At 35.7% G+C, this 143,976-nt stretch overlaps 1 protein-coding gene across 9 annotated transcripts; it reads right to left on the bottom strand.

Annotated features, from left to right (window-relative positions):
* Positions 1-31,570: 31,570 nt before the first annotated feature.
* On the bottom strand, positions 31,571-109,435 carry CPEB4 (cytoplasmic polyadenylation element binding protein 4). Of its 9 annotated transcripts, none has more exons than XM_056811587.1 (11): positions 109,197-109,435; positions 106,831-109,124; positions 86,084-86,165; positions 65,320-65,370; positions 49,385-49,408; positions 46,657-46,830; positions 41,903-41,992; positions 40,969-41,087; positions 38,417-38,531; positions 37,556-37,737; positions 31,571-36,046 (listed from the first exon to the last, which is right to left on the bottom strand). In XM_056811587.1, exons 2-11 carry the CDS (start codon positions 107,959-107,961, stop codon positions 35,819-35,821), a joined length of 2,196 nt encoding a protein of 731 aa, XP_056667565.1. In that variant the 5' UTR covers positions 107,962-109,124; positions 109,197-109,435; the 3' UTR covers positions 31,571-35,818. The 9 variants fall into 9 exon arrangements, with proteins under 9 accessions (XP_056667565.1, XP_001370640.1, XP_056667566.1 ...); XM_001370603.4 differs by having other exon boundaries at positions 106,831-109,054; XM_056811588.1 differs by lacking the exon at positions 65,320-65,370.
* Positions 109,436-143,976: the final 34,541 nt, after the last annotated feature.

The raw sequence follows: 143,976 nt of genomic DNA, 5'->3' as shown, positions 1-143,976 counted from the left end.
TCTTCATCTTCAAAATGAATATGATAATTCCCAAAGCTTTTGGAAAGATCAAATGAAATCATATGATCTTATGTAAATTGCTTTGGAAAGATTAAAGAGCTACAGAAATGACAATTATTTTTAAGTTTTCCATCCTTTTGGATTTGGATGATAGATTGTAGAATTTTAGGTCATGGGACCCTACCTCAAATCTCTCAAAATTCTTTGAAATCTGGGGGTATGTGGATGGCTCCATGCTTAGAGAGTCAGTCCTGGAAATGAGAGGTCCTGGGTTTAAATATGACCTCAAGCATTTCCTAGCTATGTGATCCTGGACAAGTCACTTAATCCCAATTGCCTTGCCCTTACCTTTCTTCTGCCTTGGAACTGATACTCTAAGACAAAAGGCAAGGGTTTAAAAAAATTCTATGAAATCTGCTTTCCCCAAATTAAGAGTAAACATCAGTCTACAAAGAGTTACCTTTACCAACTTTGTTATGGTGTCCAAAATAGAATAGCCATTTCCCTACAAATTCTCCATCATTCTTGTTTCAACAACTAGATCTACCTTATCTGTCAGGATCAAATAGCAATAATAATAGTAGCTAACATTTATACAGTGTTTACTACATGCCTGACCCTGTGCTTAAAAACTTTATAAATATTATCTCATCTTAGCCTCTCAAAAGTCCTAAGAGATAGATGCTATTGTTATGATTATCTCCATTTTACAGATGAGGAAAGTGAGGCAGGGGTTAAGTGATTTTGTCAGGGTCATAAAGCCAGTGTCTGAGGTCTGATTTGAATTCAGGACTTTCTGACTCTAGAGGTGGAACACTAATGCAATGCATTATCTAACTGCCACTACATTAGTATAGTAAAGAAAATATGGCCCTAAAAGGCAGAACTCATTAATTTTAAGGGAAATCTTGATATTAGAGAACAAATGATAGAATACATTTTCCTCCTTTTGGTAGAAGGGTGAGGGACTATGGAAGTAGAGACAATGATGGCAAACCTTTTAGAAATGGAGTGCTGGTCCCCACCCCCACTTCACTGTGCCTGCCCCTCCCCAGACTTAGTGCTGTGTCCTCCCCTCCTCCCCCCACATGCCATACAAGAGAGCAAAAAAGCTCTCCCATTGGGCTACTGGGTGGAAGAGTGGGTGAAATGAGGAATGTCCTCAGCCAGGATACAGAGTGAGGAGGAGAGTGGCCCAAGCACTCTGCTACCCTCTAGCTCTGCTGCCTGTGAGCCACCCACCTTACCCCTTGTGCGCTCCCATTGGCTGCTGGGCAGAGAAGTAGGAGATGTGAAAAAATGTCATCAGGCACAATGGAGAGGGGGAGGAGAACAGCTCTGCCCAAGTCCCTCTGCCTTTCTAGTAATAAACTCCTGGAGGTTGGGGGGAGGGCAGCCACATGCCCACAGAAAATGTTGTGTGCCACCTTTGGCACCAATACCATAGGTTTGCCATCACTGGTAGCATTTTGTCAAATGCTTAACTTCCTTTGTTACAATATATAGTTTGATAAGATAGGAGAGAAAGAGGATATATCTAGAAATGCCTCTACTGTGAAAAGCAAAAATATATCAATAACACTAACAAATTTTAAAAGAATTTAGCAGCAATAAATTTAGCAGGGAGAAAGAGCTTCAGCAGCTACCTGTTAAGTCTTACCCATATCATGTTTCTGGGTCAAATATCTGAACTTTTCCTCAAAACTTCTATTTTCTTTTTTTCCAGGTGACTTGCAGGATTGGTCTATTACAGTCACTTCTGTTTCTCTTTCCACTGATTCTCACATAAATACTTTTTCCATCATGCTTCCTCTCCTCCTCTCATCTCATCACTCCCTAACTCCATTCTCAGATTTTCTCACAAAGTCATATATTCTTAATGGACAATGTCCTTCAATCTGTTCCATTTCAATAAAATTTGGCCTGAAAGAGCTATATTTCAGTCATGAGTCCTATCTCACAAGTTCTCTGATAAGTATAAAGTCAAACTTGCTTGTAGGTCATCACCCATTTTTTGTGCTAACTTTATGTATGAATTTATGGGATAACTAACTGTTACTGGTCTATTATTGGTTACAGTAACTCTAATATGTGTTACTTATTTTCTCTGCTATTATTTTTTACCCACTAGTCTTTGTGGAACTTAGCATGACAGTCATACTGTACAAGTCTCCTCTTCTTCCTCTTCATTTTCCTTTTAAATCCTACTTAAGATTTTAAAACATCATGAAAATAAACATTTTCACCAGCCTTTATTATAAATTCCACATCCCTGGCAAGAACCAATCTATTCTGTATTTTAGGCTGGAATATATTTTAGTCTGGACATCCAAATCCCATTTTCAGATGCAATTTTCTTAAAGTCACTTTTTCCAATCAGTCAACAAACATTTATCAAGTACCCACCATGTGTTAGGTATTATGTGATAGAGTTGAAAGAAAGGATACAATATAAGATAGCCCCTGACTTCATGAAGTTTGCATTCTAATAGGAGATACAAAATGTGTATTTAACATATAAAATAAACACAAGAAGATTATGGAGAAGAAAGCACTGGAGTCTGGAAGAATCAAGAAAGGCTTTAGGTAGAGGATGGCACTGAGTTTTGAAGGAAAAAAGAATTCTAAGAGGCAGAGGGATGAAGGAAGTATATTCCAGGTATGGAGAACAGTCTGTGCAAGAAGCAAGAAGAAGGGAGACATAATAGTATTTGTAAGAAACAGCAAGTAAGCAAGTTTGGCTATACTACAGAGTGCGTGGAGGGAAGTGATTAATGGAGTTGACTAGAACCAGGTTGTAAAAGTCCTTAAACTCTAAACAGAGGAGTATATATTTGATCCTAAAGGCAATAGAATTTACTAAGGAAGTAAGAGGTGTGGTCACACCTGTGCTTTAGGAAATCACGTTGGTGATTGTGAGGAGGATGGATTGAAAAGGAGAGAGAGAGAAACCTGAGAAAGGAAAATGAATTAGGAGATTATTACCAAATTATTGAAGAGAGGCCATGAGGGCTGGAACCAGGGTATTGCTTATGTGAGGAGAAAGAAGGAGCGGTCATATGGGAGAGATAGTATGAGGTAGAAATGACCAGTTTTGGAAACTGATTGGATAGATAGAGTCCAGAAAAGTGAGCTGAAAACAACACCAAGGTTACAAATCAGAGTGGTAAAGAAAGAAATGTGAAAGTTTAGTAGAGGATAGATTTTAGAGGAGAGAGAATGAGTTCTGTTTTGGGCTTATTGAGTTTGAAATGCCTGTAGATATTCAATTTTAATATCCAATAGGCAGTTGTTAGCATAGGCCTGGCTCACAGCAAAGAATGGGCTGGTTAAATAAATCTGGGAGTTATTTGCATGAAGACATTAATTAAACCCACAGAGGCCAATGAGGTCACCAAATTAAAGAGTACAGACAGAAGAGAACTCAGAAAAATTGGCAGCAGGGATGAAAACATCATCTGTGTCCTTGAGTTATTTACTTTCTTGCTTAAAATTTCATAATCCCTCACTCATAATGTTATAAATTGCTTCTGGCAAAATTATTTCCTCTAAAAAGAATCTTCAAATGTCTATGTAGGAAACAGTTATCAGATTTGACAAATTTCAGGAGCCTCGCTGTCATATCCTTGACCAGATGTCCTGGAAGGATGCTAGGCTTCTCCCGTTTTAGTGCCAGGTCAGTAAGTAGCAACCTTGGAAGCACTCAGCATAACCACCTCCTCTCATCTCTTCTTCTTCTTCTGACTTGGATGAGCTCTCCTTGGTATAAACTGCTGATCCAAATCACAGTTCTTTAAAACACAAAAATCTGCTTCCTCCTCCAAAGATCTAGTCCTCCCTCTGTGTGAAGAGCGTCCTCCCCAGGTTTCCAAATATTCGGTGGTCCTTCTTTTATTTCAATGTTATATCCTTCCATCCTTCAACCTACTGACACAGGAGCGATTAATACTATAGTGAATTCTGTACACACCTTCCCCCGCTAGACTACAAGCTCTGAGAAGTGATTGTCTGTCCCTTGATCTTTGTCTCTTGATCTTAGTCTAGCCTAAGCCTTTGCAAAGTAGGATTCAGTAAATGTTGATTGCATTGTATAGTTCTAGTAAACTCTTACTAATATCAAGGAGCCTTATTAATGCTTTCCTGCAATGGTCCACCAGATGGCAGTCAAACCTCTCACATAAATTGGTAAGTTTAAAATTTGAAAGGAAAAAAATGCTATTGATACAAAACAGTACATATGCTTCCTTAGGTTTGAAAGTTTGGCAAATAACCTGCTGGCAGAAGCACAATATTAGGCAACCAAGAAGCAAGAAGTAACTTGGTATAAAAGAGAAAGAACACCAGGCCTGGTGTCAGATGACTTGATTTGGTGTCCCCAAACTCTGGAGTTAGAGCTGTGTGATCTCAAGATACTCACTTCCCCTCTCTGGATCTATAGTTCTTCCTCTGCAAAAACTGAGGAGAGATCCTCTCTAAAAGCTCTTTCATTTCCGACTATCTATGAGTCAATGAGCTCTAAAATAATTTTGAGAAGTTGCTCCATAGCATGGGGAGAAATATAGCCAACGTATGGGGAGGTTGCAACATAAGACATTTAAATGAATATAAATCATGGGAGATGCCATTACAGGCTGGAAAGAGGAGCTGCTTTTTTCTGAACCCCTACAGCTGCAAGGAATGATAAGGCAAAAACTTGAGACTGAATATTTCTGGTCATGAATTCCATTTGGCACCCAGCAGGCAGTGTGGAACATATGGCCCCCTGAATATGTATATATGGATGGCAGTCATAAAAGGCAGTCCAAACCCTTGCTACCGTAAGCATCTGTGCTCCTAATGCTGTTCTTTCACCCTCCACTGGTTCCATCACCCACCTTCCTTGCCATTGGCTCATTTCCTTCTGCCCACTCAACTACTGCCCATGTTATTTGTAAGGTTGGAAAAAATGAAACCAATCTCAATGAGGAACTGGCAAATTTCTGGCTCCTGAGGCACAAGAGCCTGAATGGAGCTGCCCCAGCCCCAGTTCCACTTTTTGTACTACTTCCATGAGAAAGAGGAAATGGCAATTTCCTTCATAAGAGTAGAAAGAGTACTGCCAAGTGGAACTGCTCATTACTACCCATATTTCAGTGTGTAATGAAGTGAAAACACCCTGGAACTGGGAATCAGGGTACCTGGATTATAGAAGCTACTCAATTATTGATTGACCTTCTGACCTTGAGCACATTCACTTAAGTTCTCTGAGCTTCAGTTTCCCTCAATCTATAAAATGAGGGAATTGGACTAGATGATCTCATCTGTTTCTTACAATTCTAAATATAGCATCCTATGATCTCTAAGTTTCCTTCTGGATCCAGATCTGAAAATTTAAATTCAATTGACTCATGAAAAATGTGGGATCTGGGCTGAGTTCCAGAGTCCCTTCCAATTCTAATGTTCTATGACTCTGCGTCTCATTTACCTCTTTATGTTAAGATAGTATAAGACCTGGGTTGGCAGTTCTCTGTGACCACTTCCATTCTCCCTATTACCCCACTCTCATATCCATTTTTTACTTGGATCCCCTGAGTTTAATTGTCTATGTCACCTTTCCAAGCCTCTTCTTAACCTTTCTTCATCAAAGCAATATTTTATGAGAATGAAAACCTTGCTCAGTGAACCTAAACATCATTTTAAACTAAAACAGAATTGCAATGAAAGGCTTTGGATGAAAGAGATTTATGCAAATGGACTCTGCCCATCACCCTCTCCACTGTCTCACAGTTTGTCTTCTCCATAAATTGCCAATTTTCATTGGAATGAATGTACCATATCAATGCAGGATTAGAAATGATAAAGAATTAGTAATGACCACATTCTCATAAGCCTTGGGCTTGTACCATTTCTGACCATATCAGTAACTTTTAAAGAAAGAGTAGAAAGGTATCATGGGAGCTGGGTTTAGAATCAGGAAAGCCTAAGTTCAAGTCCTGTCTCTGACATATATTAGCCACACGATTCTATTCAGGTCCTTTGAACCCTTGCTGCCTCCAGGAAATTCCCCAAAACTATTACATTATAGAATAGTTTGCCAGTCTATAATTTAAATTACAGAACAGTTGCAAGTCTGCACTGGAAAGAAGAGTTCATCAAGTTTCATCAATGAGATCACAGGTCCAACTAAAGTATTGAATTATGGGGTTCTGTTCATTCCAAATGTTGTAATATGGACTCACCTCTAATCTTTACTAGAGTTCTACTTTGTACAATATCCATGTTTAGTTACAGGTGAGGCAAGTCACTATGGAAATGAGACAGCTCGGTGGCACCACGCACAGAGGGATGGACCTGGAGTCAGGAAGACCTGAATTCAAATTCATCTCAGGTACATCCCTAACGGTATGACCCTAGGCAAGTAATTTAACCTCAGTTTGCTTCCATTACCTTAACTGTAAAATGACAATAACAATAGCACCTACCTGACAAGGATGTTGTGAGGATCAAATGAGATATTTGTTAGCACAAAATTTGTTAGCAAACAAGCTGGTACATAGTAGATTGTATATAAGTTTTAACTATTATTAATAAGTCCCTAATTTATCTGTTCTTTCTTACAAGAAAACAGGACAAATTATTTGTGTTCCTAAAATAAACTCCAAGAGCAACATATATTAGTCCTTCAATCCCACCAGAGCTATCCTTCTGCTTCCTTAGCCATTGAAGCTACATATACCTTTGTTTCTCCTCCTTCTTCTGCCCACGCCTTTCTCTTGGGAAATAAAAATGAATTATTGATTTCTCAGTTGGACAGGACACAGACCAGAGGACTTGGAAATGGAAAGTCTGCTAAGCCAACCCTCTGGTTTCTCAGGTGGAGACTCTGTACACAGCTTGGACCTTCTATCTCATTTCCATTGTTTGATCAAATGGAAGTATGATGTCCAGGGTTATATAACTTGTGTTAGTCATTGTGAACCTTGGGCAGTCCAACATTCACATTTCACTCACAAAGTTTGAACATATGTCCCTAAGAACCTGACACAATCCATATAGGACAGGGGAATTTCTTAGTAGGAAATTTTGAGAGCAGTTAGACTTCAGCAAAGACCATTATTATTTAGGTAAAGCTTGTCTTCATTGCTCTCCTTCTCCCACAGCCTTTCTATGATTTGATTGGTGGTGCTTCACTGTCCTTTTCTCTGTCCTCTTCCTTCTTAATCTCTGAAGTATTTGACAGTATTGTTAATTAGAAACTGCCTCTTCCTGGATACACTATCCTCTAGGTTTTCATAAACTCCTTTCTTCTGATTCTTTTCCTCCTTTTTCTGGCCATTTCTTCTAGTTTTGCTCATCATCTATACCCCAAATCCTGACCATGATATTCCAAAGCTCCATCCTGCACCCTATCCCCTTCTATCTTTGCCCTCTCTTTCTCTCCATGATCTTTTTAGCTCCAAAGATTCAATTATGATTTCTATTCAGAGGATTCCCTTATCTCTATATGCAGACCTACTCTCCACTGATCATTGGTTCCACATCACGAACAGTCTTTTGAATATTTCCCATTGGATATACCCTGTGTGCCTCAAACTTAACATATTAAAAATAGACCTCACTATTATTGAATCATAGCATTAGAGCTTGATCTTGAAAGTACAGGCCAAATGCCTTGTTTTAAAAATGAGGAAACTAAAATTCAGAGAAATGAAAAGCCTACCTGCAGAACTGGGATTTGAACTCAGATCAATTGACTCTATGTCTATTGTTTATTTGTTTTTTCTCCACTGTATTGTTGCCTTTCTTTTTCCACAAACCAATCCATCTTTCTAACTCCCCTATTTCTTCAGAGAGCAACTTCATCCTTTTATTCAATCAGTTTCACAGGCTCAGAGCCATTTTTGATTCCTCCTTCTCCCTCATTGTTCCCTCCAATTAGATGCCAAGTCTTATCAGTTCTATCTTGACATCATTTCTCACATCTGTCCCTTCCCCTGTACTCACACTTCCATCTCCCTAGTTCAGGCCACATGGCACCTCTTGCTTACATTATTACAATAGCCTCAGAGTCTGTCTCTCAGCCTCCTGTCTCCCCCCTTTCCACTTTATCCTCTATCGAGTTGCCCATGAAAAAAGTTCCAGCAATTCCTTATTGCTTCAAGGTTAAAATACAAACACTTTTTTTGTAATTTAATGCCTTTTTGTGTTTATACATTCTCTAAATATCTTTTGAGTCACTTCTTTGCCCAGTCATCATTGCAAATTTGTTGCAGCAAACTTGTGCCTACTATGTATCTTTCCATTGTCTTTTGGGTTAACTATGCCTTTGAGTCTTCAAAGATTGTGGTTTGAGATTCAGAAGCATGCACTATTACCAGGAAAACATGTATGTTTAAATATAGGGTTTTGTACCAGAAACAGCTTGAGATGGTAGAAAGCATTACATAATTTCCCAAATGCAATCAAACCTACTCTTTTCTCTTTCAAACCTAGGCCCAAATCTCTATCTATAGTTTCCACCCCCAAATGTATGTATTAATATACTAATTCAATGTACTGGCCATGGGAATACATATTTTCATCCATTTAGTTTTTTCTATGTGGATTGTTAGGTAAGTCTATTTTGAATAAACATCTATCACATTGTAGAGGCTCTGTTATATTTTGGAATTGATGTAGTGGGCATAATATCATCCAGAAATCAGAGAGCCTACATAAAATCCTTCTTCCATGTGTACCTCCCACAGGAATAAATGTTTATGAAAGTAGCAACAAATCTCTTTCCATTTTATGCTTTAGCTAACATTAATAATCAGAGATAGGTTGAATAGATCCATTAATATTATTGCATTTATCAAGGAATCCTTTATGATCTTAGAGCAGAGACACAAGAGGCAGCTGGTGGAACAGTCTTTAAAGCTATGTTTTGTTCTATTGATTACAAAAAAAAAGCATTTGACTCAATAAACACAGCAGGATCTTGAATTCACTGTATCTTTCAGGCTTTATAATGTGACTGTAAAAATGTGTTCTGATGCAGAAAATCATTTGCAAGTCCTTTCCCATAGTTTAATGAAGTTTACCCTCACTGTGTAAGTAGATTATTCTCACAAAGATTATATATGTACATTGCAGAGTGTACATCATTATATACATACAAATAACATTATCTTCACACATATGCAATGACATAATAAAGATTATACAATGTAACATTTAATATAGTATATATGTGGTATATTCATGTATACATGCATGTATATGAATACATATACATAGTAGTAATCTCTCGGTGACTGAGGATGACGATTGTCTTTGTGCGCTTTCATCTGTGATGTAGATGAGTGTGCACAAAGACACTTGTGCGTGAAAGAGATTTAAGTGGAAGAGTCGATGCACAGAGACAGTCCCACTCTCTTGATGTTGGAAGCCTGGGTCCAGTGGCACGAAAAGTCGTTACACCTGGAGACTTCCTCAGCTGCATTGGATGGCTGTGTTGTCTTTTGTGCTCCAACACGCCCTAAGCACTCCACAGTGCCTTGCTGCATTGCCATCTCAGCCGTTGAACCTTCTTATTGGTTTCTTCCGTCTGTTCGGCTGAAGCAGTCTTCACATGCTGGGTGAGCAAAACCCTGGTTCACCAGGGTCGAAGACCCGATGGCTACCTTCACAAGGTTTAGCCAGCCTGTCAAAACCGTTGCCTGGGGTGTGGCCGCTGCCGCATGCTAGCAGCTACTGGGAGCCACAAGTGAGAGCTGGGGGTCAGGTGGGGGTCAGAGGCTGGAGAGCTGCCCTAGGAGGGCACGACAAGCCCTCCCTACCAGAGATATTATGGGAAAAGGCAGACATATTAGTCAGTGGTTATCGATTTTGTCTCCCCCCATTATTTGGGGATAATAATATCTATGACTTCCTTTGGGGGGAAAACCTCCTCTCTGAAATATCCATAAAAGAATTCCTTAGTATTTCTGAGATTGTCACTTCTTGCATTAATTTCTTTGGTTATGTACTTGGTCTTGCCTTCTTGTTCTTCCTGACTTCATATTATTAAATTTTATTTCTGCTTTCTCATATAGCACATTGGGGCCTGAGGTAGTAGAGGCAAAAGTGATGTTTCCATTATCATTGATCATAAAAGTAGATCATTATAGAAATGTTGAAAAATTTGTTCCATTTTTTTTCTCTATTTGCTGTCCTTCTGCCAATTCCATCTTGAAAGCTCTTGGGATGATGCCACTCATCTGGGTCTTGCCAAGTTTTCTGTCAACTTGTACTTGCTTGTACTACTTTTTGTTCAAATAGTGAATATGTACGCTAAAAGGTTCATAATCTTCCACTGAAGGCAGCATGGTATAGTGAATAGAAACATTAGCCTTGGAGTCAAGATAATCTGGGTTCAAATCCTGCCTCTTATATATCCTAGCTATGCGATCTTAATGGTGTGACCTTATCTTTTAATAAACCCAGGTGGTTCTCTAGGACTATAAATTGTAAAGAAATTGGTGAGATGCTTTGATAAACACCAATGAAAGTTATTAAAAAAATCTTTTCTTCTGGAGGGTTTTACAAATAAATTTGTATTAAACTGGAATTTCCCTTAACATTCATGTCTCTCCACTTATATAAGGAGATCAGGTATTTTCTGCCTAAAATATTTTCTGGACTTTTTTATCTCTGTTGTAGGAGCTACTTTTCAGGAAGTGGTGATAATCTAAATCAATATCTTTGCCCTTTTTCCTATTTCCCATTTTTTGTTATTCTTAAACATTGTAACAGTTCAGGGTGAAGCTATATATACATTTTTATTCTCATCTGTATCCTTTCTTTTAATTTGATGTCATTTTTGACTGTTACTCTAACTACTGATGGTCTAACTTGAAACTACTGATTCTGATATGACTCTCATATCAGTAATAATCATTTGTTGTGTGTCAATTGGCAATTTTTTGTGACATTGCTTATTTACCCCCCTAATGTTCTACTTGTGGCATAAGATTGTCCCTGACATGAACAATACCTCTGAGCTAAGCTAGCAAAGCTTTGAGATAAGGGCCAATAATGGACTACATGCTAGCTATCCAAAGCCCAGACAAGCTAAGCTTGGATAAGTTCATATGGATGAACCTTGAATAGATGATTGTTTAGCAAAAGCCACTTTCTAATTTCATATGCTAACTAGTAGAGGAGTTTAAGTTTACAATACTGAAGGTATTACCCACACCAATGAAATTATTAAGAAATTGAAGTTCAGGTTCATATATCTAGTACCTTCTGAATCTTTTCTGAAAGAAGGCATTCATAATACATATGCATAAGGCTTCTACATAGGGCTTCTTATTTCCCAATATGCTTTTCATTCTTGTGCCTACTTTTGCACTGAAGTCACAAAGCATATATTGATTTGGTTTAGAGGATCATGTTAAGTTCTTTAGAGAATTTCTCTATCTAATCCTATTCAACAGATGTTGCTGCATAATCTACAATTATCTTTATAATCATCTTTTTAATGTGTTTATCATAAGCACTGAAAGTCAAGATGATCAATTATCTTATGAAATTATGTTTCTTGGTGCCTTTGGACACATGACATTTTTTTTTTTCAAGAAGAACCTTCTTCCATTTGGCTTCAACTTACTTTTGTCTTCTAGTTTCATTTATCTGGAGAAAAATTAATATCGATGCCATTCAATTCTTCTAGATGCCATTCAACTCTTCTAGTAGTGGGTCTCTTGAAGAAAGATTTCACGTTTAGTGTATCAATAGTTAATTTAGCACTTATAGGCAGTCTATACCCTGAGATTCTTAGGCCTCCTCTATTCTCTGTCCCAACATTCTTTCACTGTAGAAACATAAAGGGCCACATAGGACAGAGGCCTATTTATTAATTTTCTTTGTTTACCATGTTTTCATTGCTAAATAATTATCTACTAGGACAAACCAATTAATGAAAATCCTTCTCCGCACTCACCTAGACTGGCTTCAAGAGAGAATGCGCAATATGTCATTGGAACCATCTTGAAACATTTCAAGCTTATGCTCCAAGGAAAAGATCTCAAAAGCTCTATGGTCACATTCATGCCATAATGATGCATTAAAGTAGGACATTCTGGATCTTCTCTTCGGAAAGTCAATTACAAAACACTTGGCAAAATCAGTTTCACTGCAAGCCAAAAAGTCACAAGGAATCCCATCTTATGGGATATTTGGTCTTCTCTACTTGTAGCTTATGCTCAATTACTATAAGCATCTGAAATTACTTCCCATTTACGCTATACATATCTTGCCTATACATAGTAAATGCATATCATCTCACCCATTAGATTTTGAAAACCTTTTGCCTTTCTTTGTATTCCCAAAGCTTAAGCACAATTTCTGGTATGTAGTAAGCATTTAATGAATGTGTGTTATTGTTGATTTTGTGTTATTATAAATGGAAAAAAAGCAATACATCAAAGTTCAAAGTATTTATGTCCAATAAGAGCAGGAAAACCAAGACAGACACCCACCTTCCAGAACATCTGATCTATAGTGGAATAGGAAGCAGCCTGCTGGACTGGTCACTATTATAGCAGAGAGACCTGATTTAGAGACTGGGGCACCTGAGCATATAAATATGAACTGATGCTCTTTTTGTAGTTGTGGTCATTCTCATTCTGATATGTGTGTAAAAGTTAAGAGTATAGGCCACGGGCCTTCCTCCTTGTGCATTTCACAGATGGATGGGACATATTTATCAGGAAGGCAGAGTTCTTTAAAATGGTAGAAAGGAAATAAGGTTTCACTGCAGCATCGCAGTCAGCACTTAGAAATGTGCTCTCTTCTCCGTGTGGCCATGGCAACAGTTATAGGAGGTAGGAAGAAGAAGAGGAGGACTAATGGAATGAAAGAACACAAAACCAAGGATAGGATTGTGGAACATGAGAGCTGGAAAGACCTTAGGGATCATCGAGTACAACCCCCTCCTTTGACAGATTAGTCAGTGGAGATTTGGAGAGGGGAAGTAATTCTGACCAAGGTCACAATAGGGCAGGAGTGAGAGCCTGGGTCTCCTGATTCCTTATTCAATGCTCTTTTCACTACCTATTCTGGCTCTACAGAGTCAGTCAAGTTTGTCCAAATCAGAGATTCTTAATCTGGGATCCATGAACTTTTACTTATTTTGGTGCATGTTTGACTCTTTGTGACCCCATTTGGGGTTTTCTCGGGATGCTGGTGTGGTTTGCCATTTCCTTTTCCAGCTCATTTTACATATGAGAAAACAAAGCCAAACAGAGTTAAGTGACTTGCTCAGGTCACACAAGTAATAAGTGTCTGAGCCTGATTTGAACTCATGATGATGAGTCTTCCTGATTCCAGAGTCAAAAATTTATCTACTATGTCTCCTAACTGCCTGTTTTCTTTAGCAATTCCCAACATTTTATTTGGTGTACTTAAAAAATTATTCTGAGAAGGGGTCCATAGGCTTCACCAAACTTTCAAGAGGGTCCATGACACAAAAAAGGTTCAGAACCTCCTGGTTTAGATGGCAGGTTATAGAGGGTTGAGATCTGATGGCTGGAACTTGGTTATAACCTAGTTACTTACCTTTATGCATTCTCTAAAGAGGGAGCCTTTAAGAAAAAAAGATATCCATCACAGAAGTGTTTATGAAGCTAAGATTTTGTCTGGAAGGAATGGTATACTGGAATCAGGAGAAGAGGGTGCAAATTCTATCTTACACTAGCTGTCAAACCATAAGCAAATTATGTCACCTCTTTGAGCCTCAGTGTCCCCATTTGTAAAAAAAAAGAATTGCTTCTCACACTGCTACCCACATGGGATTTTGAGGAAAATATTTTTTAAATTCTAAAGTATAATAGAGAGGCGTGAATAGTCATTATTCATAATGCCTAACTTATGCTTAAGAAATGACATAAAATATATTGCCCAGGTCACATGTGACTAGAAATGGTGAGTCAGTAATAAAGTGAGATAAAGAGAGAACAGGTAGATTTAGAGTATTGCAGTGGTTGGTACCAGCAAAATATTAAAAGGTCCAATAGGTCTCAGTGCTTTGGGCATGGAGGACTTAGCCATAAACAAGACAGGAACAAGAATCGCCAACTACAAAAAGGTACAGCTCAACTACAATCTGCCCCAGCAGGGACCCCCTCCATGAGGATCTATGGAAATAAGTTCCCTAAATTAGACAGTGAGGGCTGGAAGAAGGGACCTTAAAAGGTCATCTCATCCAACTCCTTTATTTTGGAGATGAGAAAATTATTGCCTGAAAGGTCTGTGAGGTGTCTTACTCAAGCTCACACAGCAGCAAGTAGCAGAATCAGTCAATGAACTCACATAAACTGACCTCAGATCTAGCCTGTTCCATTGCCAGCTTGCTTCTGTCTTTTCCAAATATCTCATCATAGGCCTTTGGTGAGATTCCCAGCATCCTTTGAGAAAAGTCTTCTTCGCCATTGATCATTATGGTAGGGGCCATCACTGAAAAGATCCAGGGCCCAAGACAAAGCACACTCCCATTTTTATCAGGCTGAAATTTGGTTAAAATGAACCTCGAGGGCAGTATGGGAGGGAGGTGGGGATGGAGAAGGCAGGACTGTGCCAGTGCTGGGTTGCCTTAGTGATGGATGAAGGGAGGGGGAGAAAAGGGCTGTACATTCTGACACTAATTGTATTTGCTAATTGTATTCTACTGTATGCTGAAGCCTCTTCTGCTTCCCCTTTGCTGCTCTGAATCACTAGGCAGCTCTGACTACCTACTTCTCATGAGGGATTAAGTGGGAGAGCCTCTAATTTGCCACACCCTAGGGATGGATGACATTTGGATGGCTCAAGTGTGGCCTGGAAAGGGGATAGATAAGGTTATTACTCAGTGTACTTTAACATTACTATTTCTATGAATTATTTTAATGTTGGAATTTTTTCTTTTTTTTTTTAAGAAAAAGATAAAAGAAAAACAAATGAAAATGCTGACTACTGTTCTGGGCTCCTGAATTAACTAATCTTAGTCAAAAAACCATCCTTCTGAAAACCTACATTCAAACATTCATCCTTGCTATTTATCAGAGAACTAAGTTATTTCTGCCAGCCTATACAGAATAACATCTGTTCAAGAACAGCTGGTCAGGCTGCGGCAAAGATCTGAGCTGTTTGCCAAAGCTTATGATCCTCTAAGGCTCTAAAAACGGCATGACTGTAGCTTTTTTTAAATGTCAGAATCTAAACTCGAACTCACATTAGGGATACAAATTTGCCCTAGAAATCTATTTTAATTCCTCAAACGTACTGTACCAGTCTAGAAGCAAAATGTTCAAGTGCCATTTTAGGCCTCACCCAGAAAACAGCAGTAAATAAGAAACTCTTTTCTTCTTCCAGCTCAAAGGCCTATTTTGGGGGGAAGAGAACCCAAATTGCCCAGCATAACAAATGAGGAAAACATATGAGAGAGAAGGTAAAATCAAGCAGAGATAGCTATATATTCAAAAGGTGCCAGAGCTCTCAAATAAATATCTTTCACTTACTGCTTTACAGAAAGAAATCATTCTCTTCTGTGAGGTTTTCCACAAGCCCAGTATTTCCACGGCTTTTTTATATGCATGAGAAGCTCATCCCACAGGGGAAATTCGGGTTTTTGCAGGACATGCATCACTGAAGTAACTTGAGCATATCAATGAAAAGTCCCTAGTCTGCAAACAGCAGGAGTGAATAGCACATGACAGTTTAAAGTACCATTTAAAGAAAATACAAGGAGAAAAGCTTGCAGCAAGATTCATGAAATGTTAAAACAGGAAGGGGCCTGCTTTAACTAGAGGTCATAGAGTCCACCCTCTCTTTTGACATATGAGAAAGATAGTCCATAAAAGCAGAGTGTAATGGGATATATACCCTCTAACAGAAGCACTTACAATGCAAGAAAGAAGCTTTTAAGAGAGGATACATCCCTGCTCTCTCATTCTCTCTCTCTCTCTCTCTCTCTCTCTCTCTCTCTCTCTCTCTCTCTCTCTCTCTCTCTCTCTCTCTCTCTCTCTCTCTCTCCCTCCCTCCCTCTCTCTCTCTCTCCCTCTCTCTCTCTCTCCCTCCCTCTCTCTCTCTCTCTCTCTCTCTCTCTCTCTCTCTCTCTCTCTCTCTCTCTCTCTCTCTCTCTCTCTCTCTCTCTCTCCCTCCCTCTCTCTCTCTCTCTCTCTCCCTCTCTCTCTCTCTCTCTCTCTCTCTCCCTCTCTCTCTCTCTCTCTCTCTCTCTCCCTCCCTCTCTCTCTCTCTCCCTCTCTCTCTCTCTCCCTCCCTCTCTCTCTCTCTCTCTCTCTCTCTCTCTCTCTCTCTCTCTCTCTCTCCCTCCCTCTCTCTCTCTCTCTCACACACACTCACACATACAATCCCCACACTCAACTACCCCTTCCACCCCCACAACACATTCACATCCATCCCCCCAAACACATACACTTACTCACCTACACTCATCCCACTCCTACAACCCACTGGCACTCCACCACACACACACACACACACACACACACTCACTCACCTGCACCTATTGCACTCATACAACACACTCACATGCCCTACACATACTCACCTCTACCCATCAAATTCCTACAACTCACTGATACCCCCACATACACACATAAACCCTCAGCTACACCCACCCCACTCCTACAACTCACTGTCACACACTCACCTACACCCATCCCGTTCCAACCACCCACTCACACACACACACACACATAAACCCCCAGCTACACACATCCCATTTCTACAACCCACTGACACCCCAAATATACTCCCACCTCACCTACACCCAACTGACTCCTACACCACACTAATACACACCCACACCCACACCCAAACCCAGAGACAGAGACTGAGAGAAAATGAGAAGAGTCACAGGCCAGGGGGAGAAGGAAAGCACTGTTATAGTCTCAAAAAAGGAAGAAAAGTTTACTCTTTCCCCACTTCATTCTGCTCCCCTCTTCCTCCACAAACCCAGACCACTCTACCATATGTAAAAGGGAAGCCACATAGTCAATGGGCAAGAGAGACATTGAGAAAAATCATAATCATGCTAATGAACATTTTTTTTAAACTGTGTGTTGGTTCTAAGGCAGAAGAGTGGCAAGGGCTAGGCAATGGGGGTTAAGTGACTTGCCCAGGGTCACACAGCTGGGAAGTATCCAAGAGCAGATTTGAACCCAGGACCTCCCATCTCTGGACTTGGCTCTCAATCCACTGACCTACTCAGCTGCCCCCTAATGAACATTTTAAGAACATAACAAGGGTGGATATCTTTTCATCCTACTGCTCACTGATTTACTTATTATAAGAACAACCCAGACGGGGATTATTTTTACAAGGTAGATGGAATGGGCACAGCTGGCTCAGCAAACTCTGTCTCTAGTGGTTCCTTTCAGCCTAGAAAACTCAGACAGGGCCAGGCCACTGGACAATCACAATTCGAAAAGTAACACCAGGCCCAGCCCCTTCTTTGTGGAGATGGGAGACTAATTTTTTAAACTTTTTTATTTTTTTAATTAATTTTTATTTTTAAATATTTTTCCATGTTTACATTATTCATTTTCTTTCCCTCCCCTCCAATATATGTCATTTTGCCCTGCTGCTCAAAGATTGAAAGGATAGCATAATTCTAGGATTAGGATCATTCAAGGAATAAGGTTCCTCTATACACACATGACGGTGTTGATGTGACTGAACAAGAAAAAGTAATGAAGATAAATCAGATAGACTGAGGTGGCCATGCAAGAGGACTTCCTTCACTAATCCATCAATCTGAGAAAGTGTTATTCAGAAACTGTCACACATGAAATGTATGATAAGATGCCCATCTTGCTAGAATTAAAACTAAAGATTTATAATTCAGAATTCACAAAACTAAATAAGTATAAAAGATTTAAATAACTGAATTTTGACATTGTGAGGTTTGGGGATAAGTTTATAGAATTTATACTTCTGAAGTTATTAAAGCTTAAAACTACACTAAGACTTTTGGAATGCTCTGTATTACTCTCCTTTCAAACTAGACAATTCTTTGCTAATCCCAAGCATGCAATATACTTTGTTTCCATGGCTTTGTTGGGTTGTTCCCAATGCCTGAAATGTTCTTCCTTCCTCCATTTTCATGAATGGACCATTTACTCATCTTTAAAGGCCAAGGCATATAACACCTCATCCGAGAAGCATTCCCTGACCCCCCTGAACTTCCTTCTCAGATCTCATCCCTTCTCCCCAACTCCCTTCACACACACACACACTTTTATATTTCTCTATTTCTCTGATTCCAATGAGTTGGACTCATTTTTCCCCAGACTATGACACTCATAAGATTCAAAGACCATGACTTGCTACTCTCCCCTATGACATAAGTTGGATGTCTATTTAGCTACAGCTAGTCTAACTAGATGGTGCAAGGCCTGGAGTCAGGAAGACGAGTTCAAATCCAATTTCAGAGACTTAAAGGCTGTGCAACTCTGGGCAAGTGGCATAACCTCTGTCCACCTCAATTTCTTCAATCCTTAATCAATGGGAATAATTAATAAAAGCACCTCTCTCACAAGGCTATAATATGGATCAAATGAGATAATATTTGAAAGGGATTTAGTGTAATCCATGGCATATCATAGATAGAAATGCAATAAGCATTCTAACGGTAGTCCAGTCCCATTGACCTTCTTGCAGATCTTCAATCAACATTTGGTCAGCTTCTCTTCATACTGACTGTCCCTCCCTTCTCCCTTCTCCCTCTGAGAATGTCTAATTCCCTTTAGGACTCAGCTAGAATGGCACCTCCTACAGGAAAGACTTTGCTGCTAGTGCCTCCCTCTCCCAACTCACTCAAAGTAACCTGATATTCACTTAATATTTATTCATACGTGTATATAATATCTCGTCCCTCCTGCCCCTCCAGTACAAGGTCAGCTCCTAAGGAGGGAACATTGAAATGCTTCTGTTTTCATATCCTCAATATCCTTCATATCCGTAATGCCTGACACAGACTAAGAGTTTAATCAATGATGGATTAGCTTCATTTTGGAGATTAACCACTTCTGTGCTTTTCACTGACTTCTGTAGTTACCAAAGAAGTCTCCTTGACTCTGAGGCCAGGCCTGCCAAAAGTCCCCCAAATGAATTCCTACCTTGCAAATGCAAATTCTCAGACACCAGGACTGCTCCTGAACTGTACCATAAAGCTACCTTATAAACAAAAGGCTAGAAGTCACAGTAGTTTTGAGCCAGCTAGCAGGTACTAGAAACTACAAAGCCTCATACATTCTGACCTGTGGCCCACAAAAGCTGCCTAATGAATGAGCCCATAAAAGAGCAACTCTCCTTTCTGGAAGTAAAGAATTTAAGGCTCTATGACCTACAAATGCTTGGCATTCAAGATCTTCCCCAATCAGCCTCCAGCCCACCTTCCCAGCCTCATCTCCTACCAGTCCCTTTCTGCACACTCTACTTTCCGGCTGTGCCCCAATTCCAGCCTCCTGTCTCAGTGTTTGTACAAGCTGCTCCTTTCCTACTGTCTCCCCAAGCGGACACAAGGAGCCCAGTTTCAGTTTCCTCAGTCCCTAGGGTCTTAGACCTACTTCCTCCTCTCTGGGAGCTGAAATCTTTCTGTTCCTTAGAAGCCAGCTCAGGTGAGAGTCCTGAAAGAATCCTCTTTCCTCAAAATGTTAGAGCACTGTCAGACCTTCTTCTCTTGTGCCCTTTTCCCATTGTGCCTGGAATCAGTTTCTTCTGCACTTGTGCTTACCTTATCTCTTCTGTCAGACTGGGAGCTCCTGGAGGGCAGGGGCTGAAAGAATGTCTTCATCTGTATGGGACACACTGCCAAGCCTTTAGAAGTTAATAATAAATGTTTGTAATATTGATTTGTTTAACTGTTTCATCTTTTCTCACATCTATATTTTGGACTTCAAACTATGAAGAATTTGTCTCATGACTGAAAGCAGAGCAAGGAGGAAAACTAAATTTCCATTTTAAAAACAGCCAAATTTTACTCAGATCACCTCTTTCTATCATAATATTTCTTATTTTATTCAACAAACTTCAAGTTCCTATTTATAAATCTCTAAGTTCCCATTTCAGGATACAGAGAGAGACAGAGACAGAGACAGAGACAGTGACAGAGACAGAGACAGAGAGAGACACAGAGAGAGACACACAGAGAGAGACAGAGAGACAGAGAGAGACAGAGACAGAGAGAGAGACAGACAGGTAGACAGAGAGAAAGAGAGAGACAGACAGACAGACAGACAGAGAGACAGAGAGAATGATACGGTCTCTTTCTGCACACTCTACATTCCATCTGGGCCCCAGTGTTTCTGACCTAAGGACACCTACAATGTACTGGGCCTTAAAAGACAATCTAGAGGGCAGTTCAATGGTTTAATGGATTGAGTTCCAGGCCTGGAGACTGGGGAGATGGGCATGCTGGGTTCAAATTTTGTCTCAGATACTTTCTAGCTGTGTGAACTTGGAAAAGTCACTTAACTCTCAATGCCTAGCCCTTGCCACTTTTATGCTTTGAAATGAATAAACAGTATTCATTCTGAGAGAGAAGATAAGTTTAAAAAAAAAAGAAAGAGAAAATCTAATTGGACTTTCAGACAGGTAGGTGGCACAGTGGATGGGACACTAGACTTGGACTCAGAAAGACTCATCTTTATGAGTTCAAATACAAACTCAAATACTTACTAGCCCGTGTAACTGCAGGCAAGTCACTCCCTGTTTACCTCAGTTTCCTCACCTATAAAATGAGCTAGAGAAGGAAATGGTGAATTATTCCAGTATCTCAGCAGAGAAAGTCCCAAAACAGGTTATGGAGAGTTGAACAAGACTGAAAATGACTCAACAATAGCAACAAAATTAGACTTTCATTTATAGACAAAAATACAGAAGCCCAGAAGAGTAAGATGATTGCTTTGAGTTCACATGGGGCTTGAGAGCAAAGCCTGACCTCTATCAGCTATACTTGGATTAACTTCTTTCACTTGCCATACATTCACCTTAAATTTCAGGCCTTATTAAAATAAGTAGCTATTCCTCCCCTTTATCCTCCAATAGATAAAAATAAAACTATTCGTTTTATAAACTTTGCTTGAGTTATCAAAGCCAGCATCTTCGCATCCATCTATCACATAGATGAACAAAAGGGAAATTGTTTAACCTTCTGGGAAAGGGACCCAGTTCACTATTCTGCTCTGGCCAACCCATCTTTTTTCTTCTTCTTTTTTTTTTGGTAATTTTATTTTTATCATGCAAAATATACTTCCATATTGGTTATTGGGGTAAAAATAAACTCATACAAAACCAAAACTCCCAAATAAAACTGTAGATACACTGATGTGTTTTGATAGTGTGCTTTGATCTGTATTCATCTGACTCCATCAGTTCTTCCTCTGGAGGTGTATAGTACTCTCTATCATAAGTTTTTCAGGATTGTCCTAGATTGTTGCATTGCTGAGAGTCATTAAGTTTTCACAGTTAATCATCATACAATATAGCTGTTACTGGGTACAGTGTTTTCCTGGTTCTGCTTACTTTACTCTGCATCAGTTCATATAGATTTTTCCAGCTTTTTTTTTTTTAAATCATCTTGCTTATCATTCTTTACAGCACAATAGTATTCCATCACCAACATGTACCACAATTTGTTGAGCCATTCCCCAACTGAGGGGACATCCCCTCAATTTTCAATTTTTTGCCACCACAGAAAGAGCTGTTTTAAATATTTTTGAATAGATCCTTTTCACTTTTTTTTAAAAACATTTTTTGGATACAGACCCAGTCAGTGGTATCACCAGATCAAAGGGTATACACAATTTTATAGTCCTATGGGCATAGTTCCAAATTACCCTCAGAATTGTTGGATCAGTTCACAAGTCCACCAACAATACACTAGGGTCCCAATTTTGTCATATTCCCTCCAACAATCATCACTTTCCTTTACTGTCATATTGGCCAATCTGATAGGTGTGAAGTGATACCTCAGCATTGTTTTGATTTGCATTTCTCTATTCAAGAGTGATTTAGAACAAATTTATATGATTATTGATATCTGATTTCTTCAACTGAAAATTATTTGTTTATATCCTTTTACCATTTCTCAGTCCTAGTTCTCTATAAATTTGAGAAATTAGACCTTTATCAGAGAAGTTTGTTATAAAACTTTCCCCCAGTTTGTTGTTTCTCTTCTAATCTTGATTATATTGGTTTTGTTTATACAAAAGCTTTTTAATTTTATATAATAAAAATTATTCATTTTATATCTTATAATGTTCTTTATCCCATTTGGTCACTAATTCTTTTCTTCTCCACATATCTGTCAGGTAACTATTCCATGTTTCTCTAATTTACTTATGGTATCACCCTTTATGTCTAAATCATATACTTATTTTGACCTTATCTTAGTATAGGGTGTGAGATATTAGTCTATGCCTAGTTTTTGCCATACTGTTTTTACAGTTTTCCCAGCAATTTTTGTCAAATTATGCATCTCAAAAGCTGGGGTATTTTGGCTTATCAAACACTAGATTGCTATTATCATTTACCCCTATTTATTGTATATCTAATTTATTCCATTGAACCACCATTCTATTTCTTGCCAGATGGTTTCAGTGATTGCTATTTTATAGTACAATTTGGGATCTGGTACTGCTAGGTCACCATCCTTCATGGTTTTGTTTTGTTTTTTTCTTATTAATTCCCTTGATATTCTTGATCTTTTGTTCTTCTGGATAAATTGGCTTGAGGGCTTTTGAATTTGGTTATAATATTTCTGGGAGTTGTTTGGGGATTTATTCCTGGAGGTAATCTGTGGATTCTTCTAATTTCTATTTCATGCTCTTGTTCAAAAATATCAGGGCAGTTTTCTCTGACAATTTCTTGAATTATGATGTCCAGGGTTTTTGTTGTTGTTGTTTTTGTTTGTTTGTTTGTTTTATCATGTCTTTCAGACAGTCCAAAAATTCTTGAATTATCTTTCCTGCATCTATTTTCTAGGTCAATTATTTTAAAAAAATATTTCATGTTGTCTTTTTTCTTTCTTTTGATTTTTTTTTTGATGTCTCATGAAGTCATTAGCTTTTAGTTGCCCAATTCTAATTTTTAAGGAATTATTTGCTTCCAGGAGCTTTTAAATCTCCTTTTTCATTTGGCCAATTCTGTTGTTATTTTCTTCTTGCATTAATTTAATTTCTTTCCCATTTTTCCTCTACCTCTCTCTTTTTTTTTAAATTTTATTTAGTGAATTTAGAACATTATTCCTTGGTTAATTTCTTTCCCTCCCTCCCCTAGCCCCACCCTTCCCATAGCCCGATGCGCAATTCCACTGTGTTCCTCTACCTCTCTTAAGTGATTTTTGAAATCCCTTTTAAGATCTTTCAGAGCCTGAGACAAATTTGGGTTTTTTTTAAGTGTTGTATGTGTTTCTTTGCTTTCACTGTCCCTTCTGTGTCTATGCCTTCCTCTTCTTTGTTTCCATAAACATTTTCTATAGTTAGGGTTGGGGTTATGTGTATGTTTGCTCATTTCCCCAGCCTTTTTGACTTTCACTTTTGTCTTAAAGGTGGGCTCTTTCTCAGGGTAGAGAGGGTACTCTTTTAAACTTCACTTTTTCCTTAATACAACCCTTAGCTCTATTTCTGCATTTCTGCCCGTTTCAGTTCTTCCAAGGTGATATAATGGCCTGTGGACTGGGAGCTCTGACAGCCACCTCCTGCTGCTAATTCCACCATCCCCTGAGAGTCCTGATAGCTTACAGAGCTTGGAACACTGTGAGCTGCTCCTGTTGCGGAGCAAAGTCTAGCCTCAGGCTTGGGTGGGGGCTTTTGGTCTCACTCTAGACTTGATCCAGTCAGACACACTGTAGATGGCCTTGCCCTGAGGCTTGTGACTTCACCTTGAGCTTTGGTATGGGCTAGCTCTGGGCTTACACTGGTCACTGGGCAGTGGACAGGCTTGGGCTAGGACTGGGCTTGCATAGACCACGTGTGCTATATAGACTGCCTCATCCTGGGGTTCAAGCCCTCACTACAGACTTGGGCTGGGGCTTCCAGCCTCTCTCTGGGCTTATACAGTTCAGATGTGCAACACAGACTGCCTTGTGCTGAGATCCTGGACTATATTACAGGCTTGGAACATTACAGGTTGTGCATGGGGTTTGCACTGCTATTGGCTTTGGCAATGTCTCAGGGTCTGGACGTTGGCTTGGGCCCAGTTTAGAACCTGGAACAGTAAATGTGGGCACAGGGGGGCTTGCTGTTGGCTGACACCAGTCCTCCTTAGTGTAGCTCTCTTCTCTCCCCTCTCCCTACTTTTCAAGCTGTTCTCTGCATGAAAATTGCTTCAACCCATCTCCTTGTCAGTCTTTTCACTCCATATTAGTTTTGAGGTGTTATTTTAAGGTTGATTGAAGAGGATTCTTATAGTAGTTCAAGCTTTCCCAGCTTCCCTTCTTCTCTGCCATCTTGACTTTGCCCTCAAGAATGCCCCAACTCATTTTTCTTAACATAGAAGATAAGCACCTGCCCACTCATCATCACACTAGCGACATATTAAATCTCCACAATCAACCTTGTAGTATTGGGTTGGCTAAAAATGCATTGACCATACCAGGGACCCACTTCACTTTTCTTTAACATACGAATGGCTAGCTATATCCAAGTTTAGTCAGATCAGAATGGGAACCTCTCCTAGCCTAGCATTGACGTGTCCTCGTGGATTTATAGACAACAGCAGCTACCTAGGTCACTTCTTTGAGAACCAGCTCAAGTATGAGGTTGCCTTTGGTGAATTCAAAAGAAATAGCTGCTCCTGAGCTTGCTTGTCATATGGGGAGGGGGGAGTTATGATGGAAATAATCTATTTTTAAACAACGACATCTGCTTGACCACATTGAACATCTGTTCTTATCTAAGTGTGTTTTGTTGACCTTTCCAATACCTAGGATAAAGAAGAAGTTACCTTTCAGAATCTCTATTCTGCCATCTTTTCACTTTCTATATCCTCCCCATCCCCCAAGTTTTCCAGAAGCTGGCCCAGAAGCTGATTTAGAGATTCAAAAGGAAATCACAATGTTGCTCTTACATACTCTCTGGAGATTTTTATTCACTTGTAACTTCATGTAGACAAGTAAGGTATTTCTCTAATCATAATGATAGCCCTGACATTGTGAAAAACTTTTCCTGGATAGCTGGTGATCATTACTTTTTTAAGAGGATTATCATTTAAAATGCTACTTCTATATTTGTAAGACCCCTCTGGAACACTCTCCTTCCTAGTCTTTGCCTCCTAGCTTTATTCGAGTCTCAGCTAACATCCTATCTTCTGCAAGAAGTCCTTTCTTAAGGGAAAAGGACCCACTTGTATAAAAAATATTTATGACAGCCCTTTTTGTGGCAGCAAAGAATTGGAAAATATGAGGAAGCCCATCAACTAAGGAATTGCTGAACAAGTTGAGGCATATGATGGTGGTAAAATACTCTTGTGCTATAAGAAGTGATGAGCAGGATGATTTCAGAAAAACCTAGAAAGACTTACATGAACTGATGCAAAGTGGAGTGAGTAGAAACAATAGAACATAATGCACAGAAATAGCAATATTGTATGCTGATAAACTGTGGATGTTCTAGCTGTTCTCAGCAATACTGTGATCAAAGACCACCTCAAAGACTCATGATGAAAAAAAGCATCTGTTTCTAGAGAAAGAACTGTTAGAGTCTAAAGGCAAATCAAAACATACCTCATTTTACTTTATTTTGGGGGTTGGAAATCTTTTCCACAAAAATACTTATAAGGGAAAATGTTTTATATGATTGCATATGTAAAATATGTCAAATTTCTTGCCATTTCAAGGAAAACAAAGAGAGGGAGAGAAGGAAATAGGGAGAAAATTTGTAACTCAGTTTTAAAAAAAATATTATTGATTTTATATATAATTAGGGGAAAAATAACAAATATATATTTTAAAAAATAACCTTCCATCTATAATCACAATGAACTCTCCTGTCTTCAATAAAAGCTTATTCTTAACTTTATTGTTTTCCCTCTGAGATTATCTCCATATTATTCTGTATTTAGTTGTTTGTATATTGCCTCCTCCCATTAAAGAGTGAGTTTCTGGAGGGCAGGAACTGGCTTTGACTTTTCTGAGTATCCCCAATGTTTGGCACAGTGTCTGACACATATTAAGCCCTTAAATGCTTGATTTCACTCCTCAGGGCCTCAGTTTGGAGTCCAGAAAAACTAGGGGGTTTATGATGATCTTAAAAGTCCTTTCCAATTCAAAATCCTAAAATCTCATAAAGTTCAGATTTTTTCTAACACATTTAAGACCAAATTAGAATTTTACTTCCATTAAAATGGAGTATCTATAGAGGAAGAAATAAGTGCTTCGTATAAACTAGGTACCAGGGCCTACCCTGGCCTCTTCCTGATAGCAGAGAATAAGAGAGATGCCATTTCATTGATTTCCAGTCCCCTGAATTAACCTCTTTTTGCTTGCTGGGATCCCTTCCTGCCTTCAGAGCATCAGAATAACACAAGCACACACATACACAGCCACTTCACTGTGTGCTAATCCCTGCTAACCTCTTTCTGAATGCACAGATTCTTCCTGACAGCAAGGGATGAGAGAGATGTCTTTCCACTGGGTTCCAGTCTTTTGACATGGCCTCTTCCTGCTAGTGGGGGATCAAAAAGAACTGTCATTCCCTGTGCCAATCTTTTCTGTTTTGCAAGGGACCTTTCCTGACTTTAGGGAACAGAGATTCCCTTCCTTTTTGCTTTCTCCATCTTTCTCCTGGTCTATCCTGCCTGCTATTCATCACTTCCCTCATGAGTCCCTTCTCTTGAACTGCCTAATGCCCTGGCAGAAGATTGAACCCCCTAGTAATGTTAAAATAAAACAAACCCTGAATTCATTTTGCAATGATTAACAAATTCCCACACAGTTATGCCCTTCCTATGTCAGTGCTTGAGCACTCCTCAGTTGTCTTTATACAAATCCCATTCTCTATGCCCCACTGCCCACTTCCTTATCCCCTTTGATCCAACCTCAAATGTCACACTTGAAAACTATCCACCCCTTTAATTTTGTTCTCTGGAATTCATGCTCTGGAAACTTAATTTCATCTTAAATCTTTTCTCCACTCCTTTTCTTTTCTGGCTCTCACTGAGACCTGCCTCCCTCCTGGTGATACACACAGCGTCTCAGGCCAGTCTTTCCAGCATGGGTCATCACTCACTCCCAAATGGATGGTACATGATGGAGAACTAGAATATCCCTTGCTCCCCATTGCCATTTCCAGGCACTCTCTCCTTCCATCACTTGGAGGTTCACTGAATCTCTCCACTCAATCAAAACTCTAATAACAATTGACTCTAGACCTACAGGACACTGCTCTTCTTTCCTTAATGATTTAGTTCCTGACTCATAGTCTTTCTGACCTTCCCTATTTATACGGGACTCCCTCAAATATCCTCATCTCCCAATTCCACTTGCTCATCCATACTCTTGATATTGGCATCACTCACAAATGCTTCACTTCCATGTTTTTGAATGCTGAAATTTCCTTATCTATGTTCATTTCACCTCTCCCTCCATTTTGTAACCCCAGGCTCCATTCTGTACCCTTTGACCAACAATCCGTAGACTTCTTAGCTGTATTCCAGGCTATCACCCCTGCACTGGCTACACACTCCTCCCTTCCCTAGCTTGATCTCTTAGTGAACCAATTCAATTCTACCATGTCCTTTTCTCTTGAATTCCTTATCTTTTTTTTTACTGATCTTGCTCTGACAATCCTCAGCTCTGGATCACACTCACCATCCTATTCTTATATTCCTGCTTACATACTACTGAACACCAAATGGATTGCTTTGCTTCACTACGAATTTATATTATATAAATTCAATTGGGCTCCCACTGCTGCAAGGCAATCCTTTTGTACTTTCTTCATCGACTCACTATCGCACTCACCACAGTAGCTTTTCCAGACTTTTTTATTCCTCCTCAAACATCCTATGCCTCCCATTAATTCTAAGAGAAGAGCATCAAAACTTGGGAATTGGGGTTAAGTGACTTGCCAGAGGTCACACATCTAGAAATGTCTGAGACCATATTTGAACCTATTTTCTTCCAGCTCCAATCCTGACACTTTATCCACTGTACTACTTGGTTTACCCTTCTTTCTCTTGACTTCAATTTCTTCCTGTCTATTGGTTGCTTCCCTACTGCTTACAAACACACCCATGTCTCCTTCTTTAAAAAACCTTGATTTGATCTATTCATCCCTGCTAGCTATCATATTTTTTTTTATGGCTAAATGCCACCTACAACAATTCTCTCCATTTCCTTTCCTCTCACTTTCTTAACTCTACAGTTTAACTTCTGCCTGCAACATTCAACCAAAACTTCACTTTCAAAGTTACTAAAAATGTCTAAGTTGCCAAATCTAATAGTTTTTTCTTAATCTCTTTTTTGCCCTCTCTGCAGCTGTTGACACTTTTGACCACTCTCTTCTCCTTGAAATCTCTCCAGGTATTCTTGATACTACTTTCTTCCTGGTTTTCCTCCTTCCTGTATGACTACTGCTCATTCTCTTTTGCTTGTTCTTCATTCAGGTCATGGCCACTAACCATTGTGTCTCCCAAGGACTCTCTTCTCTCCTTATATTATTTCACTTAGTGATCCCATTAATTCCTCTGGATTCAATTATCCTATGCTGAAGATTCTCAGATCTACTTATTCAGTCCTCTCAGCTAACATCTAGGCTCACATCTCCAGCTGCCTATTGGGTATCATAAAGTAGATACTCAATAGACATCTTCAACTCAGTATGAATCCCAAACTGAACTCATTATCTTCCCTTCCCTAAGGCCTCCCTTTTTCTTAACTTCCTTATTACTCTTCAGGGTTCCATCATCTTCTCATGTACCCAGAATCAGAACTTAGATGCCGTCCTTGATACCTCATTCTCTCATCCCCCATCTCCGATTTGTTGCTAAGACAATTTTCCCTTTAGTATCTCTCATATAAATCACATATTTGCAACCTCCTCTCCTCTGACCCTACTATCACCTTGGGTCAGACTCTCATTACTCAATACTGGAAAGGCCTGTTGGTTGGCCTCCCTGTCATTGTCTCTCCCATTCATCCTCCACTCAGCTGTCAAAGTGATCTTCCTGAGGTACAGGTCTGACCATGTTACCTTCCTCCCCTACTGCATACCTATCTCCTCCAGGATCAAAGATAAAATCTTGATGTTCAAAACCCTTCATAACTACACTCATCCACCACCTTTCCCATCTTCTTAGACATCACATCCTACCGTGTATTCCTTGATCCAGTGACACTGGTCTCCTTGCTGTTTCTCAAACAAGACACCCCATCTTTCCACTCCAGGCATTTTCACTGGCTATTTCCCAAGCCAAGAAATCTCTTGCTCCTCATTTCTGCCTCCTTGGCTTCCCTGGCTTCCTTAAAGACCTGTTTTCTATAAAAAGCCTTTCCTGAACCCTAGGGCTTATCTCCAACTTATTTTTCATATAGCTTGGTTGTATATGATAGTTTGTATGTTGTGTCCCCTAGTAGATGTGGAGCAGGGACTGTCTTAAACTTTCTTTGTAATCCTAGCATAATTTTGACTAATGCAGGAAAAAAAAAATTAAGTTTTATCTGTTGCTAAGGACAATCTTTCCTGACACCCAGAAAGTCAAAGTGCCCTTTCCACACTGCATTTTGCCTGGAACTCATTCTCCTTCATATTTATATCACTCACCCTTGTATTAGTCCTTCCACTAAAGAGTAAGTTTCCTGTGAGTAGGCCCTGGTCATACCAGCATCTACTTTAGTATCTTGTGCAGAATATTAATTGTGGTTGAGTTGAACAAAATGAAGATTTAAAATGGGTATTTATATTTCTGCTGTATTTTAGGGGCAAGCCTACCCATAAATAGCAAAATTTATCTCACAACTTAGCAAAATTCTTTCCTGTACTCATATTCTAGAATTTAGGGACCCATGACAGTGCTCTCAAGGATACTAGCATTGATATTTCCCATATCATATTCCTGAGATTACAAAAGAGGACAGTTTTTAAATCAGTGATTTCTAAGTGAATAGTTCTTATATATTGGACATGTCAAGTCAGGAAGAGATTGTTTCCTCTAATTTTTCTAGAATGGCTTAAAAATCACTGAACAAACTGAAGCCATCTCAGAATGCCAACTACAACTTGGGATCATTGGTTTAGAGCCAGAAGTGATCTCAGAGTTCATCCATCTAGTCTGAACCTTTCACTTTACAGGTGAAAAGCTTAGCCCTAGATAGATTTGGTGACTCATCCAAGGTCATCTAGTAAGTAGAAAGAGTTTGGACCCAGATCACCTGACTCCAAATCTACCACACCTGCCTATGAGATGGCAAACAACCTAAACATTCATTGGTTTCCCCGCTTCTTTCTGCCCAAGAACAGCAGAGCTTTGGCCCTGCTATCTACTATCTGGAAGCTACACCTACTGCATTAGGGACAAGGGAGAAAATGACAGAGCTTTTTTCTTTTTTGCTTTTCATGTCATAGAATTGTTCAGATAGACCAAACATCCTCTATTCTGGTGGCAACCTGCCTTCCCTGTGAAGGAATGACTGTTTGGGAGAAGTGGCTCAGATCCAAGGAGTATGAAAGAAAACCTGCCTGCCCACAATCATCACTTTATTGTCTTGGCAATGCTATGCTCATGTACTAAGAGGATGAAGAATTTTTTAATTTCAGCTTTTGAGATCAAATTGTTCTTAGAAATTTTTAAAGTAATGTATTCTGAGACAGTATGCTTGACCACAAACCCTTGAATTAAATGCCTAAATCTTGGTTTTATTAAAAAAAAGCTATCATTATGCATAAAATTTAGAGTTTAAAAATACTTTATTGCATTCAAGCCTCTTGGTTTACAGATGAGGAAGCTGAGGTCATGTTACCAAGATCAAGGTTATTATACTAGGGTGTATTATAGGCCTAGAATCAAAAGGTAACAACCTTAATTTGTTTGTTAAAGAGGCCAAGATCTGAATGCGACAGCTTTGGTTTTAGGCAGGGACTTGGGAATATGGAGGCATAATTTCTATGAGAATCAGAGTAAACAGTAGAGGTTCTTCATTGCCAGCATCCCAAAACAACTTCCCAGACACTCCGCTCATTCCAGTAAATTTCACTTTAAATCTAGCAATATACCTTACAGTTTTGCTAACAGAAGCAGTCTGGGCTGCTATACTTAGGCCTGACTTAAACGCCAATGGCCTCCAAAGTGAAAATGACTGACAATGCTCTAAGTATAAATGGGAAGGAGAGAGGAGGGCTATCAATCCAAAATCATGGTGCTCTAGTCATCGATAAAATAACTATTTTTTTGAATGCCAAATTGATATGACATCCCCTGGTTATAACATTCACGTACTGTGTTTCTGACAGGCATTTGTAATAAGGCTCCTTTGTAACAGTTGCTGACGAGTTCACATGGAACCCTTCTAAAGCCAGTCTCAATTCTAGTATTCATGTGTGCAAAATAAACAAGGGTCTAAAAAGACAGTTGAGTTAAAAGTTTTATTCATTCAACATCTCACATTACAAATATTTAAAAATTATATGCATACTGGTATAAATAGTCATTTGCAAACTATTTAATAACATTAATTTTCCACTAGCACTTCAACAAATGAACTCTTTAAAAAAAGGAATTGTGTTATATAACTTAGAGTAGAACATACAAAAATATGAACTTAACGTGAAAATGACTTTAATAAAAAATGAATTACCCTTATTTAAAATGCTATAATAAATACTACAACCTCCCCATACACAGTAAAAACTATATGGAAATTCAGCCAAGTAGTACAATTAACTGACATACTTAAATAACTTTTCCTTCTGATAATATGAGCAATACATTGGAAAAAAAACATCAGGGATTAGTAAAAACTAGACACCCACTTGCTAAAAGTTTCACTTCCAAAAAATATAACAAAAATCTGATGAAAATTATAAAAACTAATTATACTTTAAATTTTAAAAATATAAAAAATAAAACAGTTGAATACAATATTGTCCCAATTCTTACAATGCTATCAATCACAGTAGCTTGAAAATAAGATAATAAAATAAAGCAAATGACCAAAACCTCTTTTATTCCATTTTTAAAAATAATCTCAAATTTACATTAGTAGAAAGATTGATTTCTGATTCTTTTCTTTAGAAACACCAGCAAGAAAGAGGATTACTATAACAGTAGAAAATGACATTTTTAAATGTCTGCAATTAAAAACAAAGAAGTACACTGCAAAGATCTTTCAAAAGTCTGAAATAAGTATTGCACATAACAACTTGAAGTTAACTTGCCACAATTCATCACATTCAAGTTTTAAATCACCTTTTAACAGAAGGTTCAACTCTTCAAAACAAAAGGGGTGAATTATCAAGTCTTTCCAACAGCACTCTTATAAAATGCTAAATTCATTCACTGCAAGTTTTATTTTGCATTCTGCAGAGGTCTGTGTATGGAGAAGTATATATTATACCAAAGCATGGGGCCAGAGGGGCAGGGAGAGGGTTCCTTTACATAGAAAATAATCAGAAACACTTTATTTTACATTGCAAAAATAACCATGTAATTACTCTGTAACTACATTGTAAATACATGGCTGGTGCCATGCTAGTGCGCTAGAACTACATGCTTGGGAAATTGAAGTGATACCCTAAGATCTGTAAACTAATTACATGTTAATTATGTTTTGAGTTACACAGTAACTCCCAACTACAATCCCATGTAATCCGAAGGACACGTCACTGCTAAAGTCCAGAGTAATAGATATAATTGTTTATGCCCTGTAAATTGAAGTGTAACCAAATAATCTGCAAACACGCTTGTCACACAATCACCACAAGTGGATATTAGTAGAATAACAATTTCTTACATTAGTCATGCATACTAACATTACATACCTACCACATGGCAGGCTCTGTTTTTTCTTAAATATAATTTAAAAGAGCAGACATCTCTGAATCAAACACCGAACATCAATTTGTTAATATTAAAAATGGCTAAACATTCACCAAAAACGTCTGCATCGTGTATAATTTAAAAAACTTAGTAAGAAGCTGTAGACAATTTTGATGTTACTTTAAATTTCTACCCTACACTTATGCATTTAATTTTCGAGGAACTACAGTGTTATCTGTCACTTTCATGCTTTTTTTTTCCTTTAATTCATAACTTTACATATACTATTTCTTAAATTATATGTACACCAAATAGCTGGTGCTGGGCTAGGATGTTTAAGCAACATGCTTTCTCTTCTCTGCAGATTCTAAAATAGCATTGCCAGTGCACAACATCCATAATTCCAAATGTATGCAGAGCACTGAAATGTATAAAAAGCAGAATATAAGAAAATAAAATTTATTAAAATTATTTATATTAAAAAATGAAGTATATGAAGATCTCTCAGTAATAAAAGTACAAAAAGCTACTCTTTGCAATATGAAAAATTGAGGTATTGCATAAAGAGATATCCCGTCAGTGAAAAGTGTGCCTAAAAATGCTCACTGTTGGAAAAACAAGATATACAAAAGTAGTGCATAACAAATATACATTATGTGCATGACAAAATAAGTTAGCTACAAAAACACTGTACCGAAATTCAGCAGGTCATGTACAAAGGGAAAATTATTATTCAAAGCTAGTTCTCAAACAGTGTTATCTCTTGTAATGTTAACTCATCACACCTGTTTACTGAGTAGGAACAGCACAGTAGCACACCCCAAGCCACCTACAAGCATTAAGGAAAAGAAAGAAAAAAAAGGTAAATGACCAACCTATAATTATGTAGTTCAGGAGAAAAGGAAAAGTCCCTGACAATCTACAATAAGAGCACCCTCCATTTGCATTACAGCTGTCCATATTTTCAGGGATTTCACTAAAAGCAGCTCCCTTTCTATACTTGACTACTTAAGACAGCAAATGTCTCCATTTTGACCTTTGGAAATTAACAGGTATAGTTCATTAAAGCCTGTATTGAAAAAAAAAAGAAAAGAAACTACTGCTTCTCAGAAAGATAATTAGGGGGACTGGGGAGGGATTGGGGAGGGGGGGGGGGGGTCACAGACCAGGTGTTTCCACAGCAGTGCTGAAGCAAGTCTTTGGTTTTTAAATGTCTAAGATGGTACTTTTAGGTAGCACAGCTAGCAAGATTGCCGTCCAATTTTTTTCTAGGTATCACACACTGCTGAATGATCCTTTTAATGATGAACAGGGCATTAGGAAGAGAATGTCAATTCAAATAAAAGTTAATCTCACTACCAGAGCTTCAAGAGACTATTTTAAGCATACCTCTTGAAGCATACTGTTCAACATGTTATAATGCCTTTCCAAGCTAGAATTTATTTATAATAAAGCATGCATTACTCAATGAAGTTGGCACTTCAAACATTGTGACTGACTATGTCTCATGCTAAGTTCTGAAATTTTACTGTTATTTATTCTATAGGAAGAGTAAAGATAGACATATGTACCTTTGCACAGATTTACACAGCTATTTTTGAGCTCAAACAGTGCAAAACACTTTGCAACTACTTAGCTTTTTCATATTTGTCTTCTATGTCACAACTACATTACAGGATATTCAAAGTGACTTTACATCTAAGAGAAAGCCAATCGGCAGCCAATTTCTATGGTGGTTTTAATTTGTTTTGTTTTGTTTTCTTCTGAGTTTCTGCTATTCAGTGCAATCACTGTAGCGCAAAATCAGACTAATATCCTTGAGGTATCTCTAGGTTTTTATTTTTGTTTTTTTTTCTTCATGTCAAAATGGAGATCAAAGGCTGGCACCTGATGCATGTTAGTAAATTAGGATATAGAGTTATATATAACATCAAAAATAAAATCTATACATTTGTTCGTCGGGAGAGGAAATGCTAGTCTTCCCACTAGTTGTCCTTGATTCTAGCTTTGGTAGGATTCCTGGGGCTGTAACCAGATAATTTAGCTTAAAAATAAATAAGTGCACTCCCCCCTCAGTAGTAACTTGACCCAATTTTTTTTTTTACATTCGAAGCCTTTTAAAGTGTTTAGATGGAAATCTATCTAGCTCTGCCTACTTTACTATTTTTTTTTGATGTGGTAGTAACTCAGAGGCACAACAAAATTATATTCAGCCTCCAAACCCTTAAAACATTAATCATAATGCTGCTTCAACCTTGCTTATGCATTTGTATCAGTTTACCATGCTCTTTCCTGTTAAAAGGTAATCGTTACCTTCTTCCATTGCTGTTAAGATTTTTTTTTAAAGTAAGAGGGGGAAAAAAAGCATAAAAGGAAAAGGCCAAAAGCACTTCCCTGGGGAAAGAGTGTCAGAACAGACTGATAGTGTTATTGTTGCATGGTTATATTAATAAAAGTATTCTTATATGTTATATTATTAACAATAATTTAATTAAAAAACCAAAATACTCTATTGTTTCATTTCTCTTTTTAATATTTCTCTCTCTCCTCTAAGAAAATGTTGCACGAGGTTCAGATCCTCCTGGATTGGCAAAAACAAGAGAACAAAACTTCCGTGCAACATGATATCGATACGAAAAGGAGTTCAATACAGTTTTCAATGACACAAGAATCTACAAAATACCTATATTATAGGTCATTCTTTTCATTATACTATTGTTAAGTTACAGCCTACTACAAAAGGACATGCTATTTTGAAGGGGGTGGGGAAAGGGGTCTAGATCAACAGAAGAGTGCACTTATTTTGAGGCCTGCAAATAAGGACTGCAGTAATCATTTAGTTCCAGCGGAATGAAATATGTCTAGGACGATCTCCCCCTTCCTTTACCAGGGGTTTGTGGAATTCCCTGCCAGCGCGAGAATGGATAGCAGCCCAGCAATATTCACAGTAATACTGTAGACAGGTAACATTAGCACAGAAAAATGGAGCAAATTTCCCCCCACAACGAGCCCCCTGACATTCATCGCACAGCTGATCATCCAAGACATATGGCTTAACTTCCACCTGCAATCAAGAAAAAAACAAAACATATTTTTCAGTGGCAGCATAATGCAATAGCTTCCTATACATGTCAGTTTTATCAAATGTCCAACTGAATTTATTTCGGATGGCTACATACAAACAATCAAGAGTTCTATCTCCCAAAATAGAAAATGACCATCCTCTAAAAGGCTAGACTTCTATGTCTATCATGACAACATTTTCGTTGGGAATTATTAAATATCTGCAAAACATGACATAATCATCAGGGATCATAAAGGAAAGCTAGCTATTAAATCAAAAAATGTCAATTAAAACTATTTGAGATAGATTTACGAAAATAGGCATTTGAATCAAAGAACTGTGATTTTAATTGTGACTTAGAAAGTTCTCAAGTTAATAAAATACAACAGTAGTTTGTATATAAAATTTCATTTGGTGAGTAGACCAGGAAGCACAAACTTGTGAATTTTAGCATAAGTTCTGCAGCTGATTTGTTATAAGGTGAGACTCATCTTAATTACATTAAAACCACCACAAAAAAGACAAGCACTAAAATGTGATGCATGTGAGCATGCATCAACTTTCACCATGGACTGACATCTAAGAACAATAATTTTCAGTTCAGACTAACAAGGAATGCTCTGGCTTTGAGTCTAAAAGTAAAATGTGAATTACTGAAACTTGGCCCAAACCAATCTATAGGCTGAACCCATCACCCAAACTTCTTAAATACACTCACTATTACTCCACCAACTCAACCTGCCAGAGAGGTAAGAGATCAGCAAGGAGCACAGAGTAGGGAAGAGAAGTTACAGCAGGGCATTGCCTAACTCCTCGAATGCTAATGGCAACAGATATGAAGGGAATAGGAAAGGGGGGAAAAGGCTAAAGTGACACAACTGTGGCATTCAATTTCTATTTCTTTTTTTATTTTTTTATTTAGAAAATAGATTAATCACCATAAATAGAAAAATGCAATAATGTATGGGTTTCCAAAGACTTCTGAATTGGGAAGATGAAAGCATTTACAATGAAGCTACAATCTTGTCTGGAGGGATGGAAAAGAGGATTCATTCAATGGAGGAAACCCAATTGCCCCCTCTAATGAATCTGATGGTTCTATGTTTATCTAGTAAACAATAATAACAATTATATGTACCCAACCAGACTGTGCTTCATTGTCATAAATCTTGAAAGATACAAACACAATTTGCTATTGAATTTTGGAGATAAAAATGGTTAGGGTATCAGTAGAAAAGAAAATACCTTTTTAAATGTCTTAGAAAAGCATAGCTTGGTTCTTCAGTTAATGTTAATTAGGCCTAGTTAAGTTGATCAAGGAAGGTAATACATTTTGAAAACTATATAGGACATTCTACATAATATTGTATATTATGGCATGTGGGTGTATGTGTGTGTGAATGCCACACATATCACCTTCCAATTTATCAGGATCAAATCTCTGCAATGAAGAATTTAAAGAGAAAGAATATCTAGGACATACAATGTAGAGTACACTTTAGCTCATACCCGTTTATCAATCTCCCCATGCTGCAGCTGAACAAAGCGGGCACTGATAGCAGCTATGTAACTCTGTTGATTTGAAAATGCAACTCGCCCGGCTCCTTTTGGATACTTCAGCTCAGGATCAGTATCAATTCCAGCATAGCACACACCTCCATAAAGTCGATCCATTATCATCGCAAGCTCCACTAAATCAGAAAGCAGCATTAAAGACATTTAAGAAAACATGTATGTCTCATAAAGAGTACTTTGGCACAGGGCGTGTTTTAGAAAACATTTTACATGTTTATTTGTATACTAGGGTCTCTTCATTAGTATCAGTATCAGGTGCTACCAGCATTAAATGAATTCTTTTTTAAAATATTTGTTTAAATGACACTATAGTATAAAGTACCTGGAGGAATACAGTCTTAAAACAACTCATCAATGGTACAAAGCAAAAAGACATTCATTGGTTAGAAATCTTGTCAAGTATTCCTATAAAGTGGGATATTTTATGGTCATATTTATCAGCCTCTAGTGTAGCACTATTTGCTAAATTTGCAATACAATTAAAAGCATATTTTTTCTTCAATTATATTTTATAAATTTGTGATTAATTAGAGTCCTATTTCATATATGCTTCTCTACCTAATTCTAAGTTTCATGAAAACAGGTTTTATTCTATTTTTAGTGCTCCATAAGTCTGGAACACTGCTCTGAGCCCTGTCATTCAGAATTCAAAAATTGATATTGTTTTAACAAGTGAAATTGAAAGCTTACACTTAACATAACATAAAATCTGTTTAGTTCCTAAGGTTTCTAATTTTAATCAGTTACTTTATATTACAAATACTCTTCTAAAATATGTTATTTTTCTAAGCATACCAGCTCGTAATGGTCGCGGAACACCACCGACAAAGATGGTTTTTCGTGGATCAAGAGGCTGAGAACCATCCATCACAAAATCACTATCACTGAGATTCCAAGGCCTTATCTGTACCTGGAGGTTGCCAAAACAAGAATTCATCATTCATAACATTTTTTTCATAACAATGGTATTTTTGAAATTATGGATATTTCATATTTAAAGTATTTATTTACTCCCTAATTTGCAAATCTGAGTCTTTTTTTTAAAGGATGATTTATTTGCTATACATGTGAATGAATATTCAGACTCCTTTGAAGAAACTATGTTCAAGAATTCCAGAGATGTTGTATACTGAGTTAGTGGAGAGATTACTAGATTTGGAGTCAAAAAGACCTAAGTTTGACTCCTGCCTTGGATACTTGCTAGTTGAAAGACCAAGATGAAGTCCTTAAGCTCTATGAACCTCAATTAAAATGAGGATAATAAAACAGTTACCTTTCACTGGGTTGATGCAAAGACCAAAAGAGATAATAAACATAAAGGGCTTTGTAAACACTAACACTCATAAAAATGCTAGCTCATGTTATTACTTACCTATGTGACCTCCCAGCAAGTCACTTAACCTCCAATAGAGTGAAGGAAGTGAACTAAATGGTCTCTGTGGTCCTATCTAGTTCTAAATCGAATTCATTCATCATTACTGAAATAACTGTCCAGAGGTATGTAACCAGGGGGCTATGTGATTATCCCCCCAACTTAGTAGAGGCAGTCGCAGAATTTAATCATAGATAATGAGGCTTTAGTATGGTAACAAGATGTTAAACTAACTGTAAAATTGTAGCCACACTTGGTAAGCCCTTTATGAACTGTGAAGTTCTTTTTCTGATGGAATCAAAAGGAACCACACTTCTTTGTTATAGTAAAAACTGGATATGCCTTTACAAGGCTTTAAATATTTGAGCTCTGGGGAGCTAAGAATTGCAAACAGAGAGTTAACTGTGGAGAATATTCCTTGCAAAAAGTGGAAGAAAGGGAATTTCTTTCTCCTTTCTTTCTCCATCCTCCTGCAATGGCCCTACAGCTAATTTGTTTGCTCAGCCAATCAAATTGTTCCCAGCTTTGACTTAATCAGAGAAGTGTTTGCACTTTATAAAAGTAACAGCAGATGTTCAGGTGTTACCACCTTGTTTATTCCTCATTACTTCATCATTTGTAATATTCTGTGACTACTGTGAGTTAGAGGAATAGAAGTTACAGCCTTTTTATCCATTAACCATAATATTTTAAAATCAAGTAAGGGTGACATCCTCTGTGGCCAACACTGAACAACCAGTGTATGCCTAGGAACTGCAAATTAATATTTATCCAAGCAAAAGTAGTGACAATGTAAAACTAATGCTATAAAGTTCACAGTACATTTCAAAGTAAAATATAAATATTTTCATTACCCACTTTTTGGTGTTTAGAGTCATTTTTCTTTACAATAGAAAGGGTACTCAAGAGATATCATAGGGAATTTTAGACTACATGCAAATATCTCCTAAGGTTTGCCTTGAACAGACAACATGACAGGTCAAATGATTTATATCAAAGTAGACACAGTGATCTCTAGAACATATAAAAGTTGGTTTAAGAAAATATCTCTAGAATCTATATCTCAGCAATATGATAGAGAACTCCTAATTTATTAGGCTCCAGAACAAGCTTGAATATCATCAAAATTGATGTGGAAGGCCTAGTCCAAAAAAAATTGTGAGTCACCATGGCAACCTTCAAAGGTTCCGAATCAATCCAGGAGATATACAGACCATAAAGGATTTAGAGCAAACCCTGGATTTTAGTCCCTCCTATATCACTCACTGATGGTCTGACCCTAGAGACAACCAAATCAAGTCCAACACAGAGAAGATATGAGGACAGTTCCAGATATTGGGGAGGGAAGAGAGAAATGAAGGGAAATTATACATGGGCAGAAAGGAAATATTCCTTGAGTCACTCATAAGAAAGGGACATTCTGAAGTCACAGAAGCTGCATGCCAAAAAAACCCATCTTAATGTACTAGGAAACAGAGCCAGGAAAACAATTCACACAATGACTACAACAATGTAAATGTTAAGGACAATAGTCATAAAATGATCAGACAATGAATGCTATGAATTTTTTTTTTTTAAGTTTTGCCCCAAAGAAGAAATAAGACACTTTGCCCTGCTACTTTGCAGAAATTGAAAGTCCGTGGTCATATAACGTCATTTTTTTTTGGTAGTTTTAACTAGTTTTTTTTATTTTTTTTCCCTTCCTTTCTTCTTCATCCCCCACCCACCAAATTTTCTATCTGGGAAGGATACAAGTCAAAATTTAGACAATGTAAAAACAAAATATAGCAATGAAATGTATTTTAAAATGTACTAGGATCTATTATGATTTTTACTTTGAATTCTATCTGAAAATACATCAACCATATAGGTCATATCAGATTGGTTAAAAATTTTCATATGCTGCACATATACATCAAGAAAGCTTATATCTATTTGGAGCCAGATTCTATAGTTTCAGTGAAATCTGACTTACTGGCTTATCCTTTATAGTGGGACTGGATACACAAAGGTAGAGTTTCCCATCTTCTTCAATACAGGCATCAATCAAAGCCTGAACAGAGCTTTCATCTTGGAATAGCAAAAATGCATATCCTAAGAGAAGAAAAAAATATAACTGGCAGCATTTTCTCAGGATTCAAATTTATAATACATCTTGTCAATAAATCATATCTTTATTATCAGTGCAAATAAGGCTGTCAGTTAATCTTTCTACCTTTGTTTTCCTCACATACAATCGGGATAATATTTGTACTATATTCCTTACAGAGCTGTTGTGAAGAAAGTTCTTTGTAAAATTTAATGCACTATAAAAATACTATCATCAACCCACACTGATCAAGGGATAAGGCTTGAATATGGGAAAGGAGAGGAAAATCCAAAAAGAAACTTAAAATAACATCAAAAACAAGTTTTTCAACTGAAAATCTATTAAACTTCTTAATGAATTCCCTCCCCCAAACCCCACCTCCAAAAATGAAATACCTTTAAAATAAAAAGTAAGTTTCAAAATATATGAGGAAACATTTTAGGAGAGGTTTGTTAAAATCCAAAGTCTAATCTAATTAGGAGGCAATAAGCATGGTATGATAGCATTAGTAATAAATTTAAATCTAAAAGACCTAGGTTCTGATCCCTGCTCTACCACCACTTAGTTACCTCTGTAACCTTGGACAAATCACAATCTCTCTGAATCTCAGGTTCCTCATCTTTAAAATGGGGCTAATAATATTTGACCATACATACCTCTTATGGTTATTGTGAGAAAAAAACTTTTATAATTCTTAAAGTAGTATAAAAATGTGAATTCTAAAAAGTGAAGTATTTATAATAATTCTGATAGTTAAAACTATTCTTTTAGAAACCAAGAAATATATAGTATATACAGTATTTCAAAACTTGAAAAATACCTTTAGGAGGAAAGTAGGATTTGCTTTCTGCTTTATGAGGCCAGTCCACAATCAAAGGGCCAAAACGGCGAAAACTGGCTGTGATTTCATCTAATCAAAAGCAAAACAAGGAAATGTGAGAATTTTTAAACCTCTGATAAAGTTTTCAAATAATTTTTAACAAATATTTTGATTGGTGCACATTTATGCCATGTTATATATTTGAAGAGTTAGCCAGTTGATGGAATGAATAACTTCCATGGTTAAGTTCAGAAAGAATGGATAGTAATATAGAAAGAGAACAAAGAGCATTTGTGAGTGGTGAGAGGGGAGGAGGGTACCCCAAATATGAAGGGAGAATATTCAAAATATGAAGCTTGTGGTTTTATCCCTTTCAAAAGTTAATAAAATAGGGGAGAGAGTACCAGGCCTGGAGTCAGGAGGACCTGTCACTTTCTACCTGTGTGACCCTAGACAAGTCACTTAGCCCTGATTGTCTAGGACTTGTCACTGTTATGAACTAAGACAGAAGGTAAAAGTTTTTTAAAAAGTTAACAAAATGGATTTTTGTTTACTTGATTTCAGAGCAAAATTACTGTGCCGACATTGTGTTGCTATTTTATTTTAAGCGATTCTTCTATTTGTCGTAGATTGATACTGAGTTGTCAACACATTGAGAAAGATGGCAAAAGACAAAATAATATTATAATATTCACTTATGCTTAATTCAGCTTCCACCCTTATTCACATCATCCAAGCTTGACCCTTAGACAAATGCAAAAAACAGCAACATGAAAATTATTTACTGACGTCCTATATGGGTACAGAACATATACAAGCTTAGAGAAAGCATTTTCAACTCTAAAATTTTGAAATGAACTTTGAAAGTTTCTGATTTTTAAGATATACTAATTATTTCGATTTCATTTTAAATTTACAAACCAAATTCAAAGAATATAATATACAAGTCTGATCATAGCACTATCATCTTAAAAAACCTTTAGTAGCTACACACTGCTTTATAGAATACAAAGCTTTCCACAATTTGGTTCCTATGTTCCTTTCTGATTTTATTTCATGCCGTTGCCCTCCATGTTCTATATTCCAACCACACTGGATCATTAACTCTTCCCCTTTTTTTTGTATTGATAGTGTCACTACATCCTATACATTTGCACAGGTTGCCATTTCTGGAAAGTACTCTTTCCACAAAGGACTTTAAGGTCCCTTCCAGCTCTGTATTTTATGATCCTATGATATGTTTACTGAAGTTCTCTTCCTTCAAGGCTTTTGCCATTCTTCTCTATGAGGTCTTCCCGGATTCTCTCAGCTGAAAGTGATTGCTCCATCCTACTATTTCATAGAGTAGGTACTTAATGTTTATTGACTTTTCTAGTCTTATATTACAGTCATTTGTGAATAACTTTATTCTCCTATTGAACTGTAAAGTAGTTAAAAGTAACACATGTCATTTTTCATGCTGTATTCCAATGTCTAGCACAGTGCCTTGGACAAAGTAAACATGTAATAGAGCTTTGTTAAATCAAATAGTCTCATGGAAACCCATGGTGTGATACATAATTAGGGTAGAAGTTTGGAACAGTTGCTGCTGAGGTTTCTTCCATAGCTAAAGGTTTTATGATTCTTAGAAGTATGACATAATAAATGTCCACTAACTTGTTCCCAGCCATCTCCTTATCATACTGTCAGAATTCCAGCCATCTTCTTCATCTTCCCCAAGCATTGGATTCCACCCATCCACCCAAAGGTCCCCCAGCTCTAAATGGTGAGCTTTTTGCCTCATCCATTCTAGGAACAAGCCTTCATATGACACTTTTGTATATATAGATGTCCCTCTCCCTTCCTTTCAGTTCTTACATGCTGCATTTTCCAATTTGAATGCAAACTCTTTTAGGGTAAGAACTATTTTGCTTGCTTATGACTGTACTGTCAGTACTTGGCACACTGTAAGTGCTTAATAAATGCTTTAAGATTCTACAAATCTAATCTAAATCTGGAAGATTTCTCATTTTAAAATTTAATTGGGGGCAGCTGGGTGGCTCAGTGGATTGAGAGTCAGGCCTAGAGACAGGAGGTGCTAGGTTCAAATCTGGCCTCAGACACTTCCCAGCTGTGTGACCCTGGGCAAGTCCCTTGACCCCCATTGCCTAGCCAATACACAGTGTATTGACTCCAAGACAGAAGGGAAGGGCTCTAAAAAAAAAAATCAATTAATACAATTTGTTAATTATTCTATTTCCATTGAAAACCTAACTGAAATAATATAATACATTCATCGGACATCTTCAGCAGCTACACTCATTACAGATTTTCAACCAACTGACACAATCTACTGTGTACCTCCTCTCTGTGTAATACACTGTACTACAGATAAGCAGTAGAAAAAGACTTAAAACAATTGAATTCAAGGAACTAACAAGTTAATTAGGAGAAAAAGAGTCATACATAAAAAGCTAACAGTAGCAGATAGGAAATTTTAAATGCCAAACAAGTGGTTCGAGTTCAGACAGGGAAAGGGACCCTTGTAGCTTGGATTGTCAGGTGAAATTTCAGGGAACATATGAGACTTAGGCTAGCTAGGCTGTCATGGAAGGGTAGAATTTAAATAAGCAAAGAAGAGAGGAGGAGAGCAGTGTAGTCAGAGGGGAATAACAGAAAAGTCATGAGGTAAAAATGTATATGATCGGTAGGTTAATTCAACTGCAGCAGATATTTACTTAGAACAAAGTTAAAAAAAATAAAAGGCTAGGGAGTTAGGTTGGGTTTACACTTCATCCACCTCTATTTCTATGCCCTCTAAAGATATGAGCTTAGGGACATTATTTCTCTCAGCAACAATGGCAGGGTTCCCTACATTGCATGTAGTCCACTATCAATACTCTAAACAATGGCAATATGAAGGAAGAGGGAAGGACAAATTCCATGATTAGAAATGAAGCACAAAAAAAAGATAGACATTGCTGGAATTTTGTTTAAAATCATTAAAACCTTGGGAAATGTTGTCTACTACTCTCTACACTTTTGATTAGAACAATGCCCCATTTTAGCTGGCACCCAACATCCTGCTCCCAATCCACATCTGAATTAACCACATAGAACTATGTACCCTGATCAAAATGGTAATGGAAAGACACAGGCCTGATATTAAGGCTGAATACTCAACGTACTCCTATGTTCCAAGAAAAAGAAAAAAGGTTAAACTGAGAGTCTGCAGAGCAGCAAAGTATAATTCAAATTCAGACCCTTCCACAGTTACCCACTAATTGCTTCCTCATACTCATTTATGTCAGCCTCATCCTTCTTATATCCCTATCCCATTTTACCCTCCCCTTCGACTCTGCCTTCTGAGAAGTCTATTCTGTTGTTAACAAAATGTCCTTCACCTTGGACCTCTTTCTCTCCAGTTCCTTCCATATTTCCTTGCAACCATGAAAACCTGCTCCCTTCCCTCCAAGGACTGTATTCCTGGCAACACTCTGTAGTACTCGATATACCTTCTTCTCATTCAAACATACTGGACCAAGGGAGGAATATACTTTGTATTCTTCACTCATATTTGTGGAGTCTGTTCTTATTCCTGTCACTGAGCAAACCTCTTTTGCAGTTCAGTCAATAGATATATATGTTCGTAATGGTTGTATCTATCAGTCCTCCAATAATTGTTGCCATGCAGAAACTGGTTCTTTCCTTCAACTCCAAACTCTCCATTTATGATTAGAGTCTTAAATTTACATATGGCGTTCAAATAGCTTCCTTCCAATTCCATCAACTTCTTCAGCTCATGAGATATGAATAACTTCACCACACCTCAGTCATACAAAGAAATGGTTATCACCTAAGATCTTATGGTTTCTAGTGTTCTACCTTTCACTTTTAACTCTAAAATTCCTTTGTCCAATTTTCTTTCATTCCATTTTCCCTTAAGCTTCACTCATCCTAAACTTATTTGTCATCCTAATTATAAAGTCCATTCCACCTTACATTCCATTCTTACTGAAAGGTTTACTCTACCCTCTACCCTATTTTCCCAGATTATTACTTTCATTATGGCCCTACTCTCCTCCAAACATCTTGATCCTTAGCCATTACAACTATCCTTCACCTGGTTTTCCTGATTTCCTTCAATCTCACCTTTTATAAGAAATCTTTCCCAATCTCTCTTAAAGTTAGTGTTTAAAGGCAGCTAGGTGGCATAGTTTATAGAGTGCTGGGCCTGGTTTTAGGAAGATCTAAATTCAAATCTGGTCTCCAATACTTACTAGCTATGTGACTTTGGGCAAGTCACTTAACCTGCTTGCCTCAGTTTCCTCAACTATAAAATAGGGATGAGTGCCTACCTTGCAGGACTGTTAAAAGGACCAAATGAGATATAGTAGCCACTATATGCTTATTTAATTCTCTTTTCTTTCCTATATTCATTATTTCCTATTTATCCTATATATAGCTTGTTGGGACATAACTGTTAGCTCCTCTAGGGCAGGGATTGTCTTTTGCTTTTCTTTGTATCCTTAGTATAGTGCCTGGCACATAGTAGGCACTTAATATTTATTGACTATTTTTTAGAAAGCACTATATGTAAATGTTAGTTATTATATTTCATTTTGAGGGGCACATACATATCTACCTACAGTAAGGTAGACCAAAAATAACCTGAACAGCTGCAATTTTCTTTTTGTGCACTGATTCAATATAAAAACAATTATAGATACTAATTTGGGCAGACCTATGCTACTGACCACCATTTCTAAACATACCTTCATCAATGTCAGGAGGCAATCCACCCACAAAAACCTTGCGGGAATATCGTTCCACTCTTTCCCCATTTTGATGAGTGAAGCAGTGAGGTGACCCTAAGCCACTATGTAGGGGCTGATCCCCACGTCCATCATCCAAAAACCCATCTTCCATTGGAAACAGTGAAGATTGGCCTGGAAGAGAGAACATGAAAGATGCTAACAGAAAAAGTATCCAGGGCCCCACATATAAACCATATTAAAAGTCCTAATTAGACAAAACTACTGTTCTCATACTTGTTGGTCAGAAAATAAAACTGCTTAGATGTGCTCAAATTTCTATCACCTTACATTGTTAATTCTTTAAGAAAGGAAATGCAGAGTTATATATTAGGCTACTGAAATATTTCTCTAGCAACCAGAAACTCCAGCTGGGTTAAAACAAAATAAGAAGGGCACCTTTTTGTGAGTGGCTGGCACTAAATGGTTACTACGTTGCCAGAACTCCACAGATATTGCCAACACAGATGTGCCTCTTAAGTCCATCACTGAACAATTAGAACCTTGATCTGATGAAGTTCTTCAGAGATCTATCACATTTTTTAAAAATATACTCAATATCAAAAAATTTTTAAAAAATGAACAGCAAGTCAATTATTCAGATAAAGTATCTATTTTAATTTACCTTAATGGGATATAATCTTTGAGGAAGATCTAAATTTTACTGGGTCTGGCCTCACCAAATTAAGATTCTCTAGACAGCACTAAAGGAAAGGCTTCTGAGCTAAATTATTTAACTGTTTTTTTAATAAAAAATTTAATTATAAATGTGAATATTAAATTTATTGTCTGAAAATTACATCTTTTGGAACATATATGTGAAATTGGCAAAAGCAATGTCTAACATCTGTAATATTCACTTAAAAGTCAAGCAAAACATTTAACCACAAATTAAAAGTGCTGAAATAGAAAAAGCAAGATACATTACAAATAACTACAGTCAAGCTTTGTATTTGTCACTAGTAACTCTGGCAGAATACTGTTAGGGGTTATATAATAAATTTATTGATGGACTATTCCTAGTATTGCCACAAGCATGCTCTCATTGTTGAAATGTCCCATTGTCCTTTTGCAACAAATGTTGTTTTCCTTTTAATTTCCTATGTGTAAATTTATATTGTATGTGAATCCTTGTTAACAATCTATCACATAAAACCTGCTCTCTAGAGATATTTATGTATCAAATAACTACCACTTTCTTTTAGTAATTCCCAGTGTTTTTTGGTCCTTTTATATGTTCACACAATTAAACTAATTATTTAATGCCATATTAAAAATCCAAATTAGAGATAACAAATATCAGCATAGTCACTTCAATTCTTCCAAGAAAAATTTCTTTAAATTTGTTAATTTACTGATATTTCTGGATATTTTTCAAATGCTAACATAGCAGTATTCAAGTCTGAGATTTACTTCATAGTTCAAGAATAATTTGTTCAGCTCTTATTTTAGAAACCAAGGATTATGAAAGGATAAAAAAGTATTTTAAAAAATAATTAATTGGGCTGGGCATGGTGGCATACACCTATAATCCTGGTTACTAGATAAGAGTAGTGGATCACTGGAGCTCAGAAGTTTGAGGGGCAATGGGCTAAAGGCAATTGGGGTGTCCCCACTAACCATGGCATGAATATGGTAAGCCCTCTGAAAGAGGGGGTCATCAGACTGCGTAAGGAAAGGCCTTAGGTCAGAACTGGGTCAAAACTCCCATGCTAATTAGTAATATGACCAGGTCAATGAGTTCAGGCTGTACTTCCTGCCTGGGCCAGACAGGGAGACCTAGTCTCAAAAAACAAACAAAACAAGAAAGGCACGCGTGCACCAATTTATGAAATTGCATATTGAATCAACTATAACAGTACTGGAGAACATCTTTTCATATATTTCAGACATTGTATGACAAGGATGATATTAATTTCCATTTTGTAGCATAGGTTTTAGATACTTTGCACATCAACTCATGCAGAGGAGTAGAAGGCAAGAAAAGATTGAACCTAAGATATAACAGAGTTCAGAGTATGGCCAGTGGAGTATTGGAGCTGCTTCAAAAGCCTACTGTTAAATTTTCAGCATGAGCATTTGCACTTCGGAAATTGCCAAACACATTACAAATCAGGGACTGATTTACTGTTTTTGTTGACTTCTAGACTTAAGACAATGGAAAAATTAATAATGCAGATTAAATTTAAACATACACATATATTTGGAGAACTAGCAGTTTAACATTTAACAGTATTATCTGACAGCAAGATGAAATTTACTGAAATATCTCAATGTCCTTTTAGGATTTCAATGCACAGTTTTAAAAAATCTAATCACTATGTTCTTTTAGAAAAAGTGTCATTGAATATACTGTTTTTCTCTCTGAAAGTAAACAGCTTTGAGCTGTTAAAAACTTACTATATTAAAGATTAAGTTTATTTTCCCTTTAATTGCTGATTAAAGGAAAGTAAAAATAAAGAAATATAAGGATAATAAATCAATCACTTTTATAATCAGTACTTTGCTATTCAGTTTTATATAGTTAAGTTAATTTACAAAAAATGTTCTGTCTCATATATTTCTACAGTACACAAACTACACTTAGATCAAAATTGTTTCCCTTTATTTATAGATTTCTAGGAATTATGTAAATTTAGTGATTTGTCATACAACTTAAACATTAGAAAGTTAAAAATTGTAATGTTACCTCGCCTTCGCCCATATGTCCTTGCTGCATGTCAAATGAGAAAAAAAAAACAACCTTTCAAACATTGTTATAAGTTTCAAGTGTGGTTTCATCTCATGACTTCTGAAATTGCCATAAGTTTGACCGTATTTCTCACTCCTTGGCTGCAGTATCTTGAATCATTTTGAACATTAAAATGCAAATTTAGGCATTATTTTTTTAAATAAACATTTTTTTAAACAACAAAGTCACACCACTCTAATCCCCTACCCCCAAAAGGCTCTAACACATGTTAAAAAAAAAAAAGTCAGCATGTCTTCAGCATTCTCTGCTATGATAATCAGATATCCATGTTAGAATTAAATGTATTCTTAATACTGATCTTTCATTAGCCACAGTTCCCTGCTTACCAGCAATTTAGTGATACTATAATACTTTATTCATATTTACTGTTATGACAGATACTCAGCAATTTTAATATGTAACCATAACTAGCTTTCAGGTGACTAATGGGAAGACAATACTGATAACGCCAATGCTCAAACCATCTCCAAATTTAGTTTTATGCAGTAGTTTGAAATTTTATGCTTCATCAAGCCTACAACCATACATAACTAGAATCGAGTAAGTTTCAAAGTTTTAAATTTTATCTCAAAAAGACTTGCAAAGCAAGTTGGCCAGAAACAGATAAGCAGATCCTATATAATAGAATTAATATCTATGAGTCCTTCTACAAGTTATTGGGGGGGGGGGGTAAGAATTTAACCTTTGTTTAAAGATTTTGAAAAAGATGGGGGTTGGAGGAAATAGTCTCCCAAGATGGCCCATTGCACTATGTGATAACTATATTTTTTGGAAGGGGGAGATTGCTTTTCTCTTTGATATCTTACCTAAAACACTGATAGTACTGGCAAACAACACTACAATTTAATCTACTTCCAACAACCACCATGAAACTTTTCCAGTGTACCTCAGAGCATGAGGCAGCTTTTACCATTGGTAGTGGCAAGACCTTTAATTCATTCGGGCAACAGGGCAAGTCTGGGAATGTAGGAATGTTATTTAAGAATATTTAGGAACTACATTCTCAGACTTTGGCTATGTCCATATAAACAATAGACAGGTTTTTATTTCCAGGTAGCTAGTAAATAATATCAAATAAGATAATCTTAAAAGGTACTAGGAGGTACCAAGACAACGAAAGATAAAAATATCACTCATGATAAAATTCATTTTCTCCCATGGAAAGATGATGCTGGGTTTTGTTTTGTTTTGTTTTATTTTGTTTTATCAGCAGAACCATTGTCAATAAAAGAAATAGTTCAAACAAGTTAAAATAAAATGTGACCCAAAAGGTTAAATTTGAAGATAAATACAACACCAGGAAGATCATTTCTATAGAGAGTAAAGTATAAACTAATATTAAACTTTTGAACTCCATAAAAAAAATTAGTAAAACTACATAAGTTACTAGATTAAAAATTGGAGTTAAATTCTGCCACTTTATTATGCATCATAATATTTAGCTTTGCCCTATTTTGCCTATCTCAATTTAATCCAAAAAGATAATGTTTATGAAATGTCTGGCAATAATTTTTTTTCAAAAATAATCATTCATTCCAAACTCATGACTGTCAAGTGTTTCTTCTCTAACAGGAAGTAATGCCAGTCAAGCAAATAGAAAGGCTGATGACATACTTGTATCCTATTAAGTACTTATTTGCTTTGAAAAACTATTTTTTGGGGGAGGAAGTATTCTTGTTAAATGTCATCTGAAAAATTCTGCTCAAGAAAAGTACCGATAGTAGAAAAAATTCTTCCTCTTAGTCAAGCAATTTGATTTTGGCAATAACAATGCCTGATATTTAATATGAATTTATATCATGCTTAAGAATTGATACTTTCTATTCTATTGCTTATAAAATTATCTAGTGATAATTGGCAATTTGCTGACAAACAGGACATCACCACAAAATAAATACCAAAAAAAAATCTCAAATTAAGTTTTGTTATGAATTATTTTGTAGTCAGTCAATAAATATATATTTGGTCCCTACTATGGCCAAGCATTGTGCTAAGGGATACAAAGAAAGGCAAAAGACAATCCCTGCTATCAAGAAGCTCACAGTCTAATGGAGGAAACAATATGCAAACAACTCTGGACAACAAACTCTATATGGGATAAAATGGAAATAATCAACAGATGGAAGGCACTAGAATTAAGGGGGATCAGGAAGGCTATCTTTAGAATTTGAGCCCTCAGCTAGGACTTGAAGTAGGAAGTGAGAGATGAGGAGGGAAAATATTTCAGACACTAGGAGAGCCAGAGAAAATGCCTGGATTTGGGAGATAGAGCATGTTGTTTGACAAACAGCAAAGGCAGCTAGGTAGTATAGTGGATAAGATGGGAAGATTCATCTTCCTGAGTTCAAATCTGTGTGACCCTGACTCTGCACAAGTCACTCAACCCTATCTGCCTCAGTTTACTCATCTGTAAAATGAGATGGAGAAGGAAATGAGAAACCAGGAAAATCTCCAATTGGGTCATGAAAAGTCAGACATAACTGAAATAACTAAATAATAAGAAGGAGGCCAGTGTCATTGGATCATAGAATACGTGATATGTATAAAATATAAAAAGACTCAAAAGGTAGAAAGCAGTCAAATTATGAAGGCCTTTAAAAAACAGAGTATTTTATTGTACACAGAGACGGATACACTGTGGTACAATAGAAGGTAATGGACTTCTCCATTGGTGTCAATGCAACGTCCCTGAACAATCTGCAGGGATCTAAAAAACACTATCCACAAGCAGAAGATAAACTGTGGGAGTAAAAACACCAATGAAAAGCAACTGCTTGACTACAGGGGTTGAGGGGATATGACTGAGGAGAGACTCTAAATGAACACTCTAATGCAGATACCAACAACATGGAAATGGGTTCCAATCAAGAACACATGTGATACCCAGGGAAATCGCACGTCAGCTATGGGAAAGGTGGTGGGAGGGGGGGAGGGAAGAAAAGAAAATGATCTTTGTTTCCAATGAATAATGTATGGAAATGACCAAATAAAATAATGTTAAAAAAGAAAAAAAAAAGAAAATAAAATAAAAAACAGAGGATTTTATATTTGATCCTGGAAGTGATAGAGAGCCTCTAGAGTGTACTTAATTGTTGGGGGGGGGGGGGGAGTGGAGGAGTAGTGTGTGTTTGTTTTCTCTTTAATTGCTTATTAAAGGAAAGTAAAAATAAAGAAATATAAGGATGATAAATCGATCACTTTCATAATCAGTACTTTGCTATTAGGTTTTATATAGCTAATTTAATTTACAAAAATTTTTCTGATTCATATATTACTACAGTACACAAACTAAACTTGGGAAAGGGGGAGAGGGAGAAGGAGAAGGAGAGGGAGAGGGGGGGGCAATGAGAGACAAGAGGGAGAGGGAGAGAAACCTTTGACAGCTAAATGGAAGATGGAGTGGGAAGAGTTGTGAACATATTCAGGCTATGATACCTACTCTTCACCTCAGCCCTCTCCCTTTCCCTGCCTCCAATCAAAGTAGACAAAGGTAGAAATTCTAGTACAAAGATTCTTCTTAAATGTGAAGAGCAAAAAGAACTTTCACTAAAATAGTCCAAAGAAATCACTCTTCAAGAAGGATGCAAAAACATTGGTGTGGTCAAGTAAATAAAATTATAGATTTGAACTTGGGAGCTGAGACAGATTACCTGCTACTCTTTCATTTTACAAATTTCAATTTATATTGAATAAATAATAAACTGAGGCCCAGAGAAATCATTTACCTAAAGTTCCACTGCTTAGAAGTGGCAGAGAAGAGATAAAAACCTTCTGACATCAAGTTCAGTGCTTTGTCCATTATGCCATTCTATCTTAGGAAAAGAAAGTGACTAACTAGAAAGTCAGAGATGCCAATTAATTACAGAACAAAACTACAAATATGGAAAGAAAAGACAAATGAGACACAATGTCATTTTAAAAAACAGCATGACCAAAGATACACTGAATTCCTTGAAAATAAAAGCAATTATTTTACAGAAAATGTCCAAATGAAGCTCATTATTTAAAGGTACCTAATGTTGAATCCTTTCATAAAGCAAACATCTAATTAAGTGGGCTCATAATGCACCTATATTATATGTTTAAATGTTTGGATTCATGTACTTGGCTTCAAATGAAGTATAAATCTATTAGTTTACTGCTCTGATGTTTCATGAGCAAATCATACCAAAGTGTCATCAATAAAGGTAAGACATAAAATAATTAGTAAAGCTCTACTTGTTTGAGAGATCATAGAATTAAACTTTGGAGTAATAATTACCATCGCATATATCAGTGATGGCAAATCTTTTCAAGAGGGAGTGCTAATCCCTGCCCCCACCCCCCAGACCAAGTGCTGTGCCCACCGTGCCCAGAGACCTTGTGCTGTGCCCTTCCCCTCACTGAATGTTGGGCATGCCCATCCCCTCCCCCATTACCCCACACAGGGGAGGGAGGAAGCATTCCCATCAGGCTGCTGGGCAGAGGGGAAGATGAAGTAAGGATCACTCTCAGCATGTAGAGAGGGGGAGGGGAGTGGCCCCAGCACTCCCCTCCCCTCCAGCTCTGAGGCCCTCTGAGGCCTGCAAGCTGCCCAACCTTACCCACTGTACACTCCCATTGACTGCTGGGCAGAGGAGCGGGGAATGTGAAAAAATGCCATTAGACACAGTGGAGTGGGGGAGGGGAGCAGTTCCATCCAAGGCCCTCTGCCTTGGTGTGGTCAAGTAAATATAATTATAGTAAGGAAGAGGGGGGAAGAGACCCACAGAGAGTGCTCTGTGTGCCAACTTTGGCACCCATGCCATAGGTTTGCCATCACTGGCATATAATATATTCTGTCCACTCTATCTCTTATGATTAGGTTACAAGATCTTTGAGGGCAAAGATCATTTTTGATCTTTACATTTAACTCAAAAGCAGGGGTTCTTAACATGGGATTTGCCAACTTGGTTTTAAGATATGTATATTTTTAACTAAATTTAATATAATTGATTCCCTTTGTAAATTTATATATTTTATACATTTAAAAACACAATTCTGAGAAGGGGTCCATAGGTTTCACCTACTTGCCAAAGGGATCTGTGGAAAATTAATAATAATTTGTACCCGTTTTGGGGCCCCTCCCAAAACATACTTCTCTTTTTGTCTAGTTCTTTTGTCTGTGTTAAGGATGGGCAGATTGAAAACCAATTCTTTGTTTTATTTGTTAACACGGATTCTCTTATGTAATGAAGTCAGTCAGTTTGTTCCTATTATGTTGGGCAAGAGAGGGAAGAGAAACTACTGGTGTCCAGAAAACCAGATTCTTTTCCTGATGGAGATCTGGGTCTTTCAATCAGAGAGGCTCTGGAAAGGAACATCACAAAGATCAAGGAGACAAGGAAGCTGGCTCCTTTTTTTCTGGAACCTGATGCTCAGGAGAATGAAATCTGGCTCTGGTCTGGCTCAGCCTGTTCATGGAGTAGATGGCCAGTCACATAGCTCATGCTTTTTATCTTTTTCTCTAACCCACTTTTTGTTATTTAATAAATAATTATAAAATTAAGATTAAAATTCCAGAAAATTTTAATAAGTTCATAACAGTAAAAAAAGATTAGGAACCTCTGCTTTAGAACATCAGAACCAAAACAGGCTCAATAAGTTCCTGTTGGTTGAAATTATCCTGGTTTTGAATGGACTTTTTCCAATAAGTTTCTAACCCATGCTTTGACATAATTAACCCATTTCATGTAATGAAATACAATTTAATGCTTAACCTTAAAGTGATATTATTAATTTTCTCACAGCAACAAATATATTTACTCAATGCTTTAAAAAGTTCTGAATAAGATTTTATATAACAGTCAATTTTGTAGAGGAAACTAAACAGAAAAACAACAAAATGCCCCCCCCCCACACACAACTAAGAATGATTGCTTTTGCACAGAGGTAGAAAGAAATCTTATACCTTCAAGGCAATACTATATAAAATATACTATGCAAAAAAAAGTTCATTTCATTCTGGTCCTTCTGGTATTACCTGGTATTACTTCAAAAAGTATTCCCAACTTCACAAAGGCATTATGTAATTTCTCTCTAGGGCAAGATAAAAGCCAGATTCCTTAGTGAGGTCCAAACCAGACCCACTGAGATTAGCCAAACACATTCTATAGAATCAGAGTTGGAAGAAGCTTTACCTGAGTTATGTTTGACCTGAATCTCCATAGCATGAAAGAGTTGTAAACACTTTATAGTAGTCTGGGGTTTTTTTAGGTTCTTGAAATCCTTTTCCTTTAAGACTTTACAGTACCACCTTCTCTATGATCATGTCCAGCTGAAAGAGGTATGTTCCTTCTTCAAATTTAACTGGGGACAGCTTGATTCTCTCCCTTGACAAAATCAGATTCTGTTCTACTCCACTTACTCGTATAAATTTAATATGCTTCCATTAGACTGTGAGGTCCTTCAGAGCAGAAGCTTCATCAGTTTGTATCTTTGTAACCTCAGTGCCCAGCACAGTTTAAATATAGAACTTTTAGTAAACATTTGGTGAATTTAAATGTATACAGAATCACTTTCAAAATGCTAAGTCTCACAGTTGGCTAATTTTACTTACATAATTTTTAAAAAGAAACTCTTACCTTCGATCTTGGAATTGATACACAGTATCAATTAATCTTATACATTGATACACAGTATCAATTAATCACTTAAACTCAGTTGCCTAGCTCTTAGAGCTAGTTTAAGTGATTTGCCCAGGGTCACACAGCTAGGAAGTGTCTGAGGTCACATTTGAACCCAGTAATGTCTCCAAGCCCATCATCCTATCCACTGGACCTATACTAATCATCTCTCACAGAAATACAAAAAGATATTTGAAAATACCTGGAAAGTTTAAAGTTCTTATGTAGCTAAAAGCAAAGGGAAAAAACTCATCCATGCAATAAATCATATTCGACTTGTTCTTCAATATTCTTTTTTCAAAACAACACAGAAACAAGTGGAATGATACCTGCACTGTATAGCAACATGCCCAACACTGCCTTTAATTGTTTCCATATGATGGTCATTTGCTTGGAAACTAATGATTAAGTCCATGAGAGAGAAAAAAGTACTTTGATATCTTTTATGTGCTCATATTTAAACCTAGCATACAACATAAGCTGCTGAAGGCTATAAATTACAATGCAAGAAATAGAAACTAAATCACATCATTGAATCTCAGAGACCAAGTAGTCTGATCCATATATGTGCAAGAACCCCATCTATAATATCCATAATAAGTGATCATATCAAGTCTTTCTTTGAAGACCTTTAGTGAAGGAGAATCCAGAAGTGGCCTATAGCACTTTTGAATAATTAATATTAGGAAGTTTTTCTTATTATCTCAAGACCTAAATCTGCTTCTTGACAACTTAATACTGATTGCTTCTAGCTTCTGCCCTCTGGAGCCAAGCAGAACAAATATAATAAGTCTTCCACATGACAATCTTTTAATTACTTGAAGGTAGCCCACCTTCTCTTTTCCTGGCTAAACATCAATCAAGAGGCACTTATTTAATGCCTACTTTGTGCCAGGCACTCTGCGAGGTCCTTCCTCTCAAGGAGCTGAATATTCCTAATTCTTTCAACTGTTCTTCTAATGGTATTGTTTTGAGCTCCTTCAACATCTTGACTGCTTCCATTTGGATGCACTTCAGCTTTTTCAAATGTTATAGAAAAAAACTTTACCCCTTCAGCCTCCCCCCCCCCCAAATCAATACATGAAAAGAACACCGACTATTCCATATTTTCATTAAACAAAAGAATTGAGCTTAAAATGAAGCTTGAAAGACTTAGAATCTAAGGAAAAATTTAGAGAACAGCAGCTATAAATTAAGAGGATCACCTTGGAATTAATTTCTCAAAAATACCTTACAAACAGAATAAATTCTTTGGTTTCCCTAAAAACCCTTTGATGACTAGATATTACTTCTGTTTTCATTGCCTCTGGGCAACACAAACTACAATATTCATGGTCCCATCTCCTTCCCTATTCAAAATTCTACAAACACCATCAACACCTCTAGTTCATGTAAAATTCTATGACTCAAATAATATTAATTCTAGGTTTCCTCAGAATCTATATAGTTTCTACTAATCTATGCCTTTATAATTCCTATATGGCTTTTCTCAAACTAAAAGAAACCCTTCCTCTTTAAGCAGATCTACTGTTATAGTCAACAATATAGGTTAAGCTATGTTCAATTCATACAGGCAAATTCCTCAATTGACAAATGGTCAAAGGATATGAACAAGCAATTTTTGGATAAAGAAATCAAAGTCATCAATAATCATATGAAAAGATGTTCTAAATCAATCTTGATTAGAGAAATGCAAATTAAAATAATACTGAGGTATCTATCACCTCACACATATCAGATTAGCTAATATGGCAATAAATAAAAGTGGAAAATGTTGGACAGCATGCGGCAAAATTGGAACACTAATGCATTGCTTGTAGAGCTGTGGACTGATCCAATCATTATGGAGGGCAATTTGGAACTATACCCAAAGGGCTATAAAAATACCCTTCAATTTGGTAATGCCACTACTGGGTCTGTATCCCAAAGAGATAATAAAAAAGGGGGAAAGGACTGACTTATACAAAAATATTTATAGCTGCTCTTTTTGTGGTGGCAAAGTATTTGAAACTGAGGGGATGCAATGATCTGGGAAAATCTTGAAAGACTTATGATGGGGAATGAACTTTTTTTTTTCCTTTCCAGAGAAAAAACTGTTGTAGTTGTCTTTCACATCAGTGTATCTGTGGTTTTATTTTGGAATTTTGGTTATGTATGAATGTGCTCTTACAACAATGACCAATATGAAAGTGTGATTTGCATGACAATAAAAATTTATACAGGAAAACCACATAAAACATTAAATGGTTCCACAAAAAGATAATCTCTTATAATATAAATTCCATAATAATAGTGACATGTGGGTGCCTAACCATCCATAATAGTACTAAGAGTAGGTTTTTGTAATTTTATATTAAGATTTATCTAACAATGTTATGGAATGCTCCTCAGGTCATTCCCCTAACTGATTTTATTGATGTAGCATAGAGCAACATTCTCAACACTACCCTTAAAGCTTACGATGGTAGCCTTTAAGATACATATAGTATCTGAGGATTCAATGAATTTAGGAAATTGAGGCAGAGAGGGCAGTTATGTGATCTGATAAAAAGTTACAAAGGTGGTTAGCATTAAATGGCATTGGGCATGACCACATCTTAATTGGGGATGTTTAGGCTCAAAGAAGTTCTAAGAATCATAGGTCACTGAGTTTTTGAGGTTCTTAGCTATAATTTGTTTTTTAAATAATAAAGATACATAAATATGAAAAATTGTTGTTCAGTCATGCTAAAGTGATATCTGACTCTTTATGACCCCTTTTGGTGTTTTCTTAGGAAAAATACTGAAGTAATTTCTTATTTCCTTCTTTAGCTCATTTTACAGATGAGGAAGTGAAGCCAAGATGGTTATATGGCTTGCCCAGGGTCACACAACCAGTAAATGTTTGGGGCCAGACTTGAAGTCAGGAAGACTCATATGATCACATCGCTATAAAAATAAAATTAAACTAATGATATAAGATCTAGCTTTTTTGTATAGCATCAGTGTTGATTATAAGATGAAACTATTGAAAATGATGTTGTTGAAAATGATTTCTATGGTTCCTTTCAACCCCAAATCACATGAACTCCTATAAACCCAAAGCCCATGTCAACAAGCCCTTCACCATGAAACTAATGTTAGGATTAGGTAGGGTAAACAAGTATCGTAATCTAACATAAAAATGTTAGGACAGCTATGTTAGAACTACAAGAATAAAGGATAGAAGAGAGCAAACATTTATTAAGAACCTATGTCCTAGGCCCTGTACTAAGAGTTTTACAAACATTATTATTTCATTTGAAAGTCAAGTGTTTCCAACATAAGATGAGTGGCATAGGAAGCCAAGGTACCCCCCAAAGCTAGCAGTATCAAGGGGAAAATATTTTAATAGAAAATAATCAGCTGGTTTGTTTAAAAACTCCACTACAAAATAAAACATAGACACTATGAGATATAACAAAAGCTAATTTCCATTGATCTTAGTGATTCTTGATTTATAGAATGAAATACTTTGCCTCATTTTATCCCCACACGATCCTGTAAGGTGGATAGTGCAAGTATTTATAATCCTGATTTTACAGATAAACAATCACTCATTAAGTATTTTTTTAAGAAACCTACCATGTGTCAAGTACTCTGCTAAGAAGAAACTGGAATGGGCCAAGGAAACTTTGGAATTAAATGACATGCCTAATGTCAGAGATTGGAATCTTCACAGACTGGATTCAAACTCATGTCATATATTTCAAAATCCAATGCTTTTTCTAAAACTGTCTTCTTGTAATAAGAGGTGGTAATTAAATAGCACTATAGAGAGAGATAGAAACAATACCTGTGGTTTCTTTCATTAGGTTTTTTTCTTTTTTTAGACTCCCAGGTGAGGAAACTCCTTCTACTGATGCAGGTAAGTACTTTCTCTGTATCTTACAAAGTTTCCCAGAACATTGAGTGGGAAAGGTCAAAATGTGCCAAGTATGAAAAAAAATGAAGGCTTATGCTTTGACAATGATACAAGTGTAATATTCAGCTTCTAAATAACAAAGAATTGTTAACAATTCTATGCAATCTGGTGTTAAAAAATGTGATATCATATGAAATCATATATGTGAAATCTAGAAATATTACAAGAATGATGAAACAATTACTTCAATACTTCAGGGAATCTTTGATTTCATCAGTGCAGGCATTACTTCCTCCAACACAGAGAGCAAATACTCAAGTCATCATGAGTGGCTGTTGTGAACTTTAGATGAGAAAACAGATTACTTGGTAGCCCACCTTTTAGCAAAGAGCACTGTACTTTTTACTGCTTCATCTTCAGTGGACTGGACTATAGATACAGGTTGATACTTAAAGTTCTCCACTTTATAAGCCCTTAATGAGCTTGTGCCCTGCTGGCACAGACTTGGAGAAATCAGTCTAATCATATTACTCTTCTTTTTAGAGTTACCCTGAGTAAGCTCCAGTGGCTTCCTATCACCTCTCCAAGATCAAATATAAAACCTTATTGGGGTTTTAAATCCTTTCATAAACTGACCCTTTCCTATATTTCTAATCTTTTTAAACTTTATTCTCTCCACATACTCTATGATCCAATAGTGCTGGCCATTTTACTATTCCTTGATAAGACACTTTCCTGACCATCTGTATTTTCACCAACTATCCTTCAAAACTGGAGTTCCCTCCATCCTCATCTCTGCTTCCTGGCAGCTAAAACCCTTCCTTCTGCAAGAAGCCTTTCCTTATCCCCTTGAATGACCTACTTTGGAGATGACCTCCAATTCATCTGGTATATATCTTGATTGTACATAGTTTACATATTATCTCCTCTATTATAATATGAGCTCCTTGAGTATAAGGAGTGTTTTGCCTTTGTTTGCATTCCCAGATCTTAGGGGCCTGGCACATAGTAATCCTAAATATTGTTTAATCACTTCGATTTATCTCATATTATTTTGAAGGGAAAGGCATGTTACTTTCTTGACATTTAATGTTCAATGGGTTATGAGATCACAAATCTACATGAACTTTTAATAACAGTAATATTTATATAACACTTTAAAGTTTACAAAATTCTTTACATATATTATTTTATTTGAGCCTCACAACAATCCTGTGAGGTACATAGGACAACTATTACTATCCCTATTTTTACAGATGAGGAAACTGTGATGAGGGGGCTCTGTGAGCCTGTGACTTGACTTGATAAAGTTACATAATTTTAACAGCACAACAGGATTCAAATCCAGTTGTTCTGGCCTTTAAGTTCTGCAATCTATCCACTACACCATGTTGTTTTCTTAGAGTGTTTAGCAGTAAGTATTAAGCAGTGATTTTTGATAATAAGATTTTCTATATATATATTCCTCATTTTAGACACCGTGAATTACAACAAAACTGTGTTTCATCATGAGACACGAAGAAATTTAGGGCTTCAAGGTGCCTTAAAAATTAGCTAGTGTGAGGGGGCAGCTGGGTAGCTCAGTGTGTTGAGAGCTAGGCCTAGAGACGGGAGGTCCTAGGTTCAAATCTGGCCTCAGACACTTCCCAGTTGTGTGACCCTGGGCAAGTCACTTGACCCCCATTGCCTAGCCCTTACCACTCTTCTGCCTTGGAGCCAATACACAGTATTGACTCCAAGACAGAAGGTAAGGGTTTAAAAAAAAAAAATTAGCTAGTGTGACTCATAAGAAAATTGAAGTTGAAATTCAAAATCAACATGTTGAGCACCTATTTTGTCAAAAAGCACAGAGAGCCTACTTTTCTACCAATAGGTTACACAGCTAATAGAGGAATCCCCAAATCCTAAATTTCTTTTTACACACAAATCCATTGTGTCACATTACCTTTGTTTTTTTTAATTCCTAATCAAAAGGAAACTAGATCTATAATCAACTAATGGAACTAGAAAGTCATGGTCCATAAAGAAGAAATGACAAGAAACTAGGACTAATATTTTAGCTACCATCATTTTACTAAACATCAAATCAAAGTCAGGAACTTCACAAAGCAGATAAAACAACCAGTTCCAGTCCTCCAAAAGCTAGTGGTTTTTAACATAAGAAAATGTAAACTAAATGTTAGATACATAAATTATTTTCAGTTTCTTTATCGAGAGTTCCCTAAGCCAATGAAATCCCAGATCAGGTCTTCTCTTCCCTCCCAAAAATCTTGTACATTCTGCATAACCAATGGAGTAAGTATAAAAAGAGAATTTGGTGAGCAAGGAAAAGAAAGCAAGTAAAGGAGAGTCTGAGAGAAGGCTCACAGAAAGATATGAGATAATTGCCAGATTGGGATCTGTGCCCCCATGTTTTTGCTTCTACTTTTTCCTATGTCTGGGATGTTCTTCTAATATCCTAAAATTTAATAGCTAGCATTTATAGAAATCCTTAAGAGTTTTTAAAGTGCTTTACATATATTACTTATTTACCTTGTTTAATTTCTACCCATCCTTTAACATCCAATTCAAATACAATTTACTCCATGAAATCTTCCTGACTGTTAAAGGTCCTTATTATAAAATACTCTATATTATATTTATCTTTGTTTATTTCTTAGGTACTGTTAGTCTTATTTTAAAAACTGCATTTCCCCCAACACCTAGCACAGTGTTCTACAACAAGCACACAATATTCGTTAAATGAATAAAAGATGGCTTAATGAAAATATTGAGTATATTCACTCATGAGTAGTAGCTAATAAAGGTCTCATGTTAAGATAAGATATACATTGGAAAGTCATTACTAGATCTTAAGGAGAGAGGCATGCATGAATTACAAGGATTCACTTTTTTATTATTAAGTAAAATTTTAAGTTGTCATTGCATCTTTCTTCCAAATAATTAAACATATATGAAATGTTTTAAAATACATGATAAATGTATCCCCAAAAAATAGAAGCAATTTTATTTTTGGTTCAAACCTGTGATTTTTCTGGCATAGAAAAAGGAAAACAAGGAAATGCCACAGTTCTTAATGTAATTCTCTAAGAATACAATTGTCTTCTCCCTATCCTCAATTTATTCCTTATAATCTACAGGTTCAGATGAAATAAATAACATGTAGTGTTTTTCACTCTTCTAGAATAAAGAAGAATCATACTTTCATTAAAAACAAGATGTAATGCTCTGGAACACAGACCTATATGCATTTTTAGCCAACCCCTCCCCCACTTCCAAGGCCTGCACTTTAAAAAAAAAAAAAGAAAGAGTGTTATCCAGGAGGTAGAATTAGGATTCTGCTACTGATCCCTGAGACATTCCCTAGTTCTCGAGCCATCAGGTTCTATAGGTTTTCTGCTATACTATTTTTACCTCTTTATTTGGGAACTTTGCCTCTATGCAAGGTATAGGTTCGAAAGGGCTGTGTCAGGATGAGGGAATTTCCTCCAGGCTTTAGGGTTATTTTAAGAATCTGCTGTACCCAAATAGCTTCAACTAAGCAAGTATACAGCTAAGCGTCTATTTCTGTAGAGAGTAGAAGCTGAGGGTCAGATGAGGCCTTTCCTTCTTTTCTCAAAAATCTTGTACTCCATATGTATTTAGGAGATGACTCATCAAGAAACCACCTCTTCCTCAAGTCCTTTATGGGATATAGAAAGGGAAAAGATAGTCTCTGCTCTTCTTGGGTTTTGTTTTTCATTTATAAAGGTCTGAGTCCTAAAAGTTGCTACAGGATTTTGACTGGGTTAAAAATGAAAGTTAACAAGTAAATTCACGTGAATTTTTGTATTGTCCTTCCCTTTGGAGATTATCCAATAATAGTTTAGGTTACAGTTCATAACCTTCAAATGTTCAAAAACATCACCTCATAAATAAAACCTTATATCTACCTAACACATTATTATTAGGTAATTATTTTTCATAACTTAACCCTTACATAAAAAGCACCCTAGTCTGAGTAATATTTAAAATACACAAAAATTTAGCACAGTTACATCTTTAGCAGATAAAGCCCCTACCACAATTACTGGAAATCTGTCCTCATTAGGCAGATATCAAATAGCTTATATACTATATGATATCCTCCCTAATGTTTTAGTGATATTGGTAATAAGTTTGCTTTTTCTGGTTTCAAATACTTGAATATATATTTAGCCATTACTATATTATTCAATAAACAAGTATCAACTGTTTGCTCTCACAGTCTAGAAAAACAGATAAAGGGCTGGACTGAGAGTTAGGAAGACCTAGGCTCCAATCTGTCTGATTGGCATGACACTAATGAATCACTTAACCATTATGAGCCTCGGGTCACATGAATGAACAATAGGAATAGCAATACCTTCAGTATTATTACTATCATATACATACACTAATAATGTATATAAAGGGCTTTGAAAATTTTAAATGTCTGGTACTGTTATTGTGTACAATGCATAATGATAGCGATAAAGACATGAAACAAGCTGATTTTTGTCTTTAAGGATCAACCATAATGTCATGCTTCTTTATGAAGATGCCAATCAAGCAAAAATTAAGATTACAATTACAAAATAAGGGTGAGGAGTATCACAGATGTAGCAGAACTGTACAATGGATTTAAAGTCAGAGACCTTGGTTCTAGTCATAACTCTTACCACTAATTTGTTTTGTAGCCTTAAGCAAATTACTTCACTTCTAAGAAATTACCTCTGGAAAGAAATAACATATACAAATAGTGCTTTGAAAATCTGAAAGAGCTGTGTGTCAGTTATTATTCTTACACTGGGGCAGCTAGGTGGCGCAGTAGAGAGAATATAGGGCCTGGAGTCAGGAACACTCATCTTCGAATTCAAATCTGACCTCAGGCTTAACAACTCTGTTAGTCTCAGTTTCCTCATCTATAAAATGAGATTGAACGGGAAAAGGAAATGACGAATCACTCCAGAATATTTGCCAAGAAAATCCCAAATGGGATCATAAAATTGGACACAACCAAAAGAATGAATAATTCTTATATTCCTAAGATATAAAATTAGAGGGGTAGGGGCAAATTAGGTAATTTTATTCAGCTCCAATAAGCTATGATTCTATGTACCATTAAAGAATTTTTAATTTCTTCTAATTGCCAACATATTCTAGCAATTCAGCCTATTCTCAAACCTTTATGGCAATTTTTGATAATTTATAGTGAACAAAATCTTTAAATTACTTTAAGTCAACAGTAACACTGTCATAAAACTTTTCCTTCTTAACTGCATGTAGAACTATTATACTTTCTCATGTTCATTGAACTTCACTAACTTAAGACAATTAGCACTTACCATTAATAAGCAGAGAACTATCAGATCCTGGATATGAATAGTTTAGACGACCTGAAGGTAAAAGAAGGCCATTACTAAATCCATTTTTTGTAAAATCAGTGCTCAAATAGTTTAGATATATTAGACTGAAAATTGATAGCTCTTTAGGTAGTGAGATATAAATAAGTTATATTTGGGAAGGAATTCTTTTGGTAACTAATGATAATTTTAAAACCTGTAAAGAGATGGCTAACAAATCTTTTCATATCAGCAATCATAACAAGCGTGTCAGTGAATATATCCTTTAGCCTTTTTACATGTTTTTAAAATAGCATTGTCAGATAAATTCTGAAGTGTTTTCATGAAAATATAAGATCACTTTTTGCTTTCTCCATCCATTTCTCCATGCAAATCTCCATAATACATTTATCCATAAACTATTTCCAATGCTCATGTCTCAAATTAACACACATGATCTATATTTTTCTTCTCATGAGGCACTTAAAAAAATTTTTTTTTGCCTTAATGCATATCACTTAGGAGTATGACTATGGCACATGACTCATTATAAAGGTTTGCCTTGGCATTTTGGCATGTTTTAAGTTTTAAATATGCACAAGTAGAGGACAAAAACATTAATTTTCATCTATGAACTAGGCCAAATACAAGTTTAACTCAAGCCTTTGCAAAAATAAAAAAGTCAAAATTAGTAATCATCTAAAACAGAATTTCCCTTTCTCTGATCATTCTAAAATCTACAGGCTCAGATAATGGAACAGATTATATATGATGTTCTTCACTTTTAGAATGAATTGTTTTGCTTAATTACATTTTTGTTTTGGTATAAAGACTACCAACTGAGGCTTATAAGAGTAAATTAAATAAAACAGAAAAATTATTCATTGCCTGCGTGCAGAGGACTATATTAAATTTTGTAATATTGCTATGTTTCATTCCCAAGTTACCACATATCTAATTGAGGTTCACTAAGTACAAGTGGTAGGAAACTATCAACAAATATCCCCGACACTCTCAAATTTGTGCTGACAGTGGAATCAATACAAGAAAAGTTTGTTCTTAGCATCTTACAACTTTCAAGGCACCTCAGAAATTTTGAAAATATCTTAGGCAGTTCTGAGCCACACTAGGGAGCCCTAATTATAGAATTCACATCCAGAGTTCTACCAGACTCCCCAAGGGTATGGGGAGTGGGGAAAAAAATGACACTCTATTGCAGAGAAGACAATCCATTGTTGACAACATCTTTACCTGCTAATACAATTTGCAAAACAATCAACTTCAATGAATTCAGTCTTTTCTGTTTTAATGATAGCAGAGATTTTATCATCTACCAAATATCTAAGTACATTAAGAGGGGGGAAATTGGAAGGAGGAGAGAAGATTTTAGGCCCCAGATTGATGATTGTTTCACTCTGGGGAAAAAAGAGATTCTGAAGTTACTTTACATAAGCTGGAGTCAACTCTCTGGATCCAAATACAGAGAATACACCTTAGGCAACCTATATAACTTAAAAACCCTCCTAATGAAATGTTACATAAAATATCTGTTCTTGACAACATGCTGCTCTAACAATTATTTTGGTACCTAAATAAGTTAATCACTGAGAAGATATTCCAATCTTAAAGAAATCTCATTATTACAATAAACTTAATCCATTACTGGTCTCTGCTAAAGTCATCTAAAATATAATTAAATGGAAACATTTCTTTTCCTAGTTTGATGGTCATGGAGTAACTAGATTAACAACAAGAATCACCCAAAAAAAGAGACAGTGATAGTGAGAACAAAACTTGACAGGAAAAAAAAAGATGACCACTTCTCAGAGTTTTTTGTTTTCCTTTGAAGACCTATGAGCAGTTATTTAAAGAATAAAACTAAATTACCTTTTTGCTCCTTAATTTTATGAAAAATTCTTTGTTTCAATTCAGAAATTATTTCAAGAAAATTGTTTATACCTTTTTAGGACAACTCTTACTCTTTTTAAAATCAAAAATATTTTTAACTGTTGTAATCAGTCTGGAATCTAAACTCACAAACCTCTGAGCATCATGGAGGTAAGGGGTGGAGAAAGGAAACCTGTGCTATTTTGGAAAATTACCATTATACTGCTACTATTATTCCTTCATAAGTTCAACTCCAATATTTTGCAAAAAAAGATAACCAGAATCAGAACATTTTTCCTGACCTTTCCTATTGCCTTCCTTCTCTTTTCTATTCCTTCTAGTCCTCAAACTGAGAGAAGCAAAAAAATCATCCATTCATCCCCACTAATTTGACTATATCCCATATTTCCAAAAACTTTCTACTGTTCCCATGCTGACTACTATGCATCATATTTAATACTCTGACTTTAGGCTTTAAACTTTTTCACAAATCCAATATTCTCCCTAGTTCCTCTCATCTCTCTATTGTTATGATTATTCTGAGCAAGTCAATTTTACTCAATATCCTGCATTCTCTTCTCCCTAGCTAAAAGAAATAAATTACCATCACTACCCTTCATCTGAGATATTCTTCCTGATTCCATTAGCCTGACACATCCATCATTCCAAGTCTTTCTTTGGGTCCATATCCTCAAATAAAATTTCTCCCGGAAGACAGACATACCAATATACTGTTGGCAGACCTGTGAATTGGTCTAACATTTCTGGAGAACAATTTGGAATCATGTAAGAAAAGCGATTGAACTGTTCATACTCTTTGACCCAGCTATACTACTGCTACCACATACTCCAAGGAGATCAAAGACAGAAAGGTTCCAAATATGACAAATGGTCACTGCAGCATTTTTGTGGTAGCAAAAGAATGAAAGCAAAGTGGGTAACTATTGATTAGGGAATTGCTGAACAAATTATGTCACACATTCTAATGTAATAAAATATTTTAGTGCTATAAGGCAAATATGGAAGAGCCTAGGGAAATGAGAAAACTTATGAATTAATGCAAAGTGGAACAGAACTGATAAAATAGCATTATAGGAACAAAACCCTACCAACAACAACAAAAAAAAATCCTGGACATTGTGTAATTACAGTCAGCAATCTGGACCTATGGAAAGAGATAAACACTACTTTCTTCATTGGATAGGCAGGGCACTATGGGGATGGAATACAGTCTATACTATAGGACTATGCTGATAAGGGAACAGAGAAAGAGGGAATGCCTAAGAGTTTCTGAATGTTTTCCCACCAAATTACACATATATTTTTAATATTTCAATGTTTTAAGGTTGTACTAACATTTTAAAACAATTTTAAATATTCCTACAGAAAAATTCTCAACAAATTGTTGAAAACTTCTGACAAGGGAAGAATTTATTAATACGAATTCTTGTTCCAGAGCTATATTCAATTTCATTTTGAAGCACATAAAAACTATACTCTTAAAAAACAAAACACAAAAAACAGCCTACAGTCAAAAGTATGCTATTGGACATTACCTGTCTCTTTCTTTTTCAACTTCTATTTTTTGCCAGTTCTCCCCTAAATTGGACTGTGGGTTAGAACTACTATTGACAGCAAAATAATGCCTTGGAGGCCTGGAAAAATGTCAGGTTCATAAGGCAAATATCAAAATTTCTGACAAATTTTGTAATAATGCATTTATAGGTCTTACAATATAGTGCAATGATAAAAATAGAGCTTAAAATAAAAAATGCTTGTGTATATTAAAAAATGCTAGAATAACCATGCTATGAGTTAAAATAATTTGTTCAAAATTTGTTACATTTTGTTCCCTAGCTTTTAATCTTCTACCTGAATAGTGTGATTTTATATATATACTCTTACTTTAACATCAATGCCTTCACTTTAAAGAAAAACCTACTAAATATTTATCAACATACTTTTTTGCATGTGTTAAGCATCTTTCATTAAAACTACCCATTATTCTAACTCAACACTATTCAAAAAACCTTATACTAATCTTGTGGCACAAACAACTGAGACATTTCAACTCCCATCAGAATTTTTTACACTGACAAGAGTCAAATCTACCTAGAAATAAAGATATTTTCCTCATCCAAAAGGTCATGAAAGAGACTTTGGGAAGGGATATTTCAACTAAGAGTTTGCATACAAAAAGATTCTCTGGTTTTAACCTAATGAAACTAATGAAGGCATGTGGTTTCAAAGCTTCTAAAATTTGAGGCAGTTAAGAGGGCAAAGGATAAAATTAAGCATTCCTAAACATTTGGGCTGCAGTAAACCCAAAAATAAGTCAATGGGCATGGAATGCTATTTTTAATCACTTCCCATTAGTCAGCAGGACTATGGATGTTCTATCACTAAGAAAACCTATTAAAGCATCAATGAGATTAATTGAAACTAAATTTATGACAGCAATTAATGTGAATTTAAAGGTAATCAACAAATATGCATAGTTTGCAGTCAAACGAGACTGTCAGAACCAAGAACCTGAAGGAAAGGTGATGGACTAAATATGCAGAATACACTTTTGGATATGGCTACCATGGGATTTGTTTTGCTCAACTCTGCATAATTGTTACAAAGTTTCCCCCCATTCCCTTTCTCATGAGTGTGATGGGGAGGGAAGAGGTATATATAGAAAGGAAGAAAATAAGTAGTTGCTGAATTTTAAATAACATATAATATAAAGATCTTAAGTGAAACTAGATAAATGTCCCAAGTAACAGAAAAAACAGTTATCTGAATTGAATGGATTATGAAAAAGAGCTTGCCATAAGCTTAATAAATTTTTATACACAAGCTAAGCCACTTTTAAAAGATTTAGAACTTTGGAGCTAAATATATTGATATATCCTTCAAATGAATCCAAAGACAAAATTACAGATATCCCCCTGGTATACCATAAAAACCATAATGAAAAGGGTCATTTCCTATTATTTCCAAAAATGGAGTACTATTCCTATACAAAAAGAAATCATGCCAATGCCATGCCAAACAATTCCTACTTTCAAAAAAATATAAAAATATTATCCTAACACTAGCATTTACAGTTGTAAAGAACAATTTAAAAATTCATTATTTATGTTTGCTTATATGTCAAATAACAGTAATTATTTGTGTTCTCTAAATACCTTCTCATTATCCTGCTTAGTGACTACATTTGAATTTCATCTATCAGAAATTCATATTTGATATTTCTTAAGCTTAACCAGTATTTTCTCATAGTAATGACTGCAATCAAGGTAGTATGGTATTTGTTAAGATAATGAATATTCTTCACAAAGAATTCTAAGTCACAAATTTGTTAATGTTTCAATTTTTATTTTCTTAAGCATAAAGCTTAATTTTAAAAATTTCATTGCATATCACACAATAAACAAATGCACAAATAATTACTAAAGTTCCAAGACATTTGACATGTCATTTTTTTTTTTAAGTAAAGAAATATCATAGAAGGATGGACCTGGGCAGTACAGTAGATAAAAAGTGCTGGGCCTGGAGTCAAGAGATTTACTAGCTGTATGATCCTGGGTAAGTCACTTAACCTCTGCCTGCTTCACTTTACTCATCTATAAAATGGGGATAGTAATAGCATCTAATTCACAGGGCTACTGTGAGAATTAAATCAGATCATATTGGCAAACTTTAACACAGTGTCCGGCACATATTAAGTGCTATAATAATATTAGCCATTTTCATTATTATTATTATTATCTAAAGCTAGAAGAGACCCCAAAGACATCTAGTCCAACCTTTCTATTTTATATATGAATAAACTGGAGCCTATGGAGGCTGGGACATGAGGCAGAATTGGAACCCAAGCCACAGCCAGTGCTCAATCCACTGTACAACTATTATAAGAAATGAAATCTTAATTCTTAATTGTCAGAATGCTGACATTAATTCATAAAGGATCAGCTGAATACTGTAACTCCTTGTTTGGGCAGGAATAGCCTGAGATTTCATTATTATAAAGAACTCCCCATGAGAAGATGCTCTCTACCAATGCTGATCAACAATAACTCTGTAACTTACAGTCTTAAGTGCTGAGCACAGAAAATGATAATGCTTAAATAAAACTTACTGCTTAAAAACTGCTAATTTGATAGATTTGTAAGTAACTCAAAAACAGGAATCCTGCTATACAAACTACCATATTATTACAACTAAGCCAGTTGACAACAATTAAGTACCTAAGCATGTGCCAGGCACTGTTCTTGGACAAACATGAAATTGTATTCAAGGTACTTAAATTCTATCAGTAGAAACAACATGCACACATTAAGTACATATATTTGGAGAAGGCACTAGCTGCTGAATTTAAAAAAAAGCCTCATATGGTAGGTAGTACTCAAACTGAACAATGGAGAAGCCTAGAGATTTCCAAGAAGCAGAGTAGAGGAAGGAATATATTCAAAACATGGGGTGAGCCTATGTAAAAACATGGAGATGGGAGGATCAGGTGACAAAGAGCAAGGATGCCAGTTTGGTTGAAGAGTAGAATATATGAAAGAGATTAATGTATAATAAGCTTGTATGGGTAGACTGGTACTAGGTTATGAAGGGCTTTAAGTGTTAAACACAAGAGTCTATTTGATCTTATAGGAAATGGGAGCTATTGAAGTTTATTGATGCCAGAGTGTCTTTTTTTGTATCCCCAATAACAAGCATGGTACTTGCCACATAGAATAGACTTAATACATAAATGAAAATAAATTTTTAAAAATTAAATAACAAATTATTTGAAGTTAGAAAATTTGCATTTTTCCTACTGAAAAACTTTCTGAAATAGCTACATAGAAGCCTAAAAATTTTAAGTAAAATAACTCTAAACCAGTGCTTCTCAAATTAGATTTTAGTGCTTCACCTCTTCTCTAATTTGAAAAGAAACAGAAGAATCAGAGAATACAGAACTACTGCTTGATGGTGGCCACAAACTGTGAAGTAGAGCAGTACAGTCTAGCCCATTTTAGGGGTGGGGAGGAGAAGGGAAGGAAGGAGTATTTTATATAGCACCTACAATGTTTCAGGTACTTTACAATTATTATTTCATTTGACCTTCACAACAACCCTGAGAGATAGGTCCTATTCTTATCCTCCTTTTATAGTTGAAGTAATTGAGGCAAACAGAGGTTAAGTGAATTGCCCAGAGTCACCCAGCTGGTAAGATCCTAAGGTTACACTGAATTTAGGCCTTCTGGACTCCAGAACCAGCATTCTAGCCACTGTACCATGAAGGGCCAACCAATACTTGCAGGAGCTTCCTTCATCTCACCCATAACCATGTGATGTTATGCCAGGAAGAGACTGGAGCTCTCAGCAACTACTGGACAACGGGAATACCTATATGACATATAATAGGCTTCTTTATTAACAGTCATATTGAGGTATAATTATTTTCTACAAAAAGTATTTCTGGACATTCCTAAAAAAATAAAATTTTCATCAACAATTAAAGCTCCACGATTTAAAAAGCAAAAACAAAAACACCCTAATTTAAAAACTTTAATGTGGATTATTTTTTTCCATCTCTCCTAACACAAAAGGCTACTGCACCCTGGGCTCATGTGACTGATTCACCATTCTTCAGACTGATGCCAAAACAATTTTTATGATACATAAATTTGATCATGCCATTCTTCTGCTCCAAGTTCTTCAGAGGCTCCCAAGTGAGCAAAGTTCAAATTTCTTTGCTGGAACTAAAGCTCTCCATGACTTGGCATTGCCCTGCCTTCCCAGGCTAAGTCCCATTCACTGCCCTTAATAGATGTCAGATTTAAATATTGTCCCAAATATGGTCTATATTACCATGACTCCCTACACTGCTGCTAGGCCTGGAGTGTCCTCACTACACCTGCTCACTTTTGTCTTCACTTTTAAAGCCCATCTTAAATAATGCCATCTTTTCCATAAAACCTTCCCTGATCCTCATCTTCAGTAAGGATTTCCCTGCCCAAACTCTACAGAGGATTTGGCTCTGAACTTCTCTAACACACTTCTGCATTACTATAATATTATAGTTGTATATTTTTGTCTTAGGCCTCTACTTCACTATCACATCCACACAGAAAGGAAATGTCATCTTCCTTGCAATAACTCATTTTAAATACTGCGTTACAGTTTACAATGTGCTTCACTTATAACAACTCTTTGAAGATGGCTATCAAAGCATTATCCCCATTTTCAAGATTAGGCACCCGTGGTGAAAGGAAGTTATCTGACTTGACTAGAGTAGAATTCCATCCCATCTCGACTCCAACATCAGTGTTCATTTTACTAAACTAGGTCTTACCTTTTTTTTTATCTCATCTGCATATCACTCCATTAATGCCTATCACAATGCTCCATATACTATACACATTTAATAATGTTTACTGGCTGAATGGGTAAACCCAGATGAGGTGACAGAGCTATAACTAGCAACTTGGCACTGGGGGTAAATTCTATGGGGAAGTGGTTTCTCTAAAGTATAATCAATCCTATGTATGAGGTATTCTTAGAGAGATCAATGGGATGAGAACAGGGGCTGTGGTGGAGAAGACCACACCTAAGGGCATTGGCAGAGCTGATCTGATTATGGTTCAGGGTTCTAAAAACAAAGGCACTGGACACAGGTTGGAAAGAATATGCACGTAAAGCTGGTGGAGTAGAGAATGCAGAATAGGTTATGAAGAAGGTGGCCTGGGAGGGTGAAGTGAAGCATGGCTGGGACTTTTCACAAAGAGATTCCTGATGAAGTTTCTGGAGAGGCAATAACTAATCATGAGAATTGTCCCAGGGTCTCTGGTACGAATAATGAGGAGGACGTGGAGAGGACAAGGTGTTCCGTTCCTATGAGAAGACCTCCTGAAGAAGAGGAGTGTATATGACCATCACAGCCACAGAACACAGAAAGATGACAGTCTTGGACACATAAAAGAGGAATCTCGGGCAGGTTGATTGGAAGCATTTGAAAGGAAGGGATGGAAAACATGCTCACTGGGGGAAAAAATGATATTTCCCCCAGGACCCTAATCCCTGGGTAGTCTCTCCTAGTTGATAGTTACATGCTGTTCTCAAACTCTCAAAATTCTATTAATTCGAATGATAAATAATTGAATAAAGATACCCTACCTCACCAATGGTTCTGTAGCCCAACTGGAAATGGTTCTAGAAAGCTATGGTAGTTGGGGTTCCAAAAACAGGGGCCTGGAATATAAGTGAGATCAGCAGCATGGGAAAAGAAGTGAATCACTTATTATGCTTCAATGACTTATATGGCCATTAAAAATAAATCATCTAAGTCCTATGAATAGAGTTAAAGGTTATAAGAGGTTTCTCTAGTGAGGTCAGTATACAGAACAGACAATTTTCCCCCTTTTTATAATTTCTTTGTATATAGTAGGTCGTACTCCCAGATCTATAGAGAACTGAGGTCAGTCATTTAGCCCTTGAGCTCAATAAAAGTGAGGTGGTGGGAAGAAGACGGTTAAAAAGCTTGCAGTTAAGTAACCTCTAGTGAATCATGAATATACTATAGTCATTGAGAAAGCATGCACATATACACTGATTTAACCTTTGATATAGCCACTGGACCGGTAGCCAGAGGGTGCCTGGTGACAAAAATGCTATATATCTTAATGGTTAATTATGTGGTAACTGGCTTCTCTTCAGAAAGCAGGGAAACAAAGGGAAGGAATGGAGGGAGAAAGGAATGGATATATAGTGCCAATTATGTGTCAGACATTATCCTAAATGCTTTACAAGTATTATCTCATTTAATACTCACAATTCTGTAAGGTGTGTGGATTATCTCCATTTTACCTTTAAGGAAACTGAGACAAAGAAGATAAGTGACATGCCAAGGGTCACCACTAGTATGCAAGGCTAAAGTGAATTCAAGTCTTCCCGACTCTAGGTTCAGTGCTCTATTCAGTGTGCCATCTAGCTACAGAGGGGTAGAACTTCTGGAGAGGGGTCCCACCATGCATACCCCTAAAACACATGATTTGTTACAAACTAAAACCTGGTAATGATCAGAGGAATCACTTAATGCCCTCTTTTTTATAAACATGGAAACCAAAGGCTTTTTTAAACTAGGGAAGTGAGTTGAGCAACTTGCCTAAGAGCATGGTGATATGTTTCATATTGAAAGAATAAACATGAGCTCTAGTCCTCCCACTAATTTGCTGTATGGCTGGTACAAATCAGTTCTTTTGGCCTTAGATTCATCACTCAGAACAAAAAGGATATTGAAATAGATCTTCTGTTCTGTCCATTCAGTTCTTTTGCTGAATTATATAACTAGCAGGAGAGCAGGTACCAACACCTACAATTCCCTGATTCTAAGTCATGGGCTCTCTAAATGGAACTGTGCCACTTCTTTCTCTTCAATTTCTTGATAAATACGAAGATTTGTTATAAACTAAAAACCTCAAATCATGATTTTACCAAGTACTTCCATTGGCAATTAACTGGTCACAGAAGTAATTTCTTGGTTCATATGACCATAGTTCTGAAGACACTGTATAATTCAATAAGAATATGAAATTCTACAGTGAATATTTTTCTTCAATTTAGGTTTTTCACCAGAGTAAGTTATTTGTATTTGCTTTTAGTTTCTCAGGAACCAAAAAGGAATCTCTACTAATTAGCTGATTTCTCCTTCCCTTTCTCTATATACAGCAACTAGCATCATCTTAGCTACCTTTTAGAGGCTAGGGAGCTGGTTCCCTTCAGAGTCCCACTAATATTCTTAATAGGCTGGTAACCAGGTGACACCTGGTACTAAGCAAAGCTTTGTTTTTTAGAAAGGATCCTTAACATGTAACTAAACAGAATCAATCTTGAATTCTATGTAAAAACAGATATAATATAGATAAATGAAATCTCAACTCAAAGAATACATTTTAATTTTGTCCTTACAGGGTAGGGTCTTCCCTCAAGAAACCACTTATGATTAATAAGCGCCAGTTTGATTAGAGTTTTGTAAATTATAATAAAAGGAGGAAGAGGATGGAGAATAAAAAGACAAAATTCTCAAATTGAGTACATAGTTCATGAAAAACATAAAGAAACTGCCAGACAGTTTTTAGACAGAAATCTCTATCAGGAAGTAATAATTTGGTAGCCATGGTTGTTCAACCAGTCCCTCTTACTTACTGACAAAGAAAATGCAAAAAAGGAGTCTTTAACAAAAGAACTTATAAGTTAGGTGGCTGTGCATTACAAGCTTCCCTTCCAGAATTAGCAAATAATATTTGCCAGTATTATATGACAGAATCAATGAAAGACTTAAAAACTTCAGGCAATTCCCTATTGGATTCCACCACAAAGAACTTTTATTTAGTTCTTACTACAGTAACCTTTAAGAACTTAAAAGTTTAGAAGACCATAATGATGATGATAAATGGAAAAATTACAGATAATATGAGTAAACAAGCATAATTGTACAGAAACAGCATCAAAGATGCCATGTATAGAGATGTATAACCAGAAAAAAAAAAAAGATAGGCTGGTCATGTAGTAACTGTGAGAAACAATCAATGTTTGGCCCACTGGTAGCAATGTAATTGCAAAAGATCTAGAAGAAGGCCCCCAGGCATAGAAGGTGAAGACATGGGCAACAGTCACAAAGGATGAGGAGGTGTCCACCATGATCTGTATCACTGAAGAGTGTACAATGAAGTACTGAAATAATCTAGATATGGGGCGGGGGAGGGGGGGGAAATGGATCCATCATCATTTTTATACTATACTTAAAAATTCCCGTAAATCTTTGCTGAAGACAAACTTTGAAAAACTAAACAAGCACCATACAAGTTTTACCTCTAAGGAAAACACTCCCATTTAATTAGTATTTATGGTAAGATGTATGCATAGATATTAAAGAAGAAATACACAGTGCTAATTGCAAATAGAAGAGCACATCAAAAAAAGAAGCCTGTCAATTTATCCCTAACATTTCTCTGAAAATTACCATGTCTAATTTTTTTCCCATTCTACTATATGTCATATCTTAGAATCCTGAACAGGTTTTCAAACAAAATCATTAGGCCACAATGGGCATGAAATTCTACATTTAGTTATTATTGAAGATCTTACTGTATACCACAAAATATCTCAATACAAAATGAACTGTCAACAAAAGGTAATTTATGTAATGCTTTAATAGTAATATTTTAAACCTTATCAGCTATATTTTACTCCCCCCCCCCAGTCACTTAAGGGCAATATTGAAACAAGATTTTGAGAATGTAAATCATTTATTTCTTGAACAAAAACGATCTTAAACTTTCAAATAAGTTGCTTGTTTAAGTGAGGATGAACCTGTATTGTGAATTTATTATTATTTTTATGCTGTGCTCTTCACCAATTTAGCATTATAATCAAGCAGCAAAGATTTGCTTATATAATGTGGGTATACACACACATATATATAGGTATAGGCATACCTATATGTATACAGTTCTATATGTATATATTACATGTATATTTGTAACATATAATATAATGTGAATCTTTATGGCACTTATATACATGTTATTTCTATATGTGTGTATATATACATATATGTACATATAGAGATAGAGATATATCAGGGGTCAAGCATATTTACCTATAATTTTGTACACAAAACTTGTGGATGGGAGAAACACAATAAATTACTAGACTTCCACCAGATCTTAATAGTAAGCAGTATGCAGATAGGTCAGATTAGCAACTAGAAATATAAATGAAGTAGTGATGAACCAAGATTAAAACTCAGTGTTTAGGTGCCAAGGCTATTACTGCCAAGCTCTTTCATCCAATGAAAAGGATATGCCAAAGTTCATAAGCAACTCTTACTGTCCTCCCTGGAGCTTTACCCAAAAGAACACTGCAAATACAAGTTCAACTTTAACAATCAACAATTCCTATACCGTAATCCCTGCCTACATAGAACACAGTCCCTCTCAGGAATCTTTAAAATCCTCTTTGAAAGCAAACAAGATAATAGATGAAGGCTAGTTTTAATTGATTAAAAGTTAGCCAAAAAGCTAATTCTACTAATAAAAATAACAAAGTATGTGACACACCTTATTTTACACCTCTTGTTCCTCACCAGACAGGGTTATCTCAAAAAGAAAGCCCAGATCCCATCAGCCAAGCAGACACAGCAACAGTAATCAAAGGCCCAAAGAAAAGGGAATTTTAGGATGTTCCATTACAGCAGAGAACATGTGGGGGCATGCAGTAAGAAAGAAATAGAAAAGGTACTTTTTCCCTAAATATCTACCTTTAAAATTTAATTACTACTTTGATATGTTATTTTTGCTATTATTGATGAGAATCCTAAATATTAGATGAATTTTCACTTTTGAGCAGTTTTGAGAACTCCCCTACTATGGTTTGAATCACTTGGTATCATCCAAACCGGTTAAGAAAGAGCCATATGAGTTCAGGAAGTTTAGCCACAAGAAGCCAATGTTACAGCTTTTAACTTCTCTTTTGGCTCCAAAATATACAGGCATCATCTAGAATAATAAAAAGTTAGAACTGAAAGGAAGGGTCCAGGTCATCTAGTCCAACCTCTTCACTTTATATTAATCAACCAACAGGAATTTAATAAGTGTCTATTATATGCCACACACTATGCTAGGCATTTGTGAAAGAAACTGAGAAATCAGAGAAATGAAGTTCCCTTGCTCATGGTGACATGGACAATTGGGGGCAGACCCAGGATCAGAATCCAGGTTTCCTTACTTCTAGTCTTCTTTATCAGCGTTTCCCAAATTAAACTTGCCATTTCTTTCACACTTTAAAAAAAAATCTCAACAAGATATTAACTACAAAGTGACCTAAAATGATCCTACTATAAAAAGGAAAAACACAGGTTTGGATGAGGATTTGTATTCTTCCATCACACTTGTCCCTGTCTGAAGATGGGGAAAAAACCTATGTGTCTATCTGTTGAATTGGAATAACAGTACTCCTTGTTACCTACTTTACAGAGTTGTGAGAAAAAGTGCTCCATAGCCAAGAGCTCTTTATTATCAGATCTACTTAATGGAAAGAGTTAGACCACATTCAAAGTTTAATGATGAACACAAAATTTTTTATCAAAAGAATAAATAAAATATGTAATTAGAAAGGAAAAGAAGTAAATTACTAAGGAAAAAATTGGGAATTAGAGCTGAAAGGGGCCTTAATAAATAGAATCCAGACCTCCATTTTCCAAAGAAAATGAGAGCTAGGAAGAGGGAAAATGACTTGCCTATGGTGAAACAGGTATTTAGTAACAGAAGTGGGATCTGAACATAAATCCAGTGACTCTAAATCCAGTTCTTTTTAGAGAATAAAGATAACCATTTTGAAAGGGCTGATATGTCTATCTAAATCATCTATGAATAAAAGAATTACCTTTGCAAGAGCAATGTAAAATATGTGAAATATGAATATGAATGTGAAATATGAATAACTAAGTCTTTTTAAATGTATATACAGGGTACTGAACTAAGGCCTGGAGAGCTTGGGATAAAAAGATTAAAAGGAAAAATCCCTACTTTTAAGAAGCTTGTTGAGGGAGACAATGTATATGTGTATGTATGTGTCTACATATATATGTATACGCATATGTGTTTGTATATACACTCTCATCAAAGGAAACTGAACAATGGCCAGACAAGTAGGAGAATGAAGAGTAAGGTGAGTCACTAAAATCAAGGGAGGAGAGGATCCAGGAAAAAGGGGTAGCCAGCAGTGTTAAATGACAAGATAAAAGGAGAGGACTGAAAAAAGGCCAGATTTGGCAAATGAGAGGGGGAAGAAAGAAGAGAGATAGAGGAGAAAAGGGTAGGATGGAAGGAGAGAAAGGAAAAGAAAAAAAAACAGGGAGAGGGGGAAGAGGGAGAGAGAGAGAGACAGAAAGTAGAAGAATTTTAAGTTAGCATATTCCACCAGACTTTTTTTGAAATTCTTAAAATCCCTATATTTTGTCAGAAGGCATTTTACGTCATGTATTTGTAATTTTCTGCAGGAGAAATTTGATTACAAGTCCACGTATAAATTAACTACTTTCCATTATCCACTTCTTTGCAGTTCTTGTATCATACCCCATTAAAGTTCCTTTAAATAAAAAAGGTCCATTTGATTAGTTTTTGTCAAGTGGTTCCCTTTTCAATTTACCTATGGCAAAAAATAATTAGAAACAAATCAATTCTTTCACAATGTGAGATATGTTCCTTCCACTCATTTGTGCCAATTATTCTTCTACTGAAAACAACCCATTTTATTATTGATTCCATTGAGGTTTTCGTATTAAATTTGTTTGTGGAATGGTTCAAATATGTTACAAATTGATAAAGTCCATTCAATTCAGCTATCTTTTCAACTCTTATAGGTGATCACCACAAATATCTGTAAATGTGAAAACATTATTATACTTGACCAAAGTTAAGTCAACTAGTCTCTGTGTTTTGATAAGGACTCTATTAGAATGAGTATCTGCAGAATTTTTCCATTGAATTTAAGATTTGTGATTACATAGAGAAATTTAGGTGGTATAATAAAGCTCCAGTGTTTTGAGTGCATCAATGGACTGCAAGGAGCAAATGGCAATTCTAATACATTTTTATAATGTAGAGTAACTTATTCTTGGAAAAGGATAAGTTGAACAGAACTAAGAGATGGCATAAAGAACCTGTACTAAAGGGAATTTAGTATGATTTAGTATGATGCCAGGTTATAGGATGGCTTAAGGTCTAAGTAAGCCAAATTCATCCTAGATATAAAATTATAAAATTTGAAGTAACTATAATGGCCATTCTCCTCAACTGGGATAAAATGGAGTACACACACAAGCAATTCAGTGAGATTACTATTTGAAGTAAATAAAAAAGGTTTTAGTTTACTAAACTTCTAACTAAAGTTCATTTTCTTTGAGGTGTTTTTTATAAATTTTTGTGCTTAGGAACAATGAGGTACAAATAGATCATCAGTTGCCATTCCCTTATTTATTTATTTCAAACCCATCCACAGCAATTCAAAATAGGAGCTCCAAAACTTACTCCATAAATTAAGAAAAGAGAGGAAAATACATAAGGCAGTTAGTAATGCAAGATTCAAACTCCTTCAGATACGAGTAATACACAATGTCTTTGGAAAACATCCACCTCTCTTGAAATAATACTAAAAGAGCAGACAGAGGTGAACAAGAGATAACAAAGGTGTGGAGGTGGCAATGTGCTTAACCATGCATTAACATACATCCACAACATAATATTATGCATATATCAAGATTGAAGTCAGCCGCCTGACTGATATATGTAAAACACTGAAGCTTTATTGTGTCACCTGAATTTCTAGTTGCAATATCATCATTAATCCCAATGGAAAAATTCTGAAATCATTTAAAACTCAGCATAAAAAATAAGCCCCTATAAGAATATGAAAATTCTATTTTTATCTATATTACACAAAGCAGACAATATTCCATAATATTTGGGAGAAAAAAATATGTACTATTATCCTTTCCCTCAATTAAGTCAGTCTCTGAATAACAAAGAGGGTATTTTCATAGTTTATAAAATTTGTTGAATTTTTACTTTAGGTTTCTAGTGAATCATTGAAGAACATATTATAGATTATTAGGACACTAAGAAATCATTTATTATTATTTAATTCAGTTTGGCCTCTGATTGCTTTCATGTACATTCTTCTGTCTTTTCTCTCAGATATTGAATCTTCTGTTTTCTTTCTATCCATACAATAGATTGTTTCACCTCGGCTGACCCCTTTCTCTAATATCAATCAAGACCAGCTTCTTATCTATGCTCTACTTCTAAATACTACTTAATATCTAAAGATATTCCCTACTATTTGCAGTATAATAAGGTTTCATGAATCATTTGGCAGCTTACAATCTATGTTTTAAAGGGCTAAAAACAGATGTATGCACATGTGGCTTTTATCTATTTCATGCTGCTGTATCTAAGCAGTAACCAAATTCTCTGCCTAGAACAAACATAAGAAATACAAAAACTGTAACACTCACTAAATAATCATCTCAGCTTCTATCCTGGTAGAATAAGATTTCTTTCCAGGTGAAGAAAATACTTAATAAGCCTAATAAGACTGCAGCAGGGCAAAAACTACCATCTGGAGCATCCAAATTCAGAATTAGTCTCTCTCTCTCTCAGACTCTTAGCTCCTGAAGGCTGAGTATGCTGTAAAGAAGACGAAATTAGTCTCTAGGGAAGGGCTTCTGCAGATCATCACTGGCATTGGTTATGCAGAAGGCAACACACAATCTCCTGGATAAAAATAACATACAGAAGTGGCAGCTGCCCAGAGAAAGGATATGGAGATAAGATATGGGGAGGATGAGAAAAAAAAGAAAGAAAGGAGATAGAAGAAAACAAAACCTCACATATAGAGAAAAGGAAAATATCCCTCAAGTTTTAAAATGTTTTAAAAATAAGCTATATTATGAAAATTTGACATATATATTGTAATAAAATTATTTGCATATCACAACATATTACTAAAGAGTAAAGCTCATAAAGACAGGAGATTGAAATTTTTTTTTTTGCCTTCTTCCATCAAGCAGCATAGTGCTATGCATCAAGAAGTCACTTCAAACTTTTCTCTGATTAACTACTTTTCAACTTTTATCAAAAGACAATATAAAATAATTCTTGACCTGAATATTATTATGAACTATTTTTGACTGGCAACATTTATTTAAAGAAATCCAATAATAAACTCACACTCTGAAGTGTGAAGGGGGATTACAGGAGTATCTCCTTTTGTATACGTGATGGAGAGCTGTTGTTATATTAACCATAATTTCTATCTAGAACAAGAGATTTAAAGTTAATGCTTCAAAAAAACCCAAGAAAACAAAAATAAAAAAACCCAAACACCCTGAAACTACAATATTCTGTCAATTAACTTTAAATTTTCTTGTTAGATTCAATTCTTGTTAGGCACAGGCTTTAAGGGTAATAAAGCCAAAAAGGAATCTTATGCATATGAATTGCCAATGAGAGTAAAGAGGAAAAATAAACAGAGTAAACTTTAATTACTACTTGCAGAACATGCTCAAGTTATTTTTGGAAAGATCAGAACAGCAAAGCCAAAAAGCTAAACACAAACTTGCCATCACAGTCATCATATTTTAAAACCTCTGAAATTAATTTTATTTTAATTAAATGTTCAGACCTTAAAAGTAATAGTTCTAAAGATGGTATATATTTCACTAATGGCCTCACAGAACCAATACTCAGAATGTCCAGGATGAAATAGGGTACATGGAAAGGAATTATATTCTTGTAGTAAGAAGTGAGCTGTGGCTATTCAATTTTTAAAATCTCTCCAAGCTGATTCTCAAAATAGAAACACTGTCACATTAGGTACATTTTCATGACTACTACAGGGCCCTGTTGTTTAAAGACTAACTTAGCCATATCTAAAGAGGCTCTGTACAACTAAATTGGAATAGAAACCATGACAAGAACAGCCCAGAGCAAAAGGTAGTTTTTGTTGATACTAGATCAGCAACAAATATCACATATTATAAAGTGAGTTATTTGGCATAATAATATTATATCACCATAAATCAACATGCTAGCTCTATATTAATCCCTGGATTTTTTAACCCTAAAAATAACATACAAAAAACATTTGACATGCATGGCATATTTCAGGGCAGTTAACAAAATACAATGCTGTATTGAAATCAGGTTTATATGATAAGCATGACAACATGGGTATTCTGTAGCAATATGAAAAAACATTTACGTTTATTGTATTTTAGGCATCCCTTTTTCAGAATTAATTTTAGGCAACTTAATTTTAGTAATAAGAAAGAAGGGAGGAAAATATATCAAAAAACATAAAAGTTTAGACTAAAGGAGGCTAAACATAGACGGAAAAAAGCAGCATAAGCTAATTTGCTTAATCTAATCGTATTGATAAGCCTACTGAATTAATTACAGTTAAATGGTTGATAAAGTGGTGGACCTGGAATCAGGAAGACCTGAGTCTGAATCTAACCTCAAGTTTTACTAGCTGTATGACACCCAGGCAAGTCATTTAACTCCTTTTTGCCTCAGTTTCCTTATATGTAAAATGGGGGTAATAATACCACACAAGGTTGATGAGAGAATAAAATGAGATATTTTGTAAAGCATTTTGCAATCCTTGAAGCACAATGTAAATGCTAGTTATTATTACTATTATTAGCTATTATTTACTATTCACTCATAACTATCATTAAATGTGAATTAGTGGTTCCCTATTTGGTAGTTATACTAGATTTGCTCTACTTAGGATCATAAGGTTTAGACCCAGAAGAGACCATAGATACATTTAGTTCAAAACCTTAAAGTTAAAGTGTGGAAGACAGGGGTGAAAAAGTAGGGGAACTAAAGCCCAAATAGACTGACTAGCCAAGGAATGCATAGTCTGTAGATGCTTCTAAAACTACCTTTATTATCGTGCCTGCAATTTTTATCTTTTAAAATTCAGATCATTAAATCATAAATAATTGTTATGGTTTAATTAATGTACATTTATTGAATAATTGTATTTGCATCTTATATTGAATGAGACTTCATTTTTTGATAGATCTTTTTAAATTATGTATAATATGTATAAGTGACAGAAGATTAAAACTGTTTCATTAAAGATACATTTTACTTTTATATAAGACTGTAAATAGAAAAATATGTTGTTGGACAAAAATATGGCACTTTAATATCAAATCTAAACAAATGATTCCCCAAGAAAATGGACATCATTTATTTCAGTAGCTAAACTTGGCTCTTGTGCAGACACATAACACTTTTAAAAGAAATGCATGAGAGTTCAACTTTAACTTTCCTTTAAGGTTAATGGAGTAGGCAACTAATTATGCATGTCATTCTTTAAAATTAAATATTAATAAATGACCACATGTAACCCGCCTTGAGAGATCAATCAGTCCCAGACACATGCCAGCAGGTTACCTACAAAACATACAAGCACAGCATATGTGTATATCTATTTTAAAATATACAAATCATCTTACCAATATACATCTGAATTACTAAATTATTGAAAAGAAATAAGAAATCTCTGAAGAATTCAGTAAAAATTCTCTTCAGAGTCCACAGTCACAAAAATTCACATGGCACTCATGTTTTAGCACTATATACATATTTATTTTCCATATATATTTAAAAAAAACTTTTAAGAGAAAGAATCACTCTTTTGAAAAACTAGTTTTATATAATAATGAAAATGATCAACTATAAAGATGTTTCATTTATTAGAAATATTTGCTTGGATCTAAGACGGTTTTTGTAAGAGGAAATAATCTCTGTTTCAGAAGGTTTATAGTCATGTACTATTCAAGACCTGCAGAAGAGATCCCTAGAGATCAGCTAGTCAAAGCCCCTAATTTTAAGAAAGAGAAAAAAAACTGAGGTCCAGAGGGATTAAATGAGTTACCTAATTGACTGTCAGGACTAGAACAACCTAGATCTCTCAACTCCCAACTTTCAGTGCTCCTTTAGAAACCTACTTTGAAAAAATTCTAGTTTTATAAAACTTCATTTAAATTGTGACAAGTTGCCCATTTAGGCAAAAAGGGAGGGTAGAAACCAACTATAGACATCTAAACTATACCTGGCTTATGTTCTCTATCTTAGATAAACATATCATCATGTGCACTGAGCATGTTTTGCCTGAGATATAGAAAAAAGCCACATGTGTCAAACTGATAAAACTGAAAATCTACAATACATTATCTACCACGTTTGCCATACAGGGCATTAGTATACCATATACATACTATTTTTAAACTATTTATTAAAGAAAAAGTTATATTTACCTTTAAGTGAATCATTTTCAGCTCTCATTATATCAATGAGTGAGCTCTCTAATGAGTGCATGTCAAATGTCCTTGGGCGCTCCTGAAAACAAAAAGATTGACAAACTACTTTTTAAAAATGTATTATTTGAATATTTGATTATAACAGAGCTAAAGTGGCAATTTCATTCTTTTTCATGTAGAATCAAAAGTAAGTTTCTCTGTAGGTAAGCAAAAATCAAACTGTTCTTATTTCCACTTAAAATACTACAATGAGCCAGCAAGGATCCAAAATAAAATAAATCCCTATCAAAGATTGCATCAAAAGTACTATTATACCTACTACACAAACAATAGAAATTATTTTCTAAAAATCAAAACCTTAAATTCTTCCTGAAAGCTAAAGTTGTAATTGTTAATGTAAAATTCCCACAATAAGTTTTTTTCTTACTTTCAACCAACTGTTACTGTTTATTTAGTAAGGCTAAGTCTATATACTCCAGCATCCATGTAATCATAATCACAGAATCAGGAAAACCTATGTTCAAGTTCCATCTCTGACACCTAAAGGTTGTGAGACACTGGGAAAACTCACTTAGAACTATCTCTGACTCTGTGTTGTATAAGTTTCCTTATAGAAGTTGCTCATATCAATGGGATTAACTGGTCAAATAAAAGTCACAGTAACCTAACATATGGCATTTTAAAGTTTACAAAGTGCTGGACATTATCTGATATGATAGGAGCCCCCACAATACTATTTGAGGTAAATATTAAATGCCTTATCCCTATTTTATGAATTAATAAATTAAGTCTCAGAAAATAGATGGCTTTTCTATGGTCATTCAGTTAATATCACAAGAGGGATTTAAAGCTAGGATTTCCATATTCTAAACCCAGAATTCTACTTACTGCATGCTATACTGCCTCCCCAAAGGTATTTTTCAAAGTGCTAGTCCTTCTATAACTCAAATCTTTAAATTGTAAAGCTGCTATTTGCTGGAATATACATATATATATATATATATATATATATATATATATATATATATATATATTTCCCCCCCCTTCTCCTTCCATGAAGTCAAGAGTCCTTAAACATAATCATCATATTCTAAACAAAAAGAGGCAGAGGTCAGTATAGTGGTTTTGTCTCTGGCCTTAATTACCTTAAACATCTCTAAGTATTAATAGCAACTTATTACTCATTGTAACCCCCTTGTAATTCTTATGATTTAAAGCTAACTACTGAAATTATTTTAAGGAGCATTCTCATAATCATATTTTTCCTGTTATTGACCAGCTGCTATAGTTTAAGTCATATTATGCAAACCAATGCACAGCATCTACTCAAAAAGTCATCATGTTTTTACCTTAATGTTTATATAGTTGGATATTTTTAAGTAAATTAATCCTATTTGCTCAGAGTAGTATACATGCAGCTTTCCTGGTTCTGCTTTTCTCATTCTGCAGGTTTTCTTTTAGGTCTTTCTTTGTATTTTTCATTCTTCATGGCAACATATTTCTCAATTTCATTGCTATAGTGAAGTCGGTTTTGAAATTCTCCAACTAAGAATTTAGGTTACTTTCAATATTTTTACAATTAAAAGAAATGCTATGATAAACATTTTTCTTATTTTCTTGAGTTGTACTCCCAACCTATTCTACAACTCATTTTGAATGACCAGATGGCTTCCCAGAAAGCTTATAACAATCTGTAATACCATCAGCAATATATCAGTGTATCTACTTTTCCAATTGAGTTTTATAATTTTTATTTTTACCTAATTGGTGGGGACAAAGTGCTATCTTATACATATTTTTAGCTTATATTTCATTACTGGTGGTGTTGTCATTTTTCCAAGTGTTTGGGTTGCCCCATTATGAACTGTCTGTTCTCTTTTAGCCATTTGTCTATTTGAGACTAGACAATAATTTGTAATGTGGTTCTAATGTAACATTAGTCACTGACATAATCATCAAGAAAATCTCCCTATTTTCTATTCTTAATTTTGCTTTGGTTGAATTGAATTCACCTTAAAAAGTATTTATTCTTATATAATCAAATGCATAAACCTTATCTCCAATTATTTTAACACTATATTTGAAATAAAGATATTTTTCTACATTGTTCCTTTTAAACTCATCCATATGTCTGTTATTTGTTGTAGTATTTCCCCCTCTATTGGTGCCCAATTTTTCTAATAGTATTTATTGAATGATTTCTTTCTCTATCATTTAGCATCAATAGCTTTATTATATATCAAGCATTTATACCTATTTGCATTTTTATAGAATTCCTATTCTCTTGTACTGCTCTAGTTTCTATTTTTTACCAAACACCAAAAAAGCCTTGATTGTCATTCTATAATATTGTTGATTTATTTTCAAGGGCAGTAACCTAAATGGGAAGACAATGAAAACACATGCTACCCTACCATAAAAAATAAATTTGGCATAATGAGTTCTGAGTGCATTGGGACATGATTTCAATACTTTAACCCAAGCAGGGGCTAGTCTCATTATTCTGATGAAACCTCCTCCAAGGAAAAGCAGAGGTGCTGTAAGAGAGTATGCTTAAGATTTGTTTGGCAGCTGTTAACTGTAAGCTTTAACAAATCAAGATCTTACTAAAGGGTAGATGAATCTACTGAGACATCTTCTTTCAAATTAAATGATCAAGTTATCAGATCCTAAAAAGTCCCCCCAAAAAAGTTTTGTGTACAATCAAAGGGTTAAAGCAATGAAGAATTTAGTATTGCAAATGATTATATCTCAGTTCTTATTTTCTTCACATATAGCAAAGTAATTATTTTTTACTTCCCTTTATTTAAAAATGGTGCTGGAGGGGAAAAAAAAAACAAAAACCACCTGCTGGACTATATTCCTTGCACAAGGAAGATTCATTTAATGGTAGGCAAGGAATCCTAAAATACACAGTCCACAAATTGCTTTGGATTTGTTTTCTAGATGAAGGGGGTTAAAAAAAAAAACTAGTTTGCTAGGTTTGGAGGTGGAGATAAAAACATTTCAAAATTACATTTTAAAAGCAAATGCAGAACTTGCATCTACAAAATGCATACATATCTCTTACATTTTCCAAAGCTGATTCTTTCCACTTTTATTTAATTTTATTTTTCTTTATATTTTTCTTAAAAACAAAAATAAAAAATTCCACTCCTTAGTTTACTTTCACTTGAGTTTTCTACATTCACTTTCTGATTTGATGTTAGTCTCCTTCCCCAAGATAGTGATTTTATTATGCCTTTTTATCAACTTCTAATTCTTACTCTGTAAATCAAGAGTTCAGAATAACTATGAAATTTGTTACAATTCAAACACAAATTTATTTCCCCAAAATTAGTCTCTCTTCCATCATCCATATAGCCACAAAAGTCATTTTCTTTAAGTCTTGGTCTGCCCATCTCCTTCCCCTACTCAAACTCTAGTGACATACTATTGTTGAGGATATACAAATTTGTTTTATATTTAAAAGCTATTTATAGCCTACCCCTCCTATCAATTGATCTTTATTATTAAAGACTTAGCTTTCCAAACCGTATGGTCTAACCAAATTGGCCTTATTACTGGTCTTTGCAAAAAGCACTACACTCATTGCCCATATGTGTGCCTTTGTACTGCATATCCCTCTATGGCTGGAATGTATTCCCACTTGGCCACTACCTCACAGAACTTCTTTCCACAAGATTGAATTTAAAGACTGACTTTTTCATGAAATCTCTCTGGTTCCCTCAGCTGACTGTTCCCCTTCCTCTCTAAAACTACTTTGTATGTTTTTTGTTCATTTTTGTCTACGTACATACTTTCACAATAGCATATAAACTCCCTGAAAAAATGACTTCTTCTTTGTCTTTGTATCTACAGCAAATAAAATAGTGCCTGGCACATAGTAAGCTCATAATAAATGCTTACTGATTGATTCTCTTCATCTCCAGATGAATAGGAGAATGTGACCCAGATTAGAAAGGACTATTGTTGGAGTAGATAGTTAAGAATGTTTTTAGTTTCTTTTCTTTCTCTCACCTAACAAACCAGCAATTTAATAAACTTTTCTGAAGTAAAGAAAATGTTGGTCATAATCAGAAAGACATAAGAGTTAAGAAAATATGGTAAATCTGGAATAATTTCTCATTCACAGTACCACAGAACATGAGGGCTCTTAAGCTGCCTTTAAATTTTATAGCTTGTTGGAGAGAAACATAACTACTCTAACAAGGTCTTTTCTATATACCTTTGAAACTTCTACATCCAGAGTGGGGCAAAAAAGTCTAGGAATTGAACTATATTTTAAGTTCAAGTGTATTTCAATTGCTCAGACTTTTCTTCTTTAGTATCTAATTCTTTTCTGTGCATTTTTTCCCCTCTTCCATATATTACTATTCCTTTGGCCAAAACTACTAATAAATAAATGTAAAATGTAGAGCTTAGACCATTCCTTTTTCAGAATAACAAAGGGAGTTTGGACAATTAACCCTTTTAAGATATCTATAGAAAGTGGCAGTTTATAGTTATTATGCAGATGCTTCCATTTTGTTTCAATGAAGTACACTGCAGTAATATGAAAAGCCAACTCCAAAATAATTCACCAGAAATTTTCCCAAACATAGTACTGATATTTTCCAATAAAACTGATACAAAGATCTAAATTAATTAGATATTTATTAAACATCTAAAATGTGGGAGGTACTGTAAGGAATACAAAGTGGCAAGCTAGAAGAGATACAACATGTATACTAAAAACTAAAAGGGACCAAATCTTTTTTAAAAAATTTGCATCTTCCATATGCCTTCCCTACTGATCTACACAGAGCAAGTATTTGATAAATGATCATAGATATGAATTGAATAGTAGAATGTAAAGGTGTACCAACAGATAAAAAAAAGAGCCTGGAAGTTCAGAGGTGGAAGAAAATGCTTTCCATTGGGCTACAGCAGGGAAAGTTTCATAGTTTGGGCTTCAAATGAATAACAACAAAAGCTAACATATAGTATTTAAAAGTTTGCATAGAATTTTACCAACATTCTTTCACTTGAGTGTCACAACTTGAGTTATATGCTAAAAGCATTATCTCCCTTTAAAAAATGAGAAAATAAAAGAGGGCAGTTTAGACAAGGTCTTATAAGCAACCAGTAAATACCAATAATACAATAAAAGGTTGGAATTAGGTGAAGCTTGGAAAATTAGTTGGGGATAACAGCCCAGGCATAGGAAAAGGCATTCATTTTTTAAAACAAAGTGTATGTTTTGGGAATGTTCTTCAGTTGTATGAAGAGGAATAATGGGAGTTAAGGTTATAAATCTATATTTAGGGCCAAATCATCAGGGAGGGCCAGAATAAAAAATTTGGACTTCATTTGTTAACCAATTTATCATTGAAAATTTTTTAAGCAGAGAAGTAATATATGTTCAATATTGGGGTAATTTAGGAAGATTAATCTTTTAGAAGTGTTTAGAATGGTTTGAAGGGAGGTAAGACGAAGTGAGGACACCAAATGGTAAGCTACTGCAATGAACAGAGCAAGAAGAAGCTGAATTACCACTGGAAAAGCTCAGATGTGGGGGGAAAAAATTCAGTGGTAGAAATAGCTGATGACTAGTTAGATACAGTATCAAGGAAGAAGGAAAAATCAAAGATGTAAATGATTAGAAGGACAGTGGCATCATTAACAGGAATGGGAAGAATAAGTGTTTTTTGTTTTTGTTTGCTGTTGGGGGAAGGAGCAGGTTGGGAGGTGAGATGATGTTTAAGTACCCGTGGGACATCCAAGTTTAGTCTTTAGGGAGACAACTGAAAACTCAGGTATGCCTATGAAGTTGGAGATATAGAGTTGGAAGTCATATGCACAGAGATAATAGTAGAACATATGCATATAACTAAGAAGGTGAGATTGGGAGAGAACAAAAAGCATGGAAACAAGAGGAAAAACCCAAGGAAAACAAACAAAATGAGTAAAGAAGCTAATGGAGAGAATTTTAAAAAGATCCACAAAGTCCAAGTCAAATGCTTAAGGAGGCCTGAGAAAAGATCATGAGAATTAGTCATTAGACTGGTGATTTTTGTGAGAGCTTTTCTACAACGAAGTATATTAAGTATGATTGTAAGGAAGTAGTGAACAGTTAGTAAGTGAGTAGAAGTGCTGAATTTTCTTACTGGAGTGACAAAAATTTTAAAAACCTTGAAAAATCTAAAACTGTTCATTAGCTTTCAAATTTAAATGCTTTTCACAGGATTAAAATGCTTGAAACCTCTTTATATTGTAACTCACTTTTCTTTTGAATTTTTGTTGCTTAAGAATTCTTTCTCCTCACCATCACTGAGCATAAGAATAAATAGCTCATTTATATACATAGCATTTTGAAACAACTAAAGTACTTGGAAAAAATATAAACAATAGAGTTAAAGTTCCCTGTTAATACATAAAATGATTCACAGTTCAGATAAAAAGTTTCTCTAGTTATTCAATAATGCATCTTTTATATGTAATCTCTGCCTTTCTTTCTGCCCAAGTTTCAGCAATTAAATAATTTCAGGATTAGCTAAAAAGGGACAACAGATAATCCCAGGGAACAAAAACACTACAAACTGAAGCAATTTCTATGTTTCAAAGTAGGTATATAAAGGACATCTAAGACACTTGGTGGTTTGATTTTCATAAGCCGCTCCTTTGGTCAAAATCATCATCAACAAGCGCTAAGCTAGATATACAGAAAGGCAAAAACAAACAAACAAAAAAAAACCAAGAGCCTCTGCTCTCAAGGAGTTTATATTCCAATGGGATAAACATGAAAACAACTATGTAGATATGATATATATCATGTAAATGGGAGAAAATGATCTTAAGACAGTTTTCTTTGTAAAAAAGAGCTATGACAACTCAGTCTAAAAAATAAATTAACTATAAAAAATTATGCTTCTCACTTTTATAATAGACCTCAAAAGAAATTCAATTTTTCACTTAATGATGGGTCAGTAGAACTATAAATGGAAGGTAAATTCTAATCCCCAAACAAATCAGAATATTTTGATATTGAAGTTATTTGTATAATTGTAGACTCTTTTGGATCATTCTGTTAGCTTGTTTTATCATCTGCAAAATGTGTAGTTAGGAGTAGAAAATTTCTAAGATTCTTTGTGACTCTTATCTCCTAATTTAGTAATTGCATTATCAGTTCCTTAAGGAACTAGAATTCTAGTCCTTGTACTTCTAAAGATTTAACAACTTGATCATTATGACTGTGGTATATAAACCAGAACAATATGAATAAGGTGGACAAATCTAGATTCACTGCAACCTTATATTAAATAGAAAAAACAATTTATGCTACAGATCAATAAAACTACTGCTGAATTGTCTAATAATATTGTGATACTGTTTTCATTCAGATATACTTAATACAAGTAGTTACTTGTAGGGTTATTTTTAAATAATGCTTATAAGAAGGAAAGGAACAATACTTTCTATAAAGTACACACTTGATTGTTGAATTTTAAAAAAGAAAACATGAGAAAAAATATTTCTTCTAATCATAACCCACTGTTGCCTACTTCTCTCAATAACCTAAAAAACTAAAGTATGTGTGCTCCATGGCAGTCAAGGTTCATGACACAAATTGCCTACAGAAGGTTTTAAAAGTTTTAAGCATGACATGAAAACATGAAGTTTTAAGCATGACAATATGAAAAATAAAATGAGACACAATTGAGATGATAGAAAGATATTAAAGAGGGGAAAAAATAGGGGAAGAAAAGGACATTTCATTTTCTTCCTTCCTTTTACCACTTCCTTTCAATATGTCACTTATGTAGTTTGCCTAAATTCTAGAAACTAGCCTATATTTGTCTCAGACATTCTAGGGAATCGATCAGTTTAGTGCTTAGCTTAGATACATGGGATCTGCTCTGATTACTGTTAGTTTTTAAAAGGCATCATTAATTTTCAAAATCTTAACTAAAGAAATTTTATTCCATTGTCTACATATCATTTTCTATCATAATTTAATTGAATTTTATAACTCATCTCTGTAACCTAACACGTTTGTTTCTTCATAGCAACTGCTATAATATGCTGTATTCTAGCCATACAAGAGTCAAAGTAAAGTGTAACAAAATATCTGTCATAGACAAAAGGCCATCCTGTCTTAAATATACCTTGGTCCTATTTTGTTCACACATTTCATTATATGTGTGTATCAGAATGTTAGTTCTACTAAACCTATTATTTGCCTTAGAAAAATTGACGGCCAACTTTAGGGAGAAAAATAATAAAGTTATTTTGGACTTTTCTGGATCTTTTCTTTTTTATTCTTCTGTTTACTACTACACTACAGAGCTCTTATACAGTAATATCCAAGATTCCTATAACCTTTATACTTAAATATGTTTAAGTTTTAAAACTATAAAGTCAATGTTAGAGATGATCTAATCCATTTCACATCAATGGGGATACAGTAGACCAGAGAGATTAAATGAACTCTTCCACAATCAATAAATTACCTGGGGACAAAGCTAGGAATAGAAATCAAGTTTCCTAACTAATAGCTCCAGTAGTTTAGGCACTAAGGATTGTTATATTGCCTCATCTTTATTTCTAACTTCATTAAGTAACTGACATTCATTTTGATCACCAAAAATACCCAAAAGGACAAACAATTTCTTATCTAATGCTTATCTAGGCAGAGAAAATTACCATTCAAGGGCAGTTTCACAATTTCAATTCAACAAACATTAAATACCTACCATATTCAAGAGACTGAGGATATAAAAACAAAAGTAAAAGTATATCTACCTTCCAAGTGCATGCCATAAAAAAAAAAGGAAATATAAGGTAATTTGAGGAGGGGGAGAATACTAATAATTGAATCCTGGGAGACTGGAATGGGCAGAAAAGATTTTGGAGAGGAAGCTATACCTGAGGTAGGATTTGAAGATAAAAGATTGTGAGAAGCAGAGATGAATTCATTCTAGGAATGAGGAATGACTTCTGCAAATGCACAAAGCCAGAGGATGAAATGTCAAGTTGCAGGAATAGCTAATAGTCCAGTTTGATTGGCTGGACCATCACCTGGAAGAATGGTAGTAATATGATTGGATCTAAATTGTAAAAGGCCCTAAATGCAAGATTGAAGAGTCTATATTTTATCCTTTAAAACAGTAAGGAACATCGAAGACTTTTTTTAAAGGGTAGAGGTATAGTCAGATCTGTGCTTCAGTAAAATCATTTTGGTAGCTTTGTGGAAGACTGATTGGAAAGAGGAAAAACTAAGAAGCAGGGAAACCACTTTGAACTATTACAGCTATTATGACAATTCAGACCTACTGAAAACCTAAACTAAGGTGGTGGCCCTTGGAATGCGGTAGAAATGAAAGAAAGATTTTGTAGAAATAGAATAGATAAGACTTGGCAGTAGACTGGCTTTGGGCAAAGAGGGAGGGTAAAAAGGAATAGCCAAGAATGTCTCCCAAGGTTACAAACCTGGTTGACTAGAAAGATAAGGATGCTCTTAACAAAGACATGAGAGTTTGGATAAGGAATAGGTTTGGCAAGAGAGGTCATCAGTTCTGCTTTGAACAGGTTGATATTGGTATTCAATGGGGCACCTGATTATAAAGTTTCTGCATTATCTAGTCTCCAGCTTTCCTCCTAATTGTTTATTTAATAAATTGTAGCCCTGCTAGTTAACATCCCCTCCTCTCTCCTTTTCATAGCTAGGTAATGCAGTATTTAGAGCTCTGAGCCTAAGGAAACCCTGAATTCAAATGTGATCTTGGATACTTTTTAGCTATGTGACCCTGGGCAAGTCTGTTTCCTCTGCTATAAAAATGTGAATAGCAGGAACTTAATAAATGCTTGTTCCCTCCTTTCTCATCCCCATGCTGGGGTGGAGAAGTAAAATTTGAAAACTCAAATCTCTTTTACTACTCTTTTCTTGTCAACAGACTATGGAAAAAAGGAACCACAGAAAGAATTGAAATAAATACAAAAGCCTACTTTAATCATCTGATGTTTTCCTATATATCCTATGTCATGGATAATCAAATTTAATTACAATATCTGAAAACATAACTCCATCAAAAGAAATCAACATGTAATACTGATAATAGTTTTCCTTCTTGAAAATAAACCCTCAAAACCAGAGCTCAGATGCTGTGAAAGGAAGAAATTTTTTACTGGTTCTAAAAACCTAAACAGTGAGGTTTTTGTTTGTTTTTGCTTTTCCTGCCCTGACAGAATTTTCAGGTAGATCTTTAGTTAAGTTATTTCACCACTTTATCCCAAAATCTCTGGTTTTTTTCCTTTATTTCCAGCATTGAACAATGCTGAAAAAGGTGACAAAAGAAAAGGCAGTATTGCGGTCTTATTCACTATAGAAAATGGTCATTTTATAGTTGATTAGTAGGATACAATGAGCAGATGCAATTGAGAAGTTGTGTGTCTTCATCATCAGTTTTCCTTCAGTTTTTCTGTACCTTCAGAACTTGAAGTACAAGAAGAAAAAAAATCAACAGTTGGCAAATTCAGGTCTGTTTCACTTTGCTACAACCAACACAAACACACACACACACACACACACACACACACACACACACACACGGATGTAGAATGTCTTTTGCCAAAAGTGAACACTCCCTAGAACTTCCTTGTCAGTATACATACCTAGGAAATAGAGCAGATGTGCAATGGCCTGGGCCCTGAGGTGTAAAGGAGGATAATGGGTTGACTAGCCTTCAGAAAAATGAAAATTTCTTTTTTAACCTTTTGCTGACTCCAGGCTTTCCATGAAAGCAAGGTCTATCTTCTTATTATTTATATTATTTTATTTCAACAGTCTACAAGCATTGCCATGATGAGGCTACAACTTCCTGAGAAAAATTAGTAACACACAAAGGATCATAGAGAGGTTCTTGTAGCATGTGAGTAGGCTGAAATACAAAGTCAAAGAGGAACTTCAAAGACTAGAAATAAAAGATGGTATCTTGGAATTATAAAATAGAAAAAGATGGGTGGGTCTTGTGTTGAGAGATAATAGATAGACAATAAGAGTGCTCCACTGTACCTTCCACATGGTCAAATGCAAGCCAGAAGAATCTCCAGCATATTCACTAAGTGCTTCCTGTGTTAAACTTATGTAAGAACACAAACAAAAGGTGCCCAGGATTGGCAGGCATGGATATTCACTGGTGTAAACTTCAAAATCAATGAAATCATTGATAATTCTACACTTCCCATGATGATTTCACTATAAAAAACAGCACATAAATGCTTACAAAAAGCCATTTCATATTGGCACATCCTTCATGTGATAATTTGCAAATCATAAGATTTTGCCTTTGCCATTCAAGACATTTTACTAAGCTTTTAAAGGTTTTATATTTTCCATTTATGTCCTTACTTTCTTAGTGGCCAAATTTAATACTAAGAACAAAAGATGCACAAAAATGAAGACAATACAAATTAAATTTGAATAGCCAACATAATATTATTTAATTTGCTGAGATAAATTCAGCTTCAGTAACTATCAATTGCAACCTATTATGACTTGGTACTGAAAATCAATGAACCTGTATGAAAATACTTAAGTTAGACATACATTTAAAAGACTATCAGATCTTTCCATCTGACTTGCAGCTAAAACCTTCCATATGTCTTGTCTCTTCCTATTAGAATAGTAAGTAGTCCCTTGGGAGCAAAAATTGTCTTATTTTTTTATTTATTTCTTCACTGTTTTACTACTAGTACTAGTGCTTTGCATGTACACTTTAAAAATACTTTATTCATTCATACACATGTGAAGATAACTTAAAATTCTTTATTCCTGATACGTAGGTTCAGATTACTAAATTGCATTTTTTCCTATGAATATCCCACCCCAAATAGGTGACATATTGATTATACAAATCCATATATTCACTGTGTAAAACAGATACAGGTTTTCATATTTGTACCTATAATTTCCTACATTATAGTAGCACTATTTGAATATCCCACAGTGGTATTAAGGTAATTCTAGGCTTTTAGAAGCTATGTTAGTAATATAAAAACAATATAAAAATACATGATGTTAGAAAGGATTCAAGCAAAGAATAGGCAAAAATGGGGATTTTATAAAGTAGTATAATATTTAAACTTCTAAACTATTCCAAACTTTAATAACATTGGTCATGAATATAACATGCTACTTATTAAAAAACAACTTTAATTTTTCTCTCATCCAATATATATTTCAATTCTCCTAGCCAGAAAATAGTTTTCCTTCCCCATCTACCATCAACTTAAATTAAAGTATATAGTGTAAAGTAGTTGTTTTAAACATTTGTTTTTAAGAGCTTTCAGGTTTCTCTCATACCTATGACTCAAATTATTGACAATTTAAATGCATTCAGATTTTTTTTTTTAAACCCTTACCTTCTGTCTTGGAGTCAATACTGTGTATTGGCTCCAAGGCAGAAGAGTGGTAAGGGCTAGGCAATGGGGGTCAAGTGACTTGCCCAGGGTCACACAGCTGGGAAGTGGCTGAGGCCAAATTTGAACCTAGGACCTCCCATCTCTAGGCCTGGCTCTTAATCCATTGAGCTACCCAGCTGCCCCCTGCATTCAGATTTTATAGTAGACTCTGCATATTTGGAGTTGATGTTTAATCAACTCACTAACCAACATTAGGTAGGCTTCTTTCATGATTTTTGGAAAGAGGGCATGAAAAATGAAAGATACAGGGAAGGAAAGGGTCATTTAGGACAAGTTCAGTAGTATGAATTAAATACCACAGCTTGCCTCTGAGACCTGAATTCAAGTTATGTACTCCACAATGGCCTTATAATACTTCACAAGTAGCTACCTCTCTATACTTCAGGCAATTCAATTTCTGATATGAATTAATAGAGGAAATTTCTTCACCTTGAATTCTCTATGCCAATGTAATCATGGATTATACTATCTCATCCTTTCACTAACATTTCACTTCACACCCACACCCCCACAAAAAAAAAAAAGACTATACAGGGAAGAAATAAAATTTTCTTGGTTATAATTGGGAACCAGAAAAGCCAAGTTCTTCAGAATTAGTTTTTTTTCATTAAGTTATTAAGTCAGATCCAACAGAAAATGACTGAACAAACATAAAACTGGTTAGCTGCCTAAATTTTATAACAGCAGGGGCTAAAACTCATCTTACCAAAAATGAAATTTGGGGGAAATAAAATATCAATAATAAAATAATCACTGTTTGTTTTTTAAATTAAAGCTTATGAAAAGGTTTGAAAATATTTTAATGAACCTCACATAAAAGATTTTATTATTCTAATATTAGGCACTATATTCTAAATAAAATTACCTTTTCTTAATAGTTATTGGCAAAAACTACTAGAAAAATACAATTCCCTTCTATCTTTCTTACCACTAAATGCATTTTTTAAACAATAAAAACTTAAACTTTGTTATAGTTCACATCAGACATTAGATATATGCTACATAAGAGAATTAGATATTCCCTTAGTTTTACAAATAATAAAATAATATTTTTTAAATTATTATTATTATGTATTATTAGAAGCCCTCTATAAACATGCTGTTGGGGGATCAAAATTCCTTCCAATGGTACTATAGCATACACTAGCTACAAAAGGTAAATGATTTTACTTACAGGTAGACTGTGGAACTTGATTATATAGTTTTATTATACCTACAGAACTTTTTAAAATCTCACTATGAGCATCAATAAGAAATTTTCTTGAAAACTTAATAAACAAAGGAACATTTTCCTACCTGTAACCAATAACAACTACATTAACAAGCATTTAAAAAATGAGGGTTTTTTTTCTGAAAGATAATACAGCAGATGTATTATTCATCCTCTGTGGCTTTACTAAGGACAGAAAAAAAAAATATATATATATATGCCCCCCAAACACTCAATTCATCAGGGAAAAAACAAATTACACATTTTTTTCCTTCATTTAGATTTAATTAGTGAACTTATAATTAGAAAATTTGCCCACAATTATTATTATGAATTAAACAAAGATAAATTTCTTGGAAATGTATAAAACTGTGATGTCATATATATCACTCAATTGCAAGTCAGAAATTTCACTAAATACTAAAGTGACTTTATCAAAGAATTATAGTCACAACTACACAAAGCAAAAATATTTTACACATCAAAATTCCAGAAAACTGCATAAAAGTTTATTTTTAGTCTCTGTTATGAATAAATTACTCATGAAAGACAAGAACTAAACTATCATCTTTCTATTTCCAACAATTAACCTACAATCAATATTTATCTATAGCAAATTTTTAATCCTAAGCTGACTGGCCTCCTTTTGCCTAACAGCACATTACTGTCAGGCCTGCCTCAATATCAGCTAGGGTATATTTAAAATAAGAATTTTACTGTGGGGGGGGGGGGTTATATTTGAGGGATGCAACTTGAATGGCTAAAAAGTAAACTCTGAAAGTAGGAAGAGTTCTGTTTTGTCTTTTATATCTGGTCCTTGCATTTAATAGCTACTTAATAAATATATGTTAAGGGGGCAGCTGGGTGGCTCAGTGAATTGAGAGCCAGGCCTAGAGACAGGAGGTCCTAGGTTCAAATCTGGCCTCAGACATTTCCCAGCTGTGTGACCCTGGGCAAGTCACTTGACCCCCACTGCCTAGCCCTTACCACTCTTCTGCCTCCAAGACAGAAGGTAAGGGTTGTAAAAAAAAAAAAAATATATATATATATGTTAAATTGGATCTATGTTAAAATGAACTCTATTAGAATGGGTTTCATCCAAATAAAAGATGTTTGGAACATAATTCTACAATGCTGACAATTTCCCCTAAATATTCATTCTCATTTTCAAAATATATTTTGTGGTTATTCATTTTTTCAGACTGCTACTGTTCCCTACTCTATTAGTATAGGGTAATACATATATACTACACTCTAACCCATTAGTGTGGTTACACATATATAAAGGAATAAGCCAAATTAATTAAATATGCATTTTACTAGCACTTTAAAAATGAATAAACCAACAATGCTGAAACAAAATAATAATGATGATTGCATTTCTATAGTACTTTAGGATTTGCAAATCACTTTACAAATATTATCTAATTTAATTCTCACAATAACTTTGGGAGGTAGGTGCTATTATCCCCCATTTTATAGAGGAAGAAACTGAGGCACAGAGAAGTTTACTGACTTGACCGGGGACACATAGCTAATCAGTGTCAGAGGCTGAATTTGAACTCAGGACTTCTTGACTTTAAGGCCAACATTCCATCCATTGTGCCACCTAGCTCTCAAAATTCCAGCTGATTAATTCCAAGTCTAAAATAAGCACTGAGTGGTATTAACATGAGTTTTGCAGGTTTCCCCTCAGCACACATACCAGAGAGATCTTCACAATGCCACCATTATAATGGATCTGTTTCAGAAATACACTATTTTAGTTTGAAATGCTTCCTGTAGAAGAAGAAAAATTTCCTAATATTAAGCTGAATTACATGAGTAGCTGCCCATTTCTTATATACTTTGAAACATGTTTCCTGTTAAAGTCAGCATCTCTAAACAAAGACTTAAGTGGTGATTATGAGAAAGAATCTGAATTTGTGGTTTCAGCATTTCAACTAAGCCTATGGGAGGAGAAACATCATCAAGGCCTCCTTTTGACCTGGTATCTTCCACCACTGCAACACTGACTGCAGGACCCCAACCTTGCACAAAGAAGCAGACCTCAACCAAGGTCCAGGGCCTCTGGCTCTTGCCCCAAAGCAATAATCATTGTGATGACAATAGGTATTATAATTCATTTGTCAGCAAGACTATTCCTAAAACAAGCTAATTCCCATCACCTGTTATTTTCCCTATCCTGAATTACTTAATCATGGGCTACCTAGAAATAAAGTATGGTCAACAGTCCCTTTCTCTATAACCAACACATGTCTCACTACAATTCTGCCCAACCTTTCCATTTTTCCCTCAGAAATTTACTAAGCATATGTGTCAAACCATTTGGTTTTTTTTTTAAGCATCCAAGTGCTACATGGTGCATAATATTATGTCCAAGTGAACATTTTTCCAAAACAACTGTACTCCATGGAGTATCCCATTTTCCTAAAAAAAAAAAAAATCTTACAGTTACCTTTTATTTTATATCACAGTCATTTCTAAATATACTCTCCCCCCCCCAACCACTGAATTTTCCCTTTAAAAAATAACCAATACAAAATGACCAAGTGAACATGTCTGAAAGTCTCTGCAAAACTCAACACCAAATAGTTTCTCAATTCTCCAATGAAAGAAGGCTATTACTTATCTAAGGGGGACCATTCTGATGAAAGATCTTCTACCCAAGGGCAGTATTTCCTGCTTAGATTGATAGAAATATTTAAGAAAAGGCAATGCTACAGAAACACAATTTCCTTTTAAGTCATTTGTGCAAAATTCAAAAAACTCAATTAACCATCCGTTAAAATGGACAGAGACATTTTCAAACCATTTGTTAAGGGTTTAACAAATGGATGCTCACAACCACCCTAGGAGGTGAATGGTATTATTATCTCCAGTTGAGGAAATTGGGACAAAGGTTAAATGGCTAGCCCAGTCACACAGCTACTTAGTGTAAAGGCCGCATTTGAACTCAATTCTTGCGAGTCTAGGCCCAGCATTCTATCCAGTGCCACCTAGATGCCTAAGATCTTCCTATCAAAATCCTTCCATTTATTTGCTTTCATTGAGACCAAATAACACTCCATCTTGGGGTATACTCTTCACTACTGACTGTATTTACTCATAACCACCAAACACCAGTGCCTCCTAATGCCCCTTTCACACCTCCCCCTTGCTACCTATCTCAGCAACCTCTCCTCCTCTATGTTCATGCTTTTAAAAATGTTTCACTTTATGTAGATCATGATGGTAGCCCACTGTCTACCAAACATACTGGTAGTTCTCTCAGATTCAACATCTGGATCATCCTTGTGTTTTCTTCCAACTCTACAACTTTTCAACATTCATGATGAGGTGTCTTCAAATACTCTAACCTCCTAGTTCCTCAATCTCCTCAAATTCCATGATGTGATCTTCTAGTCCACCTCCGCTATGTATTGAGATGGTCACACCCTGACTTTCACCTTTACTCACAAATCTCCTAATTCCTTGATCAAAAACTTTGACATTACTCAATCTGACAATAACCTTCTACATTCCATTGCTCCTTATATTGTATATCTACTAAACCTATTATTCACCCTCACTGAGTGTGCCAATCTCTTTACCCTATCAGGCCATTATTCCTACTCTGATTTCACTTCCTACAGTTTAGCTAATCAATTGGATTCTACCATTACCCTGTACTCTCAAACCCTTCCCCTCTGGTGCTATTACCACTCATCCTTGCCAGGCTCCAGTCCTAGATTATTCCTACCATCTATCCACTTGGCTCCTACATTAGGGGGTGGGGGTGGGGAAGGGAGCACACAAGCAGGCTGACTAAACACATTACAATTTTTTAATCTATTTCAATGGGGTCTTCCTGAAGCAAGGTAAACCTTTGATTCCTCCCTAATTTCCTGTCTCACTCCCCACATAGGCTATTTCCAAACCTCTTTTCAGGCCTCCCAAGCTAGTCTACTTTCTCTCAAAAAAAAAAAAAATTGGGATCATTTGCCCTGAGCACACTGCTCATTACTTCTCAAAAACCCTATACACACTTCATTCCCTATCTCTCTTCTTTTCCCCTAGTCTCAGACGAGATAACACTTGGCCAAATCCAAACCCTCAGCATTTACCTTGATCCCATTACCTCCAGTCTTCCCCACAGACTATCCCTTCAACCTTTCCTTCATCCTGAATCTCTCCCTTCATACACATTCAAGCTTCCCCATCTTCCCCTACTTCTATATCATGCACCCTGTAGGTGTTACCCTATACTGGAACTTCTCTTTCTCTACCCTATCTCTCTTGGTTACTTCAGCAGCTTCCATGGATTTTTATCATCATCTTACTATCTCCCCTATGCTTCAATCCTGAACTGTTGTTTGTTGTTGTCCAACTCATGACCCCAAGAACCACAACATATCAATATTGTCCATAGGGTTTTCTTGGCAAAGATTCTGGAGTGTTTAGCCATTTCCTTCTCTAGTGCATTAAGGCAAGAGTTAAGTGATTTGCCCAAGGTCAAACGAGTAAATGTCTGGAGGCCAAATTTGAACTCAAGTCTTCCTGACTCCAGGTCTAGTGCTCTAACCATTTGCCAACAGAAAAGACTTGGTGTCCATCTCAACATATACATAATAAAAGCCATTCCTCTACCAAACTTCCTCTTTCTATAGAAAATACTATCATTCTTCCCATCTACTGGCCCATGACTTTATCCATTCTCCCTCAATACATTTATCCAATTAAGTTCCCAAATCTTGCCATTTCTATCTCTATAACACCTCTTAACATCTAAATCCTCTCCATTCAAACAACCCCTACTGTGATCAACATAATTAAAAAAAAAAAAACTAGTAGACTACTCAGAGTATTCATCCATAAATAATTTCATTCTCAAAATTTTGAATACATGACATATCTAATTCAAACAAAAATTTAATCCCCCCAAAATAATTACATTCACTGAATTTTTTATTTATAATCAGCTCCAATTATTTGTGATTTTCAAAACCATTAATAACTTAAAAGTCAAAGGGTTTTTTTGTTGTTATTTGTTTAAAAACCTCTCACCCTTTAAAAGGATCTGAAATTTGGCAGTGCTCTATCCAGACCTTCAACAGCTGAGAGTCTTGCATTTTTCTCCTTCTGGTATAAAACATAACTGATTCTAACTGAAGAATCAGTTTATATCAGCTCTCTTTGACACTTTTTTCAACCTTGGCCTTGAATTCTAGATCTCTATTTTATATTCTTCAAAAAAAAAAATATATATATACCCCCAGAAAGATATTTGGTCATTTAGACAACAAATTTCAAGCATTTCATTGGTCACAAGGAAAATAAGCAAAAATCTCAAGAACATATCATTTGGTTCACTTCTTTTGTCAAAATTTCTTTCTCTCCAAACATTTTTTTAGGAAGGCCAAAATACCTGAGTTAGAAAATATACCACAAGGTCATACAAGTTCACTATCAGAATACAGCAGCTATATAAAAACATTTACAAGGAATTAAACTAAGAGCTAAACCTTAATGCAGTTAAAATGTACTCTCACCTTATAGTTTAAAATGTTTTAATAAAATAATTAATAGTTTTTTAATTACCTACATATTATGTATTTCCTTTAAAATATTCAACAGTCAAGGATTAAAAGCCTCCCCTCTTCAATAACCTTCAGAATTCTGTGATTACTGTGCAGTTCAAGTATCAAATATCCTTCCTAAAATCTAGTACCAGAAGACTCATAACAAGGACAACTAAGATAGTTAGGCCTATCATGAAACAAAATTAAATAGAATTTAAGGTAATCAGTTAATATACCAGGTAACCCATTAAAACTGGCCCTTATGAAAAGATTATTCACGTTAGGGTACAAAGAATAGATAATTACTGACACAACAACATGGGGATCCTTTTACCTAATGATTATTACTACTAAATTACTTATCAAAATAGGTTATTCAGTGTTTGCTGACACTGGATTTAGAAATTGCAATTATTTTGCAATCTCTTTTTATCCTTGATAAAAGATCCTGGAAAACCACAAATACATAAATATCACCTCCCTTCCCCTGCCCCCCCCCTACTTAGTTCTTTAAACATCTTCTATTGAATTGACTTTCTCATTCTCATGATCTAAGACAATACTTCTTTTATGAAACAATTTTAAATTTCCACAAAGTAGACCACAAAGCTCATTAATTCAAAATGTCAAATAATCTGCACTCCTGACAGTATAAGGCCATACTGGCCCAGAGAAAGCCAACAAGTGATATTAGTTAGACTAGGTCTATTTTTAGTGGTGGTTTCTTTTTCTACAACCTAATATTACTATAGAAACAGAAATGAATTAAAAAGTCATCACAAAATAGTCATTCTGCTTTTAACTGTTTCAAAGTACACAGAACTAAACATGGCTAAAGAAAACATTTAGTTTATTTCCACTCTTAAGTCCTTGCTAGCTCAAGGTAGAGGCTGGATTTTGCAATCCAGTTTTTTATTTAGTGTCACTGAACTTGCCACTTTAGACTTATTCAAATAAATTTCTTCAGAGATTTTATTTTTAAAACTTAAAATGGCAAGAAAACTGAAGGAAATCACTTTTAATTTATTCTTACTTAAGACCATACTAAAACATGCAGTTGGAATGGGTTACCAATTATTTACTGCACATTCAGAAAATATCTTTAAAATAAAACATATTTATATATATATAAATATATACACATATATTTAACATACAAATAGCCTACTTACTAATACCTAATACACAGGAGAAAAAAATTTGTCATTCTTAAGTCAATTCAGGAAGATATAATTCACAGCTATGATGCTGAAAGCTACCTGATATAAATGCCAATTTCAAAAGATTATCTTTGGAAAGATCATTAGAAAGACTGATTAATATTATAAAATACCAATAAATTAGTTGAATTTTTGTTTTGAAATATTTCCCTGCTACTACAAAAATTTATATAAATAGATTACAAGAGTAACATAAAAAGATGAACATACACAATTAAAGACCTTTGGGCCAACAGCTATAGAATTTTATATTTTTTTCTAATTTAATTTATTAATGGAGTAGAATCTCACCGGAAAAGGAAAAATGTTGTCAGCTCTGTTCAAACTATCTTCCATCCAAGATTTGGGAGCAAAAGCCGAGCTGGGTCGAGCATATTTCTGTAGCTGAATATGATTGCTTGCAAAATTTTTCTTCAGGGGCGAAATGGAGTTGAGAGGTGTTATTCCTCCATTGAGTCCTCTGCGGTGATCTCGGCCTTGGGAGCCTCCCCAGCCACCATATCCACCACCACCCGGGCTCCATGAAGAAGATGGTGTAGGTGAAGGACTTTGGTAGCTGCTCCATGGAGAGGGTGGCTTGTTTAGATTATTAGCCAAATGAGGCAGCTGATTAAAAGCAGCATTTCTATGTGTAAATGGAGGTGGATGAGGACTAGCAGGAGACCTCCTCTGCTGCTGATGCTGATTGTGATGATGTTGAAAATGAGGATGATGAGGGTGGTGCTGAGAAAGGGGTCCTATCTGAGGGGAAAAGCTGCCACCAAAGCCAGGGCTGACGTGATGCGGAAAATTTTGAAACAGCAGAGCACCATTATTTGCTGAAGCAGCAGGGACACCTCCCTGGTGAAAAAAACTTGCATCTTCATTGATTATTGTAGAGGAAGAAGGAGCAATAGCTGCTGACCAGTTACTGAAACCAGTAAGAGAGGATGCACTGGATGTTAAGGGCTGAGTTGAAGTACCTAACCCTGTGGCCTCTTGGTAGTCAAATCCTGTCAACACTGGTGATTCTATTCTTATTTTTTCCTTCCCATTGCCATTTTCTGAAGAGCTATCTCCTTGATTTTCTTCAGATTTAGCTTTCTCTGGTTCAGGTAGTATCCCTGCTTCCTGACCTTGACTGGGAGAAAGCTGCTGCTTTTCTAGAGAATCTTGCTGTTCCTGTTGCTGTTGCTGAGTTTTAGATTTTTCTGACCCCAGAATCTCATCCTGAATGTTATGGGCAGCTGGAGCAGGAAAGAGCCAAGCTGACCCAGCATTACTGCCATTGGCAGCTGTGTTATTATTTATAAAAGCAGCAGGGCTGGGGGTTGCATTTTGATGATGGTGTGGAGGCTGCAGATGTGGATGAAATCTGACTGGAAAAGCTGATTTATTCCCAGTATTGTTTTGCACCAGCACTCCAAACCCGTAATCCCCCATTTATTATTTTTATGATCTGAATTCTTACAACAAAAATGACAACTAGTGCTTAAGTCTGTCTCCTTTCCTCCAACCTAAATTGAGTGTTTTAGAAATGTCTTATTATAGCTCAGTGATCCCAGCTTATCCCCACCCTAAATATTTCTGATTTGGAATTCTGGTATCTGAAAACCTAAAAAATCTCTTAAGATATGGACATGAGTCAAATTGTGTTTATTTCTAAGGGAGAGGGTAGGAAGGGGGGAAAAAATCAAGTCTTTGGTTAGTAAAATAGGTGGTTTCTTTTTCCAAAGGAAAATGCACATGAATGACAAAAACAGAGCTTCTTAAGCATTTATGGATGTAGAAGAATAAGCATTGCGCAGAGTAAAAAATATATCTATAATTTAACAATCATATGTTCTTCCTCAGCAGTTTTGACTCACCCACATACGAAATCTTTTAAGGGTTAAGGGAGAAGACGTCTTGCTTGGCAGCTCAAAAAAAATTTTTTTAAATCAGGAATAATTTAAGAACATTATATATTATATATTTATGTATAAAGATATTATGTTATATGGAGAGAAAGAAAGAAATGGGGTGAATTCCTGGTTCCGGGAAATAAAATTTCAGTCGAGGAAATCAGCATTGAATAGGAATGGGAGGGTTGCAGGAAGGTTTCTGCTGTTCCTGGTACTGTTTTTGCTCTTTCTGCTGCTCCTGGTGCAGTTTTTGCTCCTGGGGCTGTTTTTGTTGCTGCTGCTCTTCCTGCTCCTGGTGCAGTTCTTGCTGTTGCTGCTCCTGTTTTTCCTGCTCCTGGTCTCCCCCCCACCTCCTCTCCCCCATGAAATGGGCTGAAAACACCCGTTTCTCTCTAGGGGGGACAGAGATTAAAAAAGGATTAAAGCGATTCACTGTGGAGGGGAGGGGGGGCAAAACAATACGGGGGGCCTCAGCAGCCGCCGGTCGGGGTGTGCGGGGGAAATTGGGGCGATCTGGAAGGAAGGTCCTGCCACTGCTGCTGCGGTTTCTGCCTCGTCCCCTCTCTGCGGCTCCGGGGGTTTTTTTCCCTCATGGGACCCGGGGGCGGTTTGTTCGGTTTCTCAGTTCGATTCTCCGCAGGAAGAAAAAAACAAAAAAACAAACAAACAAACAAACAAAAAAACAAAAACAAAAAACCAACACTGCGATTATTCTAATGGAGAAATGCCCCCTTTCTTTCTTTTCTGCCCCCCTAAATTTAAATGATTATTTACAGTTTTTCTCCTCACGGTTCCTGGGCCGCCGCAGCCGCCGTCTCTCCCGGCCCCGCAGTCAGTGCCGTCTTAGCCGCGGCCTTCTTTTTCCTCTTCGGTTTCTCTTCTTCCTCCTCCTCCTCCTCTGCTGTCTCCACCGCCACCGCCTCCCGGTGCCCGGTCTCCCCGCAGCCGCCGCCGACTCCTCCTCAGGACCGAGCCGAGTGAAATGACAACCAGCTGGAAAGACCAGAGACACTTCCGGTTCGGGGAGGGAGGGGCGGGGCGCCTCGCGAACCCCCGCCCATCCACCGAGAGACCAATCCAAGAACAGGGTCAGTAATGACCACACCCCATCCCTATTTAGACCCCGCCCAAGAAGGTCGAAAAGATACCTCCGGTAACGCCCAATCTAGCTGGGGCCTGCCCATTAAGGTCACTGGCTTAGATTCCCCTCCCCCACCCTCTCTGTAAACTCGGCTCATCGCCATCTTGGGTGAGGGCAAAGGAATCAATTGCTGATTCCTTTCCCGGGCTGGAAGACGGCTGGAGAAGAGTGAGCCGAGTGGAAGAGACCTAGACCCTCTCCGCGATCTGAGGCGGGAAGGCGCGGTGTAGAGGAACCAAACCGGTGACCTGCGAAAAGCCAGGGACCGACGTTGCCCATAGTCAAAGTGGCGCCCCGGGCGTCACGTGCGCCAGCCCCGGCTCCGCCCCAGAGGGCACTGGAAGGCGAGGCGGTGCCTGCCCTGCCTGCGCAGCTGGAAAGGTCAGAGTAGCTCCCCAGCTGTGGCCTGGGCTGCGTTTCTTCTAGCCAGGGCAGTAGTCCGGTGACCGGGCAGGGCCTGGCTGGGCGTGTGGCCTCCTCTGCTGCGGTTGACCCCGAGGCCCGGCACCTTGCGCTGGAGGCCCCACCTCCTTGGTCGAAAGAGCTCCGATGACTTGCACTGTAGCGTGAAGGATGGGCCGTCTCGTAGAGCGGAGTCGAAGCTCCAGAGCTCTGGACCGCACCTTATCCCAGCCTAAGAAGGGACCTGGGATTCGAGTCCTGCCCCATTATTTTACAGAAAGTTAAAAGACTTGTCCCAAGGACATTGGATTGCGGATTTAGAACTGAAACTACACGTGCATTAGTCCTCTCCCCTTTCTTTTCCGCGCCCCCTTCGCTCGGGGAAAAACCTTAAGTGATTTGCCCAAGGTCACAGAAGTACCACACATAAAAGCTTAATTTCATAACCTTTGTCTAATCCCAAACCTTCATTTGGCAAACCAGGAGGCCTAGTGAAGGAAAGTGACCCTGCCCAAGGTCATAGAGGTAGCAGATCTTGCTCTTTCATACTACTTTTTAATAGCTTGGGGCCCCTTTTTGCATGACTTTCAAAAGGGTCTTTTATATACCAGGAAAATATAATATTAGAGATAAAAGGGATGGGAGAGATAACCTTGGGGGGTGGGGGTGGGGGGTGATGGAAAAACAGACCTCTGCATCATTTACCCACATTCCTAAAGATACAAAATAGCAGATTTGAAATTTAAACCTATGCTTTGCTGGCAGCCTCTACCCTGCTTTTGTCCAATACTTAAATATTGTTGAAGTGAATCCATGCATAAAGCCAGATTTAAGAGTATAAGGGAATAATGATGCAATGGACCTTAGAAGGGATCATTTAGTGCAAATTCCTCCCTTCCTGTTGAAGAAAGCAAAGAGCCAGAGAAGGAAGTGACTTGCCTAAAGATTAGCAGCAAACTTGCTTTAGAATCCAGGTTTAGTGACTCCTACCTGGTTGCAGTGCTCTTTTTACTATTCTACTTTAAAATTATAATCTAAGACTAATTTGGACAAAATATAAACACACATTTTGGGTCCTTTGAGTTTTAGACAACAGAACTAAGAATGATACCAGAAATTAAAGACATTACCCTTAATCTATAAAACATTATGTGAAAGTTATAAAAAAAAATACCTACCTATTAGATCAACTACAAATTCTACCTCCTTAACTCCATAAGTGTCCTAACTTCTACTTGCCACCTCCTCATCCCTGTAGTGTTGATCTAGACCTTTTCTACTCTTCTAAATTTCTTAAGTCCCCAATGCCCATCTTAGTATATGATCCTACTTTCCTGAGATCAGCTCTACTCAAGGTATTGAAAATGACAAGAAAAGTATTAAGTCTTTTTTTTAAAAAAACATATTTCCATCTTCTGGAATACTTCCTGCACAGTAATTTGTGAGGATCATGGTCAGTGAACCTTTATATATATAGTTAGAATGCCCTATGCCATCATGACCTTCTAAATCTCCTTAATAGATATAAAGTATCCTTTTTTCAAAGAACCAGATCCTAGTTTTTTAGGGGCTGCCAATACACCTTAAATATTACTTAGTTCATTTGCATCAGACATTGGAGTATATTATGCTAATTAAGAATATGCCCCTCCAAAAAATAATAGTCATCTTGGTTTATATTAAACTAATTATATGTGAAAGTATTCACATCAGAATATTCCTTTGGAGTTGGTAACTCAGGCACTTTTATTTAAGTTTCAGGACTTAATGTTCTCAGTATTTGGAATGCAATAGTCAGAAGACAGGTCTGGACAGGTATGTGGTCCAGCCCCCCTAGAGAGTAATACTAGGCAATGTCCTTTCTTAGAAATGCTTACAAGTATTCTGATACAGCTGTAAAACGTATTTTAAAGCAAGAGTTCTTAAACTTTTTTGTTTTGTGGATACTTTTCATAGGCTGGTAAAGTCTGACTCCTTCCTAGAATGATGTTTCAAAATGCATAAAATTAAAGTACATAGAATTAGAAAAGAAACTAATTTTTTTCTTATTCAAGTTCACACTTCCCTGACCTTAAAATTTATCATCAAGTTCAGAACCACAAGTCAAGATATCCTTATTTTAAAGCAACCAGAAACATATTAGTGATTTTTACAATCCAATATTTTTCCAAATATAGCATTCATTTATTAGTTTTTATGGAAGGGGAAGATGCTAGAATAAAAGTTGAGTTATTTCTTAGGTACCATCCATTCCAAAGGTTTTGGTAAGTTTTGTTTTTTTAAAAAATCCTTATCAATACTAACTATTGGTCCCAAGACACAAGAGCTATATGAGCTAAGCAATTGGAGTTAAGTGACTTGCTCAGAATCACACCAAGGAATTTTCTTAGGTAGAATCTGAACCCAGGACCTCCAGTCTCTGGGCCTGGCTCTCTATTCTAGCTACCTAATTGCCCCGTTAGAAAATTTTAAGTCACAGTACAATGTAGTAGGTAATTAAGAAATAGGATATAGACATTGTGAAATCAAGTACAGATAGTGCATTTTATTAAACTGCTTTCATATACATACTGTTTTGGTATTTGAAAGTGTACATGTTTACTTGGAAAGAGCCATTACTTTCCAGCACTTAATCACTACATTACATTTCCTCCTTTTGTTTACAGTTTTTCAACCTATGCAAGCCCTCTGAATTTTAAACACTATTTCTCCCCTGGCTTCCCCAGTTACTATATTATTATTAACATAGGCTTACAGTTAACAAGCCCTTTTGTCTAGGAGTGGTGAACCCAGCTCCTCTGCTGAATTGTTCCTGAATAAATAGTGGGGACTAAGGGATGAAGACCTAAGTATGCTTAATTTAAATTCAGACACACCTTGGCAAAGCATTAGGGTAAGAAAGGACAAATCAGCTAGAGAACCAGGAATATAAATTCCAAAGAATGACACTAATCACCCAAGATGACATATCCTTGACTGGTTCTAGCCACCTGATGGGTACTGTGCAGTTAATCCTTTCTACTTGTAGTGGATACCCTTTACTTGGTGTCTTATAAGTATGGCAAAGTGGTATGACTGAATATCTGTTTGTTGAAGTACACCCCATAGGCAGATAGACCAAATTATGTACGTCTTTAACATATTTAAATCTATGACAACAATAAAAGGTATAAAATCTCTGAGTTAAGTTGCATAACTGAGGTTGATGATCAGTAGAAGGAGTCATACAACCATGCTGACTGGGTCTATTACAAACTTATCCATTCTCAATTTTGCCCTTGTTGCATCATACCATGTGTTTACTCTTCTTTTATCAACTCTATCATACTCTACACAAAAGTTATTTCAAACCATCTCTTCCTTTCTTGGGTCACAGTAATTTGTGCATGTATACTGCTCTCTTAACTGAGGGTGCTCAATGACAGACCTTGATTCAGACTTCATTGGAGAAAATAAGCCCGTCATTTGGTAGCTTCTTCTTTTCTTCAATTCCATACTTAAGATCACCTCAGTAATCATCTCCTATCCTCTCTTGCTTTGCTGTAGTCACTGTTGCTGAAGTAGCCCTTCTCAATGTCAAGAACTAAGGCTGTCAGTCTCAATCTCCTTCTCTTTACTCTCTTATCCTTTGGATCATTTACTTGTTCTCCCTAATTTTCATCTCTACTTATCGATTATCTTTTCTGCTGCATTCAAACATTCTTGTGCTTTCTTTAAAAACTTTCATTGGGTCTTATCATTCCCCTAAAGCTTAAGCTATCATTGTGTATTTCGTTTCTTTCCAGTCAAACACCCAGGAAAATCATGTACCCTCATTGTCTCACTGTTCACTTTCCACATACTTCTTAATCTTTGCAAACTGACTTCTATCCGCACCACTAGTCTAAATTATTTTCTTCAAGATTATCATTGTTTCCTTATTGCTAAATCCAATAATCTTTCTTCAGTTCTCTTTTTTGGCATAGCTTAATAAGTCATCATAGATCAAATAATGAATTGGCCTTGGGAAGAACAAAACCATAACTTCTCTGGGCCTCATCTGCAAAATGAGAGGTTTGAACTAGATACCAATTCTAAAATCCTATTTTATTGAAATAATTGAAAGAAAATTGTAAAAGAAGCAAACAATTTAGTAGATAGAACACTGAATTTAGAGTAATAGATATGAATTCTATGACTAATGTGGCCATTACTCAAGTCTTTACCATCAGCAAATTATGGAATCCCTTTCTACTACATTTTCCCTTAATTGATGCTCTGAACCAAGTCAGAAACTTTTCATAAGAACACCTTGTAAGAACAAATTTCTCTGATAAAGGTCCAATTTCTCAAATTTATAGAGAATTAAGTAAAATTTTTAGGAATACAAACCATTCCCCAGTTGACAAATGGTGAAAGGATATTAATAAGCTTTTTTCAGATAAAGAAGTCAATAATCATAAGAAAAAAATGTTCTAAGTCACTCTTGATTAGGGAAATGCAAATTAAAACAATCTTGAGTGAAGACTTCATTCCTATCAGATTGGCCAATATGACAGCAAATGAAAGTGATAAATGTTGGAGGGGATGTGGCAAATTTGGGACACTATATATTGTTGATGGAGTTGTGAATTGATCCAACCATCCTGAAAGGCAATTTGGAACTATGCCCAAAAGTCCATAAAATTGAGCATCCCCTTTGATCCTGTAATACCACCACTTGGTCTGTATCTCAAAGAGATCATTAAAAAAAGGGGAAAGGACCTACTTGTACAAAAATATTTATAGCAGCTCTTTTTATAGTGGCAAAGAATTTGAAATTGAGGGGATGTCTATTAATTGAGGAATGGCTGAACAAGTTGTGGTGCATATTGGTGATGGAGTACTATTATGCTTGAAGAAGTGATAAGCAGGATTATTTCAGAAAAAGCTGGAAAGATCTACAGGAACTGATGCAGAATGAAATTAGCAGAACAAGGAGGACATTATACATAGTAACACCGATGTTGTATGATGATCATCTATGAAAATTTGGCATCTCTCAGCAATGCAATGATCTGGGACAATCCTGAAAAACTTATGCCAGGGAATTCTATCCACCTCCAGAGGAAGAACTATTGGATTTGGAAGGATTTGGATCAAAGTATACTATCTTTCACACCAGTGTATTTATAGTTTTATTTAGGGGTTTTGATTTTGTATGGATGTGCTCTTATAACAGTGACCAATATGGAAGTGTATTTTGCATGATAATAATCTATAGTCCAGATCAAATTGCTTACCAAGTCAGGGATGGGGGTGGGGGTGGGGGCGTGGCAGGAGGAAGAGAAGGAGTGAGATGGTTTGGATCTTATAATTTGGAAAACTTGTGTTGAAAATTATTATATGTAATTGAAAAAATGAAATACCTTTGAATAAAAAAATACCTTGTAAGCCAGTTTTAATCAGATTTTTCTACAATTATTTATAGCAAGTCAGTGTTATGTAGTAGATAAAATGCTGAATTTGTCTTCAGGAATACCTGAGTTTGAATGCTAGTTTCAGAAACTAGCTTCCTGACCCTAGTCAAGTTGCTTTGTTTCTATAAATCTGTTAAATGGAATAATGATAACTCATGTCTCATGGGGTTGTCATGAAGTCCAAAGGTGATAATGTATATGAAGTGCTTTGCAAGCATGAATGGGATATGTGATTGCCAGTTATTATAATAACACCTAACATTTAACAAGTTATGTTCCCTTAAAATTTTTTTGGAAAGGATGTCTTTAGACTTCTAAGCTGCTAAGTATACTAATCATTACACAGATATTCTTCCTTTTACATCTTTCTTTCACATCCCTCTATTGATGAAAGTAGGCAAAAATATTCAAGAGTCTTTTTATGGTATCATCATTGTAAAGAAAATTAGACTTTAGTATATCCTGAAAGTCAACAAAGTATCTGGGAGTAACTTCTGCTGCCAGGTCATATCCTTATGTCACCTAGAGGAAAGGGTCTTCTTTCCTTTGTCTTTCAGGTTCCCTTCATAGATATTCTTCCCTCATCTTTTTGTTTTTTAAACTCTTACTTTCCATCTTGGAATCAATAATGTATATTGGTTCCAAGGTAGAAGAGCAATAAGGACTAGGCAATGGGGGGGGGGGGGTTAAGTGACTTGCCCAGGGTCACATAACTAGGAAGTGTTTGAGGCCAGATTTGAATCCAGGATGTTCTGTCTCTGAGCCTGGCTTTCAATCCACTGAGCCACCCAGCTGCCTCAGCTCACCCCACCCTCCCTCATCCTTTATACTTTTACTTACTACCTTCCAGGATTAAATTTTAGAGTGAATGCTGGAGGGAGATCTCTAATGGAATGTCATACTGTTTGATATTTGACCCTTTCCCAAAGACAATGTAATAGAAAGAACATAGAAACTAAAATTTATAGTTTAGCACTTGGAGGATATGAAACATTTACAAATAACTATTATATAAAATGGAATCATAAAATCTAAGAATCACATAGATACAACAGGAAGTGTCCTCAAAGGCCATCTAGTCCAAAACTTATTTTATGTCTGAGGTCTGAGAAAGCTAAGTTACTTGCCCAAGGTCACGGACTAAGAACAGTTTTGAGAGATTTACACAGTGGCATGGTTAGAGCAGTCAATCAACAAGCATCTACTAAATGCTAACTATGTGCTTGGCACTGTGCTAAACACTGGGGATAAAGGCAAAAGCAACCTATATCTTCAAGAAGCTTCTATTCTAATATGTTGGTTCGTAAACTGGAGTTTATGAACTTGATTTTTTAAGAGATTTTTATAACTATTTCAATATGACTGTTTTCTTTGTATTTTATATATAAAAACATTCTTCTGAGACTCACCAGACTACCAAAGAATTCCATGGCACAAAAAAGGTTAAGAAATTCTAAAGTAGAGCTTTTCTAAAATAGAATAGACTGCCTTAAGAGATTGGATTTGAGGAGTATGGGGTGGTTTCAAGTAGCTCCTAGATAATCATGGTCAAGATGTTGTAAAATACGTATAGCCTAGGGGGAAGCTAGGTGGCTCATTGGATAGAGAACCAGAGCCAGAGTGGGGAAGATCTGGCTTCAAATCTGGTCTCTGATGCATGCTAGCTGGGTGACTGAACAAATCATTTAACAGCACTTGCCTAGCCCTTATTTCTCTTCCTTCTTGGAACAGATACTATTGAATAATTTTTAAAAAGAAAAATACATATATTTTTATCGGGGTAGTATCTCTGGTATGGAGGGCTTGTTGTGCCCTCCTAGGGCAGCTCTCCAGCCTCTGACCCTCACCTGACACCCAGCTCTCACTTGTGGCTCCCAGTAGCTGCTAGCATTCGGCAGTGGCCACACCCCAGGCAACAGCTTGGACAGGCCAGCTAAACCTTGTGAGGGTAGCCATTGGGTCATCGACCCCTGGTGAACCAGGACTTTGCTCACCTAGTATATGAAGACTGCTTCGGCTGAACAGACCAAAGAAACCAACAAGAAGGTTCAACGGCTGAGATGGCGACGCAGCAAGGCACTGTGGAGTGCTTAGGGCGTGTTGGAGCACAAAGGACAACACGGCCATCCAATGCAGCTGAGGAAGTCTCCAGGTGTAACGACTTTTCGTGCCACTGGACCCAGGCTTCCAACATCGAGAGAGTGGGACTGTCTCTGTGCAATAACTTCCACTTAAATCTTCATGCACAAATCTTTGTGCACAAAAACGCACAAAGACAATCGTCATCCTTGGTTACAGAGAGACTACTACCATATATATATATATATATATATATATATATATATATATATATCCTGGACTAGATGCCTTCCAACATTTCTTTTGATGCCAAGATTTTATATTTCTATAAAAAACCTAGACTAATTAGTGCCTATGATTAATGGTGTCCTTGAGCCTTTAGCTTAGTGGTATCTTTATTTTATACTCTGGTACTTTTATACTCTAAAAACATCATGATGCCTGGTTTCTTTTTTTATAAAGAAGGGGAGATATTCTTATCCCCTGAAGAAGACTGTTTTAAATATTGGCAAAATATAATAATGGTTTAGGGCCTTGTGGTCAGACCTTCTTAGAAATAAAGGCTCCTTAAACTCTATGTATTGCTAAATACAATCTTTTCCTTTTACTGTTGAAGAAACAGTCTTAGAGTCTCTCTTTAGAGTACACCATGAATTAAAAGCAGATTTAAGCCTATAACCCAACTTCCCTGACTCTTGGTCTATCACAGCATTTTATAGCTAATTTTCAGTAATTCAACCTATTATTTTTTACAGAGATTTGTAATTCTTACAAAATAATTTGCAAGTGATCCTTTCTCAGTCTTTAGAAATTTGCTAACATAGCACCTACTGAAAGGTTATCTTTGAGACCCCATTTGTTACTTTGGGATAATGATTTCAATTTGACTTCTGTTTATAGCTTAGCTTTCATTTAGATTGTCATTAACTTTACATTCTTACACTTTAAAGCTTCAATGGTTCCATGATCTGATTAATGTTAGTACTTCTTTCAAAATTAAAAGACCAAAGTCCATCCATACCTTTCTTATCCAGTGAGATTCTCGTACATGTCCTCCTCTCTAAATCCTCCATTTGGGGTCTACCTAATTACTGACAGTCTTCCTTTAGGTATTTTAACATTACATGGATACCAGAGCAACACTTAAGCAATCTATCTGTTATCCCCACCAATTTTCTTAAATGAACAAGAAAAAATTGATGTTGTTTTACTGAATGAAACATTTATGGAATATATGTTTGTTCTTTCCTGAAAAACAAAACAAAACAAAACAACAAAAAGTCCAAGAAAGATTAATGCAAAAATATGAGAACAAGAATCCATTTCCCAACAATCAATTAAAGGATATGAAGAAACATTTTCCAAAAGAGATGCAGGCTATTTACAGTCATATAAAAGAATGTTCCAAATAAAAAGAAATATAAATTAAAACAATTCTGAGGTTGTAAATCAGCACAATAAAATTGGCAAAGATGGCAAAAGGTGAAAATTCTAACTACTGACGATACTATGAGAAGACTGGCACATTGATGCACTACTAGTAGAAATGTGACTAGTGCAGCCATTATAAAAAACAATTTGAAATTTAATTAAAATATTATTGATTGTACATATTCTTTGACCCAGAAATACCACAACTAGATATAGAACCCAAAGAGATCAAAGGCATGAGGAAAGGAAAAAACACTCATTCAGAAGTGTTCTGGAGCCAATTGTTATATTTTCAGTGTAAATATTTACATCTACAAAATCAATAAATAGTACAAATAAAGTCTTAATCTATTGTTTTGTTGATTGTCTAGAACTAAGAAAATAATGGAGAAAGTGTTAATAATGCAAACTAAGCTTAAAAATGTGTCCTGCAAAGATTGTCTTCAGAGAGCCAGTTGTTAAACATTTATAAGCACATCCTTGCATACTTATAAAAATATTTGTAGTAGCATTTTTTTTTGTGGTAACAAAGAATTGAAAGGAAAGTGGATATTTATCATTTGGGAAATGGTTAAACAAATTATGTTACAGGACTGTTACAGAATATTACTTTATCATAAGAAAATAATTAGACAACCTAGACAGATAGATATACCAATAGGAAAATGACCATTTATTAAATGTTTATCGTATGCTATTTGCTGTGCTAAGCCCTGAAGAATAAAGCAAGCAAGACAGTTCCAGCCCTCAAGAATTTTGCATTCTAAAGGAGTAAGAAAACACATAAAGGAGCACTAGCACTGGAAAGCCAGGGAGGTGGGATGCGGAGCCACTAGGAAATAACCTGGAGATCTCATTCCTGCCCAGGTAAGATAAAAACTGCTGCTATCAGCTGGGGGAGGAAAGGAGCAGACTCCAAGGTTCCAGGGAAAAAGATGAGGAATACCATAGGAAAGCAGGAAACATGAGGAGGCAATAGAAAGAAGTTCAGAAAAACTTGAGACTTGTTTGAACTGATACATAAAAATGCAAGCACAACCAGAACAGTTGTAAAATGACTGCAACAATGCCAAGGAAAACAACGCTAAAAGTATTCAAGACTCTCACCAGTGTAGGGGCCAAGCTCTGTGTCTCAGTGGATTGAGAGTCAGGCCTGGAATTGAGAGGATCTGGCTTCAAATCTCACCTCAGACACTTACTAGCTATGTGACCCTGGGTAAGTCACTTAACCCTATTTGCCTAGCCTTTACCACTCGTCTGCCTTGGAATTTATACTTAATATCAATTCTAAGACAGAAGGGAAGGGTTTGAGGGAAAAAAAAAAAGGACTTTCTCCAGTGTGGTATGATTACACCACTTTGAACTCTGAGGGAAGCAAATGGCCCACCTCTAGGCAGAAGGGCGGTATGCTATGGATTCAGCATGTCAGGCATGGCCAATATGAGATTTCCTTTGCTTAAACTGTACTTATTTGTTACTTAGCTAAGAGTTATTTTTTTTAGAGGGCAGGGAGTCATTTGAAAGTGACAGTAATATAAAATGAAGAACATGAATAAAACATTTTTTAAAAATCTAAAGCAATAAAGTTCCCTTTTCAAAGTGCTTTAAAGCTTACAAAGCACTTGCATGATCATATTCTTGTGAAGTATCATAATGATTACTTCATAGACTGTACTCAACAAATAATATTCAACTTAGGAAGAATCTATTGTTTACAGAGCACCCTACTAGGTTTGGGGATATTCAAAGTCTAGTTAGTGGAATATGAGTTCCTTGAAGGTGGGAACTATTTATCTTTTGTCTTTGAATTCTAATGCCAGAATCAAGGCAATGAGATGACCTCCAAGACTGTTGGAAGTCCTGGGCTCAACCTTTACTTACTTCTGGAGATCCAGGACAAGTCACCTAACCTCTTAGTGAACTCTCTAAAATTATAAATTGTTCAGCATGTTTTGATCTGCATTGCTAGAGGGAGTTTTCTCACTGGAAGCTCTTTATACCAATGGAATCACTGGTGGGTCCAAAAAAAAAAAATATCAGTGCTTAGCACTGGATGATTTGCACATAATAAGGACTTAGTAAATACCTATGAAATTGACTTGGATTGAATTGAGATGTCACTGATCTTGTGAAGCATACAGTTAATAAAATGGAGGTAATAATGCCGTCCTTCCTTTCTTACTAGACTTTGACAAGGAAGGCCTTATGAAAATTTAAAATGTTTTGTAAATGCAAATTTTTGTTTGCCTGGATTTTTATAAAGAAGAAATAAATGTATATTACCCATCTATTTTATTCAGTAAAATAATATCAACTTTTTCTTCCTCTTGTAAGACTAGTGAAGAATAAAAAATAGTGGCACAGGTGCTATGCTGGTTACATATATGATGTTAAAAGACTCAAAAAGCTTTTATTGGTTTGGGGTGTTTCACAAATAATGATAATACAAAATCAGCATGGCATAGTGCAATAATCATCGAACTTTGATGTACCTTATCAGTAAGAAATGTTTGAGTATGCAACTCATATGAACATGTGTTCATATATAACATATGCATGTATATACCCATATGTAACTTATTTATAAAGTACATACATATATAACTGTACTTAATAATTTTATACAATATAACATTTATGCAAAATAGACATTTTCAAAGGCTGGGGTAAAGATATTTTAGAGCTAATAGGGAATTAATTGAGTTTATTGAGTAGGGAAGTAAGCTAAGTTTGAGGAAAATCACTGGCAACTGTGTTAAGCCTGGATGGACAAGGGAAAAAACTTGAGCCAGGATGAACAATAGTCCAGGTAAGAGTGTTCTTTGTGGTGGCAAAAAATTGGAAAATGAGGGAATGCCCTCCAATTGGGGAATGACTGAACAAATTGTGGTATCTGTTGGTCATGGAATACTATTTATTGTGCTCAAAGGAATAATGAACTGGAGGAATTCCATGTGAACTGGAACGACTTCCAGGAATTGATGCAGAGTGAAAGGAGCAGAACCAGGAGAACATTGTACACAGAGACTGATACATTATGGCACAATAGAACATAATGGACTTCTCTACTAGCAGCAATGTAATAATCCAGGACAATTCTGAGGGACTTATGAGAAAGAATGCTATTCATATCCAGAGAAAGAACTGTGGGAGTAGAAACACAGAAAAGAAACAACTGCTTGATCATATGGTTCAATGGGGATATGATTGAGGATGTAGACTCTAAACAATCACCCTAGTGCAAATGTTAATAATATGGAAATAGGTCTTGATCAATGACACATGTAAAACCCAGTGGAATTGCTTGTTGGCTACAAGAGGAGGTGGGAAGAGGGGAGGGAAAAAACATGATTAATGTAACCATTGAAAAATATTCTTAATTAATTAATTAAATAAAGAAACATAAATTCTTAAAAAGAATAGTCCAGGCAAGAGAGGATGAGGACATGAATTAGACTGGTTTATAGGTGAGTAGTGAGGAGATATGCATGAGAGATGTTGTCTAGAAAGAAATTACAACAAAGAAATCGCCAACTTAATAAATATGGGGAAAGAGGGTGAATGGAGAATCGTGAAACTGAGTGACTGGGAAGATGCTGGTGCTCCTGATAGTAACAGGGAATTTTGGAAAAGGTCTGGGTTTTGAGAAAAAGATAATGAAATGAGATCTGCAGTTAGTCATAATCTTGCTGTTCTTATTTTCACTGCCCCCATGTGCAGAGCCTACCCTCAGAGGGGTACCTGACACAGTTATGAAATAATTTGAGTCCAGGTTATGGGTTTGCTGGGGTTGGGGTGGGGACTGTACCCAAAGACTTCTGCATAGCTGCTGCAGTATGGGGTTATAACTTCCCTGAGGGGCTCGCCCCTGGCCCCTAGTGCAGAAAGGGAGAGAATGGGAACTTACACTGGGGAGAGGGGGGTGGGATAAGGTAGATGCTGTTATGCTGAAGATCATCCATGTGATTAGCTGTCATGGAAAGTGTGGAATGCTGCAATCCATTTTTTTGGTAGATCCCCTACTGATTAAGTGACCCTCCCAAAGGGCCTTAACACCAACCATAGAGTATGTATAATGGGGAGAGATTTCTGGATTTGCAATGAGGAGCTCTGGATTTGGATGTGGCAGAAGACACTCACTAGCTATATAAATCACTTTATCTCTTAGAGTTTCCGCTTTTTCAACTGTAAAATATGCATAGTAATATCTGTATTGTAACTATTTCACTGGGCTGTGACAAGGAAAACAATTTGTAACCTTAAAGAACTAATGCAATGTTAATTGCTATTATTATATAAGTAATTTGGGTAAGTACTCCATGTTATATGAGGGTTCAGAGAAGGAAGTATCCAGTGAAAGGATCAGGAGGGCTTTATGGAACTGGCATTTGAGATGAACTTTAAAATATTGGTGAAGCTCAGCAATGCAATGATCTGGGACAATCCTGAAGGACTTAAGATGGGGAACCCTATCCACTTGCAGAGAAAGAACTGTTGGAGTCGTCTTTCATATCAGTGTATAGTTTTATTTGGGGGTTTTGGATATGTATGAGTTTGCTCTTACAACAATGGCCAATATGGGAGTGTGTTTTGCATGACAATTAAAACAGGGAAAAAATATGGCTGAAAAGTAGAAAGGACATTTCATACATAGGGAAGAGAGTAAGCAAAAACCAAGAGGCCAGAATGTGTAAGGCATTTTCAGGGACAGAGACTAGTTCAGTTTTGCTATATATGTAGGGAAAGGGCCTTGAATGTCAGACAAAGAAACTGAAATTTTTATTGGTGGAATTTGGGTAGTTAGTGATGATTTTTGAACAGAGGAATGACAGTAGATCTATGAATAAGAAAAATAATTTTGTGTTTTACATGACTGCAAATGTAAAAATCTATCAGTTTGCTTGCCAACTCAGGAAAAGGAAGAGAATTTGAAACTCAATTTAAAAAAAAATGTTAAAAATTGTTTTTTAAAAATAAAATAATATTAATAGATTAAAAAGAAAGATAATGTTGACAATTTTATGAAATGCTGGTTGAAGGGAAAGAGGGAAGACAGAAAGAACCATTAGAGGGCAATTATTGCTCAGAGTTCAAGCTATTGGTAATTGTTAGGTTCTTAATTATAGTACTGACACAGAGACATCTTTCTTTGTGAAAAGGACTAGAAATATTTGTGGAAAAGGAGGCTAAGAGAGATAAAATGGTTGGTCCATCATGGTCATGAGGTGACCTTACTCCTTATTCTTCCCAAAGCTTACCTCTACCTGCTCAAGGGATCCCATTCTATTCTATTGTCCCTGCTGTGATCCCCTATTTTCCATTTTCCCCTCTCTACTGACTCCTTCCCTAGTGCCTACTAATGTGTCCATGTCTTTCTCATCCTCAAAACCCATCCCTTGATCCTTCCATTCCACTTCTGTGCTATGTCTCTTCTGCCCTGCTCTTGGTGGCTAAATTGTTTACAATAGGTGCCTCCACTTCTCTTCTCACTCTCTTCCTGACCTCTTTGCAATGCAGCTTCTGAACTCATCATTTCATTAAAACTTCTCCCTCCAAAGTTACCAATGATCTTTTTGCCAAATCCAAAGTCTTTTTCTCAATCCTCATTCTCCTTGACATCTCTGCAGCCTTTGACATTACCTTATTAATCAAACTTTCCTCTTTAATATTTTTTTCTTTCTAGTTATTCTTCTAACTATCTGGCCATTCCTTTGCTGGATCCTTTTCCAGATTTTGCCTCTTAATTTTAGAGGTCCCTCAGAGTCTGTCCATGGCCCTCTACTCTTCTCCTTTTTTTAGTATTTCCTTTGGTGATCTCATCAGCTCCCATGGATTTAATTACTATCTCTAGGTTGATGATTCTCAAATTTGTCTAACCTGCCCTAACCTCTCTGCTGATCTCCAATCTCACATCTCCAAGTGCCTTTTGGACATCTTGAACTAGATTCTGAGTAGACATCTTAAACTCAACGTGTCCAAAACAGAACTGCTGGGTCATTCCCTTCCTAAACTCTTCCTCTTCTACCTAGGAGTCACCATGGATTTCTCACTATTTTTCACCTATATCTAAGCTTTTGACAAAGCCTACAATATCTCTCCCATAGTCCCATTCTCTCCTTTGATGTTGCTACCACTCACGTGCAGTTCCTCAACACGTCACACTTTGATTATTGCAAGAGACTGCTAGAGAGCCTGCCTGCCTCAAGTCTCACTCCACTCCAATCTATATTCCATTCAGCCACCAAAGGAATTTTCCTAAAGTATAGATCTGCTAATTAGCATTGACTCTACAATTAGTGCCCACTAATACATATTACACAGCTAGTCCATATCAATAAATAGAATATAGCTTTTAACACTCAGAGTTAGAAACAAATAGATTTTTTCACCCCATTACATGATGCTGTTTTATATAAGTTCTTAGAAATAATAGTAAGTTAAATTTAGTAAAAACTATTTCTTTGTAAAAGTTTTAAGAGAGCAACAAAAGTTTTGTTGAGTAATGGGGAGAAGACTGATGATACATGCAATGACCCAATGATTTATGAGCAATTAATACTTTCCTAAAAACTGCTGCAGATCATATCACAAATCAGTCATCATAATACTGGAGAATGCTTTTATAAACTTAGTAAACCATTTAAATCTTGAGTAAAGCACATTATACATGATAATAGCTTCATTTGGCAAAGTCATCACAGGTATAATTCCACTATTGCATTAAGGTACTATTTATTGATATGTTCTTAATGTTAAACAACCTCTTAATGAAGTGAATTGCCTTGAAGTCTTAGGACTGCACACAAAAAAGTTATCACTACCTAAAGAACTATTTCGAATGCAGTAATTATGTAACATTAATGAGCAATATCACATACAACTGTTTGCCAGCCCATAATACAGTTGAGCTTATTCTTTATAATGTGTTTCTGGAGATGACCTAGCCCTGCAGAAGTGCCTCCAGGTTCAACAGCCCATGTAAAATATAATAAATGTATAAATAATTTAGCAATGGAAATAGGTAGCATTATGGCCATGTTTTTGTGCTGCTGTTATTTAAAAGCCTGGCAGTTTGGTAGGTAGAAACAGCGATATGCAGAGGTGTCATAATTCAGCTAAAACTCTAAGGTGGAACTAAACAGAGAAGCTCCCTCCACATCTTTAGATTATTATTATTTTAAATTTAGGATCAAGTTAAAAAACTACTTAGTCATTTTAAATTCTAGAAATGAAAAGAAAAAATAAACAATACTAGAACTTAGTAATAATTTTATATGTCGTTTTCTTCTCTTATGAGACCAACAGTTATAACTTTTAAATATTTTGCAAATAACTAAAAAGGTTATGGTTAATTATGTTAAGGCCATTAATTAATATCAAATTTCTTATACGCTTATATATTATTGTTGATGTTGTTCAGTTGTGTGCAACTCTTTCTAACCCTGTGCATCTTAGCATACCCGTTCTGTCCACTGGGGTTTTCTTGACAAAAATACTGGAGAAGTAGGCCATTTTCTTTTCCAGTGGATTAAGGCAAACAGAAGCAACTTGCCCAAATTCACATAACAACTAAGAGCAGATTTGAACTCAGAACTTCCTGATTCTAGATCAGTGCTCTATTCACTGAGCCATCTAACTGCCCCCATGCATATACATATATATTTATCTATATATACAAATACATATATAATTACTGACAATTTATATAGCAATTTATATTTGCAAAATAATAAATATTATATACATATAATAGGTTACCAGTTTAGTGTTTTCTTTCTGTTTTGACTCACATTGGTTTACGCATCAAGGTCATATTTATAACAGAATAAATTTAGTAGGACCCATTCTTTTCCTATTTAAAAAAAATAGTTTATATAATAACATTACTTGTTATTTGAATGTTTGATAGAATTTGCTTATTAATTCATTTGATACCCTCTTCCCTTCCCCCATCCTCACGTTAGGAACTTCTTTATGGCTTATTCAATTTTCTTTTCTGAACTATTTAATTCTTATTTTCTTTCTTTTTTAAAATATGGGCATTTTATATTTATATAAGTATTTGTGCATTTCAGTTAGGTCATCAGTCTTGTTGACAAAAAATTAGACAAAAATAATTTCTAATGATTTATTTTGTCTTCACTTGTTATGAATTCAGCTTTTTAATTTTTAATGCTAATAATTTGGCTTCTCTATTTCTTTAAAAAATCAAATTAGATAATGATATATCTATTTTATTGTTTCTTATCCAAAAAACAGTTCTTTGTTCATTAATTCAATGTTTTTTATTTTTAATTTTGTTAATCTCTTTTTTTATTTTTAGAATTTTTATTTTAGTGTTTAAGTGAAGGTTTTAAAATTTGTTGACTTTTTAGTTTTTTTTTTAGTTGCATGCTCAACTAATTGATCTATTTTTCTTTCTTTTGTTAATGAAAGTGTTTAGAGAGATATTTTTCCCTTAAGGATTGCTTTGACTGAATCTTCCAATGTGCTCTGGCATGTCATCTCATTTTTGTCATTATCTTTAATCCAGTTATCTGTTGTGTCTATGATTTCTTTACTTTAACTAACAATCACTTCAGGTTAAGTTATTTAGATTCTAATTAATTTTTAGTATTTATTTGGGACTCTTTTGTATATATTTTTATTATATTGTGGTCAGCAAAAGAGATACTCAACATTTCTGCTTTTTATGATTTATTTATGAAGATTTTATACCCTAATTTCATATTCAGTTTTGCAAAGGTACAGTCATGCACAGCTGATATATATCAATCTCTCTCTCTCTCTCTCTCTCTCTCTCTCTATATATATATATATATATATATATATGTATATATATATATATTCCTTCCTATTTTCATTCAATAATAACAGAGATCTATCTCATGTAACTTTTCCAAAATTCTATTCAGGTTGTACATTTCTTTCTTCTTGTTTTGTATTTGCCTAGTTCTAAAAGTGATGCACTGAAATTCCTCACTATTATTGTTTTATCTATGTCTTCTCATGATTCATTTAGTTTGTCTTTTAAGTATAAGGACCATATCTCCTTGAGTATATATTTTAAATACTAATAATAATTCATTATTCATTACCCCTATATAGTTATTCTATTTATGTTTCTTAATCAAGTCTATTTTGCTGCTATCTTAGATTATAATTATTACTTTGATTTCTTGATATAATCTAGAGCATGACAGATTTTATTCTAGCTTCTTATTATAACTCTATGTGAATCTTTAAAAAAAATCTTTGCTTTCTGTCTTAGAATCAATATTGTATTTTGGTTCCGAGACAGAAGAGTGGTAATATCTAGGAAATGAAGGTTAAGTGACTTGCCCAGGATCTCACATTTAGGTCAAATTTGAACCCAGGACTTCCCATCTCTAGGCCTGGCTCTCAATCCACTAAACCACCAAGAAGCCCCACTCTTGCTCTCTTTTTAACTTTAATTATGCAGTCAGTCTTCAGATCTCAGCATTAAATTAAAACTGCTCTCTCCAAAGTTATTAATGATATTTTTATTGCCAAATATAATGGACTTTTCCAAATTCTTATCCTTTTTGTACTCCTTGTAGTCGTTGACATTGTCAATCACTCTATTCTCTTTGCTAATCTTTTATCTAGATTTTTAGATACTACCCACCTGTCCTGGTTCTCCTTTCACTTTAGTCATCATTCTTTTACATACATTCCAGGTCTCTGTCCTGGGGTCTCTTCTATTTTCTTGCCTTATTTTTTACTTGGTGATCTCATTAATTCTCAGCAATTCAATTATCATTTCTATTCTGATAATTTTCAAATCTACTTATTCAGTCTTAACCTTTCTCATGACTTCTAGTCTTACATTACTAGTTGCCTACTGGACATTTAAAAAATCTATATTTTATTGTGTTTTTATTCATTTTGTTAAATATTTCTCAATTAAAATTTTAAAAATAAAATATTTACAACTAAACCAACCATTTATTATTGTATCTATTTTCTCCCATCCTTTATAGCATTTGTAATTTCTGATAGGTGTGAGACGGTACCTCAGACTTGTTTTAATTTGCATTTCTTTAATCTATAATGATTGAGTAAATTTTTTCATGTGATGATAGATTTGATTTCATCTGAAAACTTCATATTCTTTGACCACTTATCAATTGGGGAATGGCTTTTATTTATACAAATTGAACTCAGTACCCTTATATATTTGGGAAATGAGGCCTTTATCAGATAAACTTGCTATAAAATATTTTAATATTACTTCATAGTCATGGGAACCTTTTAGCAAAATGTAATTTCCCTGATTATCCCTTTTAATTATGCCTAATTTTTCTTTTGGTTTGTCTTTGCTACTCCTACCTTTATTATTAGAAACATATTAGATTCTTCTCTAGTCCTTTATTTTAACTCCATGTGTATCTTTCTGTTCCAAGTATGTCTCTTGTAAACAATATACTATTGGATTCTGCTTTCTAATTCATTTTGCTATCTGCTTCTGTTTTATGGGTGAGTTCATTCTATACACATTCACAGATATGATTATTGTGTTATTTCCTTCCATTCCTTCTTCTTCTGTTTATTCTTCTTTCTTTTTACCAGTTCTGTTGGGTAAGTGATTCTCAGTTGAAGTCCTAGTTCCTTTTCCTTCTGGAATATCATATTCCAGGTCCTCTGATCCTTTGATGTAGAAGCAGCTAAACGTTTTATTATCTGATTTTTGTATTTTAATTTAAAATCCAAGATTTTTGATCTTTTGTTTGAGATTTATTTTTATAAAAATCTATAAAATCTTCAAGGAAGAAGCTCGCTAATTTCTATATCCAGAGAATGAACTGTTGCAGAAAGATGCCAGAAAATCCACACTTCATCAAGAAGATCAGGAATGAACTTTGGATATGGTTGATTGAACTGAACTTTGATTGAACATTTATTGTAAATGTACACATTTATGCCCAAAGGGACTGCCCCTAATTTGGCTTTCTGTCAATGTGCCTAGCAAAACATTGGTTTTGCTTTCTTTCTTTTTCTATTTCCTCCCTCACTACTCTAATGTCCTCTTAGAAAATCTAATATTGTATATATCTGTAGTTAGAAGTGCATTTAGGTCTACAAGATGATTATGTTAAATGATCAGTGGGGAGACTAGTCTCCCAATGATCATCAGGGGGGATTGTGAATCTTAAAAATTCTCAGACCCTACTTCATAAGATTTGGTTAAGACCATTCCCCATTTTTAACAATGAAGGAACTTAGATCAGGAATGTGAGACCTCTACTCCACCCCTACTTAAGCATGCTTTAGGGAAAGAAACTCCTTGATGAACAATGAAAAATACTTAAACCCATACTTATAGTAAGGCAAAAGTTCTTAAGCTGTGCCTATTTTTAGATCTGATACAAAAGGGTGCTAAATACCTATAAAGGTCAGGCAACTTGTGAATTTACAAGGAGCAAAGAGATGAGAACTTACTCAGAGGTTTTTCCAGGTGTGAACTTAATCAAAAGTTTAAACCTACTTAGGTGTGAATTAAGAATGGTCTGTCCTTTGGGAAAACGTCTACTGTGATTGGTAGATATGAGAACTTAGCGGAGGTGACATAGGAGAAAATTCCCTTTAAAAGGAGGTCAGAAGCTCAGAGAAGGGGTCTCTCTCAGGACAGTCAACTGGGAAAAGCTGAATTGGAGGAGGCAGCTGGTGTCTCTCTGAACACTAGAATTTTGCTTGGGACAAATCTTGTGGTGAGTGGATTGATGACTGACTGATCTCTCTCTTTTAAGGCTGGCCTAAGCTGGCCTAGCCTTTTTTCTCATTGTTCCCTTTCTCTCTCCCTCTCTCTTTCTTTAATTCCTCATTTGTATTAATTAAAATCTCTATATATACCCAGCTGACTTGGGTATATTTAATATTTGGGAATTTTTCCCTGGAAACCACCTTATATTTGATTTAAAACAAGACACTGTCTTGAAACCATATTTTCTGCGGTCACAATTTAAGCCAAACACTCTTTTAACTGTCACAGTTTATGGCCTCAACTATTTTAAATGTTACATTTTGGCTCCACGATATTTCCATTATTTCTTTTTGGCTGTTTGCAATATTTTCTCCTTGACTTGGGAGTTTTAGAATTTGGCTATAACATTCCCTAGACTTATCTTTTTGGGACATCTTTCAGGAGGTCATCAATAGTTCCTTTCAATTTCTATTTGTCCATATTTTCTCTTTTCTTTACTGGATCTTCCTCCAGATCACACTCTCTAACTGAGATTAGAGGTTCTCAGGGTTCTGTCCTGGATCCTCTTTTCTTTTCTTTTACTACTTAGTCATCTCATCAGCTTTCCTGGATTTAATTACCACCTCTATGTTGATGATTCTCTAATCTACTTCTTCTCTGATCTCTTTACTGATCTCTGATCTTGCATCTTCAACTGCCTTTCAGATAACTTGATCTGGATATCTAGTAGACATCTTCAGCTAAATATATCCAAAACAGAACTCATTATCTTTCCTCCTAAACTCTCTCCTCATCCTAACTTCCCTATTACTATAGAGGGAATCATCATCTTCCTTTTTAGGCTCATAACTTAGGAGTCATGATATCTATTGTTCCTCCATATCCAAATTGTTTCCAAGATCTGTAATTTCACCTTTGCAACATCTTTCTCTCCTCTGACACTACCACTACTCTAGAACAGGCCCTCAATATCTCATGCATAAACTTTATAATACCCTGATAGATATGCCTGTCTCAAATCTTTCCCTTTTCTAGTCTATTCTCCATTCAGCCACCAAAGTGATTTTCCTAAGTGCAGGTCTGATCATATCACCCTCTCCAGTCTCAATAAACTCAAATGGTTTCCTATTGCCTCAAAAAGCAAATAATAATAATAATAATAATAATAATTTAAAAAACAGCTTCTCAGAAGCTTCCAAAGCCCTACCCAACCAATCCCCCTCCTATCTTTCTGGTTTTCTCATACCTTCACTCCCTAGCATGTTCTCTTTGATCCAATTACATTGGCTTTCCGACTATTCCATGAACAAGACATTCCATCTCTTGGCTCTAGGCATTTTCTCTGGCTGTCCTCTATGCCTGGAATACTTTCCATCCTCTGCTCCAACTCTGGACCTCTCTGGCTTTCTTTAAGTCCTAACTAAAATTTCATACTTTGCAGGAAGCCTTCCTTATTCCTTCTTAATTCCAGTGCCTTCCCTCTGTTGATTATTTCCTATTTGTCCTATATATAGCTCATGTTGTATATATTTATTTGTTGTCTCCTCCTTTAGATTGTAAACTTCTTGTGGATAGGTACTGTCTTTTGACTCTTTTTTTTTTTTTGTATTCCCAGCATTTAACACAGTGCCTGGCACATATTAGGTGCTTAATAAATGTTTATTGATTTTTTTGATCACTATGCTTAGAAAGTTGGACACTGGGTAAAAGGATGGTAGGAAGATGAATAATTCTTAATTTCCTAAGTCATACATCAATAATGAGCAGACCAGTATGAGATTAATTTTTGACAGAGCTCTACAAAGACATGAAATGAAAGAATAAGCTTGAGAGTAAAGAAGTAGATTTATACTATCTTAATATAGGTGCTTCTTGAATATTTAGGAGCAAATGACATTGCAGAGTGACCCAGTATATAGTGTCAAAAGGATAGAATCTTGAGAAATGATACACTAATTGGGAAGTAGTTTCATGCTGTCCTAATTCATTGATAGTCTGACAGTTGATTCATAAGGTACTCCCACATTTTGAAACAGTAGATCCCTAACAATTAGCATATACTCTATCAGATCTTACTATGTCCAGTGTGTCTGGACTTTCCTTTTGAAGAAAACAATGCTTATAGTCTATAAATCTTTGGCCTCTTTCATTTCTTACTCTAAAATATCTAAAATCTCACCTTTTTTTAGTCACCAAGTATTAAGTACTTTACATTACACTTGACTTACAGAATTGTATTCAAATTCTTTATGGTATTTCTTTACTTTTAAGTGCTATATAATCTATGTTAACGATGTTCTAGTCTACCTATCAGTTTTAGAACTTAGGAGAGATTTCAGAAAATGTTGAGTCTTGCCAATGAATGTTTAAAGTAGATCTTTATTACATTGTAGTTTACCTCACATAAGGGAAGACTTAAGATAAAGTCAGGAGTGGGAACACAGGGACAGGAGAAACCAGAGTAGTAACTGACATTTCTACAATAGGGCCAAAGCCTCCACACACTGGAGTTGCCCTTGCCACTGCACCAAGGCCAGGGAAAACCTCTAAGGACTCTCCTAGCTCTAAGTGTATGATTCTGTAGAATACCACAAAAATACTAAATTACAAATATAAGCAAAGGTCATAGGTTTATCAGGAAGGGAGTATGGGCACATATAGGAATATATGATTGGTTTTCTCTCTCTGATTTCCCTGGGCAGAGTAGAGGGGGGAGGAAGGGAAGTCCAAAAGGAAATCATGGATCATGATAGATTCAGCGATGGAAGTTTCTAGTAAAAATCAGGAGAAAGGAAGGGTTAGGCAATAAACAAGGGCATTTTTAGGAGGAAAAAAGATTGCCAGACAAAAGATTTATTTTTTCCTTTGCCTTGCCTCCTTCTCTACCAAGGAGTACATTAATTTGTTCTCCTTCTAGTTTTTTTTTTAATTTGCATGCCCAATTCATTGGCCTCTGCCCTCCCTAATTTGTTAATATATGCACTCAAGGATGTAAATTTCCCCCTGAGTACTGCTTTGACTGCATCCAATAGATTTTGATATGATATCTCATCATTGACATTCTCTTCAATGAAATTATTGTTTCTATGATTTGTTCTTTAACTAACCAATTTTGGAGAATCATATTACTTAATTTCCAATTAATTTTTGGTTTGCCTCTCCATGTACCCTTGCTAACTATTATTTTTATAGCATTATTATCTGAAAATGTTGCATTTATTATTTCTGCTTTTTTTGCATTTGTTTGCCATGTTTTTATGCCCTAGTACATGGTCAATCTTTGTGAATGTACTATGTGCTGCTGAAAAGAAGGTGTATTCCTTTTTGAACCTATTTATTTTTCTCCATATATCTATTAACTCCAATTTTTTCAATATATCATTCACATCTCTTACCTTTTTCTTGTTTATATTTTTGTTTGATTTATCTAACTCTGATAGAGGAAGATTCAGGTCTCCCACTAGTATAGTTTTACTATCTATTTCCTCCTTAAGCTCCAAGGAGTAGTTTAGACTATTAGCATATAAATAACAATTATCTTCCCTGTGGCCTTTTTGCTTATTAGGCCCATTATGAGCAATCACTCCAAGGCAACAGATCTATGACCCCCTCCCCCAAATTTATGTTTCTCATTGCCTTTCGATACCTAATTAAATTAACTCTCTTGACTGTTTGCCTCTCTTAAGGTGTTCTGTGAGTTGTCCTTCCATTTACCTACAAGTTTCTTAAATCTTCTGGTTTCATTTTTAGTTCAACTATCAATATTAATGTTGATTAGTTCATCAATTAATATATCAACAGAGATTAAACATTGAAAATCATTGAGATAATGTTTTTACATTATCTAAAATCCATGTGATTATTGTTATTTTGTCATTGTTACTATGGAAGAAGAAGGAGCTACCTCAGATTGAGGACCATTTCATATTTTTCTTCATTTCATGAGTTTTCATGGCAAAATAATTTATCACATCATGGCCAATTTATTGGTTAGGACATACTTAACTAGGATGGTCCTTGGATAGTAGACACTATCATCAGGATCATTTTCCAAGTCTTGCCAGCTTAGTAAAACTGCCAGAGGTAATACTTTCTTTTTAATAATCTTTGAGAGGATAGGGTCACCCCCACAATGAGGCATGAGCTAAAATTTTTTCATCATTCACCATCACTAGGAGAATACTAGTATAAAAATATGAATTTGATGATAGGAAACAATTTGGAATCATTGAATGTATTATGTAACTTCATGAAAGGTATTCATGAAGGTATTCATATAATAATCTCTGGATTATTAGGAAGAAATTCCTAATAATTTGCTTTGGCCAAAAGTCAAATGGGCTTCATCCAGAGGAGGTGACTTCTTCCTCCTTGAAAATTTTAAGCAGAAACTAGACAAAAACTTATCAGACATATGCTATTGGGTATTCTTTTTGTGTATATTTTAGCTAGGAAGGTCTATTCTATCAAATTCTGTGATTCTATAACTATTTCTCTTATTAAAATCAAGGTCCAACTCATCATTAATATGAAATTTCTATTTGAGGTATAAAAACTCGTGTAAACTGAATGAACTATTCATCCAACTACATGTCATATTTTGGGTTGTAGGCATTTTTCATCCATCTGGTTTTTCAAATATGGATTGGTCATACCAATCTTTCAAGTGAATATATATCTCACTGAATATGTCTTGGAATATTCTGGAGTCTATACAATCATACAACATTGTCTTTAGACTGAGATATCTCTTGGGAGGTCCTGATCACGTACAAGGAGTCCCTCCTCTAACTGAACTCTGGTTATTCTCAATGACAGTGGCAAATATCTTTGGCAAGTATATATTTTTATGTTTTACACCTTGATTAATACTGATATTCAGAGGTTTCTTGACAGCTATATCTATATCTATATCTATATCTATATCTATATCTATATATATACATATCTATAGAACACATTTATATGTATGTGATTCAAGAATTTTTATATGGTCTTTATATGTGTATGGGAAATACCAGGTAGGGGGAAAGGCTTTATGTTTGCCTTTTCCTCTTTTTCTTTGGTGGGAAGGGTAGTTAGAAATAGTAAAGGCATAGGTTCTGGTATTCTCTACATATTTTAGTCAATTTTGTCAATAAGTCGGTTATTCAGAGCTCACTGTGTACTCAGCTTATGCTAAAAATTGAAGATACAAAGAAAGACCAAAAAACCTCAGTTCCTATTCTTAAGGAACTCAGTCTAATAGAGGAGATCACATGCAGACAATTATCCAATTGTTTGAGATATTCCCTCAACTCATATATTATTAAATATATGAGATATATTTAAAATCAATTCTACAGTCATTTCAATATTGTAGCATGCCCAGCATTAATTTCTTCATAATGTAATTGTTCTGGTCAAACTGTTGCCAATTTTTTAAACAACCATTTCCATTTCTTTATCTAGCACAATTACTACAAAGGCATTAGTATCCAAATCTGGTGGTTCTGCTTTTATCAATAATGAGATTAGATTGTCAAAGGAATCTTGACTGATCTGTTTCATTTTCCATCTATATGTAATCTTCCCAGTTTCATCTATAAAGATTTTTAGTATGCTGTGGTTTAGTTGATTGAGTCTTCTGTCAAATTTTCTAAAGGTTCATTTTCTTGTGTACTTTTTGCTATATTATGAAGTAATATTGTTAGTAATCTATCATCCTTCTATGTAATATTTTAAATAGGGTTTTGTATTTTAAACTAGTGTTGCTTTTGGCCACCATATTTTTCTACTTGGCAAAGCAATTCTGTGATTTTTGGTTGAGGTAGTGTTTTGGCTAATTTACATCAGTTAAAATTTTCCAAGAAATGGTGAAATTAAAAGCATGAGTAAGGATGTGGTAGGGTTAGATGATAGAAAAAATCGTCTAACAATTCAAAATTTAATAAGTATTTATTAAACTTTTAAGATATATAAGATATATGCAGGGCACTAGAGACAGAGATTAAAAACAAAACAAAACAACTAGGTCATAGTTTCAAATCTGGTCTCACTTCCTAGCTATGTGACCCTGAAAGTCCTTTAACCCTACTGCCCAGCCCTTACTGTTCTTCTGCCTTGGAATCATTAAACAATACTGATTCTGAGATAGAAGGTAAGGGTTGTTTTTTTTTTTTTAATACTTCTTGGGAAGTGGCTAGGTTGGTCAGTGGATAAAAGCCAGTCTCAGAGACGGAGGTCCTGGGTCCAAATTTGGACTCAGTTACCAACTAGCTGTGTGACCCAGGCAAGTCACTTAACCCCCATTGCCTAACCCTTACTACTTTTCTGCTTTGGAACAAATACACAGTAAATATTGAATCTAAAACAGAAGATAAGGGTTTAAAAAAAATAAAAGTACTTCTTGGCTTCCAAGAGCTTCTAGACCAGTAGTAGGTAGGGCAATATATGTACCCAAGTAATCAACATGATAGGTAAAGAGAATATATATGGTACTTGGAGTCAGAAGACCTAGGTTTGAATCTCTTCTTAGGTACTTTTTACCTTTGAGAAAATGAGAAAATGACTTAACTTCCCAGAGTTTCTGTTTCCTTTCTGTAAAATGGGGATATTACTTGTACCTTCTGTGTTGCATTATTGTGAGGAAAATACTTTGAGATTCTTTTCATACATGTGTAAATATAATTATGATCCAAATTAAAATGTTTAAGTACTTAAGAAAAATGAAATAGAATGGCCTGAGAAATTAAGGAGGTGTACAAGCCATATGTTTGATTCTTCACATTTATATAGAATTTCAAAGACAAAGGACTTGCTTGACAATCCTTTGAATTAGATGGGTCAAGTATCATTACTCCCGCCCTACAGACAACAGAGAGCAGGCCTCAGAGAAATAGAGACTTGGCCACTGTCATTGATGTGCAGTTAGGTTGTCATATACTTTTATAACCACATCACACTGCTTATTTAGGCACCTTCCCATTTGGTTGAATTTAGGATCCTGCTCTCAATCAGGCTAAATCCTACAGAACAAATACAATTCAAAATTAAGAATTTCTCATTTGTTTTCATGATGTTCACATTTGGAGGATAAATCCCTTTATCAGGACATCCCAGAATGGTACATTTATTTGCATTGCAAACAAACTGCAATTGGGATAGGCAACTTTGGGGAAGGGACAAAATTTGTATGATCAGCCCCAGTGGACTCTTACTGACAGGCTTGAAGCCTTTCCCCTAACGTAAATTGAGGAGTTCTGTAGAGTATTTAAAAAGCCGATGAAAACATGTATCACCTCACCAATGCAGTCCCAATCACAAACAGACACTGTGGTGAAAAGGGGGCGTCACTCTTAGATTAGCAGAGTGAACACATGCTCTTCCATTTTCCCCTATGTTAGGAAATAGGTCCTGTCTCATTACTGGTGAGCACACACATTGATAGGTCATAGAGCAAAGAGAGTGCCTTGTGCAGAACAGCTGGGGCCCAGAGCCAGAAATCTCATTAAAGTAAAGCTGCTGCTATTTCCAGCCTGTAATAGAGCTTTGCAGCTTGATCATATTCAGTGAAAGCAGGTCATTACAAACACAGTGCTTTTTGCATATTATCTAAATTGAAATAATAATATGTTCTTTCCTTTCATGTGCTATATTGATAAATCCCAACTTATGAATGAAACATGTTGATTAGTTAGTTAAGAAATAATTAGTTCCATAATATGCTTCCAAATTTAAGTCTTGATTAGGACACACAAATACATTTTTATAAGTCCTTTGCAGATTATTCTTTTAAAGAAATACATTCACGTAATGATCTTGTGAGAAAAATTATTAAACCTTCGGACTTTTTCCTTCTTTCTTCCCACTGTTTGAGATGAAATTCAGCATTATCTTTGGTACTTAACAGGGTGGGCAATTTTATCTGCATGGATTCAAATAGTTTTAGTTTCATTTTATTGAATTTGGCTTCCTAATCCCAAGGAGATCATAACCTTTTAGTTTCCTACTTGAGATGGGAATGGTTCCTTACTCCAATGTCTACCTTCCAAGTCTATTATTTAACTTTCATTTCTTTTTGTTTTTAAACCCTCACCTTCCATCTTGGAATCAATACTGTGTATTGTTAACTTTCATTTCTTTTTTTTTTTAAACCCTTACCTTCCATCTTGGAATCAATATTGTGTATTGTTAACTTTCATTTTTTTTTTAACCCTTACCTTCCATCTTGGAATCAATACTGTGTATTGTTTCCAAGTCAGAAGAATGGTAAGGCCTAGACAATGAGGGTTAAGTGACTTGCCCAGGGTCACACAGCTGGGAAGTGTCTGAGGTCAGATTTGAACCTAGGACCTCCCGTCTCTAGGCCTGGCTCTCAATCCACTGAACTACCCAGCTTCCCCCATTTAACTTTCATTTCATCATGCCCTGATGTTTAAGAACAGGTCAAAGAATTATTTTTGCTAGAGTTTTCAACAGCTATCATCATTTTTCCAAGTGAAAAAGAGAAAGCACGTGTTCAGAGCTGACCATAAGACTATGTTTTCTAAGCTTTCCTTAATCTTTCTCTGGTGCTCTTTTCTGAGACACTTGAGGCATCCAGCATTATGCTTGAGATAGAATTTGATTATACCTGTAGAAACAAAGAGGCCTAGATACACCAGGAAAGGGAATACAAAAAAAGTCCTCATACTTTTGTTTTTCCTATATTTTAGACCCAGTACTTTTTACAAAGGTGGGGGTGAACCTGGGAAGTGTTAGACATGGGTAGGAAACATGAAGATATGATTCTTCAGCATTGGTGAGGAGCTGCACCTCCTAGGTAGGTAGAAACAGAGGGAAAGAACATCCTCCTCTTTCTTCACTATAGTAGACAGACTCCAAAAGTCTGGTCCAAGCAGCTACTTTTCCTATGTCAAAGTAATATCTGAATGTGAAATGTAATATATAATCTTCATTGAAGCAGATGGAAAGGGAAATAGAAGCAGTAGTCTAAGAAGAGGGCACTGGACTTATATTATGGGATCTAACTTAGAACCAGGCTTTGACACCCATTAGATGTGGGCTCATAGGCAAATCATTGGAGTTTCTTTTTTTTATAAAATTGAAAAATGACAGACACACACTATATCACCATTACATAGGTTTCAATTTTGTTCTGAGAAAAAGGTCCCATGTCTTAAAGTGCTTTAGTTTGAAGAAGTGCTTTAGAAATATAAATGTTTACTGTGATAAAAAAGATTGTTCTAATACATTTCAAGTGAGTTTTGGTGGATATTTCTCCTACTGTTTGAAAATGCTGTTGATTTTTCATCTTCTTCACATTATAGTGGCTTGAACTGAACGATGATGGTTTGCATTGCATCATATTGACTCACGTATTCCATAAGGCTACACAGATTACTTTCAATTTGACCACAGATCTAGAACTAGAATGGACCTCAAAGGACATCTTGTCCAATCCCTCATTTTATGATAAGGAAATTGAGGCTTATGGAGGTTTAGTGACTTGCCCAAGATCACCAATGTAGTAACTATCAAAGGTGGAATGAAATGTCTTCTGAAATAAAGTCAGTGCTCTTTCTGTTAAATTATACTGCCTCCAACCACCAACATGAACAGGGCAGGGTGGATCAGAGAAAACTTCATGAAGGAAATATCATTTGAGCTGAACTTTGAGGAAAGTTAAGGATTCTGGAAGATAGAAAGGCATTTTAGGCATGAGGTGGGAGTAGTGTATGCAAGGAAGAGATAGGGAATAGTCTCTGAAAGGCATGAAGATAGATATAAGATGAAATTCTGATCCCAAGGAACAACTAAGCTGTAGTATAAGGTATGACTGGAAATTTAGGTAAGAGCCAAATTGTAGAGGACTTTAAAGGACAATATAAATGACTTTATTATTTACTAATACACACACACGTAAAATAGTGATGCACTGAAGGCTTTGGAGCAGGGTCATGATTGGTTAGACCTATGTCTTAGGAAGATTATTTTGATTATCCTTTGTTGAGAATGTATTAGAGATGATCAATTAAGAGGCTATATAATAGTGGTGAAAGTCTTAATTAGAGTGGTGACAATGAGAGTGAAGAAAGGAGAGGTGTTATGAATGCAGAAATGACCAGATTTAGCAAATCATTTTATATATGTAGACAATAAAGAGGAGTAAAAAGTCAAGCATGACTCCAAGATTATATACTTAGAGAATGGTCACAGTCTAAATAAAAATGGGAAACTTTGGAAAAGTGGAAAAGATTTGAGAGAAAAAGCAATGAGTTCTGATTTGAACATGTTGAATTTGAGATGCTGATAAAACATAAAGGTGAAGATAACCAACAGAAAGATAGTGATGAATACTAGGAACACATGAGAAAAATTAGGGCTGGGAATGGATTAATGAAAAAAGCATTTATTAATTGATTGCTACTATATGCCAAGCATTGTTCTAATCACGAGAGATACAAAAATACAGACCACATCTGCCCTCAACTGGCTTACATTCTAGTAGAAAGAAACTATATATGTGTATATATATATATATATATATATATATATATATATATATATATATATATATATATATATATATATATATATATATATATATATATATATATATATATATATATGAGAATTTTATCGTGGAGGGCTGGAGCCTAACCTAGAAGCAGGCAACCACTGATCAGGGAAGTGGGACTCTGGTGTGGATTTCTGGGGATAAAACTGTTAAGGTTCACCAGAGAATAGTTTTGGAGACAGGAGACAAGGTGGTTGATGAGAAAATGGCCATGGAATGAAAATAGAGACTTGCCAAAATTGATTTAGGAGTCATAGGGGATGAATTTATAATTGAATCTGTAGGAGCAGTGGAGAACACATAAAGAAAAAATATAGATTGAGAAAGGGAGTCCAATATAAATCTGAGAAAGGGCCATTGAGAATGCTCCCCCAGATTGTATCAGCATATCTGGTTCATGCTTAATAACATGACTGTAGAAGTAGGGGTATGTTGGAGGCAGTAATACTGCCTTAGAAGTACTGATTGTTAAATTTTCAGTTTGTTAAAATTTCAGTTTCAGTTTTCAGCTTGACTTATTATTTAGTTGATTGTCTAAATTTTAAAAAGTGTTGGATAAAAAGTTAATAATGCAGATTAAACTTAAAAGTGTGTTGTGCTTGTGAGAGAGTCAGTTAAGCATTTACCAACAAACATGGACAGCTAGGTGGCACAGTGAATAGAGCACCAGGCTTGGAGTGGAGAGGACATGGATTCAAATCTGACCTTGGACATTTCCTAACTGTGTAATCCTGGGGAAATCACTTAACCCGATTTGTCTAGCCCTTGCCCTTCCATATCTTAAGAGTTATTAGTAAGAGACAAAGTAAGGATTTTTAAAAAAACACACACATTTACCAGCATACTCCTGCTATGGGAGTTATTCCAGGTTGAAAAATGGCAAGGTGTGTCTGACAGCAAGACAATGAGGCATGAGATTCAAGAGTGGAAAGTAACATATTGCTAAACTGACTAACATAGGGTCAAGACTGTGAAGGGAGAAAAAGCAAAGTGAGACCTAAAGTATCAGATTGAAGGAAGAGAGAATTAGAGTGACTAGAGGTTGTGGTAAGGACAAAGAAGTATAGGAAATTTCGACCAGGTAAGGAAATTTCACAGTTTGATAGGGGTGATAGCTGTATCCATGGTGAGATGACCAATCCCATATTCCTGAAATCAAATGAAGTTGCTGCCCATGGGAGTTGAGGAGGCCAATAAATTGAAATACCAGAGTTGCTGAGGTTTTCAATTATGAGGGCAGGTGTAAAAGCAGAGAGTAAGTTTATGAATCAATTGCTGAATTTAAGAAAGGAAGGAAAGTGATTTGGAGGCCAGTATATTATGGTAACAAGAACCTGGAAAGGGTGATATAGTCAGAATGAACCTTAAAAGAGGAGATTGCGAAATGATTATTGGAGAGAAAAGTTCTGAAAGTAGCTGAGGGGAAAAAGAAATAAAACAATATCCTCTCTTGATCCAGTATATGAAAAAGCTTAAGAGAAGGAGCCATCTACACTTGAGAGAAGGTCATGAAGAGTAGGGGAAGGCAAGATGTAGGAGGAAGGACAGTTTGTTACTACAAGAGATGATATATGGGACTACCAGAGCCCATGGCTGCAGGAGAGTGACTTTGGGGCATTCTGGGTGGATCTAGTGCAGCATTCCCAATTGCCTATTGAGAAGTCACTAAACCCATGGCTGACTGCCTGGGCCCAGATTAAGAGGGAACAGTCTCAGGGTTTCTGGGCAAGTCTACCCTGGCAGAACCCTGGCTGATTAGTCTCAATAGAGCTCCACCCCAACCCTATCACAGCATAAAGAACAACCGGGCAAAGTTCAGTGGGGGCCCAGGTGCCCTAGTCAAACTTGTGAAAAAGCCCAAGCTGTCCCTGAAGTCTGCTGTGCAAACACAGCATTGGAGTCATTCTTGAATCCAGAAGGAATGGCAGAATTTATAGCATGAAGAGGTCCTGGTGCCAGGTGATGAGTCCCTAGAGTCCCTGAAAGGAGGAGCCTAGTCATGCCCATTATACTCAGGACTGGGAAGATTCTGCCTATACCACTCAGGCCTGAAATTTGACTGACGTAAAGATTCCCCTTTCATCTATCTACCATGAGCAAACAAAGGAAAACTTCAACCTCAATGAGGGAATATCTTGGTTTAAGAGATGACTAGAGGATAAACCTTTAAAAGGCTCCACAGATTCAGGTAAAAACTCAAAGGAAAAACATGGTCACAGAAACTGCAAAAATATCTAGAGGAAATAAAATGAGATATAGACTGAAAAACGTAGGGAGAGAGGTTGGTAAAGAAAATGGATAGCTTAAGAGAGATGGTGAAAAACCTCAGTCAAGAACTGAATTCCTTAAAAATCAGAATGGGCTACATGAAAAAAAAACCCAACTCAATTACATAATAAGAATTTTAAAAAACAGTTTAAAGATGGAAGAAAATATAAGGAATATTGTAACAAAAACAACTAAACTAGAAAACTGAACAAGGAAAAACAATTAAGAATCATTAGACTCTGAAAATTATGATCAGAAGAAAAAACTTGATACTGTATTTCAGGAAATTATAAATGAATATTTCCCAGAACTCTTAAAACCAAAGAATAGAGTGAAAATAGAAAGAATATCATAGAAAGAAACTACAAAATGAAAACTCCCAGGAACATAATAGTAAAAGATCCAGATCTCCAATTTGAAAAAAAAAATCTAAGAAACTAAAAAGAATGAATTCAAATACCAAGAAAGTATAATAAGGACTGTATAAAGAAAAGGAGAGCTTGAAGTAT

Source organism: Monodelphis domestica, chromosome 1 (genome assembly GCF_027887165.1).
Source record: "Monodelphis domestica isolate mMonDom1 chromosome 1, mMonDom1.pri, whole genome shotgun sequence".
Lineage (NCBI taxonomy): Eukaryota > Metazoa > Chordata > Mammalia > Didelphimorphia > Didelphidae > Monodelphis > Monodelphis domestica.
The sequence above is the reverse complement of the archived record's forward strand: the minus strand, read 5'-3'. Positions and strand labels throughout refer to the sequence as shown.

Excerpts from the sequence above, each read along its gene's own strand:
- CPEB4 (XM_056811587.1), bottom strand. The coding sequence starts at position 107,961 with ATGGGGGATTACGGGTTTGGAGTGCTGGTGCAAAACAATACTGGGAAT. Across the intron at positions 49,409-65,319 it reads TAGTTCTCTGCTTATTAATG|CAAGGACATATGGGCGAAGG; the intron begins GTAAGTGCTAAT and ends TTTGACATGCAG. Across the intron at positions 41,993-46,656 it reads GCCTCCTGACATTGATGAAG|ATGAAATCACAGCCAGTTTT; the intron begins GTATGTTTAGAA and ends GCTTTTGATTAG.